The sequence below is a fragment of the Coptis chinensis genome, chromosome 9 (genome assembly GCF_015680905.1).
Source record: "Coptis chinensis isolate HL-2020 chromosome 9, ASM1568090v1, whole genome shotgun sequence".
NCBI lineage: Eukaryota > Viridiplantae > Streptophyta > Magnoliopsida > Ranunculales > Ranunculaceae > Coptis > Coptis chinensis.
Genome location: NC_141464.1, coordinates 46,482,902 through 46,627,080, shown reverse-complemented (window position 1 = coordinate 46,627,080; position 144,179 = coordinate 46,482,902). Strand labels below are relative to the sequence as shown.

General features: G+C 37.0%; 8 protein-coding genes, 2 long non-coding RNA genes and 3 pseudogenes across 21 annotated transcripts; 7 read left to right on the top strand and 6 right to left on the bottom strand.

The window, feature by feature from the left end:
- Positions 1 to 22,100: 22,100 nt before the first annotated feature.
- Positions 22,101 to 22,963, bottom strand: LOC147476305 (uncharacterized). The gene is made up of 2 exons (XM_086584001.1): positions 22,625 to 22,963; positions 22,101 to 22,541 (listed from the first exon to the last, which is right to left on the bottom strand). The coding sequence occupies exons 1-2, from the start codon at positions 22,751 to 22,753 to the stop codon at positions 22,227 to 22,229; spliced, it is 444 nt and encodes a 147-aa protein (XP_086440127.1). The 5' UTR covers positions 22,754 to 22,963; the 3' UTR covers positions 22,101 to 22,226.
- Positions 22,964 to 28,418: 5,455 nt separating this feature from the next.
- CKS (Nucleotide-diphospho-sugar transferases superfamily protein) lies at positions 28,419 to 32,488 on the top strand. The gene is made up of 8 exons (XM_086583993.1): positions 28,419 to 28,916; positions 29,008 to 29,053; positions 29,129 to 29,215; positions 29,288 to 29,412; positions 30,379 to 30,518; positions 30,613 to 30,664; positions 30,778 to 30,888; positions 32,056 to 32,488. The coding sequence occupies exons 1-8, from the start codon at positions 28,683 to 28,685 to the stop codon at positions 32,146 to 32,148; spliced, it is 888 nt and encodes a 295-aa protein (XP_086440119.1). The 5' UTR covers positions 28,419 to 28,682; the 3' UTR covers positions 32,149 to 32,488.
- Positions 32,489 to 34,707: 2,219 nt separating this feature from the next.
- LOC147476303 (CASP-like protein 1C2) lies at positions 34,708 to 35,538 on the bottom strand. Its single transcript, XM_086583215.1, has 3 exons — positions 35,357 to 35,538; positions 35,183 to 35,285; positions 34,708 to 35,075 (listed from the first exon to the last, which is right to left on the bottom strand). Exons 1-3 carry the CDS (start codon positions 35,509 to 35,511, stop codon positions 34,851 to 34,853), a joined length of 483 nt encoding a protein of 160 aa, XP_086439341.1. The 5' UTR covers positions 35,512 to 35,538; the 3' UTR covers positions 34,708 to 34,850.
- Positions 35,539 to 35,983: 445 nt separating this feature from the next.
- LOC147476302 (uncharacterized) lies at positions 35,984 to 45,897 on the top strand. 11 transcript variants are annotated; one of them, XR_015208132.1, is made up of 6 exons: positions 35,985 to 36,328; positions 37,024 to 37,131; positions 43,092 to 43,201; positions 43,770 to 43,898; positions 44,847 to 44,912; positions 45,597 to 45,897. XR_015208132.1 is itself a non-coding variant. In XM_086583213.1 (4 exons), the coding sequence occupies exons 1-4, from the start codon at positions 36,022 to 36,024 to the stop codon at positions 43,836 to 43,838; spliced, it is 594 nt and encodes a 197-aa protein (XP_086439339.1). In that variant the 5' UTR covers positions 35,984 to 36,021; the 3' UTR covers positions 43,839 to 44,263. The 11 variants fall into 11 exon arrangements, 1 of the variants encoding a protein (XP_086439339.1); XR_015208129.1 differs by having other exon boundaries at positions 45,531 to 45,897; XR_015208128.1 differs by having other exon boundaries at positions 45,528 to 45,897.
- A 2,795-nt stretch (positions 45,898 to 48,692) lies between these two features.
- Positions 48,693 to 49,178, bottom strand: LOC147476301 (uncharacterized). The gene has a single exon (XM_086585690.1). The coding sequence runs from the start codon at positions 49,176 to 49,178 to the stop codon at positions 48,693 to 48,695; it is 486 nt and encodes a 161-aa protein (XP_086441816.1).
- Positions 49,179 to 55,094: 5,916 nt separating this feature from the next.
- LOC147476300 (DNA (cytosine-5)-methyltransferase CMT1-like) lies at positions 55,095 to 64,416 on the top strand (annotated as a pseudogene). The gene is made up of 20 exons (XR_015209759.1): positions 55,095 to 55,436; positions 55,485 to 55,543; positions 55,625 to 55,721; positions 56,251 to 56,358; positions 56,493 to 56,615; positions 56,702 to 56,807; positions 56,968 to 57,152; positions 57,253 to 57,318; positions 57,492 to 57,749; positions 57,986 to 58,044; positions 58,135 to 58,201; positions 58,262 to 58,591; positions 59,233 to 59,319; positions 59,399 to 59,506; positions 62,886 to 63,009; positions 63,104 to 63,215; positions 63,298 to 63,341; positions 63,507 to 63,576; positions 63,667 to 63,770; positions 63,927 to 64,416. The product of XR_015209759.1 is annotated as a DNA (cytosine-5)-methyltransferase CMT1-like (transcript).
- An 8,671-nt stretch (positions 64,417 to 73,087) lies between these two features.
- Positions 73,088 to 78,668, top strand: LOC147476299 (beta-galactosidase 15-like; annotated as a pseudogene).
- Positions 78,669 to 80,493: 1,825 nt separating this feature from the next.
- Positions 80,494 to 81,474, top strand: LOC147476298 (lumazine-binding family protein). Its single transcript, XM_086583900.1, is given in 3 exon segments — positions 80,494 to 80,608; positions 80,611 to 80,704; positions 80,706 to 81,474. Coding segments are annotated over 3 exon segments (819 nt in total). The 5' UTR covers positions 80,494 to 80,532; the 3' UTR covers positions 81,355 to 81,474.
- On the bottom strand, positions 80,504 to 83,551 carry LOC147476297 (desmethyl-deoxy-podophyllotoxin synthase-like). Its single transcript, XM_086583899.1, has 2 exons — positions 82,646 to 83,551; positions 80,504 to 82,562 (listed from the first exon to the last, which is right to left on the bottom strand). The coding sequence occupies exons 1-2, from the start codon at positions 83,534 to 83,536 to the stop codon at positions 81,960 to 81,962; spliced, it is 1,494 nt and encodes a 497-aa protein (XP_086440025.1). The 5' UTR covers positions 83,537 to 83,551; the 3' UTR covers positions 80,504 to 81,959.
- Positions 83,552 to 88,897: 5,346 nt separating this feature from the next.
- Positions 88,898 to 100,774, top strand: LOC147476296 (benzyl alcohol O-benzoyltransferase-like; annotated as a pseudogene).
- Positions 100,775 to 103,474: 2,700 nt separating this feature from the next.
- On the bottom strand, positions 103,475 to 104,575 carry LOC147476295 (cytochrome P450 71D10-like). Its single transcript, XM_086585688.1, is given in 4 exon segments — positions 103,475 to 103,600; positions 103,602 to 103,992; positions 103,994 to 104,072; positions 104,563 to 104,575. Coding segments are annotated over 4 exon segments (609 nt in total).
- A 15,417-nt stretch (positions 104,576 to 119,992) lies between these two features.
- On the top strand, positions 119,993 to 121,343 carry LOC147476294 (uncharacterized). Its single transcript, XR_015208885.1, has 4 exons — positions 119,993 to 120,129; positions 120,218 to 120,386; positions 120,486 to 120,662; positions 121,267 to 121,343. It is a non-coding gene; the product is annotated as an uncharacterized LOC147476294 (long non-coding RNA).
- Positions 121,344 to 139,463: 18,120 nt separating this feature from the next.
- LOC147476293 (uncharacterized) lies at positions 139,464 to 140,770 on the bottom strand. The gene is made up of 2 exons (XR_015209264.1): positions 140,560 to 140,770; positions 139,464 to 139,850 (listed from the first exon to the last, which is right to left on the bottom strand). It is a non-coding gene; the product is annotated as an uncharacterized LOC147476293 (long non-coding RNA).
- Positions 140,771 to 144,179: the final 3,409 nt, after the last annotated feature.

Sequence of the window (144,179 nt, the reverse complement as noted above, 5' to 3'; positions counted from 1 at the left end):
GGGATCTGGCGAGCAGCCTCAGAGTCGTCGAACGGTTGACCACCGTAAGTTAGGTGACAGCCCGTATGGGGGTCGTGGTCACAAGGCCCACCTGAGCCCTAAAAGCTTTGGGGATTTTGTGTGTACAAACACGACAACGGCATTTCAGCTCCCTGCCGGTAAAATCATAAAAACAACGGTGCATGGTTCACACTGAAAAGTACTGAACCGAGATATACCTGTGACTGGGGCTGAGTACCAGTCGTACCCTCACCATTCTAATAGGATGCAGCGGCCACAATAGTTGTATGATGATTGCGAAAAACTCTATTTTGTATATCAATGAAACATGTCAAAATGATTTCTGCTAGTTAGTGATATATATATATATATATATATATATATATATATATATATATATATATATATATATATATATATATATATATATATATATATATATAGTCATGATATTTGAATACTTTTATGGAAACCCTGCATGTTTTAAATGTTTTTTCTAATTAAACTATTTATTGGTTATGTGCGTTTCTACTGGGCATAGTTGTTTTGCTCATCCTACATTAACATTTCAGCCGAGCCCATTGCAGAGGAGACATTTCCTACCACCGAGGATGATGGTTATGGGGATTTGGGTGGTTTCCCCCATGCTTGACGAGGGACAGAGTCAAGTTCATATTTTGGGTTGTATAGAGATAGTCTAGTTTATTCTTTTGTTGTATATAGAGAGCATAGCTCTTTTCTTTTGGTTGTAGAGGAGAGCTTCACTCATTTTGGATGTAATACTCGATGTATTGGAGTGTAGTTAATCTTAAACATTTTGGATATGTATATGGACATCACTGTTGTGTATAAAGTTTGGATTTATGTATATGGTAGTGGTTAAGGATGAATTATGCGATGTCCAGGGTTTATGACAGGTTTTGAGTATACAAAACGTCGACTAAACAAAGGAGACTCTGCCGAAATTTCGTTAGAATCGGGATAGCGACCGCCTCGAGATTCACTCCTCGTCCTCGGGATGTGTGTTGGGTCTCGAGGCGTGACAAAAGTGCACAACACACTTTCCATAGGTGTACTTCCTACATTCATATTACACACAATACAACAAACTATTCAATACGATATAATTTCAACTCAAATTTTTTTAACACAATGTAACAAATTCAAACTAATTACACAACAACAAACTTGATATAAACTAACATAAATAATAATAATTAACATAAAAAAAATCTAAAACTTACTTGAGACTCTGCTACTCGATTTGCTACGTGTTGGACCGATGTTGACGCTAATGGTGGGTGTTCCTCGATTTCACAACACGGTGGAAAATTAAACCCAAGTTCAATTTCGTCCTCCTCACCCATATTTTGCATTCGCGACGACGATCCTTTTTGCCTCTTTTTTTTGGATATTTTAAAACTTCCAAACCATCTACTACGCTCTTCATGTGGTGAGGTTGGTGGGGAATCATTGGGGGGGGGGGGGTGGAGAAGTTATTAGGAATTGAAAAAATTGAAAAAAAAAGTTGGTAATGGTGGCAAGAAAATCGCAATGGAGGCTGGGAAGAAAGTGAACATGGAGCCTGTTTGCATATGTGTTATTAGACTCACCAGACGGGATGTTACATTCCGTCTCGTTAGACTAAATGGGATGTTACATTCCGTCTCAATCAAAAAGCTTCCAGACAGAATCCAACATCATCCCATCCGAGATTTTTTTTTCACCTTTGCATTGCACAACTTCACCTTGTTTTTCACAGTTTTGGTGAAATGAGGGGGAATAAGTGCCTACGTGGAGGTGACAAGGGGGGGATTATTTTGACTTGCATTGGGAATGCTCTTAAGAGTGTAACTAGTTATCGGGGCAAGTTCAGGAGTGACTTTTGTCAAAAATCCTAATTCTTATATCCAACGTTTATCCCTCTTAAGAGTGCGTTTGTTCTGAAGGAAAGACTGTGGAAAGGAAAGGAAAATAGGTGTGGTCCACCTTTTCCGTAGTTTTTTTGCTGTTTGTTTACCCCATGGAAAGGAATAGCCCATTCCGTATGGAAACAAAACTAGGGAAACGAAAATGGTTTTGTGTCCGTGCCCTACCCCTAAAAAAAAAAAAAAAAAGGCGAACCACTTAAAAAAAAAAAAAAAGGCGACAGCTCAAGCCACCACACCCTTCTTCTTCTCTTCTCATCTTACACCACTCAAACGTCATACTCTATCTCAGGTACTTTCTTCCTCTCTTGTCTTTCTCTTTGTGGGATAAGCATATTTTTTAAATATACAATCTTTTTCTTATTATTAGTAATTAATTAACTTGATAGGACCAATCATTTTGATATCGCAGACATTTTCATATTAGTTAATATTATACATGTTGTTCTTAATATTTATCAGTTAATTAATTGTAACTCTGGTGATCAATAACGACTGTCTTAGGAATATGGATGACTACGAAATAGCTGCAGTCTTTTGTGCAATTGCTGCATATTTTGTAATGTCACATATGCTTGAGAACATGCCTATTGATAGGGCGCCACGTAGAAATCAGGACTACGAGAGACATCTAGCTCTAGAGAGGTTGTATTTGGAAGATGATAATAATTGTCATAAAATGCTCCGGTTGAATAGAGTATGTTTTAATACCTTATGTGAACGACTTCAAGAAAGAGGTTTGACTGCTAGTAGGTGGGTTTCTGTGAAAGAACAAGTGGCAATGTTTCTTTACATTTTAGGTCACGATACACATATAGGGCCTACTGCTTGGACTATGATAAGGTCACAAAAAACTATCCACCGACATTTTCATAGAGTTTTGCAATCTGTATTGAGGCTTGGTAGGGAATACATAAGACATGCATGTCAAACGAACTCCCCAACAACAGGAAGTAATATGAAACCTTGGGCCATGAGATATTTTAAGGTAAACCAAGTAAAATACTTACTCTTAAACCTAGCTAGCATTTGTCTTAAATGTATAAAGTTAGTTGTAATTATATATTTTTTTTATTTCCTCATTTTATAGGATTGTGTTGGTGCAATTGATGGTACTTTCATACCAGTAATGGTACCTATAGCAGATCAACCACGGTATCGCAACCGGAAGGGGAATTTAGCGCATGCCGTTCTAATGGCTTGTACATTTGATATGAAAATATCATATGTATTGGCCGGATGGGAGGGTTCTGCTCATGATAGTCGGATATTGAGAGCTGCTCTAAACCATCCAAGGGAGAGCTTGTTTGTTCCATCTAGTAAATATTACTTAGCTGATGCCGGTTACCCACTTGCCCCAGGCTTCTTAGTTCCGTACCGGGCAACAAGGTATCATTTATCTGAAATTGGAGAAATGGCAGCACGGAACGAGAAAGAGTTATTTAACTTTAGACATTCTTCACTGCGTAATGTAGTCGAGCATACTTTTGGATTTCTGAAAAAACGGTTCGCTTATTTGTGGGTAACTCCTTTTTACAATGTGGATATACGAGTTGATTTAATCATAGCTTGTTGTATACTACATAATTTCGTACGAGAGGTTGATCTTGTCAATGTTGGTGGATGGCCAGATGAACCGGATGTGGAGGAACCTAGAGATATGGGTAGCCAAGCTAAGGATTATAGTGCACTAAGGCCAACTAATGAGTGGAAGTTGTTCAGGACCAACCTTACTGAGAGCATGTGGAATGAGTGTCATATGTTTCAAACACAAATAGAGTGATCGACCACTTTTATGTTTTTTAGTTATTTATATGTTGTATTTGTTTTTGGGTGGTAAGAATATGTACTTGCATCTGACATTTATGCAAAGTGTAAATTGCAAATGCTATGGTTTGATTATATGTTGTTGATTAAAACTATGAAATCTAAATTTTATGGATCTTTTCAATTCCTATGTACTATATTTTTTAATAATTTATATTGTGGAAATAGATATGTATTATGATCATATAATAATTTTAATAGGGATGGCAACACAAGCAACACCTCAAACACCACAAGCACCAGTACGCGATCAGAAAGGGAGACTAGTTTGGACTCAATCTATGGATGATGTCATGTTATAAGTTTTCTTGGAACATCTTACGAAGGGTTTAAGGGGAACCGGTGGATGGAAGAAAGAAATCACATTCTTCGCTGTCACTGAGGCAATGAGAGATCAGTTGGGTTTTGCTATCGATATTGAACACGTTGAAAACCGAATCAAAACAAAGAGGGCTGCGATTAAATCATTCAAAGATTTGAGATCATTTTCTCATAGTGGTTTTGGTTGGAATCCGGATACAATGATGATAGAAAGTGATGCTTCAGTATAGACAAATGCAATTCAGGTAAGAATGTTTGTGCAAACAAGTTTTGTTAGTTATTGTAATATAGTGAGTACTTTAATTATTTGATTATTTGATAACATAGTTATTAGTGCCCAAGCTATTTATGTTCCTTTAATTTTGTGCAGAAAACAGGTTATTAGCCACAGCCCAAAACCGTGGCAAAAAACTTTTACCCACGGTTAAAATCCGCCACACGACCGTGGGCTTTTTGTGCGTCGGTAATTGTGTGCCCACAGTCATGACCGTGGCAAAAGCCAACCAATAGCCACGGTCATTGCGTCGGTCTAAGTCTGTGGAAGTCGCGACAACACTAGTCCGTGGGAAATGCTGGTTTTTGCCTACGATCGCACAATGTTAGCCACTGCTTTGGACTGTGGGAAAAGACTTTTTTTTATTAAAAAAAATGAGGGCCTATGTCACATTTCAACCTATTTCTACACATTTTTTCTAATTAAACAACCACCAATTGTCCACAAAACTTTATACAGATTCTTCATTACACAATTATCAACAATTATTAAAAAAAATAGTTAATAAGGAGAAATGCAAGTTGTTCAATTGAAAAAAAAAAGAAAATATAAGTTAAATTTTACTCTAAAATAAGAAAATGGACTTGAACACACCCATCTTCATCATCTGGCCTTCACGATACCGTTAAGGCAAGTCTAACCCTTTATATTCTTCAAGCACTTCATGCTTCCCACCATCATCACTTCCATATGGGAAACTAACCTTCACAGCATACAAAAAATTCTCATTTAATTGAATAAATTCCAAAATAGTTGTTGCAAAGAATGACCAGGAAAAGAAAAAAATGATTCGTCAATGTACATTCTCACAATCAAGTTGTTTTAAAGTAAGGTCCTTGTTTTTTAAAGTAAATTCTCACAAGAGAAACCATTTATTTAGGAAATTCAATGTATCAAAATAAACTAGCATGCATACCACAAAACACAAAAGTAAAATGCAATCAACCCACGTGTGAGTAGCAATTATAACCCAATGAACACAGAACAAATCAACCCCTATGCCAAGTATGTGACCACTAAACAACATGTCGCCAATAACCAACTTTGAAACCTGCACCTCATGTGGTCAGTAACACAAGCCAACTTTGAGAGTCACCATGTACCAATAACCTTACATAGATGCAATGATGCTATGTATACCCCATCTTAGTATACTCATGTTCATTAAAAATAAAAATAAAAATAATCTTAATAGACTCATAAAAACTTCATCCTTAGAAAACAAGGACCAATGTATTGAAAATCTGAAATCTATTAAATATTGGGGGCAACAGAAATATTTTGTAATTCATTGACAATATCATATCCTTTCTAGCCTATATGACATATATCAACCTCATGTGTCTACAAAAGATAAACATGATACATAATACATATCAAAGGTCACAACTAAAAGAATAAGATGTGAACTTCAAAGAACTAAGTAAATTTTAAATACTAGCTAGCTGCTTGTCAATGTATGAAAAACTCCAAGAGATTATACCTAGCACGAAGTTAAGCTCCAACGAATTTCCTTGTACTTGTTAATGTTAAAGAACTCCAAGAGTTTTCCCAAGCATCTGCTAGACAAAGGAAGAATGTTTACATTAGCACCCTAATTATGATCTTCCAAATCCAATCATATATAAGTACCTTTATCTATTGCTTAAACACAACCTCATCAAGTTCGGCATATATAAAAAATCAAGTTAAGGTCCTTTTTGTCGTAAAATAACTCTTATTTCAAATACACATACAAAAAAAATATCTCTAGCTTTCTGTACTTCTGATATAATGATATCAATTCAAGTAGTTTTGTTAACCTGATCCCTAAACCCAAATTACTTGGTTGAAGTGCATGTTCACAGACTTCCGGTAGTATACGGAGTATTGATCAGTAAAGAAGTTAACCAAATATTGAACTATTAAATTAAATAGGTCATGGAATTGGTCAAATCAATCCATCGTACAGAGGATGTAGAGGTATCATCCATTAGAAAACCTATTTAACCATCCTTAACAATAAAAGTCAACAAAATCAGTCACAATTAATACTCGTGGTGGGAATAGCTCCAATCAATACTCAAGGTTAACCCAATATATTGGGAGCCTAAGAGTTGGGCCCTTTTAGAAGTCCAAGATAACTGCATACACACATTATCGAAAATCAATATATACTAAAAGAGCTAAACTTACCAGGTAGCGAAACAATGAGAATATCACCAGCCTTAACAACAATACTACCCATAGCACTAATATTCATAAGATCATAAACAGTAGTAGAATACCTTGCTGCAATACCTGCCAACGAATCCATAGGCATAACAAGATACGATGAATAAACAGCTGGCAGAAAATTATCAGAGTAGAGTTATAAAAAGTACAAGACAATAAAACAACTAAACTCTCCCCAACAATCAAGTACAGTAGGATCCGGTATCGATTTGGCATCTCTAAACTGATCAGAAGAAATAAACAAGACCAGTTAGAGAATACCAAGCCAGCAATAGATGAAATTGTATATCCGAAGGGCATGTTTTAAAATGCGTAGAAACAGATTTATGGATACCATCTACCCAAGAACAGGTAATGGGGATCATTAAAAAGAGATGGGAAGGAATGATAAGGCATTCGACATATGAGATACCATTTGCATTGGTAGTTAAAAAAGATATTAGGTCGATTCGGAAAAGGGCAACGACTTCGGAGACTTTGAGGTCAGTGTAGAAAGTGTAACCAAACATTGCATTTCAACAATCAGAATTTGAGCATTGTTCAATTGTTGATTTTGAGTGAACTAGTGTATTTAACCAAAAAGTTTTAGCAAGTTCTTTGACTGTAAGTAAAGAGCTTTTAGAGTACTTAAATAGAGAGCTTTAAGAATATGCGTACAAAGAAAATGAAGTGTTTGATACATTACATTTAAATCCAGAACATAACAGCAAGTCAGCAACAAAGATTGAGTTTTTCACCAAAATTACCAACAACCGCATTACATTTAAATGAACACCTTTGAGTTCAGAGAAACCCCAAATCGAACAATCAAAGTCCATAGCCGAAATAAAACATTCAATACCGGTTGGTGGAGAGAGGGAACCCAAATTTATACCAAATGCTCGGAAATTTTCCTACCAAAATAGAAAAGTTTTTAAGAACAATCCCTAAATGACAACCTTTGCTCAACTTTTTTGGTTTTAGTTTCTATTCGAAATTTAGTAATCTTAAAATCAGTTTTCTTTCCAAACACTCAAGAAATTAGGCAACAATTTTGATGAACTGGGTTTTGGGAAACCAAAACTTGGAAAATAACTTCAATTAAACTGGAAAAGTGAAACCCCAATGAACGAAAATTATCAAAGTTTGGAATTTTTAGATTTACCTTAAGGAAGAACAAAAGAGATTTTTTTCATCTTTGACTGTCGAATTGAACCAAGAAGAGATGCGTCCGCCCTCCACCTTCAAATCCCAACGACTTAATTATAATTCTGATTCAGGCTGTCACAAAAAAATGGGGATGAAAGTTCATCTCGTTGTGTTGAAGAAGAACAGTTTCGCTCTAGGGCTTTTTCTTAAGTTCATTTTTTTTTTTTCAGAATACGACAATACGTATGTTATTAGGTAAACCTTTGCCTATGGTTCTTGACTTCACAGCAGCCGTCACTTAGCAGTGGCTAAAGGATGCAAAATTGGTCCACGGTCCTTTTAGGAGTAGCGACGGTCACAAACTGTTGGGTATCTAGCGAGGGTAATTGACTGTGGGTAAAAAAATCAGGGCATCCGTGGCCAAAAGCTCATTTTCTTGTAGTGGTGACAAATAATATAGTGTGTAAGCAGTTTTTGTTGGTTTAATTTCTGGTGTTGGTTAAGAAGATTCTTGAAAAATCGTGCTTAAGAATTTGGTCTCGGGGCTTGAATAAGATTTTTAGATCTGCGAGTCTGCTTTCCAATACAATTGGATTCATCTTGTTTCGATATTTGCACAGTAAGTTACGACTGTTTTAGTACATAATGGTCAGCCCGGATTTTTCTGACGAAGTTCTGTGTTTGGTGGCGTTCTGTGCATTTTCTGTTTGGAACCTCCTTTCATGGCCTGAAAGTTAGTTGTAGATAATCTAGTGTAGTTTCATACCCAATTTACCTTGTACTAATCTGAGTTATACAAATAAAGTTATGACAGTTTTAGTGCAGATAGGTCAACCAGGATTTTTCTGACGAAGTTCTGTGTTTGGTGGCGTTCTGTGCATTTTTTGTTAGGAACCTCCTTTCATGGCCTGAAAGTTAGTTGTAGACAATTTAGTGTAGTTTCATACCCAATTTACCTTATACTAATCCGAGTTATATAAATAAAGTTATGACAGTTTTAGTGCAGATTGGTTCAATATTTTTTTTATTGAAATCCAACAAATATTTTTTATGTCGCAGGCAAACCCGAAAAGGAAGACCTATAAAGGTAAGCAAATACTTAGGTTGTTGGAGTGGGTTGAAGTGCTTGGAGACAATATTGCTTGTGGTAACATACAAAAAACTTGTCTTATGGTGGATGAGGACGCTACAGTGGCAAGTGAGATGGACATGTCATCACAAGTTCAGTATTCAGATACTTTGCTTAGGGAAGGCATGCATATCCATGTGGATAGCTTCCCACCAACTAGTAACGAGGTGGAGGCTCCCACACTGCTACTTCCCAACCATCAAGTCAGTCTGCCCGTCCAAACAAATTGCCTCAGAAGAAGCGCAAGAGCATGGAAGGTGGAGGCAATGATGTTATAGAAGGCATGAGGCTTGTTATGCAGAATGTGGCAGATTCTTTGCGTGTGAGGAGTGAAATTGAGTGTGAGAGGATTGAAATTGAGCGTGAGAGAATTGCAGTTGAGGCTAGAAAGAACAATGCTCTAACCCTCACTTGGGACCAAATTTGTTTAGCTATTGATGAAATTGATGTGTTAGATGAGGAACAAAAAATTGCAACTATGGAGTTGTTTTCACAAGATGGTGCTGAAAACCTAAAAATGTTTTTTCTCAAGATGAGTACCAACAAGCGTGCTAGTTGGTTATTGAAGAAGCTTGGTGATAATTGAGTGGATGGGTTCTCAAGTCTTTTGTGGTTGTTTTGGATATGCTTTCATGTGTTCTTTAATTTTCTTTTTATGATAGAGTGTTAAAGTCTTTTGTAGTATTTCAGATCCATTAACTATTTTGAATGTTTTCAAGATTATTGTAGTATTTTATTATTGTTTTAGTGAATGCAACAATAGTTTATGTGTTTGAGGGAGTTCTCTATTATTATTGTTAGACAATATTATATATGAGTTTGCAGGTGTCATACAAGTGTGTTCATACTCCTAAAACAGGGTACTTTTTTTTTTTTTTTGGTTCTATATGCTAAATTCATTTTAATTTACAAGTTTTATGTATATATCTGCAAAATGAAAAAGGTCATGCCATTTGTTTTGTTTTTTTTTTTCCAAGAGCAATGAGTTTTGGAGAAAAAGATAAGTAATTTGGAGAAAAATGATAAGTAATATGGATGAATTATTCATGTTTCCCGCTTTCTTTTCCTTTCCACAGCTTTTACATAACAAACATGATTATTTCTTTTCTCAGTTTTACTTTCCTTTCTACAGTTTACCAAACAGACACATATTTGAAACTCTTTCCATTCCATTTCTTTTCACAGTGGACCACTTTCTTTATTTATTTTCTTTTCTATTAGGGCATGCTTGATAACTGATTTTCCCACTGGCAAATCAGTTTTTTTCCCACTTAACAGCCTATTTGCCACTGCTTGGTAGCATTTTAGGACCTGGCAAACTTTTTTGTGATTTGCCGGCAAAACAGTCACGACCCAATTTTCCCACTCCAAGCAGGAAAAATTTATCCATCTCCAAGATGGATATATTTTGCCAGAGAAAAATTGTCCAAAATTTTCCCACTTCATTTGCCAAATTGAATCAACCCTAGGTCACAATCTCTCGTACTCACTCTCTTCTCTCATACTCTCTCTCTCTCAGGTTAGCTGCAACTCTCTTTTCCTCTTTCTCTTTTGATTTTTTTCAGAAAAAATCGATTTCAAGGTTTGTGTTACTCTGTTGATCTGTGATTTTGATTTCACACGGTTTGTAAGAAGATTGGAAGAAATATTGGTGGTGTTCCTGAATTTGCTGATCTGTTTTACCAAAGAAAGCTTAACTCTATTGAGGTAATTTTTACTAGTTATTATTGCTTGATCTCTTTTGTTTTTTTTTTCTTGTTGTTGATATGCTTGTTGGGTGTTGACTATTTTGTTTTTGATTTTTAGCTGTTAATTATTTGTTTATTTTGATTCAGACTTGATTATTTGTGTCCTGTTACTCACCTATTATTAGGTGACTCCTATTTTGCCAATCGAAATCCGAAAACTTGAACATAAATTTCTCGTTCCATGTAGCTTTCTTGTCTTTCCCTGCACTATCGAATTTCGTTACTATAGGATCATAGAAAATAATGCATGGTGGTTTCTCACTACTTTCTTATATTGTTCTGAAAATTATAATAAAGTAAGTGGAGCACTATAAACCTAATGTAGTTTTGCTTTTAAATGCTTGGTCTCCACATTGTATGACCACATAATAGTTTGGTCTATCTGATGAAAGTCACAAAAAAGTTGAGATATAGATTCTATGCACACGTTAATATATGCCGATATTACAAAGGAAGGGAGGGAGAGAGAGTACCCAAATAGCTTTTCTTTTTAATTCCTTTTGCACTAACAAGAAGCACTTCAAGGATTCCTTCCTTCATGTTCACTACCATAGGCTATGGGTGAAGGAAAACGTAGTGGTGCCTGATGCTTGTGATTGGAATGTTAAGGACAGGAGTTTCAAATAATGAAATGTACATAAAATTTAATCTGTATCGAAACGTTTTCGCTTTAATTGATTTTTGGTTTTTTTTTATGTTTCAATTATTAATAATTCTAGAAAGAATTCCTTTTTGGGGAAAAAGTAATAAATTTTAGGCAAATTTTTCAGCGAAGCTTCTTACTCTGTGCTGCCCATCAGTTTCTTCTGATGGCAGTCGATGGTATCCTGTGTCCAAATCTCTGTTTGTGGATCTTAAACGTGAAGAGTTGTTTTTTTTTTTATAAACGTAGAGAGTTATTTCCCGAGTATCTTCCAATTGTCATGTATGCTTAGAGTTGCAGCGATCATTGATTGAGATATATAGGAACTATAACTTACAAGAGCTACAGGGCCTGTTATGTATTTCAGTAAAAAAAAAAAAAATAAACTCGTTCCCAGTACGCAACAAGTTCTTTGTTCTTGGTGAATAGGATTTGACACCAAAAGTTTCAGTTATCTCCTTTGTATCTTCCACATTCACATAATTATTTACTACATCTTGTACATACTCTTTTTCTACTCCATCGCAAAAAAGTAAAGAAAAGAGAATATACCTAAGCCACTTTGTTGTCTTTCCAGAAGTTGGAAACACTCCCTAAGCAATTTACTGAACTGGAACTATTACCTATTTCAAACTTTAAAAAATTTGAGCCATCAGCTCACACCTTTGTATATATATTATTTTAAACTGATAAATTGATTAGTTCAATCCTCTATTATGGAGATTCCTCGTAGATGTCCAATAGAATGTACTGTCTAATACTTTAATGATCCACTTATAAATTAATACAACACCACAACATCATTCGTTCCCTGACAATTATATCATTGAATGCGATATGGTAAACAGAATAGCATATTATAGTCTAAAGTCTAAACTAAAATCAAAGTGCACAAACTGATTTAGGGGAATTTGAGAATATTACTTCATATGTTTCATTAGAAGAAGAAGCAAACAAGGTGAATTTATTAGTTAAAGGCTTGAAGCATAAGAGGGCCCAGGGAGTAGGGACTGAGTCATTTTCCTACGGTAATGGTCGACGCAATTTGGAAACTCTATAAACAATGTATGTAAGTACTGTTAGATAGGTATCAATGGCTCGGTACACTTTCCGGGGAATACTTAGAGTTGGTAGAAGTTTGGTTGGTCTCGTCTTCAGAGAGCTCAGGGAGCCACTTAGAAGCAAAGTTTGTGATAATTGAACCGATCATGTCAGGTCTAACCCTTTTGGCCTTAATGCCGGAAAGGGTCTTGATGAAGTAATCCATGTCGAGAATACTTGCACAATCGTCGAACCAACATTCCACTGCAAGTTGTCCCATTGACATAGCAGTAATGGCAGCAGATTCTGGTGAACTAAGCTTCATCATTTTAGATTGGAATTAAACAAAGGGTATTTGTTGTTGTGTCAGAGAAATATAAATATTTAAACTTGATAAAATGATTATAATGCATTATTTGTATGCTTTATTATGGATGGATAATATGTTTTATCATGGGTATACACTGATAGGAAACTTAGTTGTGTTAAGTGGAATTGATTTCTCTGACATATTGTGTTTTGATTTGTCGTACTCGGGTAGTTTTGAATTTTGATGACTTTGTACAAGATTATAGCCTATAGGTTGTGTTTGTTAGGAAAATAATAGTTTCAACAACAATGTCAGTGCGTAAAAAATGGTATAGAAAAAAGTTGGTATATTTAGCTTGGTTAAGAAGGGTCGTGGTGTGGACTGTTTTGGAGGCATTATCAGTCATTCATTTTTTCACTTTTACTAAATTTTATTTGGAGTGTTTGAACTTTGAAGGAGAATAATGAATGATATGAACTTGTGGTGTGAAGTGTGGTGGAGGCTGTGAGTCTGGTGGTGTGAAGTGTGTGTCTGGTGGTGTGAAGTGTGGTGGAGGCTGTGAGTATATGGAGGTCTGTTTGTGTGTGGTGGAAGTCTGTGTAGTGTAGTGTAGTATGTGTGCAGTGCAGTGCAGTGTGTGTGGTGGTCTAGTGCAGGTGGTGTGAAGTGTGGAGTGGTTTGCTGTTGCTGCCTCTGTTGGTGGCTGATGCTGCTGCTGGTGGTGGAGTTGGTGGTGGCTGCTGCTGGTGGTGGCTGTTACTGCTGCTGTGGATGCTGGTGGAGTTGGTGGTGGCTGCTGCTGCTGGTAGAGTTAGGTGTGTGTGTGTGTGCTACCTTTGCTACTGCTTCTAGGTTAGTATGTGGAAGTATGTGGGATGAGATTCAAAAGTACATTGAGGAAATTTATGGAAGAATGGGGTCTGACGAAGGGTGTGGGGTGCAGTTGGATAGGAATCGCGAGTTAGTGTAAATACTTGTTCATATTGTGTTGTGTTTAGTTGATCAAACCGATGTTAGCTATTTGATTTTGGAGCTTGGCCTTACTATAGGTCCATGTCCATAGGTTTTGATTTTGGAGCCTGGCCTTACCATAGCTATTTACATGAAAAACTTATTTTTCAGATATTGGCCACTACTGACACTTGCACTTAGACCGCATTGTCTTGCTTTTCATGTGTACAATGGGACTCTTTGAATGCTCCTGTAGGATAGTTTGTGTGTGTGTGTGTCAGGTGGTGTGTGCTCCTGCTAGCTACCTATGCATGTGGCTTGTTGCTAGTCATTTCGTATATATGTATTTGTATCTCCACTTTGTGGATATTTTAGTTGTTACTTATTATTACACTTTATGAATTTGTGTAGAATGAGGAGAACTACACGTGAGCGTAAGGCAGTCGCGACTTTGGTGGTTGTTGTTATTGCTCAAGCTGTGATGGCATACTATGATTGGTAGTATAGGATATATATGATTAGGCGTAGGGTTGTTAGAGCTATACAGGCACCCGTACCTAGGGCTCCGCGTAGGAATATGGATCTGTAACGGAGTGTTGTGTTGAGGAGGTTTTATATGGACAGTGACCGCTATTGTCATAACATGTTGAGGATGAATAGAGAAATGCTTCGTCGCTTCTGCCTCCGTTTGCGCGGACTTGGTCTTAATGACAGCCGGTATCTGTCAGTCGAGGAGCAAGTCGCGTTTTTCTTGTACACAATTAGGCATGACATGCGACAACGAAATATTGAGTTGCAATTCTTCCACTCATGTGAAACAGTTCATCGTTATTTCCATGTGGTATTGCAAGTGGTTTTGAGGTTATATAGAGAAGTGGTCAATAATGCTACCGTTGCAAACTCTCCTAAGCAGTGCTCAGAAACAAAAGAATGGCATTAGTATTTTCAGGTTAGAGAGATATAGAAGCATGTTGATGTCCATTCTATTAAACTTTTGACTTATAAAATTGTCGTTAACAACCATTTTTGGTTTTAGGACGTTGTGGGTGCTATTGATGGTACTCACATTGCTACCAAAGTAGATGTGGAAGACCAGGGTAGATGTCGTAATAGAAAGGGTGTCGTTAGCCAAAATGTGTTGGTTGCCTGTATATGTGACATGAAGTTTACTTATGTACTTGCTGGATGGGAGGGTTCTGCCCATGATGGTCGAGTCTTGAGGAGTGTCGTATCTCGCCCTGGGCACAAACTTACTCTACCCACTGGTATGTCAAGGTTTATAATTGTAATCTATCTTTGCACATAAAAATGTTGTATACTAAACTTAACATGACACAGTCCCAAGATCGAAGTACTATCTTGCGGTTGCTGGTTTTGCATTGGATTCCTCACACCTTTTCGTGGCACGCGATATCATCTCCGTGACATAGGCACAGAGGATGCTCAAGATTACAAAGAGTTGTATAATTTTAGGCATTCGTCATTGCGTATGGTTGTTGAGAGAACAATCAGGTTATTGAAGAAACGTTTTGCATGTCTTAGGCATGCTCCTCATTATGATATGAGTGTACATACGAAAGTAATCCTTGCATGTTGTGCTATCCATAATTTCTTGAGGGAGGAAAACCCAGACAGTATGTTAACCGATGAAGAATTGAGCTCGGATGAGGAAAATGGGGATGCAGGCATTAATGAGAATGACACTAATGGTAATGAAGACCAACAAGTACCAATTGATATGGTACCTGCCCACGGTTGGACAAATTGGAGAGATGCTTTGGCTTTAATGATGTGGCAAGATACCATGGGACCACATTAAATATGTGATGGTGTTTTAATTATCTTTTATAATGGATCACGTTGTCTTTTTAATGTGAATTTTTATTAGTGAATTGGTGCTTGTATTAATTATGGTTTTTAATGGATATTGTTATCTATTAATTTATTTAATGAATACTTATTAGAGGTTGTTAGTTATTAATGAATTTGATATTGTTTTTTTATTTCTTTGTTTGTATTTTAATGATACTTCTAACAGTTATGGCTAGGCAGGCGGGCAACTCATCCAAGGGTAAGGGTGTGGTTAGTGAAGGTGAGGTGACCAAACCACCTGTTCCCAGGTAGAAGCAAATTCGTTGGTACCCCTCAATTGATGAGATCTTAAACGAGGTCTTGTTAGAAAAGACTTTAAATGGTTTAGGTAGGAAGTTGGACAATTGGTGGATGCCCGAGACCTTAAAAGAGGTTGCTGAGGCTGTGAATCAACGATTGAATATGTCAATCGGGAATGACAATGTACGTTTTAGGCTGAAAACAATGAAGAAAGATTACCTTGCTGCCAAGGCGGCTGTCGAGGCTAGTGGTTTTGGTTTTTCATACAACCTACAAACCAAATGTATTGATGCTGATCATGTGGCATGGGAAGAGTATTACAAGGTAATATATTTTACTAACTTGTAACTACTTATTATTACAATATCTTCTAATTAAGCAATTGATTATTGTTATAGGCCCATCCTACAGTGAGGCCTCTACGAAAGAAGATGTTTCCTCATTTTGAGGAAGCTTGTATTGTATTTGGGAGTGATGTGGCAACTGGGGAAGGGGGCAATGTTGGACACGATGATGAGGAAGTAGTGATTCTAGATGAAGAAGTTGGAGATGAAGGGGCAGAGAATATAGAGGAAGAGTCAAGTTAGCCTCCAAGTCCACATCCTAATGCCAATGATGGTGATAGTTCACCTGGTGAAAGCTTTGTAGTTGGTAATTCTATGCAAGCTGGTTGTCGGCGCATTACTACCCCTCCTTTAGTGAAGCGCAAGAGGTCTCGTCTTGGTCTTGAGGCCATGCCTCCACCCCCAGATGTCAAGGAGTTGACCGAGGCAGTGCGTCAACTAACTAATGCCTTCACTCCTGTTGACCCTTCCACCTTGTTAATTGCTATTTTAGAAGAACTTCCTAAAACCTTATCTCATGTTGAGGGACCTTGATTTGTTGGTAGAGAATGAGGCCTTGCTTAAGTTCTTTTTGGGGATACGTAATCCTCAGTTGAAGTATTCGTGGCTTATGAGAAAGCTTGAGCAGCCAGGGAAGTAGATCGAGCAATAGAATGTAGGCCGTTAACTTGTGTCTTTTGGATATTTTAGAATGATATTTTGATTTAGAATTCGCTATATGTATGATATTTTGAATTAGAATTAACTATATGTATGAATGCATGTCTTTTATATAGATTAACGTTGGTTATTGTGTTGTCTTTTATATAAGACTTGATGTCTGGTTGTTTAAGAATACAGTTTCTGTAGTTTTCTTTTGATACTAGGATAGGTTTCTACCAGCTCACTAGGAAACTCTTCTGACACATGGATCGAAAGTGGACGGTGCTTTTTAGCACAAGAACTGGGAATTGTGTGAGTTGAGTTAGGAGCAATGATAGTAAACTTTTTGAAATAATTGTTTGTATATGTGACTTGGGGTTTTGATTTAAGTTGGTTTAATTCTTGGGTTTACGACTGAGGCATGAGGTTTTATATAAGCCTTGGATGTATATTTATTGGATTTTTAGGTTAAGACAGGATGTGTGCATATGAAATGTCAGAAATACAAAGGAGACTCTGCTAAATTTTTTCTAAAATGTGATGTTTTATAGTTGGTTTTAGTAAATAGAATATAGTTGGTTGGTCCATCACGTCTCAAGTTTTGAATATAGTGTGTAGTGTATGAGTGTTTGAATTAGAACTTGGTATATGTATGAATGTATGTGGCTTTTGGATATATACTGGTATTTTATCCGTTCTAGAACTTGGTATTTTATCCGCTCTTGGATACTAGAACTTGGTAGTTTATGTGGCTTTTGAATGCCAATGATGGTGATAGTCCACGTACATATGTTTAGTTTCAAATTTAACATTAGATTTGTGATACAAATATGGGGAGGCATTTTTGCTATGTAGTCCTCGAAGGCTTCACTCGTGGAGTTTACAAAGATTGGGAAGATTGTAAAACTCAAGTAAATGGCTACAAAGATGCCAAGTTCTATGGATGCCCGTCCATAGAAGAAGCTCAAGAAAAGTTGGCCGCTCACCTTAGGCGTAGAATGTTTACTACATCTATTCTAAGTAGGTGCATTCGACCCGTCGAAGAGACCCAGACGATGATTGCAACTCCCCAAATTGCTATGAAACCTTCTGACATTCCAAATGCACCAATAAAGAAGATGGGACATAATGTGGTTGAGCAACGTGATGATTGGGTGTACATCCGGTATTTGATAGTTGTGTTTTTAGTTGTTTTAATTGCTGTTATGATTAAGTTACTTTTCGTGTTGTAGTCGAATGCGTTGTAATTTAAAGACTTTGAACCAAGTATTAAGTTATCTTTGTTTGTGTAAGGTTGTACTTATATATTTTCAACTTTGTTGATGTAAGTATATTTTACTTCGTATTCGTCTTTGTTAATGCGTTGTAATTTATTAATTAAATCTACATTTGAACCAAGTCTTGTTCTTTACACTGTTTCAGGTGGTCTGTGTGTGCGCTGCTAGTGTGTGTCTGTTCAGGTAGTGTGTTTTATGTGTGCATCGAAGACTTGTTATGACTTAACACCTTATTCCTGAAGCATATATAGTACTCTGAGCAATTCAAGCAACACAATAAGAAAGAGACAGAAGATGCTGGATCATTACATGAATTCAACTATACTATTTTCAGGTTGTTTGATTTTGTGTTTGTAAAATATCTCTAGGATTACTAAATAGAGTTATACTTAACTGTTTATCAATTACTGTGGGTATTTCTCCCGTCCCCAAAACCTATGGATTGTTCATTGGTACAAAGCCAAGTTCAAGTTCCCGGCCTATACTTGCACAATGAAATCAGGGTGGTTGTGATGTTTTTAGGGTCAATGCCTCAATGGGGTTTATTGTGTATTTGTGTCTCTGGCAGAGGGCTTGCTGCGCCAAGTTCAAGTAGTACGACGACGCGTTAGAATGGTAAGATATGGTGCAAATATTCCACTTAAAATGGGTGCGTGGATCGACAAACCTGGTTTTAAAGTGAGATTATTTAAACATCATTAAAACATTGACATCTTTAGCAGAAAATTAAAAATGAAACATACACGTAACTATGCAAATCAATATAACGTAACATAGTTACTTGATAGGGTCGAACAATGGTCAATAGGTCAAATATTTTCCATGTCACTCACCCACTTAAATGAACCCAAATATGGCCACTTGAGAGATCTCCATAAAGCGATAAAGATGTGTGAGCCTGCGCTAGTTTATTTATAACCCACTATCACAAGACTGGGAAACAATTTTAGATGTCATTTTCGACTCTGATTGAAGAGCATGGCCGGTCGTTTCAAAGAAGGAAAAACAGGACATAAATATACTTATCTTATTGCATCAATTCCATACATGGATTCTATATTTATTTTTATTTTATTTTTCGATAATCCTACATGGATTCCATATTGCAATCGTAGGAAAAAGGGTCGTTGCATAGTAGTAATTTGTAGCTCAAAGAAACCTGATAAGAGCCCAAAACTGTAGTTTTAACCCCTTAATAATCATACTGTTAGACCAATTATGTGAATAATAAGTAAGAGTTAATACTGATTACGTGTTTTTATGCATTTCAGGCTTCAAAGTCCATTATGTGCATAAATGTGCCACTTTAGCGAGATAAAGGAGCAAAAAAAGTGAGAACTTCCGAATGCCATATCTTTGGACTCGGACCTCGGATTGAGGCCTACCTTATGTCAAAAGACCGGCTCGGAAAGAGCTTTGCAATGGTCCAAGCCTTGACCCAATCAGAGGAGCAGAAGTGGACGAAAAGTCTGTGGAAGCCAACTGCAGCTGAAGAGGCCTTTTTTGATCGAAAAAGATTGGGTTTTGGCCCGATTCTCGCCCAAAACATGGCTCCAAGCCCATGCACGATTTTTGGATCTGAATGTATAAGAATAAAAGCTTAACTCATTGTTAATGGCAGTTAGGTTAGGTAGATAGCTTAGAATAGAAAGTAGCCATTAGAATCGCTTCTAGATCTAGATTTAATTATTTTATTTAATTAGTTTCAAATCCTGTATTAGATTAAACCTTGGAATCTTGCTCTTCAATTTGATTAGATCAATAAAGTAGTATTCTATATCAATTTCGATTTTTGTCATTTCCATTTCTAGATCTAATTTCAATTCTTGTTCTTATTTCATTTTAGTCATTAATTTAGATTTCATTATTGTTTAATTAAGTAAATTTTAATGCTTTATATTATGTTTAGTTTTAATCTAAATGGAAATGATTGAATGATTCAAGGCTAAACCTCCATTAGAGGGGTTGAGAAGCCTTGATGAAAGCTTGATTCCGTTTATCGTAGAGTCGCCGTAATTTCTATTCCACGCCCGTAAATAATTAGTTCACCATGAGAATGGGTTTAATTGTTCACATGCTAGTTATAAATTGGTAGAAATGCCATGTGTAATTAGGGATTAGGAAGAACCGATTGTTTCGCAAAAGATTCAATTCGGATTATGACGACTTCGCCGCTAGTGGATTAAGTTGAGTTAAGGTGGAATCAATCCCCCTCTAACTCCTTAACATCGAATCAACATAGCATTCCCTTAATATTCTGATAACCGACTAGTTGCATTTCGTGGGTAGTTGCATCGTAGTCTAGTCCCCTTTTCGTAAAGCTCTCATTGACTTTAAGTAGAGTATTGAGACTAGAAAACAAGCATACGGGAGGACTAAGAGTGGAACGAATCACTCTACTCCACTATATCTCATAGGATTGAGAGTAGAAGAAGAAAACTTTGATAAACAAGCAACAACAAAAGATAGTTTAGTTTACTTACGTTGTGAATTCATCGTTCATTTCGTAGGTAAACTATTCATTTCACTCTTATCAAAACCACATAGTCAAAAGAAAACAATACGTTGGTTGTTCTTGCCTCTTTGGAGTACTACCATTCAGTACTTGATTCTAGCAGATCAGAATATATAACAGAAAAGGACTACATCATTTGATACTTGGTTCACTATTTAAGATTTTTTTCCCCAGATATGAAGATCCTTGGGACAAAAGCAAAACATTATTTTGTTTTTTTCGAGCTTTATTTGGTTGTGTAATGCAGCGCATGCAGGTGGTCCTATACTTACAAGCTAAGTTCATTCCAATAATATGTTGTACATGAATAAATAATATGCAAATATCGCAGTCTAGGCCTCTAGCTACTATAAACCTAGGGGTGTAATACGGGGCGGGCCGGGTCAACCGCGGGTCAAATAGTGATGGGGGGGAGGCGGGGCGGGTATAGGGAATACAAATCCAGTGGTCCCCAACGGGGCGGGGCGGGTTGAAGTGTCATGTTTTAGTATCGTCACCCGGCCTGTTGGGTCAGCTTATGGGGTGGGTTTTGGGCGGGTCATCCTGGTCGGATGGAAATTATCATTTTAACCCAATTTCACCCAAAAAAAACTTTCTAATTCTTCAAATAATATATTTCCAATTCACAACATAGAGAAAAAAATAGAATCAATCAATAAAAAATAAACAAATATAAAAAAAACTTGAACTTGAACCCAAAACCATATCTGCAAATTTGAAACTTATTTCTCGTGATTTACCATTTGTAAATTGATTATTTTTCATAGCATGATAAAATGAAGATGGGAGTGAGGATCTATGGTAAAAACAATAAAATATAAACTAAAAGAATTCAAAATTAATACAATGATGAATGATTCATCTTCTCCAAAATTCGAAAGTTGAATTTGAACTTTTGATATTTGCCAAATATTCAAACTTGAATATTATAAATTGATGTTGAACTCATAAGTTTGTGTTTATATTTCCCAAATATAAACAAAATACAAAAATATTAGATTTAGAGTCTTGAAATTGTGCGGGTCAACGGGGTTGGGTCAACTGCTTTTGACACGGTGCGGGTCAGGCGGCTTGACGGGTCGGATTTGAGTATAGAACCTACACCTATAGTCCGACCGCGTAAAAACGGTGGTGGGGCGGGCCGGGTCTGTTTTCGGGTCGGTGCGAGTTTGGGTAGCGGGTGAAGACCGGGTACCCAACCGGATGATGGGTCAACGGTTTTTTTTTACTCCTACATAAACCCCTAATGTAGTAGGGACTTGGAAAAGGAGCAAGGGCTGCAAGGAGATACTAGACGGAAGCCATGTAGCTTCTGACAGGAGAACAGTTATACTTCTGCTAGACACTTTTATTTTTGTTGTAGACTACTTACTTCTAGACTTGTTTTAGAGACTTAAGAAAACTCCAGTGTTTTAGTAAAGTCCACAGAGAGTTTCACTCTGTATCCTCTATAGTGCAGTGTGCATAGTTTAATTACATCTAGCATTTGATGAAAGATCAACAAAAAGTGCCTAATTAATTTAAATAGTTTAAGTTAATATCGTTTAAGTTTAAGTCAGAAGGATTAATTACCTCCATTGGTCTAAAAGATTAGGAAGAACATTAAAAAAAAAGAATTCAAGAACTATGATTGAAAAATGGTAGCCATTTCTTGCTTCACACAGCAGCAGTAGCCACCAATAGCACACTTCACACAGTAGCAGCAGCCACCAATAGCACACTTCACACACTCGCCTACACTTCACACAGAAGCAGCACACACTTCACACACAGCAGTACACCACACACACTCGCCTACACTTCACACACAACAACATACACTTCAACAAATACGAAGTCTACTGCCATGAATACTCCACTGCAGGGAATGAATACTCCACTGAAGGGAGGGAGGGGTAGTATCATCAACCACACCAGAAGGTTCACCAAGTCCACCAACGTTTTCAGCACTCTCAACTTGTGTATCACCAAAGCTTTCACCAAGTACACTCGCAGCTTGTGGAGTGTCACCAACAACTGGCCCAAAGCTTTCACAAACATTCGGAGTATGAAGTGAGTAGTCATTCCCAAAAATTACACAAGCTTCAGCAAAATAGGTAAACATCCTCCCTTTTAGGTGCCTCGCTGCGGGATGTGCCTATAACAATAAACAATTTCTAACAAGCACGCTATGGTTATAAACATAGTAATAATTTGTTACAAGATAGTCAAGTAAATTACCCTGAAATACGCATCCCATGCTTGACGATCAGCGTCAATACACTTGGTTTGTTGGTTGTATGAAAAACCAAACTCAGTACTCTCGAGAAGTTCTTTGACAGCTATGTAATCTCTCTTCAACGTTTTCATCCTATAACGTACATTGTCATCCCCAACTGACGAGTTCAATCGTTGATTCAACTCCCTAGCTAGCCATCATGGACAAGGTCTCACTCTCCCACCCATTATTTGACGTTCTGCCCGTACCATTTACAGTATGATCCAACAACAATTCAATTAGGATCTTATCCATCGTGGGAGACCAATGGGTATGCTGACGACTTGCCATAACTACGAGAAAAAAAAGTTAAATGTGAACTAATTAAACAACGTATTTCACAAGTAATCAAACTAACACTTACAACCATTTTATATATACACTAAACAACATTGTGTATAAATAATGATAATTACTCTTACAACCATTTTATATATACACTAATAATTAATTAATAATCAATTAAAATATAAGCCAGATTCACACATTTTGTTAGTAGGCAACGAGAACATATTCATAACATGGAAAAAGGTTATGGTTATTAGCGGAATGCTTGCATGAAAATGTCATATTAAAACAAACAAATAACCAGCAACAGAGTAACAATTTCTAAACGCTTTTAAAATTTTAATGCACTCTATGAAATTAGGCTACATTTTCAACAACTACTTGTACAAATGGTGGTCGCATGGGGAGTTTAGAGTATTTGATTATTTTAGAGCTATGCACCTTCCAATGCAAACAATCTTACTCCAACAGGCCATTCATATACACTCAAAAAATTTCATAGTTCAAACTTCTCATTGTTTGAACTATGAGAACTAGGGTCTCTCAGGACAATGTTGGTGGATTAAAATTTTGCTAAAGATAATCCAAGACCAACAGTCCTGACGAGTGGATAGAGATTGAGAAAAGTGGTAGCCCCTACCCTTTGAGAATCGAGGCTTCTTTCTTAGGGTGACTTGGAAGTGGAACTAAGCACAGAGGATGAACATGACTAGGGTATGAGACAGAGTAATGCGGATTGCCGAAGGTGTGTAGAAACTATAAAAGTTGGTAAACGTACAAATTGTGAAGCATTGAAACCTAAAACTAATGTTTGTGGTATATATGCATGCTAGAAATGCCCAAAAGGAAGAAGCCAATCTCTTATAACTCTTACAAGGAAAAAAAACAAAAAGTGCAGGAGGGAAGGAAAAAAATGTGGGATGGGGGGTGACTCACTACAACCTTGGAGTACGAAAATTGACAACGCAGGATAAGCTTATGCGATGGGGGGTAATACCGGAGCCTATGTGTGCTTGTGCATCAACTATCTTGTCAGACTCAATCATGTACTCATATGTATCAAGACCCTACCAAACTTACAGAGATGTACCCTTTATACAATATGATTCATACTATCAATTACATTACCATAATAAGCCAACAACATACTATTGGATCTTACTACCTTGGAGCGGAACTGCGGAAGCACCCGCTACTGTCACCTAAACTCCACACATTTCTCTATTATCTCCGACATTTGCATCTCATCTTCCTTTGCTTTTTAGTTCTTTTCCACTGTCACCCTTGCATTGACAACCTTGGTGTTTCCAATTCCTGGCTATCAACACCGGGTTTCTTATGAACGGAAAAGCTCTTTATGCCAAAAACACCAACACCGGGTTTCTTAAACCCGACAAATAAGAGCAATGTCCTTAAACCAATCCTTTCCTTGGAAATGGAGAGATCGCCCTTTCCCATCCTTAATGCTGCATTTCCCCTAAGTATAGACTTCCCCACGTATCCTTTTTGCTGGAGCTATTTCTAAGGGGTGGGTTCGGGTTTTTCCTTGGGGTAAGGAGTGATTCCTACTCCCGACAAGGTTACTACGGGCTGGCAGCTCCATTTCAAGTGTCGCACTTTGTTTCTTGTCCAAAGAGTACTCATACCTTCGCATCTCTGTCACTAAGGTGTGGCGTCTCCCCTTCACTCCATTCCTTAGGAATGGTATGCGAGCCGTCCTCAAGCAATACCCAAGGAATCCCCTTTGTTATAGTTCCAAAGCATCCTACCTTTCCTGGTCTTCCAGCTGCCTAAGCCCGTCCTGACTAGCCAATTTATTCTATTGAGAGATAGCCTTAGGCTTTCTTTCTCCTGTAGCCTATTGAAAATCGGGTTTTTGTTTTAAAGGATAGAACTAGGTCCCCCCTTCTTTGTACTGACATATGAGCAAAGGAGAACCCTTGGGTTGTAGGAGTCAAGTCTATGTCAGGAACTCTTTCAAGGTATCCCCCGTCTTCCATTTAACAATCATTGTCAAGGGAATATAGCAAGTCATAGTGCTGGCATGATGTCATAGTACCATTGGTAACATACCATTAAGTGTAATCACAAATCAGTAGTTCTACTAGCTTCAATGGCTTAATTAGCAAGAGAATGAGATGAAGCTCTGTAATAATGGACTTATGGCCTGAATTAAATGATTTAGCCAAGATTAACTAATATTAACTCTTAAATAATGTTTGTTTTCATCGGTTCTAGTGCAAAATGATGGTTCCTTAATTAGAACAATTATTTTTGTCCTAGTTGGGATATGGAGCAACAATATGGTTCCAAGGTTGACAATAGAAGTACATGACATAAAATATTAGATGACTGCACTGGATTGAGTGAGCCATGTCTAGCTCTTTTCTACGTGTCTCTACCATGCCAGCTACCGTAATATCACACTCAGAGATACTAAGTGAAGGATTAGCATCTTGGGACTCCCTCCTACGTCGAACTTCTTCTTCATCTATTTTCCCAAGTCGGGTGTTGGGTTTAAAAGAATAGATCGCCCTTCTTTTTACTAAAAGTTGAGATATGGGGCCGCCAGGTTGATCTATTACGAAAAGAGCTCGGCTAATAGGGTCTCGCCCCTGTACTACCTAATTTACTAACTAGAAGTAGAGTATATGTTAGGACAAGGCGAAGGGTAGTTCCCTACCTTCAGGATTACCTTCTATAGAATCTCTCCTGCGGCCTCATTCTCGTGAGCCCCCCCTAATAAAGCTAAGTTAAGAATATGGAGACTCGGTTCTTTCTCGTGGATCCCAAAGTCGGTGTTAGGTTTTTTCGTATCGAAAAAGGTCGCTCCTTTTAGGACACGAAAGGGGCATCGCATCTAGGTCTAGAATAACAAAACAAAGACCGAGCTTCGCACTTTGCGCTTCGGGAAAGAGATGCAGAAGAAGTTCGACGCCCCTTCTATTTCGGTCCTTGCAATCCCTCCAGAAGAAAGTGCCTTCGCTCTGCTGCGGTTAGACTGCTACCCCAGACATGGGGCTGGAGCTCACTACGAAAGCTCCTACCGATCACGCTTACCTATCAATACACTCAGTATGTGACCATCTATCTACTAACCAAACTCCCGCTTTCAAGAGAGAGAAGAGCTGCAACCTATTCTCTGCTTTCGGGCGATTCTCCACTTTCGGTAAATCAGCTGTTAGGTCCTTGATTCCCCATAACGAATAGGCTAGCTCCATCTCTCAATTGCCTATCTTGTATGCTCGAGAAGGTCCCCCAGTTCCTTGGCCTCGAGGTGCATTTAGTTGTCTCACATGAGACTTGGGATATTCCCCACTCCATGGCACCTTTCGCTCATCCATTCCGCCCGACCAGATGCGGCGCCCTTTCTCATTATCATCTACCGCCCTTTCTTTCCTCCCGGCTATTCACGCATGAAGATCATGAAGATCGTCGTATGTATGCTCAACTTCGGTTGCAAGGGAGTCACACTTTTCATACACTTTGACAGCTCCCAATGTTTTCATACCGTTACCATATAGTCCATATATATGGACTCAATACATTATGTCATTCTAATAAGATAAACCAAAACATATACTAAGAACAATATGTAGAAAGGATACATAACAATTAGTCCAGGTCAATTTCCACTCTAGCACAAAGAGCAACTTTCAAAGTAGAAGTATACACCTGATAAGTGGTCGAAAGCCTGCTCAAAAATTTGTTAACACAAAAGCAGCTGTTTTAGGTATTCTTTAGGTTAGTGCGAAAATTCATATCCATTATTGATAGCTTTACTCATTTATATAAGTTTCTACGAGTTTGCAACCTATAATGGCGATTATGTGAAGTATGTAGAGCCATGGGATTCAATAGTCAAAACAACTCATTTTCGCTCAAAGAAACTAGTGCCAAACTGCCAATATGTAAATCTGGATTTAACCAGCTAACCCGCTAGGTATTTCTCTTTGGGTCATGACGATCAAAACCACTTTTGCATAGAGATACATCTAGTAACTGTGCTCCAAGTAATCTTAGAAGGGAAAACTCTACATTTCTCTCATCATCATTGGCTTTACAGTTAGATACACTGAAGAGAAGTAGTTTGAATCCTAAACAGTGCTGGTAAGTTTTGAATATAGGATTGTGATAACAAGTACACAGACTTAACGAAACTAAACAAATTCTCGCCTGCAAATAACTTACAATTTGTCATGTCAACACGGACATCCAACATCAATGTTAAACTATTATCCTACGACATACGTCACCAGAGTTGCCTAGCGTAACTCTCACCCCAAAGTTGCAGCAAGGTCTGCCAATATATGTATTCCAAATCCTGACAACCAGTTTCTACCACTCCTTCCAATCCTTTTGAGTGCGTTCTTACCCTCTACTCCTCTAGACATGTCTTAGATGAAATTTCTTCCACAAAGACCTTCGCTTCTAACCCGACAATATGGCACCCAAATAGAACTCAAAAGCATCCTAAGAAAGGGATAAGGCTGAAACTACTAATCCTCATGTTGAATCTCATCTAATTGAATTAGAGAAATGGCTTCTGAGTCTGTACCCAAAGTGCTTCACTCCTAGGATTAAGAATCCCCTGACCTAATTGAATACGTAGAGTGCCATCCACGACTCTTATGATTCCAAATTGTAACCTAATGTCGCCTAGCCTCTAGGCACGACCCTACTTGGCAGCGTTTGCGCCTTTAACTGCATAGGAGCTTACTATTATCATCTATACAATAGCCAAAATATATATATTCTCAACATTGCTTCCCAAGTCTGCAATTATACATCATCACGCCCGAAAGAAAATCAAATGTTTGGGACTTTGAGTTGGTGACTGCAACAATACATATAACCTAAAGGTACACAGATCTCCCGACTTCTTTGGTGATTAACTAACTACTTAGTCAATTAACTCGTTAAGAACAACAAATTCATTTAAAAACAGCAAAGAATAAAATACAGAAGAAACATAACTTTTCAAATGAAGAAAAAAATGAGTGAAACCTGGATAATTTCTCACCTTGATTGAAGAAAGAGATGAACCAAATCTCCTTGCGAAATATGTTAATTCAATCACAGTAAAAATCCAAGGAGAGATAGTTGAGGCGGCTAACTTTTACTTTACAGAGAGAGAGTGAGAGAAGCTAATGATTCAAAACTAGGGTTGAATTATTTGAACAGTAGATTTGCCGAATATTGTGTTTGCCAACTTTGTGTCATCAAGCACTGCGAAACCTGACAAATGAAATTTGCCAATCGTTTGCCATTGATGAAACAAACAACGGCAAATTAATATTTTCTCGCTAGTTAGTTTGCCGGTAAATTTTGAAGTGGGAAAATATTTCCCATTATATATTTGCCGCTCAATTGGGAAAATTTAACAAGCACGCCCTTACTAAAATTTTAACAAACACACACCTTAGAATACTCCTTATGTTACTTCTCTTCGCATTGTATTACGTAAATGACTTTGTCATCATCAGAGTTATCTTCAATGATAATTGAGTTTTGTGGCCCTTGGTGGAGTGCCGTAAACAACGACACCTCGGAGAGGTTGAACGGTTGGGCGTCATAGGATCATCGTTGCACTAGTCAAAAAAAAAAAAAAGAGAAAAAACCCCACCACCCATATTATGCCACGTCATTGGTGAAATAAATGAATAAAACCAATCTCACTCTCTTCTTCTTCTTCTTCCACCAATCTCTCCCGCCTTCTTTTCTTTTCACCCAATGACGATATGTTCATCCTCATTCTCCGAATCTAATTCCAACACCAAGGCATGGATCGTGCATGGTTTGTTAGCTAGTGCTGCAATAGCAGCAGCAGCAGCAAGTGCTTATATATTACATGGGCGACAAACTAAGTTTCGAACTAGAGTTGTTGGAATTATACCAGCTCGTTTCGCTTCTTCAAGATTTCAAGGCAAACCATTAGTCCATATCCTTGGTAAACCCATGATCCAGGTACACACGACATCTTTAATGGGCTTTTCCTTGATTTGTATAATGTATTTGTTGAAATGTCTAAAAGGACTTTACAATGCATTTTTTGTAGAGGACATGGGAAAGAGCAAAATTGGCAACTACATTGGACAATGTTGGTATGTTTCACCATTCATTGCAGAGTGTATTTGGTTTGTCTATTGAATTTAATTACAATTTATTCTTTGCATTAGTTGTGGCAACGGACGATGAAAAGATTGCGGAATGCTGTCGGGGGTTTGGAGCAGATGTGATAATGACATCAGAATCTTGCAGAAATGGTAGGGTAATTTTGTTAATTGAAGGTCTGTTCATTTGTAATTGTAATTTTACCATATTTGTTTGATTTGTAGGTACTGAACGTTGCAATGAAGCACTTCTAAAGCTTCAGAAGAAGTATGATATCGTTGTCAATATTCAGGGTGATGAGCCTCTTATTGAACCTGAGATAATAGATGGTATCGTGAAATCACTTCAGGTAGTTACATATTTTCCAATTTGCATTAGTTTAGCTTTACTAAGAATAAAAATGAGCTCGTTACCTAGTAAGCAAATTGTAGTTCGATTCTCGGTGTATCTGTCCCTGTCTTTCTCCATCTTAGTACTGGTGCTGTTTTGTCAGAAATAGCTTCCCTCTCCCCACTGTGATGATGTATGACAAACACAAAAGTTTCCATAGCTTACTTTTGCTTGTGGAGAAGGTGATATTTTGGTAGATTCTTTTGGTGTAGTGTAGATAAAGATGTGAAATTGTTTTGATTTCACTAGGAACGTTTACGTGATTTCCTTATTCATCATTCTTGAGCTTTGCAAAATATCAGAAACAAACAGGAAAATGTCCCTTTACTCTCTCTCTCTCACCTTCTGTTTCTAAAAACATTTCTAGCTCTGTTTTGAAATTCACACAGGGAATCAATAAGAACCTTTTAAGCATCTTTAAATCTTTTGAAGGTCCATCTCTAAGGATGCTGATGTTGTCACCCTTGTCACTATTGAAAGGTTTTATTGATCCTCTCTCTAAAAACAAACTCTCCACCATTCTGGAGTAATATTGACAAGATGCTGATTAGTACTGGGGGAAAAGGGAAAATGGGTAAAACCTTACGACACCCAAATATTAGAACTGATTCTCTAAAAAAAAGTAGAAGCAAAAGATGATACAACCTCAGAGCAAACATGAAGTCTCCACTTGCTTCAAGTCTCCCCATAAACTCTTAAATAATGGGAAACGGAAGAGGACCTAATAAATCATTAAATCTTGTGAAATTTATTCAGATACCTAAAATACAAAGTTGATATAGTTCTGCAAAATGCCAGCCATGTTTGCTCACATGGTGGACGTTTACATTTTCTTTCTTTCCTACATTCCCACTTTTCTTGTGTTGGGAGTTTGGCTATTTAGTTTAGGATGGTCTTAATGTTTCTCAGTTGATGGATTGTACAGGGAGCCCCTGATGCTGTGTTCAGCACTGCTGTAACATCTCTAAAACCTGAAGACGCACATGATCCAAACAGGGTGAAATGTGTAGTGGACAATTATGGTTATGCAATCTATTTCTCAAGGGGACTAATCCCTTTTAACAAGTGAGATGTGTTGTCTATGTCAGTTCAGATTTAACCTTAAATATCTTCTCAGATATGCAAAATTACATGTATTAACCATTTACTTAATCATCAGGTCAGGAAAAGTCAATCCAAACTTCCCATATTTACTACATCTAGGCATCCAGGTATGGTTTTTATATCTTTTGTGGGCAGCATTTCCTAAAAGTATTATAGCATAACTCAGGTATTAATACTATGCAGTCATATGTTTCTTCCTATTGTTGTATTATTTTTCCAGAGCTACGATACAAAGTTCTTAAGGATATATCCAGAGCTTCCACCAACTCCGTTGCAACTAGAAGAAGATTTAGAACAGCTTAAAGTCCTCGAAAATGGGTACAAAATGAAGGTACTTTAAGATATTGCAGAATTTCTTTTTTCATGTCAGTTCTTGTTTTTTGCTTGTTCAAATACTGAACGTGGCGCTGCCTTCCTTTTGATAATTGTATAAAAATCATGTCCTTGAACCATAAACACCTTTTTTGGTTTAAGTAATCTTTATGATAGATAGATAGTCCAAAGCACAAAGGTATAAGTTGTGACTCTGTGAGTAAGTAACATTAACAGAGGCCCCCTTTCTGATTTAGACGCTAAAAAGGTGTCTACAGAGGCTCCCTTCCCAATACAAGAAAACCAACATTAGCAAGCTCATTACATTAGACCAATGCAGCACCAAGTCTTTGAATAAGTAATTCCTTCTCTATATTTTAGATGACATCTAATGCCAAAGAAGGCCTTTCACTTCTAGAGCAGTATTTTGAACTGATAGTGCCTTATTTCTAATGTTCTTGTCTTGCACAGCACTCATATGGCAGCATAAGGCTGTATATTCTGTATCTTGAACCCAAATGTACCCCTTCTTCTTCTTCTTAGCCAATTAGAAAGCAGGTCCTATAGAGAGGCCACTTTTGTTAGAATTGGGAAGGCCCTAGCCATTGGCAGCATCAGAGAAGTCCACACTTCCAAAGCATAAAGAGATGGCTAGTGGTTTCCTCTAGCAGGTCACACGTAGAGCAAATTGGAGAGACAACAGTCCCTTTATGTATTAGAGTACAGCAGTCAAATACTGCCTCAAGTGACCTCCCAAAAGAAGATTTTTACCTTTAGGGGTATTGAGACTTCCCAAACCAATTTAATAGGAAAAGGAGTAGGTGTGGTATCCGCTTACAAGCTTTTTTACCTAGTTCTTCGTATGACTCCTTTCCATAAGCCACATCCATAAGACTGTGTCTATCTTCATGTTCATATGCTTTATGTTTGTAACTACTCATTTAGGTTCACACGTTCAGTATCTCTTTTTTACTTTTTGTTTCTTACTTATCTTTATGTTTTTGTTGTTTTAAAAGAGCTATTGCCTTCTACTAATTCATACCACTGGTGACTAGTGTTTCTTTTTCTAATTATCAAATTAGAAAAGTAAGAAAGAGATTTGTTACTCTTACTCAAGTACTAGTATTGTTCATAGTTTTCCCCAATGTAGAAAAACTTCTTAAATTCTGTACCTCTTCTGTTTCAGGTGATCAAGGTTAACCATGACGCTCATGGTGTTGACACTCCTGAAGATGTTGAGAAGATAGAATCTCTGATGCGTCAAAGAAACATTTCTTAATCTGTAGAAGTGAACAAAGTTACTGTGAGGAAAGGACTCTGTATATCGGCCGAATCCATGCCCTCAGTTCTACTTCTGGTATCTTACTGTAATAAAATTTCCGACATTTTCTTTTTCTTCTTATTGTTTTTTTTTTTTTTTTTTTTTCCCTGTAATCAAGTGATGGGGTGATGTGTTAGATGCATAGGTGGTTTTCCAGATTTCCGGTGGAATTCAGACATTCCGTTCGGAATCGTGAACACTGGTTTGATGTAGTTATTGCTAGTGATTCAAAATTGTGAACATGTGTATGGTTATAACTTTTAAACAATATATAAAATTATAAACGATAATTAAGTAATACTGCAAGAGGGAAAACTTGTATGAGTAAAATATTGGCATAACAGTGATTGGGAGTACATTCTATGTCCATTTCTTTTAGTCATGAACTTCCCTTAAAATGGAATTCAGAAACCATGCTCGTGAGGCCCTAAAGAGTTAAACCAAGTATTGTCAGAACAAGAGAAGACTTAGAATCTCTAGTAAATTTGTGTATTCCTGTTTTAGTTGGTTAAGACGTTGTTTTAATGGGGAGGCTCATGATCTTGCAAGATGGGCTGCAAGCATGTTTGACATGAGCACTCTGCCACACTGTTGTTCAGACTCTAATTGTACTCCTATTTTATTATGATATATATTAAGTATGGATTAGCCAAAAAAAAAGGTAGTGCAATAAACGAAATAATAAGGAACAGGAAATCTGGTTAGATGGGTCTAGACGGGTTATAAAGCCTCTGGTGATAGATAAGGTTGGCTACCTACCTTGAGGAATCAAAGGAGATGTTAGAGTGAGTATCTACTCACAGATTTTGTGGATTGTTACATCTACTGACTGTTTGACACTGGTGTTGCTTGATATGAGCTGTAGCGTAATCCAAGTGAACTATGCGTTTTGCTATCTGGTTTTTCATTGCGGATTACCCCCAACTATGATATCTATGATTTCGTAGTATGACTGTCATCAGACAGTTGCAAATTTTGCAATTCCGCTGGACAGTTGCGTTACATAGATCTTCTGATTTGTTCCAAGCCTTCTGATTTGTATCTAGAGTGGAGGGCCTATGCACAGTGATGTTTTCCCCATCCGAGATTGTAGAATACTAATATTTGCCCATGCCGTACGACACAGATACGCTCGCCTTCGACACTCCTAACGCATATCTGTCTCCTGTATGACACAGATACGCGCGCTTTTGACGCCCTACCCCCTCTCTACTTATGTTTCTAGATCCCAACAGCCCATAAAAGTTCAGTTAAAAAATAGTTCAGGCCTTTTTTGGGTGGGGTGGGTGAGGTGAGAAAAACTTTTAAACTCACCAAAACAAAACTTGTTAACAGAAAAACATTTTAGTGGCTAAGATTAGGTGGTGGCACGATCAGGTATCATTTTGTGAGGTGGAATTTGTCCACCCACTCCACCTTTTTTTGTTATATAGAGTTTTTTTCTAGACTTGAACACCGAGTCATTTTGATGTCTAATGACATTTGAGAAAAGTAAGTGACACCATCACTTATGTTTGGCTGACACCATCACTTATGTTTGGCACTTGCATTGATACCCATTTGTTAAACAAGAAATAGGCCAAAAAACCCGATTTCCAATTTTAATCATGGTTTAAGACAGCTAGGTTTTGAAACCATTGATAAGGATATTTTTTGGCTTATAAATACTAGAAAAACCATATTTCACGTTTTAATTATTAACAAGGACAGACTTAATTTTTTTATTTTTTACTTTTTTCAATTTTACCCTTTTATGTTTGGTATGGATTGACGTCTGTGCATACTTTGTATACCAAGAGGTGGTATGCACTAATACTTGTGCATACCATTTTCTTTGTGATGTTTGGTATACACTGACGTCTGTGCATACCTCGTATACCAAGAGGCGGTATGCACTAACACTTGTGCATACAATTTTCTTTGTGATGTTTGGTATGCATGAATCTGTACATACTATTTTCTTTGTGATGTTTGCTATGCACTGACATCTGTGCATACATAAAGTGGTATGCACCAATACCTGTGCATACTAGGGTACTATTGGTTTTTTCGGACAAAAATCAACTACTGTCTTTGAGAGTATTTTTGAATTGAAGGTGGGTTTTTTGATTAGTTATTTCACAATTTTGTACTTTTCAGTTTTGCCCCCTTTTTTAGATGGGAATGCCCTTCTCATGTTGCAGATCATCCAAGCTAAAAATCAGACGGTTTTCCTATGAAGATTATTTTTTAATTTTAGTACTTTTAGTCGTTTTAGACCATGTTCTGCGTTACCTTTTTCAACTTCTTTGAAGATATAAGCAATTAGTAATTTGATTTCAGGGCGTGACGTGTACATCATGTCATCATCCATTTCAAAAGTGTGAACGCGTATGGCTATATCAAATGGACCTACATGATATTCCAATTTAATGTCATGTCACATGACACTGCATTTGTACCATTCCATTGCCATCTATTGCTGGACCTTTAAACTTGCTATAAGAGGTTAATTGATAAACTTAAGAAACTGAGATATTGGCACATCATAAGATTTGCATTAAAGACATTCTCTTCTTACAGTTCTAGTTATAGACTAGATAGTACAGTCTAATAGCCACATTAGAGAAATATAAGTAAATGGATTGAAAATACGAACTTAAACACCCCTACGAAAGCACTCAAAGAAGAAGAGGATTAAGGACACTGTGGATTGATTGCAATAGAAGAATCATGTGTAATATTACGCCCACGCAGCCAGCAAGAAGAGCTCCACTGACATGATTGCAGAACTTAGGAGTTTCATTACAAATGGGGAGCCAACCTGCATGTGAGTTTCCTTTTTTCCCAATGTAAGCGATTGCCAAGGTCGCAGAAATGCTTGAAGTGAGTAACATTGTAATAATCTAGAACAAACACAAACCAACATTATTCATTATCTAATATCAATATATCATTAACCTTAAAGTTATAACTAGGAAAAGACGAAACTAAGTTTTTGCTGCTTATTTACCAAATCTAGAGCCACAGTAATAAGCCCAAGCATGCTCTTTGTAGGAGGAAAAAGAAGAACAAGGGTATAGACGCTTCCGATAGCATTTGCAATAACAAAGAACCTATACACAAAGATTTCCATTTTCAGTTCTTGACATTAAGAGATGACAATATGATAATTCAGGAAACTTACACGAAAGCAGGGGTATTATCAAATTTTGCTTCAAAGGACAAGTTCAAGACAATGGTAGTTTCATGACTTGTAACCATGACTATGGCTGCTGATAAGGTTGCACAGAATGCTAGGAGCCTTAAGAGAAAGATATAAAATTTCATGCTCTTTGCCATGGTTGTGAGTTTGAATGAAGAGGTAATCAGTTACTGTGACTATATATATGTGAGGTGCAATGTGTTAGGAAGGCAGATAGCTAGGTGTACTTGTTTGGTCAACTTCTTTATATTCGAGTGATTTTTTATACACCTCAATGTTGGATTGCAAATTTGCAAGATAGCCATTTGGATACATGAATAACAGTTTGCCACATTCATGAAAAGAAGACAGGTTCTTTGATCCCAATAATCCATCATCTGGACTCTGGAGTATAAGATAATTCTTTATGTCACATATACTTGTATAGTAGTTGAGAACTCTCAACGGTTATCACCTTTCTTCCCACTTAATCTGGTACTCTAGTCCAATTAAAACCACATGGAGGTGTAAAGTCATATTTAGGAAATAATGGTGTGATAGGGACACCAGTCATTGAAATTGAAATTTCTAGATATAAAACCTGAAATGTCACGAAATTTTGGACATAACAAGCTGTTTGGATTCTGGAACTTGGTAGAAAAAAAAAAATGAAGAGCAGCCCCAGAGATTCTCCGCCACCCGGGTGGGAATCACAAAAACAAGAGGCTAACTCAGACTCCCCTCCTCCACCCGGGTTCGAGTCCAACGAAAACAACACCAAAAACAATTCCCCATCTCAAAAACAATCATCCACTTTAGTAGTAGTAGTAGACTCCAACAAAAAAAATTATTCTCCGTCCCAACACTCCCCTCTGCCACCTGGATCTTCTCCATGCCAGCAGCACGTTGACTCACCCTCCTCCTCCCAATGCCAACCTCAATCTTCGGTACAGGACTCTGGTATTCCAACACGTGGTCAGTATTTTAACTAGTTTCTGTTTCACAAAATATGAGGATGTATATTATGTATAAACATGCCCACTGGACTCTGGTGGACCAACTCATAGTTATATATATATATATATATATATATATATATATATATATATATATATATATATATATATATATATATATATAGTGTTGGAATATCTAGAGTAGAGGCCATGACTGCAGAGAATGAAGTGTTGGAAGTATTCAGTGGACATACTTTTTTATATAGCGTGATGAAATGACGAAGATCAATAGGATGTTTTTCTTGTTCATTTTATCCTTTGGAACCAACATTATGGTGGAGTGTTGGAAGGAAGCACGTGTACTATGAGGAAGATCCTTGCATGTTTATGTACTGACATTTAATTAGAATTTTTTTACCACCTGAATTTAATGAAGAAGCTATATGAGATTGTGACATTAATAAAGGAAGGAGACCATCGTAACCTAGTTCTTTTAAATGTTGTAAATTCTCCTTTGGATGGCTTTCAAGATATACAGTAACGCGGATCTGCTCCTATACATTATCCTGGCAATTTCGTCGTAGTTTCATCATGTCATCATATTGTCTCTTTTGTGTAATTTTTGGTGATTGTATTTGATGACGTTTGAAGGTTTTATCTCTTTAGTGATATTCTCTCATCATTTGAAGTCTGAATACAAATGATTTAATGCAGAAGTGGGTCAAATGATCTGTGGAGTCTGTCGCAGTCTGATTTCTTACCCGAAAGGAGCTGGACGTGTTAAATGTCCAGGATGTCAGACAGTCAATCATGTACTAGAGGGTATGTTATCTTCATTCACTCAGCAGCAGCTAATGTGTAGCTCATGGCATTTTTAATCGAGTTTTTGATTGATAAATTACATTTCGTCTTGCCTAAAAATAGCGTTTGGTATTTTTCTCAAGTATCATGTTCATCGTAAAATAGTCCAACTGTCAATAGTTGTTTGTTAGTTTGTAGTCTGGACCTGAGCTGTATAAATAAGGTTTAGCTTGAATGATTTGGTATAATGGCCATAAGCCCATAAGACTCTTGTTGTATGCCATCCTTCACCACATTCGTCTATTTTAATCCGGTGCACATAAGGTATGTATTTGGTTGAAGTCCTCACAAAAGCAAAAACTTTCCTTCATAGCCTCTTGTGCTACCTGTTCTGAGTTAGCCTAGTCTTTTCAAATTACAACTTACAAACCTGTGTTGCACAAATAAGATGGGAAAGACTGTCTATAGCTAAAATGGATGATGTTTGAATGCAGTTTTGTTTTGAAATGCAAGTTTGAATTATATTACTGAAGTCACTCACAGATCACCTTGCTCCCTTGGGAGTCAAAATGCGCAAAATCCAATGCGAGCTAATGAAAGGTGTCCAAAAACAAAGAAGGTTTACAAGATCACAGTGTACCAATTGAAATTTCACCCATCTAGAAATAGATGCCCTAAATGAAAATCGAAGAAAAGCTTCTTTATCTTAATTAGACCGTTAGTTGTTGCGTTCTTTGCGGTCAAAGTTGGCCACTCTTTCGACCTGTCTTTGTTAAGTACTTGGTTTGGGAGACATGGGGAAGAATAGGAGAGTTTGTGGAACAGAGTTATTGTTTTCCATTGTATGCAAAGGTACTCTGGGTGGAAAGGTGAGTAGGTCCGGATGCTGTAGGGGTACAGTGATTTGATAGCTATTTTGAATGTTCTTACGTTATAAGATGGGGATCAGGTGCAGTCAGGTCAAGAGACAAGATTCTTTTTTTTTGGTGGACCATTGGTTGGGTAACATGCCTATTGTATTTTCTTTCCTTCTATTAGTATAATTGTCTGCCTCTGGAGGGCGTTATCTGGATTGCACAGTTAGATCTAACAAGTCAATTTTTTTGGTACTGATCTCTAGTGTCCTGGGAAGAAACCCCCTACCAGATCCTTGTATTTTGGCAGCTTTGCTTGGCATTCAACTGCTGCTAGTAGTAGTTTGCATATCACTGCCTTTCCATGTTCTTTTTTTTTTGGGGTCCCAAGGTTCCTTCTAAGATTGTAATTATTATTTATTTATTTATTATTATTATTATTTTCGCTCAATGCACTGCCTTAAAGGGTATATTTACCCAAGATAACCTTTCAGAGTGTCAAAACTTCATTGGCAATTTCTGTCAGCTGCGTTGGAGGGATGGGAGTCGGTTAACCATGTGTAACCTGTCTTATTTCTTCGTGTATTTCGAATGCGTCTCTTCTGTAGTAGGGTGTATCTTGGGTGTTTATGTGTTTATTATTTAATACCATGCTTTGATTTTCAGTTTTCACGTAAGCCTTTTCTACAACTATCTGCACTGAGAGTTAAATGCATCATTCTTGTGTTGCCATGAGGTACAAGTATGAGATCTTATTAGGTTTACTTTCATTTATGTCCTGCCTGTTAGATACCTTGACCTTTTTTTTCTTAATAAATTTGTAGGGATGTTTTTCTGTTGCCTTCTTTCTGTCATTTAGCATATTTCGTGTTTGGGTTCAAAGAAGAAAAGAAAGAAGATCAAATATAAGAAACAATAATATATTGGAATAAGTTAGCTTGGCAAATTAAAAATAGTAATTAGGGCTTTTAAATGGATTATACATACCCGTGTTTCAAATCATTTAATATAATCTTGGATTTCTGGAGGTTTTCTTTTGTAATTGCTTGTCTCTTGGATAAGATATATCTCTTACTTTATTGAGAAGAAAACAAACCACATTTGTGTAATTATGTTTAGATCTTAGGTCACGGCCCACCCTTAATTGGATATTAGGCTTTGGTCCCTTGACCATTGACCCTTTTGACCATCACTTCTCCCATCCAAAGGTTTTCAATGGTGCAAATGCCCTCATGTGCATCGCGTGTTAGGTGGGCCACAAATTATCTGGTGGGCCAAAACCAAAAAGCTCTAAAGATTTTTTAAGTTGTTTTATTCCTCCATAAAAAAAATGAACGGCTAACTGAGCTATACTAGTATTAATGCCTTAATGGGTGCAACTAAAAGTTCACAGTCAATATAACTCCACATCAAGCAAGCCATGGTTCAAATGCATTTAATATGGATAAACATTGTTAATTATCAAAAAACATGGATAAACATTGTTCTAGTTAGCTCAATCTTGAAATTTAATATATTGATGAATGAGAACTTGTAATATGTATAATCTTGATTTTCTAGTATTGTTAATTAGGAATGTAAGCCTGCCGCTCTACCATTGGCGTTCTATGTTATTTAACATGGCACCTTTCCTAGCACAAGTATCATCACTGAAAATCCCCCGGGCTTGATGGGTTTCCCATTGAGTTCTATAAGAGGTGTTGGGAGACCATTCGTGTTGATTTCATGAGTATGGTCGAGGATTTTTTTGACACGGGATTCTTAGCGCATCATCTAAATAACACTTTCATTACGTTAATTCCCAAAGTGACTGATGTCGACGATATAAGTGATTTGAGGCCTATAAGTCTGGTTGGGAGTGCTTACAAGATTATTTCCAAGTCTATGGCCCTAAGGCTTAAGAAGGTTCCGCACAAAGTGATATCTCAAGAACAAAGAGTGTTTATTCATGATAGGCAAATTCTAGACGGTATCCTTATTGCGAATAAGGCAATTGATGATAGACGGAGAGGTGATAGCTCTGGAGTTGTGTGTAAAATAGATTTAACCAAGGCTTATGACCATGTTAACTGGAAGTTTTTGGATTATATTTTGAGGACGGGTTTTGGAGTGAAGTGGAGAAAATGGGTTCGGAAATGTATCTCTACAGTGTCTTTTTCTGTACTTGTTAATGGTTCCTCAGCTGGCTTTTTTAAGAATTCTAAGGGATCTGGCAGGGAGATCCAATTTACCCTCTTCTTTTTATCCTGGTTGTGGAAGTCTTAGGTAGGATGATTTTGAGAGCGAATTCCTTGGAGGTTCTTGATGGCTTTTGTGTTAGGCATGACAGGGTTCGCATCTCTCACCTCCAGATTTGCTGATTATACTTTAGTTTTCTTGGGACCTTAGGTGGATCAAATTAGATGGTTGAGAGGCATCCTTTGTTGTTTTGAGGCTATGTCGGGGCTGCAGGTGAACTTGTCTAAGAGTAAGATTTATGGTGTAGGCAATATTTCTAGTCTCGGTGATTTAGCTACGGTTTTGGGGTGTCAAGCTGATTCCTTCCTTTGTACTTACTTGGGGTTGCCCCTTGGAGCAAATTCACGGTCTAAATTCATTTGGGACCCGGTCATTGAAAGAGTTCAGAAGAAATTGGCAAGTTGGAAGTGTAGATATTTATCAAAAGGGGGGCGATTAGTCCTCATTAAAAACACCCTGGCTAGTCTCCCTGTCTATTTTATGTCTCTTTTCGTCATTCCCAAAAGTGTTGCGAATAGGATTGAAGAAATTATGAAGAACTTTCTCTGGGATGATTTGGACGAGCAACATCACTATCACTTGGGTAGGTGGGAGTTGTGTTGTTTGGCTAAGAAGAACGAGGGTTTAGGTCTTTGAGACATGAATAGTTTTAATCAAGCTTGGCTGGGTAAGTGGTTGTTGTGATTTGGAGAGGAACGTCAGAGTTTGTGGAGAAGAGTGATTGTGTCCCCCTACGGGGAAACTCATTTCGGATGGGATAGTGGTTCAGTTTGTATCTCTTATGGTTGTGGGGTTTGGAGAGGAATCCTTAATGTTTTTCCTATGTTTCTGAAAGGTATCCGATATAAATTAGGGCGTGGTGATAAGATTCTGTTTTGGGAAGATAGTTGGTTAGAGGGAGGTTCACTTGCTAACGGTTATTCCTTGTTGTTTGGCTTGTCTAGCTTCAAAGGTAAACCGGTTACAAATTGCATGGTTAGGACTGAGGTTGGCATATCGTGGAATCTAGGTCTTCGCAGAGCTCTGAATGACTGGGAGATCAATGAGTTAGCTTCCCTTATGGCTAGGCTTGATGCGCTACCTTCTGTGACGCAAAACTGTGATAAGAGTGGTACCCGAGCAAGAAAGGTATTTTCTCTGTTAAGTATTTTATTTCAGCATTCCTACTTGGTCAAATTCTCATAATCATTGTGCTCCTATTCCCTCTTTTCCCAGTCTAGTCATATGGGGAGCTAAAGTCCCCACCAAGATATCTTTCTTTGTTTAGACAATCTTCTTAGAGCGTATTCTTACCATTGATAATCTTCGGAAGTGTAAAAAAAATATTGTTAACTATTGTCAATTGTGTAGGAAAGATGGTGAATCTGTAAATCATGTGTTGTTGGGGTGTCCTTTTTCTTGGAACATTTGGTCTTCTTTCCAATTAGAGTCTTGTTTTTATTGGGTGAGTCCTGGGCGAGTGGTGGATTTGTTGAAGGGTTGGGGTCATGGTCATTTTACGCAATCGTCTTTGGAGCTTATTACCATTTGCTATTCTATGGGGTATTTGGATTGAGCGAAATTGTCGACACTTTGAAGGCGTTTCCGCATCTAAGCAGGAGCTTATTATATCTATTAAGGTTTTATTATTTCAATGGTTTAAGATTTTTAAAGAGTTTAGGAGTATCCCTTTTGAGTATTTTGTGGTGAGATGGGATAGACTTTTGTATTTAGAAGTAGAATAATTTGTAGTTCTCGGGTTAGCCTCCGGCTATGTTTTTAGTTTTATTTTGTTTCTTTGTAATAGTAGGCTTTCTCGGCCTACTTTCTTTTCACTTTTAGTGAGATTTCAACTTTACCGAACAAAAAAAAAATCATCACTGAAAAACGTTTCCCTCTAGAAATGTTGACCCATTGTCAATATGTCCTTTGAGGTGTTACCAACTTTTTTAATTTTTATTTTACTGTGTATTTTTTCATTTAGGTATAACCAACTTAAAACGTTTTTTAGAATTTTCAGGTTTTGGCCCATCTGATAATATGGTAATTAGGTTTCGGCCCACCTATTTGTGCCATTAAAAAACTTTAGATGGGAGAAGTAACGGTTGATGAGGTCAACAATCAGTCAATGAGCCAAAGCCTATCCAATTAAGGGTGGGCCATGACCTAAATACCCTATTATTACATGGGCCAAAAACTAAAAAACCCTTATCTATAGATCTTACATAGCCATTAGTTATGGAGGATAATGCGCTGTTGTCTAGTGTTTGGTGAATAGTATTTCGGTTCTTTGGGCTTGACATCTGGTGATTCCTGTGCGACAAAGACATGCCTACTTTTAGTATGACCCTTTCTTTGGTTTTTCTTTCATTGAAATAATCCTGGATAGAAGTTGGAATGATACTTGGGTAGGTAATGCTCCTCTTGGAGACCAAAATGGTGCATTATTTAGCTTAGTCAGAAAGGGAAGATTTACTCTCGGAATACATAGTGATGGACACATGGCAGTGATGGTATGTTATCTTACAGTGGGGTCTGCAATTCTTTCTTGCGCTCTTATGGTTACTAACCGTAATGAGGGTATGAGTTGAGGTGGTGGATTTGGGATAGGCACAAGAAATTCACCATGAAGTCCTTCTACCTAGTCTTGCCCAAGCAACATGCCTTGGAGTAGCTACAAGCTCACGAGCTTGTGGAGCATTTGACCTTTTCCCTTACATGATGAATTGGTGCAGTTCTATTGGGGAAACCCCGATTTCATTATCATTTTAAACTTTCTGTTTGAGGCTTATTCCAAAAATATTCACATCAACTTGTGTATGCATGTGCTTGTTACAACTGCTATATGACTGTTACACTGTAAAACCAAATCAAACTATTACGCTGTTAATGTACTTTCCTTTCATGCAGCTCAGCAAGTTGGACTTGTCAAGTGTGGGAGTTGTTCGGTGTTGTTGATGTACAAATACGAATCTTCATCAGTTAGGTGTTCGTGTTGTCGTTCTGTGACACAAATTGGAGTAAGCTGTTCATGTTGTTGTTGTTGTGGTTGTTGTCGTCTTCGTTTTTGTTTTTATTTGCCTTTTTCTTTTGTGTGTGTGTGATTTTGCATGAGTCATGATTATAAATTTCTTGGATTCATGTGATGAATGACACACCATGTGGCACAGTGCTATACATGATAAATGACCTAGAAGGCTTCAGTTCTCCCTCTCTTTTCTTATCGACATCTACAACTGAATTCTTGCAAAATGAGTACCCATCTGAGGAAACTTATGGTTGAGTTGCGGACTTTTAGCTAGCTAAGCAGCTTGAGAAGAATGGCACCTGATTCACCAAATTTTGAGGTCTAACTTAACTAGTCCATGGATTAAAACTTCTCGTGCTAAATTTTGAAGCACGATATAATGTAACGTGAGAATAGATATTAGGTCGCGAGGATGCAATTTTATGACAATACACCAATTTGTTGTCTGCTTCGGTGGAGTGAGGATAGATGTTTCTACCTTGACATATGCATATCAAAACTATCTCTACCTGCATTCAGATATTCTGCTTTGCTGTTCTCTGATCGTGTATTTTTTGTAGGTGGACAACAAACGGCCCCTGATTTCTGTGCAGCAAGTCCACTCTCCATCTCGTAACACTGTGCAGTAGTACACACCATATGCTGGCGAATGAGCTAAGTAACAGTGCCGCAGCTTCAAAATGAATGGGGTTAGTACCACTGCTTGGGTTGGGTTGGAATAGATTTAAGATGCCCTGTGAACTATCATGCTCTATCTCAGAAATTGATGATTGCAATTTATGTGCAAAATTAAATTGTCTTTCTTAGTTTTTTTACACATGCTGATGGTAAGGTCAGAATTATATCTTACTGAGTTCAATCATCAGTTTGCATGTAAGTTGTTGCTGTGTCCAGACTGAATATCAGGGACTGTTGGATATGTCAACCCTCTCCATGTGCAGTTAGTTCAGTCCTCCTACTAAGATCCAAGAATTTGCAAAATCTCGTAGTCTAATTATGGATGAGACAGTTGTTAAATGATGATTCTAGCAATTGATTTTGCATTTCTTTGACAGTTACCGTGCTTTTCTTGTTATTAGAAATGAAAATAAAAAATTTAAAGTGAACGATCTTGAACTTGGAGATGGGACCCTGAATGTTAGATTAAGCCACTTTTAGCTTTGCATGGGTCAGCCTGTCAGACGTACTGTCATTGCTTTTTCACAATTATCTTACATACATTGTCATTTTGTTGGATTAAGGTGTCTGTAGTGTATCTGCAGTAGTACACATTTGGTTTAGCAGTAGTGGGTTGAACCATCCATATTAGGAGCATTTAATGGTGGATTGATATGTTGAATGAGACTAATAAGCTAATTTTTGGAGCTGTTAGATATCATCTATCACATGTTTCAATTTCTTGTTAGCCGTGCCCAGGTTCCTAGCAGATGTTGATTCTAGGTTAACATTAGACCCTAGCTGACAGTTGACAGGCAACTCTACTTTCAAGGATAAACCTCTGGATCAGACGATATAGTCTCTGTCGTGTTGTGTTTTTAAACTATATTCAATTCTCATTTATTTATGTCTTCTGATTCACACTTAGTAGAGAGAATTCAAGTTCTCAGTGAGGATTTTTTGTTGCTGTTGGGTTTTAGGTCTGCCACTTTTGCTTGATAATCTGCTCTCTTTGCACACCAAGTTGAGGATAACTACCTGGAAAGGTCAAATTCTAATTTCTAGTGGAAAGGTCAAATTCCCCCCCTCTCATATCTAGAACACTCCTTCTCAAAATTCAGTTGGCTGTACATGTTTAACTAGCACATGAAGCAAAAAACAATGTCAGGTACGTATGTACAAGTACACAACATGTTCCCTTGTCCATTATTAAACCAGTTGACTCGGTACAATTAAAAATCTAGTTTGCATATGGGTACCCTAGTTTACTAATGCGTGATTCTTATTCTTACATTATTTGACAAACTGTGATTTATACCAAAAGAAAAAAGTCGACTCCTTTGAGCCTATTAATATCCACATCTCAACGGCCCAATTTCGTACAACTCATTCCATCACGGCTATTCCCAGTGCTCTTATTAGTATATATATTTTTTTGAAGAAAGATGGTTCACAGAAAGCATGCATTAACTGTTCTCTTCTCTGTCAAGTGCCAACCTCCCTCTTCTTTATCATACCCCTTCCTGCAACAGCACAACCTACTTGCCCAGCAGATTATAGTGGTCTTAGTGTTTGTTCAGTCAGATTTATTTATCGACTAGGACATGTAGTGTATCCTGTATGTTGCAACCAACTAAATCCGCTTAGTGATTATGATGCAGCAGTGTGCTTGTGTTATACCTTCTACAATAACGTAGTCAATGATGTATCTCCCGTTGACGACTACACAGGAAATGTCCAACAGGTTCTTGAACTCTGCAGAAAGAGTCTCCCAGATGGTTTCCTGTGTCACTCCAGCTAAAATGTTACACATCTCCGTCCAAAATGTTGCAAGCATCCTATGTCTTTGGAGTGTTAGATGGACGTATTGCTTCTTTGCCAATATGTATTATTTGCAGTGTTGTGGTTTGGTTGTTTAATCGCCAATAAATGGATGTATACCATTTGAATTAAGTTGTTTGGTTGTTAGTCTCTACTCTCTACTACTGTTTCTCTACTTATATATAAACAACGAGCAGCCTTATTTTTGTACCAGCTTTTTCAGTTCCAATAATTTAACCTTTCATGCCAACCTCAATGCTCGGGATGGGAGTCTGGTATTCCAACCCGTGGTGACTGGTGAGTGGCTGTTTTAGAATATAACAGCTTTGGCATTTTAGAAAATTTAAGTACTTTGGCAGTTACTTTAGGCCTTTAGGTACAGTATCAAAATACCAAGCTAGCTGGATTTGTTTAAAAGCTTGTAATGAACTTACTTGTGTTGCCATGAGGCGCAAGTATGAGTTCTTATAATATATAATGTTTGCGTTCATTTATGTCCTGCTTGTTAGATAAGTTAACTATTTTGAATTGTCCCTTTTCCCCTCTTAGATCTAGAACACTCACTCTCAAAACTCAGACCATTCATGCTTACTGGAGCTGAATAAACTGAGTTTTAAGTGCGTAACTAGCCATTTGGCCCGGCCTATGGCCGGACTTGCTACATAGATAGCTAATGACTCAAAAACCTACAATCCACTTGAATAAATAATATATGTATATTGATAGCTAATTATTCACTGCTTATAAATATATATATATACTTTGTTTAATGGGTTTATGTTTTTCTAATTTTTTTTGAAGTATTATTGTCATAAATAACACAATGAAATGAAGAAAATAAGGGCCACATTTTGACATATACTTTATAGGGAATTGAAGAGATGAAGAAAACCTGGAAATTTGATTCCATAATAAGAACAAATTAAACCAAATAATAGGAACTCTACTAATTGGAAATTGACCTAGTGAGTCATGACAAAGACGTAAATCTTGGGCAACAAATCTTTAACAATTCTGATATACTTGGAAAACGTTATATAACCACCCAACAAAGTGATTATCTTTAAAGCACAGATCTTAGAGTTGTAAAAACGTATAATAATATATATCTGAAGCAAAGTGATTATCTTACCTTGTGGAAGAACTTACCATGGGGAAGAACTTTATTTGGTGGGTGGTGAGGTTGAAGATCGAATGACACTGATCGAATAGGCATTGAGAGAGTAGGTAAGGCTAAGTTCAAATTAAACAGGTGGCACGTCCACGTGACATGAAATAAAAATCATACTGTTGGAATAGTTGTATTTAATTCCCAGAAATTATAAGCTGCTCAAAAAATTTCATGGAAATTAATTTGGAAATAGAAGATTACATTTTGTCGGACAGGAGTTGCATATATCACTAAATGAAATGAAAAACACAATGTAAGGAGGAACCTTGAATCCTGCCTGACATGAAAATATCCAAGTTCAAACTTAGTCGGGGTGCCATCCACATGACCTGAAACAGTAATTTATGTTAGAATAGCTATATTTGCCTTGGAAATGAGAAGTCGTCTAAAAATTTTACTTCAAATTCACTTGAAAATAGAAAATTAAATAATGTTGGACAGGGGTTCCATACATTTCTAAATGAGATGAAAAGCGTAATCTAAGGAGGAACCTTGAACCCCTTTATATCCTAAAATTATTTAAAAAAAAATGGGCATCATAATTTTGGTCATTAACCACTCCAAATCATCTATTTAGGCATTTAGCCACTTGGTAGGAAGATGACATTGTCTACTGAAGTGCGCTAGGACTCTTTTCAATATGTCGTTTTCGATATATAAGCTTCATCTTATATATATCACTGTACAGTAACATAGAATTATGTCTCTTTTGTTCTACCAATCCACAATTCAAAAAAAAAAAAAAAATGTAATTCCTCAAATTCACACAAATTCTCCATTTATCTTCATCAAGACTATCAATATATATTATCAATATAGATAAATCTCTCCACTGATATATTTATAGCTATCATATTTTATGATCTCAAGCAATACCGCGTACTATTGATATGGGGAGTTGTAGTCTATCCTTTTAAGATGCTAATAAATCAGTTTCACTTAAAGGATAAAAATGTCATTCTTACATCAATATGTTCATACCTTATGAGGCTGGAGAATCATATGGTAATGGGAATACTAATTAGGAACATCCAGTAGATGGCGCTCTAATTTATAATTACAAAGAACTTGATTATCAGCAATGTTCAATACTCCCTCAATCCAATTAAACTAACCATCAGCTGAGTATATCTCATCGTGGTTCCAGCCTACACGGCTGCCATAGTTGTTTCCAGCTCCTTTCTAAGGATTTAGGCATGGTTGAGAAGAGTAGCACTTGGTAGCGATCCATTATAAAAAAATCTGAATAAAACAATCAATCTAAATGCACCGTTATATACCCCATTTGAAGCCTCATAATATATTACAACACTAATTGCTTATTATGTAATTTTTTACTTTTTTGAAAGCCATGCTAATAATGTGGCCTATGAGTGTCAAAGAAATTAAACAATCTACTAAAACTTGAGTCCAAATACCAAAGTTTAACTATAAAAAAAAAAACACACAATTAAAACCCCAAAAGCAAAGACCCAACTTTTAAATTGCATAGAAATAAAATTCTAAAAAGCTTCTAAGCAATAAGAACAATATGCTAAAACGCATAATACCTTCTATCTAATCAACTAATCCAACCGTAAGATTAACAATTATCTTTATCTAACACCCACATAGGCGAAGAACCAAATGAATTGTGGCGTCTTCCTTAATATTGTAGTCGTCCAAACCGCTGGAAGGCTCAAGCCGCATCGCACCGTAGATGAGCCTTTGCGACCTTATATGTATTCCCTCCCGCTCTTCAATCATTTCTTGCACATTTTGAGCAATTATAAGATCCATCCCTCTGCAATTAATCAATTTACCGAAGGCACCCTAATGAATATTTGCATCTTTGTCACTTCTCAAATTCAATGTCCGTCGTCCTTGAAAAATGTAAGTCTGCTAAAGTCATATCATTCTCCAGCTCCACCTTGTCAAGCCAGAGTTTTCGTTTGCCAATTGGGATCCCCACCATGCTTTCAATCAGGAACTTGACATTCAGAACCGTAAACCATCTTTTCACTTTAAGACTAAAAGTTCTATTTTTTTCAGTAGTAACCGATATTAGCATTGTATCTCCCAAACGAAAGACTGCATAAATTGTTGACCCTCCCTCAATGTTATAACTTGCAATCGTTCGACCATTATCCAGTTCTTCTCCTAAGTAGAAAAGCACTTGTTGGCCAACAGAGATACCCTCCTTGTTCTGTATCTTGCGCTTGATAATAAGGACTGTGTCCCTCATACCCACATCAAGTGTTATTGGCTTCCCAGTCTGCAACATCTTTACATGTATTTTTGTTGAATCCTCGAATCCGAAAGACACCGATGATTGAGCCATTCTTTATGTCATAATCAACAACCTTTTGCTCATTGCAAGCCAATCTCCGAAAAAGACGGACTCTTCTTGATTTACCATAGATATACCTTCCAATTTTGAAAATTTAGTTCTCACGTTTTGGATTGTGTCGGACTTCTTCACCTCTCTATGCGGTTTTAACCACAATACCTTTAATAACCATGCCAGAAATCAAAATACAATAAAATCAGTATTTTGCTTAAAAAGTCGTCCACACAAAATTTATAGAGTTAATCAAAGTTGAGGCTTGCAGTACAGAACCCCCCTGAAAGAGGAGTAGTTACTGAGCTAATCATGTGCGGTATCTTAAAGATTCTGGTGTATCTTGTGATTCCCACTCCCAGCCTCATTAACGCCCTCTTTTATTTAATTTTACCCTGATCAACAACATTGATACGTTTTGCTAATAAATTCAGGAAGGACAACCCATAAACCAAAGAGAGATCCTCCATTCAAAAAACGGAAAGTTGAGCCAACTCAAGGTATGGGCATATGTCAGATTTTAATCTCTTGTAGAAAGTTGATAATGATGTTGTTACTTACTTGATGTCTTTGCTTTTTCCCTTCTTCACCCATTGCCACCCCATCATCTTGGCTTAACGACTCTTCTGCGAGTCTACCTAAGTCTATGTTTAAGTCAGCGATGTCTTCAACACATACTGGCAAGGGCAGATTCTCAGTCTCACCGGTACCATCTCCACCAGAGAAGTCAAGGCCTTCAGAATCTCCCTTTTGCAATTCTTTAAAGGGTCAAATATGACTATACACTTTCATTTCATCCCAAACTTATAGGATCACCCTGTGCATAATGAAGAATCTATCCTAGATGGGAAATTTGTTCCAGTCATCCACTACTATACACTACAAAGATGGAATCGTTAACCTACATGTGTTCTACAGGTAAAGAATAAAAATGGTGTTTCAAAGACTACCTACCGAATGCAAACTTTTCCCAGGGCTGAGCCTCTGGTATATTGGAGAAGAAGGTTGAGATTTCTCAAACTCAGAGAACTTTACTGCCGCCAAATGACATACGTTTTCTGTTTTTAAACAATTTTTGCTATAATTATCACTCTGAAAGTCTGAATCAAATAATTTCAAATAAATGATACAAGTATACAATGCAATATCCTTACTGAAATAGTATAGTAGTACACACGCAAAATTCTATAATTGAACAAAATCAGGTGACTTGGTCAAGTCAATGATCTTTTGACTGACCCAACTGTTTCTTTTCTTCTTTCTACGGAATGAATTAATCATGCAGTCAAAAGATGGTGTCCGAATATCTATAACCTCAACCTTAGGTGTAGTGAGAAGACTCGTAGCAGGTGGTGGTTGATTTTTGTCAGCAAATAATGGAGTCTGTTGACACTTATTTGGTGCTCAACTGTCTTAACGGAGCCTGAGTTACTGGATAACGGTGTCTTCACAGGGGTATCAATAAGAGAATAGTAGAGTCTACCATCGACATGACTACCAGTAGATAAGTCATTTGGTAGAGCTGATTTCAGTATAATGAAGTCCACTGGTGGACAACCTACTTCTGTCAGTCAACCCAAGGATGTCTCTGTTTTGGACCCAAGCATCTGCCTGATCTCCACCTAGGGAGAACGGATCTCCTGTCTGTCTTACTGCATCATTTTTGTCCAAATTCAGTGTGTCATGTACCGTCTTTACACTATTATGATTATAACCTGGTATGCTGCCCATTGATATATCACCGCTCCTACAGTCCTGTTGGGACCTCCATTTTCGATATCTTCATCTACATCATCCAAATCATTATCTTCCAGTTCATCCAGTCACCCGTGTAGCATGGAAGTTCATCCATTGGATAAAATTGGACTTTCATTTGCCCGCAAACTTGAGGAACCAACAAAAGTATTCTTCATGTATTTTGTAGAAAAGAAGTTCCCCGTGAGCTTCAATTTGGACAATAAAAGCAAAAGAGTGAAACCGCTTTAATCGGTTTATTCTTAAGCAAAGCGATAAAGTAGGCATAATAACTTTATTTAAAACCTACTATTAGAAGTTTTACCTCTGCGGGGTGGAAGAGTGAGTATCGCGGTAATGCATAAAGCTTGATCTTACCCACTATCCCAGAGAGGGATTTCAAACTCACAGTAGCCTTCCTCACAGCCAAGGACTCCGTTCATTCCGTTGGGTGTTGCCAGGCCCATTCAAACTTCAAAGTATCATATGAGATAAGTACTTTGGAACTTGCTTGTCTATTAGTACAAATGTTGAACACTTGAACCGTACATTCATTTGTCCATCATGCAACGGATAATGACCACACTTTATTCAGAGCAAGAAATGAGGAGAGCAACAATATATATCACAAAGTGGGAGATCTCAGTCATTCAAGCAGAAAATAACTATAGACCCATGAAGGCAGAAGTAGAATTAACTCTTCCATTGGAGTCCAGGTTTTCTTTTCTTTAAAAAAAAAAATAGTTTGGCCCAGAAGCTTATCCAGGGGTTCAAATTCTGACTTCACAATAGGATGCAGATGCAATATAAAGATAATGTCTAATGCTTCATTCCTTCAAGGACGCCCATGAGAGGGAAATGGACCCCCCCACTCCCCACCACCATGAGGGGCGGATGAGCGGATGAGCAGAAGAATTCCTTAATCAGGAATATCTTTATATTCTTCAGAACTATTCAGAATGTCCATTGGAGTCCAGGCTTTCTTTTCTTTTTTAAAAATAAAATAAAAATAGTTTGGCCCAGAATCTTATCCAAGGGTTCAAATTCTGACTTCACAATAGGATGCAGATGCAATATAAAGATAATAATGCTTCATTCCTTCAAGGACGCCCTTGAGAGGGAAATGCACCCCCATGAGGGGCAGATGAGCAAAAGAATTCATTAATCAGGAATATCTTTATATTCTTCAGAATTATTTAGAATGTCCCAGCTGAGCAAGACAAACACAAAGGAATAAGATAAAAACATAACTTACATGGAACACATACCTGAAGTGCAGATACATTAGTCGGGAAGCCAGATACACACAATATCATTTCCCATGGGCGCTTTGACTTGTACGTCGTGCACCAGATGTGATTTCACCATTATGCTGCCTGATCCAGCGGTGAGGATTAATTGTGAACCTGAAGTAACAACAATTTCCATTAATCATAAATACAGATGAAGTTCTTTCCTATTTCTATTTACTCCAACAATGTAATTGAGTTATAGGATAGCAAAGAAGTGAAAACCATCAAAGATATTATAGCCCAAGGTGACAAGGTGCTTCCCAGCCATTAAAGTGGGGTGGTGCGCCTATGCACACAACATAGTATGTTCCAGTATATTGTCTATTAATTTGGTTCTACGCTAAAACAAATAGCAATATCAAAAGAATCAATTGATTGTTAAATAAATATCACATGCATCATCTATTATATTCGAAACCAATATACGCATTGTCACAATAGGCAATGCTTCTCCCAGAGATTCCACATCCTTAAGGACCACATGAAGAACCAATGAGTACATTGCAAGTACTTTCTTGTGTTTGTATGTTCTTTTTATTTTTCATGAATATGAATCTTTACTCCGTCTACTTAAAATTTATCCAGGTTTAAATAGTTCAAATAAATAAATCCGACTCTGCATGTTAAGTTACAAACTCAAAAGATAAGACAGAAGGGTTTACATGAAAGGTTATTGCTGGTTCTTGAGTTTCTCCTCTTCTTGCGTTGAATATATACTTACGAATTTGAATGCCATTGGGAACGCAGTTCCTAACTCGGCAAGGAAGATTGAGCCAATAGTCAAAAAGGTATTTAGTGGAAAGATTTTGGTTCATTTTCGAATACAGGTGAATTGGAAGAAGAGATTTTTTTTTTTGGAGAGTTGGGAGTGTTTTTTAGAATTGAAAAAAGAGTATAGAAAGAGGTTTTTATCTACACAAACACAATAATTCCAACACTAAGCATAGCAGCAATCCAATTAAGAAGCGATGTCTTACGCGAACCAAACATTGGAATTGCCGATAAAGTGCATAAAACAGCAACATCAAGTGGGTCTAATAAATTAAATCCTAACATGAAAGCAATGATAGGTCGGCCGACGATTAATAAATGTTGCAAAATAAGAAGTCCATGATCTTGCTAAACCCAGCAAAGACCAACCATCGCCTCTAATGAGAATAATTCCAAAGAACAATAAAAGCAACAAAATCACCTAACTCAATTCTAAGAAACGAAAACGAACCACCAAAGCGGGGAATTTCAACAACGACCAAGATTATAACAAAAAGTAGAAAGCAATGCAAATAAACCCGATATTGCATACGACAAAACAATAGCAAAGATGATTATGAGCTTCTTGACTGTCAAAACAAATATACCGGTACCAACAACTGAACCAAAACTTAACCATATTAAATCCCACCAAGACAAACATCTTTTCATCTCATTAACACTTTCTTTTCTGACTTCTAACTCTTGGGTGTTACTTGAACGGTCTAGAAACCGATCTTTTAAACGATGACCAGTTTGGGATAGTGTTGTTTTGTAAGTTTGCCAACTTTGGAATGATGGTTTTGGGTAAAAATCGTGTTTGCTCCATGTCCAGTAACTTTTTGCTTCATTTTCTTCCATGGAGGTTGTTTTGTTTTCAAGCAACGGAGTTGTGAGATTATGAGATGAAGTCATATGATGATATATGTAGTGAAATTCTGTTTGGATGGAAGTAGAGTCCTTGTATGTATGGTAAGGGGTTTCGGGCGAGAGAGAATTGTGTATAGAGTGTATCATCCTGAACAATTATGGAAGTAGTTTAATTTTGGAAGAAGAGAGATTTCGTTTTTTTAAGAATGGAGATAAGATTTAAGAATGGAGATGAGATAAGATTTAAGAAAGAGATTTTTATCTATTTATCTATTTTGGGTTTTTATGTATTTTGGGCTACGAACAATTGAAATCGCCAAAAAAAGGCGTAGAATTCATTTTTTTAGGTAAAATCTGATGTGTCAGTATGAGAGAAAAAAGGGGGGTTGACGTGGGTTACTGGGAGCATTCTCAACTATTCAGTATTAATGGTCTTTGATTGAAGTTGTACACACTGTGAGCTTCTTTGGAATCTCATTCTGACTGCTAAAGATTTATTCGTTATCTCCAAAGAAATACTGACTTGCTTCTAGTATCATATTGCTCCTGCATTTGAAGGGTTTATACTTTTGCTAATTGATTTGTTCTACCTTTCTAATCCCCATGAAAGAATAAAATGAGGGTTTTGGTCCTCCATAAAAGTATGAAAATGTTACAGTATTTCTATCAGACTATCACTATAATCTTCTACTTGCAGAACAATTTTTATTTTTTCCCTACAAACTCGCAACTCGCAATTGCACTTGAATCACCTTTGCACATTTTGCACATGGGGCTTTGTGGGACGAGGCTCTTGTTTCTTGACATTTCAGCTTGCACATGGGGCTTTTAATATCTGTCATTGGCGAAAATCTCAAATCCTACAATTAGTTAGATTTCTTAGTTCGCCTAATGAGCATAAGTGCACGATCAATCTCAAATGATAAAAGCAAATAACAGTTAGTAAGTTTCCTATAATGTAGATTTTTTTGTTATTCGTGACAGCTTGACAATATTAGCAAAATATGAACAATCAATTAATTCCATCGGTATGGTAATTTCAAATTTTCAATCACCTTACTAATTTAACAATCAATTACTCTACTAATCAAAATGGCAGAAAATACCCTAGGAGGCTAGGACCTTAGATCAATAATATATACTAGACTTCCTGGTGATTGAGGTTAAATATGTAAACTTACTCTTCCCAAAAAATTTCCCGTTTTAACTTCCCGCTCAAACATTCACTTTTTAAACTCCATAAAGTTCGTGTGCCACTTTTTATCCCCACTCACAAGTCACAACTTCTTCTTCTCTCCAGAAAACTTTCCAACATCTCTTTCTTCCAAAAAATAAAATAAATGGAACCTCCATCTTGTTCATCAGGAAGACAACTACAACCACGAAAAGATAAACAGATTGTGATAGATACATTTGAAGATGAAACTCAAAGAGAAATGCGGATAAAGCTAGTTGTTCTTATTCTTCTTCAGAGTCACCGATGAAGAAAATGAGAGATACAGTAGATCCTGATTGTAAGTTTGTAGGTGACCCAATACCTGATGTTGAAGCTAGACAATGGTGGCCTCATCGATATGATGAAAAACTAAATTTTTTTCCTATGTTAGTTATGGTTTAGATATTTAGTTTTCAACATTTTTTTGTTTGGTATTTTTTGTAGATGAAGATTGCAGAAGCTAAGAATGCGGAGAGGGCTAAGTCAAGAAGATCAAAGAAGAAGTAAGTTTGTTACTTTTTATTTTTTGTGTAGTTTTACGTTTGAAACTTTTTTTATTTTTGTTTGGGCATTTTTATATGTAGAGCTGAAGACGACGACTTATTTGCTGTTGCTCATTACCAACAAGCTCAAATTGCCATTAATGATTTTGTTAATCTTGGTGATGATGTATTTGTCGAGGCAAGTGATTTTTTTTTCTACCGTTATAAATTTGAGCAAGAAAATGCTAGTTGACTTTGGTATATTAAAAGTACCAAAAATGTTAACTTACTACTAATAACTATTGTGCTAGAAAACCCATGTTGCTACAATGACCCCTTTTATTTTCATGGAAGACAACGTTCCAACAAGTAATCTAACTAAATTCCCCAAGTGATGTCGTTTTAGTGACTCCAAATTTATTGTTTTTGATCCATAAGATGCAATGTACATACAAGTTGTATTTAAGAAATTTTGGCTCCACAAAAAATTAAATAGAAGCCACAGGATGTGAAAAATTGCAACGACCAATTGCAGTAGTTGTCTAATTTCTTTTATTGAGTTTGCATATATTCAAAATGGCAGCACTGCTGCAGTATTTGTTTTCCGTTACAAGGGTATACAGCTTTTTTTGTTTAGCTGTTGCATCAATAATGTCCTTGGTTAGAAGTTCTTAATTTGATTGGTCAACAGAAAGTTATGGATCAATTTCTACATGTTATTTTCTTAGGCTGATGAAGAAAGAGATCATTTTATTGGCCGGATTGTTGAATTCTTCTGCACCACTGATGGGAGGGCTGTTGCTACGGTGCAATGGTTTTTTAAAGCGGAGGATACTGTAAGCTAGATAATATTGATTCTACGTTTTCCCGGCAATCTTCCCTTTGTACCTATGAGTTCTGTTCTGTGCTCGGCCTTCTTGTAGTGTTTCCATATTATTTTGTAATGACTTCTGACTTTTTATGTTTCTAGGTTATTGAAGAAGCAAATGCAAGACTTGTAGACAGTAAGCGAGTATTCATTTCAGATGTAAAGGATGACAATCCGCTAGACTCTATCGTTTCCAAAATAAACATAGTGAAAGTCTCTCCAAATGTATGGTTCTGTGGTGTAATTTTTGTTGCCAATTTCTGTCTCCATTTCTATTTACCCTATGGTCATAACTTTCTTTTCTGCAACAGGTTGATTTGGTTGCTAAGAAGGTAGCTATCCCACCATGTAATTTCTATTATGATATGTCTTATTCGTTGGAATACAACACATTCTCAAACATACCTACAGCTACAGGTAATTCTCTTTTTGGCTATGATAATTGCAGAATAAGTCGAGTTATGTCTGAAACGCTTACCCTCAAAATGTTACAGTTCTATACCGTGCGTGTATGATTACATTAAACTTCTTTGAACTAGCTAATTGAGGATTTCTTTGTTTTCTTAAATTGCTACAGTGGGTACAAGTGATGATGGATCTAGTTGTGAAAAGAGTGCAACAAGATATAAGTCTAAAAAAGATTTTCTAGGTAGTCAACTAGAAAAATCTGAGATTACACTCTTGGATTTATATTCTGGTTGTGGTGCAATGTCGACGGGCTTATGCTTCGGCGCTTCTTTCTCCGGTGTAAATCTTGTTACAGTAAGTAAACTTTCCAAGTGTATATTCTGGTCCAGAAATGTTGTCTTCCTCAGTTACTAATCCACTACCTTAACTTCTATTTATTGTTGGCCCATCCTAGAGATGGGCGGTGGATAATAATGAATACGAGTGTCAAAGTTTGAGGTTGAACCATCCCCATACAGTGGTACTTAATTGACACATTCCTTTCTATTTAACGTTATGACAAGTACTTTGTTAATGAATATGCATGTAAGAGTTTGAGTTTAAACCACCTTGAGAAAGAGGTGCTTTGTTGATGCACTCTTCATTATCTAAAATTGTAACCACATTAACAATGTATGATTATTGCATATATAGGTGAGACATGAGAAAGCTGAAAATTTTCTGTCTCTACTAAAAAAATGGGAGAAACTTTGTGCGAGGTTTTCTTTGATCGGTAGTGTGTGTTCACAAACACCAGACTCCTTGTTGTTAGTGAATGATGAAAATGATGTTGATGTTGATGTTGATGACAGTCGTCCAGAGGACCCCTCTGGGGAATTTGAGGTGGAGAGGCTTACACATATATGCTTTGGACATCCAAACAAGCGTAAAGAAGTTGGTCTTCACTTCAAGGTAAGGAAGTACTTTTGTTCTCAAATCAGGTATCCTAGATGATCTGTCTGGTCATGCTACTGTTTGGATCTGAATAGAAATTTCAGCTTGGCTCGTTTATGTTTCTATTTTTAGTAATTTCAGTTCATTGATCATTAAAGTGTTGGGCAGTGAAACTTGCAGTTGAAAGGTTTTCTAGTTTATTTGTTGAGTAGGTTATCTATTTTTTTTGTTCTTAGTGCTCCCATTTACTTCAGGTACGGTGGAAGGGTTATGGCCCCTCCGACGATACTTGGGAGCCACTTTCTGGTCTTACGTGAGCTACTTCTATTTTTCTCTCTTGGTTTTTAATCTTAAATTATATTCAAAAAATATGAATATGACTTCGGTGATATCTTCTGACCAGAAACTGCAAAGAAAGTGTTCAAGATTTTGTTAAAAGGGGATACAATTTAGGGATCTTGCCTCTTCCAGTAAGTTTGTTTTTATTCTAGGTTTCACGAATAAAATTTTCTTCTTCTTGTACTTGTTAGGGTGATGTGGATGTTATTTGCGGTGGTCCTCCTTGCCAAGGAATTAGTAGCAACAACAGAGTCAGGAACACAGCTGAACCGCTCAATGATGAAAAAAATCGCCAACTTGTGGTGTTTATGGATATCGTGCAGTTTTTGAAGCCGAGATATGTGTTGATGGAAAACGTGGTAGACCTCTTGAAATTTTCAAATGGATTTCTTGGGAAGTATGCAGTTAGCCGACTTGTTTCAATGGATTATCAAGCTCGATTGGGTATCATGGCTGCAGGAGCATATGGGCTTCCTCAGTTTCGAGCTCGTGCATTTTTGTGGGGAGCTCGTCCTAGTGAGGTGAGTTTATATAGAAATCTAGTTTTTTTCTGTTGAAGACTTGAAATGATGTAACTAAGTCATTGTTTTGATTATGTAAAAATTACCACAATTTCCTCTTCCTACTCATGACATGGTTGTTAGAGGCATAGTACAAAATATCAGGATATGGATATTTATCGATACTCAATTTCTGGATATGTATCGTGGATATATTCTTCTCTTTGAGGATATTTGACATTGTTTCACATGCAAATATCGTGGATATATCTAAAATATCGACAAATATCGTGGATATTGTGGATATTTCTTGATATATCATGATACATTATTTATATTTATTTAAAATATAATAGTAAATATTAAATAAAATTGTTATATACATAAAATATCGCTAAATATCTCAAAATATCTCCAAATATCGTCAAAATATCGTAGATATTTGCAGTCGTATATATCTTTAACATATCGTGATATTTATATATCTTTTTTTGAAATATAGATAGATATCCCCAAATATCGCGATATATCGGGATATTTTGTACTATGGTTAGAGGTGGTTTGCCTAAGCTAGTTGAGGTATGTTTATGTTGTGTTGGTTTTGTATGTTAAATGTTAAACGTTAATGTGTATGTAATAGTTGTTTAATAATTTGAAAACAGAGGAATGTTGTTGCGTATGATGAGAGTGACCCCAAGAAACTGAAAGAGGCACTTGTTCTTCATAATGCTATCTCAGATCTTCCCTCGGTGTGTGTTCTCTCTCTCTGAAGTTAGGAATTTGCGAACACTAATATTCAGCCTGACACTTATCAATAAATTGTATCAGGTTACAAATGATGAACACCGAGATGAAAGGCCGTATGAGTGATGCTCAGACGGAATTCCAGTGTTATATTAGAGCAAGTAGAGATGGTATTGCTATACATTATAGTTAGTACAGTCTTCATTGTAAATTTTTGTCACAAAGAAACTCTGAATATCTAGCTTACAACTACAAAATAAAGTTGTTCTATTCTGTGATGCTCCCACAACTGTAAAATTGGTTTTATATAATATCAAAGAAGTCTATACATAGAACAGATGTCACAACATGCCCTTTTCCTTTATCTAAACGGTACCCTTTTCAAGTGCACAAAACATCTCCATAGAGCTCTTTGTAATTTAAACGTAGATATAAGTTTTTTCCTACCACTTAGTTACAGGTTACAAATTGGGTACCACTGCCGAATATGCGTGTTTATGTGCTGCAGTGCTTGTGTCTCAGAGTGTAAACTGTACAGAATTAGTTTGGTATCTATACAAAACCGTATATGAGTTTATTTAATTGCTCACATGAAATGGTTTACTGTTCTGGCTTTGGAGAGAATCCGTACGTATTCGTTTCACATACTACTGAGTGGTCTGTTTTCTGAAATCTGAGGTAATCGAAAAGTCTATTAAATTTGGTTTACCTAAATACAATATATCTCTACACTATATGATAGCCGGATCTTTATGAGGAAAATTTCTCAACCGAACTGTGTATTTGTAATATCTCTATTTTATGATTTTAGAACCACCTCCCTTAATTATTCTAATCAGCTCTTTCATTTTTAAACAATTTACCAAAAATTCTCTCATTTTATTGAAATTAGAATTAATTTCATATTATTTAAAATAATTTAGAAAATCTCATTCACGTCACTCAAATTATATTCAACCCTTCCTAATATTTTTATATTATTTTTTAGATTATAACTAGAATTCAAAAAATTATACTATCAGAGAGATGTTAGTAAACCGGGAATCCAAAGACTTTTGACTGTTTTGAGTTGGTAATGATGTCGAGTTTCATATTTGATATTTCACTTTTCACATAGCTCAAATTCCACCCCTACATATCGGCATTATTAGTTGGTTGTACTAGCTTTTTCCCAATAAATTTAGGTTAAACAGGGGATAATGATGGAGTAGGATAGGGGTGTAAGGATCTGCCTACTATACATCCAAACTCACTCCCTAAAAGGTTGGAATTTGGAAATAGGAACATACGTATAAGACTCTACACTATATGATAGCCGGATCTTTAGGAGGAAAATTTCTCAACCGAACTGTGTATTTGTAATCTCTCTATTTTATGATTTTAGAACCATCTCCCTTAATTATTCTAATCAGCTCTCTCTTTTTTAAACAATTTACCAAAAACTCTCTCACTTTATTGAAATTAGAATTAGTTTCATATTATTTAAAATAATTTAGAAAATCTTATTCACGTCACTCAAATTATATTCAACCCCTCCTAATGTTTTTATATTATCTTTTAGATTATAATTAGAATTCAAAAAATCATACTATCAGAGAGATGTTAGTAAACCGGGAATCGAAAGACTTTTGACTGTTTTGAGTTGGTAATGATGTCGAGTTTCATATTTGATATTTCACTTTTCACATAGCTCAAATTCCACCCCTACATATCGGCATTATTAGTTGGCTGTGCTAGCTTTTTCCCAGTAAATTTAGGTTGAACAGGGGATAATGATGGACTAGGATAGGGATGTAAGGATCTGCCTACTATACATCCAAACTCACTCCCTAAAAGGTTGGAATTTGGAAATAGGAACATACGTATAAGAATCACCAACGGGGCGTGTATCCGGGCCTTTATCTTTAAATTTGGAGGACCACTCCAATATACAACCTCCAATTCAGCCCTTAAATGGGCCTCCAAATTTATAATCCTAGATAACTGACTTCATTTCTAATGGTTTTAAAGGACTTAAAGGCTAATTAAAGACCAAAGCACGTGACCTCACTTAACTCCGCAAGGGGACTTCATTTTCTTTTGGTCTTATTTCGAGTGTTATTAGACCCAACCCGGTCTAGAGACTAGGTCATTAGTCCAACCAGCAGATTGTTAATTAAATTTTTAATAAATAATAATAGTTATGAAACTATTTGAAATGTGACAAAAACACAAATGTTGGCTATGTAATTGTAATATAATCATTTTAAAAGAAAGCTCAAACAGTAAGGACACTGCCAAGTGCACTATGAATCTATGCATAATTAAAATTGTTCCATTCTGTGGTACTAAAAGATGGATTAGCAACTCCATTAACACCTCTACCTTGACCAACCCAGTCTTGAACATTTGTTGTGAGATCAGTAATTCCAGTGTTATTAGACCCAATCCGGTCTGGGCCACTGGGTTACTGGTCCAACCAGCGGATTGTTAATTAAATTTTTAATAAATAATAATAGTTATGAAACTATTTGAAATGTGACAAAAACACAAATGTTTGCTATGTAATTGTAGTATAATCATTTTAAAAGAAAGCTCAAACAGTAAGGACACTGCCAAGTGCACTGTGAATCTATGCATGATTAAAATTGTTCCATTATGTGGTACCAAAAGATGGATTAGCAACTCCATTAACACCTCCACCTTGACCAATCCAGTCTTGAACATTTGTTGTGAGATCAGTAATTCCATCATCTCCAACAACCCAGTCTTGAGCATTAGTATTAAGATCAGTAACTGCATCTCTATTCTCCTCTTCAACTCTAGCTTCATCTCCACCATCATCATCGTCATCAATGTCATCCAAGTCATCTAAGTTTAAAATCTCAACTACAGAAGTTCAAATAGAATAGACAAAGACAGACTATTAAGTTTTGTATTTCTCATAATAAAAAAGACTAAAGTACTAAACATTGCATTGGAATGAGTGAATTACCATTACTTAAGTTAGCTTGAAGAGTGCATGCCAGTAAATCTTGCCGAAAACTTTCCTCATCAACAGTTAAAAGTCGGGGGGGGGGGGGTCATTTTCTAAAACCCAATTTTCAGCAAAATCCTCAAATTCTATTGGATCATAATTCCTACTCTTCATGTAATTTATGCAATACACCATTAGAGCCTTAGAGGTCAACTAATTAACCAAAGTTTAGCAAAATAATAAAACAGCAGTAAAGAAGTAAAACTCATGTGTACTAGGGGTGGGAAATGGGCTGGGTCGGGCTAGCCCGGCCTTAAATATTTAAAGCCTTTTAGTTATTCTGATCCTATTCTAAGCCTTTTTTAAAAGTTTTAGGTCGGGCCGGGCCGGACATATATATTTTTTCTTTTTTACTATATCAATTTTAAAACTCATTTATATTACAAAAAAATTTAAAAAATTTGCAAACTCAAATTCCCGCCACTTTCAAATTTGAATAACAACAAATCTAGTTTACTTTTATGTATGTAAGTAATTACTATGGTCGGTCAGTGGACAGTGAAGACCTTTTTGTTTTGATCTTTGTAGCGTATGGGTTCCTAATTTCATCTGAAGTTTTTATACTGCAGCTTTTCTGGGACTCGCCTCTTCATCATCAAATTCTATGCTCCATGACCATAAACCACTCAATCTAAATGAGGATGACTATGAGCGTGTTTTTCAAGTTCCAAGGCGGAAGGTTCTCCTTTTTAAATCATTTAAAGAAAGTACTCTTACAGCCGATAAACTTATTGATATGCTTTTGACTTCTAAGATATGTTTGGCTTTGTTAGGGTGCAAACTTTCGCGATCTTAATCTTGCTGGTCTTATTATCCTTGGCGATAAACAAGGTTGCTTTTGATGATTCTGTTGAAAGAGCGAAAGTCTCTTCGGGAAATCCTTTGGTAATCTTTTAAAAGTGTTTAAATCCTTATATCTTAACCGTGCTTTGGTTTCTTACTTTACCAATTTATGTCTTTGTTTTAGGTCCCCGATTATGCAGTTACGTTTAAGGATGGCTATTCCAAAGAGCATGTAGTTTTTTTTGAGATCTCATGTGCTTTTTATCACTGTAAATCTGTTTTTTAAACTTTCCTACACTACACCACAAGTGTATTTTGATAGTGCACAGAAAACGCCATAAAAAAAATCCAGTAGCGTTTTTTCCAATACCTAACAATGTTCGAATATGTTAGGCCTTTCGAACGCTTGTGGTGGGATGAAACTGTTTCTACCGTAGTTACCCGTGCAGAGCCACATAACCAGGTATATTTTGTGCTGCTACAGTTTATAGTGGTAGTATTTACTAAGATTTTTACATGCATCTGCAACAACAATCGTTGGCTTTGTCAATAGATTATTCTTCATCCCAAGCAGGACAGAGTGCTTAAAATTAGAGAAAACGCTCGTCTTCAGGGTTTTCCAGATTTTTATAAACTTTATGGCCCTACGAAAGAAAGGTAAATTATTGTTTTCGTTAGTTTATGTGTTTTGATTGTACTGTAGTGATAACTGATATCTAAACAGTTTATTCGCATTCTTATCATAGGCCTTGCAGTTAGCTTAAGTATTTCCAAAATGTTATAATTAATAACTGGATTTATATATCATTGAAGGTACATACAAGTTGGGAATGCGGTTGCAATCCCTGTTTCACGTTCCTTAGGATTGGCACTCCTGGGAATTGCTGATGATCAACCGCTATGTAGCCTTCTGTCTGACTTCTCAAGCTTCATTCGAGGACAAGTTTCTTCGGAAGAAGTGGATGAGGTTTCTCCTCTTTAGTGAAGAAAGCTCCTATAGTTTCTATGTTTTGTACTGATTAACATTTTATGGTACATTTCTATTAACAAAGTCTATCTACTAGTGCATTTGTTCAGTGTTCCTGTATCACTGTATACTTTTCCTTGATAGTGGACTAGGGATAGTTATTTTTATCTTGACATGTTAAGTTCATAGGAAACCTAGGAAACTGTTCTGCAGCAAGAACACTTTCCATCTCCTAAACTTGTTCATGATGTGCTAGGCAACTGCTTGGATTGGGTCAAGAGGCGGTGTTAATGCTTTCTCTTTCTGAAATTGATGCTTGCATATTTATCTGCAAAATAAGATGACTTTCTTGCACATACTTGCTGCTGGTTAAGGTCAGAATTATAATCTTATTGAGTCCAATCAGCTTGCATGAAAGTTCTTGCTCTTCAAGGACAGTGGAATATGTTAGTGCAGTGCTCCTACAAAAATTGAAGCAGAAATCTCCTAGTCGAACACTCGAACTTTTATGAAACACTTAATGAAAATTCTTGCAACTGATTTTGCATTTGTTCGTCAGTTACTGTGCATTTTTTGTTGAAGGGAAACAAAAGAAGAAACATGAATGTTCTTCGATCTACTTAGAGTTGGGACCCTGAATGTTTCCTTAAGGTCATTGGCTTTGCACGTGTCACTGTGTCAGATGTAATCACGTTGTTTATCCACAATATTTTTTTGCAAAGATGATGGATTCTCAATTTCATGGATTCCTGTGGTCAGGTTCCTCAGAGCATGTATGCTCTTTGTGGGTTACTTTGAGGTTCTAGTTGCCAGGCAACTTTCTTTTTCTGGATTGGAGGGCATGCACTAAATACTAAGAGCATCTCTAGGTGGAGGTATCACCTGCATATTTGCCTCTACCATTCGGAATTTCGCGAAAAACCATCTCTAGGTGGAGGCAAATGTGGAGGTATTATCTGTCTAGCTACATCTGTGGATGTAAATTTGCAATTTCAGATGTGGCGTGGCAGTGACAATGTCGTCCGCCATTGCCAATGTTGCGGGGTTTTTTTTTTTTACATTTTTCAATTTGGTGTGACAGTGGGAATGTCGCGTGGGGTTTTTTTTTTTCAACCTGGGGCGGCAGTATCAATGTTGCGCAAGGTAGACCATATTCCAAATTTGCGACTGTTATTTGCCTCCACCTAGAGTTGGTCAAATTTTGGCTTCAAACATGTAGGTGATACTACTACCACCTAGAGATGCGTTAATTCACTATCTAGTCCTCTGTCTAGTTTAGGCTGTAGCCAAAGCACACCAAAACAGTACTTCTACAACAAGTCTGATTTGATTCTATGTTAGTCACACCACGCAATTCTGCTTCTTTTTAGTGTTACCCCTCTACTAGATGAGCCAATTAGGATTTCCCCCCCATTAGATGGGAAATTAGGGTCTCCCCCCTAAACACACGGTCAACTTGGTTTGACCGTTAACTTTCAAGTCAAACAACTGAAAATGACTTAAATGCCCCCACCTAATTAAAATTGAATATTTTCTTTTTGAAAATAATGAGGGCATTTGTGTAATTTTCAATTGTTTGACTTGAAAGTTAACGGTCAAACGAAGTTGATCGTGTGTTTAGGGGGGAGACCCTAATTTCTCTAATTTCCCATCTAGTTGGGGAATCCTAATTGGCACATCTAGTGGGGGGGGGGGGGACCCTTCTTTTTTAGCTCTCCTGCAACAGAAAGCAGTTCTCTTCTTCCCCGCAAGATTTTGATTTTGAATTTTTGAATTTTGAATTTTGAATTTTGAATTTTGAATTTTGAATTGAATTCAACTTCAAACATCTCTCTCTCTTGATTTGAATTCAGGTTGTTACTCTTTATTGTATTAAGTGACCATATCTAGATCCTTATGTGCTGGTCAATTATGACAAGTAATAACCGAGCTATGGTTAGAGGAGAATCCTCACGCTCCACATCCCAAACAAAGATTGAACAGTTACAAGTTGAAATGCAAAACCTTTTTAGCTCCAAGGAAATGAAGGTGGTAGACATTAAGTGTAAAAACTCTGATAGTATTACAGATGGAAAGAATATGCTACTGGGTAAACTATATGGGGAACGGAAGATGAATGTCCAGGATATAATAGATGAGCTTCATCGGGTAAACTATATGGGGAATGGAAGACGAATGTCCAGGATATAATAGATGAGCTTCATCGGTGTTGGCAAACTAGAAGTAAGACGAGGTTGGAATTGATCTCTAAGGGATTTTACAAATTACAATTTGACAACACAACGGAATATGACCATGTGAGGAAGAATGGACCATGGTTTGTACATGGATTCATTATTTCAATCAAGAAATGGAAGATTCCTACCAAACTAGAGGAAGATTCATCTTTTGATCTGGTTAAGTTATGGGTCCAAATCTTCGGACTGCTAGAGAACAAGATTAATGAGGAGAATATCAAGTTTATCGGATTAAGCTTGGGTAAGGTGAAAGCTACGGACTTGAATTGCTCATCATAATTCAAAAAACCTGTGGCAAGAGTAGGAGTAGTTCTCATGGATATTAAAGAAAGATTGTTAAAAGGGATCGACCTATGAACTGAATATGGAGATATCTTTCCGGTTACCTTCAAATATGAGAAATTGAGTATTTTTTGTTATTTCTGTGGTAGAATAACATGATATCTACTTCTGTCAGCAGAAAGAGAAATACCGTATAAATCTCCTTAAGTGTAGAGGCTATCCTAGAGATATTAAGTATAATTTCTCATTTATTCTCACAAACGGCGTCAATTATGTTTCGACCAAATATGATCAAAACACTAAGTGGTGACGAAAAATATGAAAAATGTAGAAAAGTAGTGGGAAAAGTGATGGTGATCGAGAAAATGATGAGACTGTACCTTTCGGTTGCCTACGTACCCAAATTATCGATGGGATCAAGTCTCAAGAACGTAAGTCTGTATGAAAAATAGTTTGATATTTATATAGGTAGAGTAGAGACTCATTGTAGCTCAAATATTCTTGTAGCTTAAGTAATTGTAATTGAATATAACTCTCAACTGATAATTATCTCTTTGATAAGAAACGAATCTAGACATAAATTAATGTACGTTAATGGCAAGCCACGTGACTAATAAGGTTTAGCCTTAGACACATGAGTTAATGGGCCTGTACATTGATCCATGGTATTGCAAATTGGGCTTTAGCCCTGTTCGATTAAACGAATAAAATGGAGACCCCTACTAATGGACGTTTGCCACGTAGGTGGGGGTCGAAACACAAATGTCTTCTTTAATGGAGTGGCTAATCTAAATCCTACCTTAGTCACGTTCTCGGGTAACCCACAAAAACCACGGTTTGATCAGATTCCAATAAGGAACAAGGGAGCACCAGGGAACCAAAATTGGGGAGGAACTGGCATTATGGCTACACCACCCATAGCAAAACATGTGGCAAGACAATACTTAGGGACCGTTGGATCTGACCAGGAGGTGGCCCACTCTATTCTCTTTCCACAAACAGATACGACCGTTGGATCTGGAAACTTATCTATGTCAGATAGAATCGTTGAGAGTCAAATATGTGTGGGTCTAAGGAATTCTTCAACCTGTGTTATGCGATCTATGGGCTTAGGCCTAACTAGTGAAAGTAACAGTTCAGGGGAAACCATTAGGCCAGCCATAACTGACTCTTGTAGTGGCTCTCTAGTTCTTTGGGAATCAAGGTTGGGCTCTATAGATATGGACCTGGACCTTACAGGTGGAGGCGGGTCTAGTGTAAAAGAACAAGGATTGGTTTGTTTGGATGAGACCCAGTTGGAATACACACTTTTGAACCCTAGCTCAACAGTAAACTCATCGGGAAATGGTAATGGCTTATCTCTTAACCTTTCTCTCTCCTTAGACATCTTTTCGCCTGTTTCCAATGATAATATACCTACTCCTAAGATCACAACCACCTCAAACAACTCAATCCCACCACCCTATGAACCTAACCCAGTTTACAGATTCCACAGTTTACCTTCACGTGGAAGGGGCTTTAAAACTTTGGCTTCTCGAGGTCCAAAAAGGAAAGCTTTTAGGTATGATTTATGTTTGAACAAAACTCAAAATACTACTGGGACTCCAATAGGAACCAAAAGGAAAGAGTGTGAACTTATTTTAGAAGAAGCAAATATGGCAAATAATGATGGGAATGGTTGGGTTAGACGCAGTATGAGGGTTGTTGAAAGATGATAAAAAAAGGCAAAACAATTGGCTAATGATATGAGAGCTAGAGGAGAAGGCCATATGCTTATTCCCTTATAGGCAGATGTGATCCCCATCTCTAGTGATTCGGCGGAGTCTGTAGCCTTTTATGGATCTTTTGGTCAGGCTTTGTCTAGTGAAGTTTCTACAACTGACTTAGCAGTCTTGGAGGAGTTTTCTTCTGATTCGAGTGTTTCGGATGCTCTAGATATTGTTATGCTGGTTTTGCCTATAACTGTGGTGAATCCTAGTGAGCAAGTTTTGGTCATGTTTATGGCACATACTCATCAAGAGCTAGTAGGATATGAAGCTGATATAGAGGGGCTTGGAGAGCAACCTGAGCCACTAGCTTTAGACTCCTCATCAGTGGTGCGTCGTCTTCAGTTCCAAGGTAATCAAGGAGCATTTGCTAGTGCTCAACAATGTAATAATTCTGGTTCTGGAGAGTATGACAATGAAGGTTTGGATGTTGGAATGGTTAACATTGGGGGTCTGTTGGTCTCTCCCCCAGGGCTTGTGGTGGCTGTCCCCAAACAGCTACCTCCTCGTCAATGATACATGCCCGGAATTGTCAGAGAATAAGTTCCTCCATGACAATTCAAAATCTAAAGGACATTTTGGATAAGCATAATCCAAATATAGTGTGTCTTTCTAAAACAAAGGTTAGCTATGATCGTATCAGTAGTATTAGTAAAATAATTAAGTATAGTGGCTGCTTCAGTGTCCCAGCAGTGGGTCTTAGTGATGGTCTTGCTGTTCTATGGAAAAAGGGAGTGGACCTGGAGATCTTGGGAGCAACTTGAAACCAAGTGACAGGTAAACTTACTAATTATCATTGTCTATAATCTTGGTATTTCTCTTTTGTGTATGGTGAATATATAGCATGTAACAGACATAAGGTTTGGAATGAGCTACGTGATGTTGCTCTTATTATCCCTGGCCCTTGGTGCCTCTTTGGGGATTTTAATGCAATATCCTTCCTAGATGAAAAAATAGGGGGAAGAAGTATCATTGATAAAAGTATGCTTGAGTTCAATGAACTTATCAATGACTTAGGTCTCATGGATATGGGGTATAAAGGACCTAAATACACTTGGAGCAATAACAGAGCTCCGGATGATCATATTATTGAAAGGCTAGATAGAGCTATGGCAACAGATGCTTGGCTCCTAGCCTTTCCTCATGTGCAAGTAAGCAATTAGTGAATGCTACCTCTGACCATCTATCTATTATGATAAATCTAAATAATACTGATGATTATAGGTTTGAACTAACATGATAAACCTTTTAGGTTTTATGATATGTGGTTCTTTGATCTTACTTGTATGCCTGTTATAGATATTGCTTGGAATTATATTATGCATGACATGCCTAATATGAATGTGTTACTTAAGATTAAAGTCACTCAACAACATCTTTCCATTTGGAATAAAAAAGTGTTTGGGAACCTCTTCACTAATATCAAGAAAGTGCAATTTTTTTTTGAAAATATTTTGTTAAAACCTTTCTTGTCAAACAACTATGAGAAAGCAAAGGTTCTAAAATCTGATCGAGCTGTTTGATTGGTTAGCAAAAGAGGAGAGTTTCTAGAAACAAAAATCTACCATACACTAGATGAAAGATAGAGGTAGGAACACTAGATTCTTTCATCTCTCCACCATTTATAGAAGAAGAAAAAACAAGATAGAGAAGCTTAAAAAGAATGATGGTAGCTGGAGCTTGGGGAGAGCTGAAGTAGGTGCTAACACTAGTAACTACTTTAAGGATATCTTTAGTTTTGACCACCCTTAGGATAATGAGAGTATTCTTGAGTTGTTTCAACCTTGTATTACTGATAGGGAGAATGATATTCTCACTGTTGTTCCTACTAATGATGTTATTTGGGGGGTGGTAAAGAAAATGGGTTGCCTGAAGGCTCCTGGGCCAGATGGTTTTCAAGGTTATTTTTACCAAAACACTTGGGATATTGTTGGTAATAGTATTTCTTCATTTGTGAAAAACTTTTTCATTACTGGTGTGCTTAACCCTACTTTTAATGAGACTTTTATTGCTTTAATTCCCAAGGTAAATAATCCTGAGATTGTATCAAACTTTAGACCTATTAGTTTGTGTAATTTTTGCTACAAGATTATCTCTAAAATATTAGTCAATAGGTTTAAGTGTCATATAAAAAAGATTATTTCTCCTTTCCAAGGGGCTTTCATCAAAGGCAGAAACATAGGTGATAATACTGGTCTGGTTTGTGAACTCTTTCATAACATATGGAAAATATGAAATAAAAAAAAATCATGGTTAGGTTGCCTTAAAGATGGATATGGCCAAAGCTTATGACATGGTTGAATAGTCCTTTTTGAATAATATTTTTGATAGGTTAGGTTTTAATAAAAAAATGGAGAACTCTTATTTCTCAATGCTTATCAACTGTGTCTTTCCAAGTTTTGCTTAATGGCTCTCCTTTTAATAAGTTTACTCCTGAGAGAGGCTTCAGACAAGGGGATCCTCTTTCCCCCGACCTACCTTTTCATTATAGTGTCTGAAGCTCTATCTAGGATAATTGCAAAAGCTGAGATGGAAAAGAAAGTCCATGGTATCGAGATCAGAAGAGCTTCTCCTTCTATCACCCACCGCCTTTATGCATATGACCTTATTCTGTTTACTAGAGCCAATCCTGAGGATGGGGGACATCTTAAAACCATCATTCATGATTATTGTGCAGTTTCTGGTCAGCTTATTAATTTTGATAAATCCAGTATGTTTTTTAGTATGAATATTAATTTTATAAAAAAGATTAAGCTTAAGAGATTCTGGAAAATGAGGCTCTTCGATCCTAAAGAAAAGTATCTGGGTATTCCCATTATGTTATCACAGAAAAATTATGAGGATTTTGATTATCTAGTTGATAAGATACATAACAAGATCAAAGGGTGGAAGGCTAAGGTGCTATCCCAGGCCGGAAGGGCAACTCTCATCCAGTCTCATCCTATATGCTTCCTGTCTCTACTTGTAATAAGATAGACAAAGCATATAGAGACTTCTTTTGGCATGACACTGAGTACTCAAAAAGTGTCCACATCATTAGGTGGGATTACATTTGCAAACCTAAATCTGAAGGAGGATTAAGGTTAAAAAAGGTGAGGGATATGAACCTGGTTATGCTAGCCTAGAAAGCAGCTACATATATAAATTCTATATGGACAAAAACTCTTACAAGTATTTATGGAAAAAACTGGATTGATATTCTAAAACCACCTGAGTATGCCTCCTATTTTTGGAAAGACATACATAAACCTTTAATCTCATCAGTGGTGGCATGATATGGGGTATTCACAATGGTACATCTACTTCTATCCTTGATGACCCTTGGGTTTTATGCAATAAAAAATCTATGACGTACATTAAGATAACTAGGAGTGGAGGACACCAGACTATGAATGACCTCCATGTGGTTGATTTCTTTAAGGAAAATGGTACTAGATGGGATGAGGTTAAACTGTCTTTATTTTTTCCTCCTTTCCTTGTTCTGAAGATTCAAGATGTGCTTATAAGACCTTTAGGCATTGGTAATGATAGAATAGTGTGGAATGCTGATAAAACATGGAAGTTCATTGTGAAATATGCCTATAAGTTTATTTCTAAAATAAATGATATAGGTCAGAGCTCTAGTTTTAACTCCCAGACTATAAAGCTTCTCTGGAAATCCAAGCTTCCAATCAATGTCCAATTGTTCTTATGGAAACTATACATGAATGCTTTACCCATGGGAGATAGGCTGGCCGCAAGAAAATTTTCTAGTGACTTCTCCTGCCACTTGTGTTTTAAGACCCTAGAAATTGATTGTCACTTGTTCTTTGATTGTGAATAGTCAAGAGCTATGTGGTTCTCATCAGACTTGGGTCTCAGAATGGAGAGTTCAGGCAGGAATCAGGTGAAATATTAGGTTGCAAGGTTTATGACTTGGTGTCATAGCAAGGACAAGGAGACATATCATCTCAGGTTGGTACCAAGGCATGTTACTTGTTATAAAACATCTAGATTACAAGGAATGAAACCAGGTTTAAGCATAGAATGCCAAATAGGGAGAGGACTATCAAGAGAAGTACTCTGGAAGCAGAGAAATGCCAAAAGGCTTTCTCAACAGGAAACCCTGAAACCCTAAACTTTGTTCCTCAACTTTCTTTATATGAGCATTCTGATTTTGACTTGATTGTCCATGTAATTCCTAATTACTGTATTACTATCAGGTTTGATGCCTCTTTCCAGTCAACATTAGGATGGGCAGCAGCTCGATGCATAGCTTGGGATAATGTAGGAAAGGTAGTAGGAGCAGCAACCAGAAGATTCAAAGGCAGATCAGCAAAGGAAACAGAAATGGTGGCGGCTAAAGTCGTAATTTTGCTTGCTATTTCTTCTGGGTGGACTGAAGTATTTTTGGAAGGAGAATGTGTAGAAGTTGTCAAAGCCTTTAATAGCTATACATGTTCATGGCTTTTAGAGAGCTTGAGAGATTACGTAACAAACCTATTAACTTCTTTTTTACCTTTAGTAAGTTTAAGTGAATCAGTAGGACCTCAAATGAAGATTCACACTTGATTGCGAAATGGACTAACCATCAACTTCAAGTTTGTAAGCTATCCGGGCATGCAGACGTTCTTTAAAAGGAGTTTGAGTACGTAGGAGTCTAAGTATTCATTGAGTAAAAATGGCTGGAGGTTCTTGTCTACTAGTTTTGCTTCATTTTTTTATTATGTTGTTATGTTGGTTATGCGTAATGTCACATATGATGGTCGAGCAATTATCATAGATGGACAACGAAGGGTTTTACTTTCATGAATGATTCATTATCCTAGGAGCACACCAGGGATGTGGCCTGATTTGATACAAAAATCAAAGGAAGGTGGTCTCGATGCCATTGAGACTTATGTCTTTTGGAATGCCCATGAGCCTCATAGGCATGAGTATAATTTTACTAGAAACCTAGATCTTGTTAGGTTTCTCAAGATTGTTCAAGATGTTGGGCTCTATGTTGTTCTCTGTATCGGGCCTTATGTTTGTGCTGAGTGGAACTATGGGGGATTTCCTGTGTGGTTACATAACATGCTGGGGGTTGAACTAAGGACTGATAATGATGCTTACAAAAGTAAGATGCAAAATTTCACTACCTATATAGTGGATTTGATGAAAAAAGATAAGCTCCTTGCGTCTCAAGGTGATCCGATTATCCTTTTTCAGATTGAGAACGAATACGATAACATTATGTCAGCCTATGGCGATGTTGGAAAAACACACATAAACTGGTGCACGAGCTTTGCGGAGTCACTAGACATTGGTGTTCCTTGGATTATGTGTCAACAGAGCGATGCTCCTCAACCAATGATAAACACATGCAATGGTTTTTACTGTGATTATTTCCAACCTAACAGTCCAAATAGTCCTAAAATGTGGAATGAGAACTGGACTGGATGGTTCAAGAAATGGGGTGGTAAAGACCCTCATAGGATTGCTAAGGATGTCGCATATATAGTTGCGCGCTTCTTTCAACGTGGTGGTACATTCCAAAATTACTCCATGTATCATGGTGGAACAAACTTTGGCCGAACTACAAGTGGTCTATATATCGCTAGATCTTACGACTATGATACACCTCTTGATGAATATGGTAATTTGAATCAACCAAAATAAGGACACCTGAAGGAGCTCATCCATCTTCTACTTCAATGGGGAAGGTTCTCACCTATGGTAAACCATCAACTCAAATCTTCAACAATTCTGTCAATGTGACAACATATTATGATAAAGAAATTGAAACTTCCAGTTGTTTCATTAACAATGCCAATGAAACAAGTGATGCTACTATCACTCTCAATGACACTTTATATACAATTCTTGCTTGGTCTGTCAGTATTCTTCCTGATTGCAAGAAAGTAGCCTGTAATACAGCTAAAGTTAATACACAAACTTCTGTAATGGTGAAGAAACCAAGTACATTAGTTCCAGAGTGGGTATGGATGCCTAAATATGCTAAGGATACCATACTTCTTGGTCATGGTCCAATTTTTAATAATTCCCTTGTTGAACAAAAGGCAAAATCAAACGGCCGCAGTGACTACTTTTGGTATATGATTAGTGTGGATGTCAAGAAGGATGATCTTATTTTAATAAGCAAAAAGTGACTCTACGAGTGAATTCAAGCGGTCATGTCCCGCATGAATATGTTAATGGAAAGTATGAAGGATCTCAATGGGCGTGAATGGAACTTACGACTTTGTATTAGAGAAAAATGTTAGTATAAATCCTGGGATAAATCAAATAAGTTTGTTAAGTGCTATAGTTGGACTGAAGAACTATGGTGCGATGTATGATACTATTGCCACTGGAGTATCTGATGTTCAGTTGATTGCGAGGAAAGGAGATGTGGAAATAATAAAAAATCTATCATCAAGCAAGTGGGTAAACAAGGTTGGTTTACATGGTGAGGAGAAACAACTTTACAGCGTTGAGTCACGTCATGCATCAAGATAGGTTGAGGATAATCTCCCTCCGGATAAGATGATGGTCTGGTATAAGGGAACCTTTGAAGCTGCCTTAGCTTCGGTACAAATCCAATTGTAGTAGACTTGCAGGGCATGAACAAATGTCATGCTTGGGTGAATGGTAAGAGCAGTGGAAGGTATTGGCCTAGCTTCCTTGCTGACGAGAATGGTTGTAATAGCACTTGTGACTATCGTGGTCCATACACTGATTCAAAGTGTGTATCTAACTGTGGAGGACCATCTCAAAGATGGTATCATGTCCGACACTCCTTTCTTAGAGATAGTAAGAATTCACTGATTTTGTTCGAGGAGATGGGTGACAATCTTTCTCAAGTGAACTTCCAAACAATTGTTGTCGGTTCAGCTTGTGGACGTGTTTATGAGGGAAAGACATTGGAATTGTCATGCCAAAAGAAGGGCCAAACCATATCAACCGTAAATTTTGCTAGCTTTGGAGATCCCCAAGGAACTTGTGGATCTTTTGTAAAAGATATCACAAGTGAAAAGATTAAATATGCTTTATTTTCTATGCAAGAGAATAAGTCACTAGGACCAGATGGGTACAATGTTTATTTCTTCAAGAAAGTATGGACAATTCTTGGAGAGGACTTCATTAGGGCAGTCAAATTTGTTTTTCCCCTAAATAACATTCATGGAGGTACAAATTCTACTTTCATATGTCTCATTCCTAAAATCCAGAAACCTTCTAGGATTGATGAATTTCGTCTCATTGCATGTTGTAATGTTATTTACAAGTGCATGTCATAGACTCAAATGTGATCAGTAATAGACTCAATAAACATATTTCGCTATTGGTTAGGCTTAACCAATCTACTTTTGTCCCTGGTAGAGCAATATAAGATAATCTTTTGCTTGCTCATGAGCTCATAAAGTCATAAGGGGTTAAAATAGAGTGGATGGTTCATCAAGATAGATATACATAAAGCTTATGATTCTTTGAGTTGGGATGCTAATGGTAAAATTATGGCTAGCAAATTCGATCATTGCTTGGGTTAAGATGTGTTACTTTTCACCTTGCTATACAATATTGATTAATGGCTATATCCTTAGGGTTATTTTAAAGGCATGAAAGGCCTCAGACAAGGTGACCCCATATCACCTTGTTTGTTCAATTCTCATCATGGAAGTACTAGGAGGTCTTCTAAAACAAGCAGTGTCAAGGAAAAGTATTGCCTATCATTATAAGTGTAGAAGAGTGCAAATTACACACTTGTGTTTTGCAGATGATGTCCTCATATTTTGTAAAGGAGAAGCAACATCCATGGAGGGTGTAAAGGAAGCTCTGAATTCTTTCTCTGAACTCACTGGCTTGAAACTGAATGCAAGTAAGACCACTTTACGTACTGGTAGTCTAAGCTTTGATGTTAGCTTAGCCTTTGCTGACATTCTGGGAGTTACTCTTGTTACTCCCCCTGCTAAATATCTTGGGCTCCCTCTCACTGCCACCATTGTCACCAAGTACGGTACGGGTTTAAAACGGTGTATTTCAAAAAAACTTAGTTCGTGTTTTAAACGGAACGTCTCGGGAAAAAAACGGAAAAAAGCGTAAAAAAACGTGGGGCATAAAAAACGGGTTTAAAACGTATAATACGTACAATATGTAAAAGAAACGGTAAAAACCGATGATAAAGAATATAATAGATAAAGAATTTGATTTTTTTTTTATAAAAGTGGAAAAAAGAATTGACACATAAAATAAAAATAAAAATAATACAAATGAAAGAAAATTCAAATACATGAAAGTATCAAATTATCATTACTCATCCAAATACTAGAAGTTTTAGATTCATTACCAAAACACGACTCTAAATAAGATACTACTAATTACCAACCATAATGGCATAATCAAGTTCTACAAATAAGTTAATAACTTTAACATTTATAATTAATTATTAATAGTCCAAAACAAAATAAAACTGTTTCAGTAAGTCAATCTAACGCCCACTCTTCAAAAAGGTAAACTCCAAAACCCCTTTTTCTTCTTCGTGTTTTCTTTTAGATTAAAAAAAAAAAAAAAAAAAAAGTTTTAAACAGGAGATTTTCAAAATCTCGGGTTTTAAACGTTTTTTAAGTTTAAAACGTTTAAAACGGGTTTTTTTTTTGAAAAACCCGGGTTTTAAACTGGAACCAAACGCCTTGCCAATATCTCGGGTTTTAAACGCATTTTTTTCAAAAAAACGCCGAACTTGGTGACAATGACTGCCACTAGATTGGGCCTAAAAGATTGCTTACCGTTGATAGAGATGATTACAGGAAGAGTTTCTAACTGGAAGAATATAACTAACTTTTGCAGGAAGGGTTCAATTGATTCAGTCAGTTTTATCATCTTTACACACCTATTGGGCAAAGACTTTTATATTGCCTAGAGGAGTTGTGGATGCAGTCTAAAAAATTACTAACAGGTTCCTTTGGGCTGGCCCTAGCATGGAGAGATAACTACATAAGGCTAGTCATGGTAATTTAAGATTCAATAAAATGGAAGGTGAACTGAATTTAGTCGATTTAAAGGTTTGGAATTTGGCAGCTTACTGTGGCCTTATTTACAAAGTTATAAAGAGAGAGGATTCTCTCTAGACAGAATGGGTGTGGGAATACCATCTGAGAGGTAAACATTTTTGGTCCATGAAGACTCCTTTAGACTACTTTTGGGTGTGGAGGAACATCTTGAAGCACAGACATATTGCTATTCGTTTTATAAGATACATTATAGCAAATGGGGAGAAAACAAGTTTGTGGCACCACCCTTGGTGCACAGCAGAGCTTCTTTGTAACAATACTCAAGCAAGACATCTTATCCATCTACCTAAAGATGCAACGGTCAGTGATCTGCTTAATGATGGGTGTTGGAATGATATTGTCATAATCTTCTTGAAGGAGAGCTGAAAAAACTCATTGTAAGTACTGAGATTCAAGGTAGAATACCTGAGGACAGTATCGTATGGACTGAAACTTCCTCAAGTCTCTTTACTGCAAAATCAACATATTTAGGACTTAAGAAGATAAGGGAGAAGAAGGTCAAGTGGTATAAACTGGTATGGGGGAAGCTTTCAGTACCAAAACACTCTTTCATTACATGGCAACTTTTTAGTGGGAGCCTTTCCACTCAGGATAGGCTGATCAAAAAGAATATTCTTCAACACTCAGAATGTTGTCTATGTAGAAATGATAGAGAAAATTCCCATCATTTGTTTTTTGATTGTCCTTTCACTAAGGAAATTTGGTTTGATGTTAAGAGAAGTATGGGGCTTAACCCAACAGTCCATACTTTGAATCATGAATGATACAATATTATGAGAAGGACGAGGAGTGGTACAACTTATTATGAAATCATTAGAGCTATGGTTAATGCAGTTGTCTATGCTATTTGGAATGAGAGGAATTGTAGGAGATTCAAACACAGGAATCATACTTCTCAGCAAGTAGCAAATGATATTCTAAGGAAAATGAAGATTTATCTGCAAAAAGAGGTAAAAGAAGCAACTGATAACTCAGAAACCAGGAGCATTTTGTAGCAATTGGGGTTACAAGCACAAATGAAACAGAGGGTCCAACAACAATGCAGTTGGACTAAACTAGTAGCACTTGCTGTCATGTTGAATCCTGATGCATGGCACCCTATCTCCAACAAGCTTAGGTTTTGGAGGTACTTCAGGGATGAGAATGGAAGAGTTATATTGATTTATACAGGGAGCTCGAGGCAGAGGTCAGTGATGATACAAGAGTTAAAAGCTATTGAAGTGGGTATAAAAGCAGCAAACATGATTGGAATACAACAGTTAATGATTAACTAAGATTCGTTACGAGTAGTCCAGATCATTAATGAAACAGAAGATCCTCCTTGGTACTGTCAGAACATCTTCCAAGCTATCAGATCTTACAAGAGGGAATTTAGCTCGTTAGAGATCAGACACACCTTCAGGGAAGGAAACAAAGCTGCTGACTACATAGCAAAATCAGTAGACATGAGTAATGAATGTATAATGTATAACACCTACCCACTAGAGCAAGATTTAAATGTCATAGTGGAAAATGATGCAAGTGGTACTCTATACACAAGATTTTCATGAATACAGGTGTATGCCGAACCTCTAACAGTTTCAAAAAAAAAAAAAAACTAAAAAGTTTGTAAGCTACCAGGTTGTTTGCTGGAACAAAACATTATGCCTGTAATCCTTTAGATCTTTATTAATATATATACTAGCTTTGGACACGTGGTTCCCACGTCGCCTCTCTCTCTCTCATTTTTTTACAACCATGTGCCTCTCTCTCTTTCATATTTTGTTTGTGGTGGGCCAACATAACAATACTTTTTTTTACCGTTTCTCTCTCATATTTTGTTTGTGGTGGGCCAACATAATAAAAGTAAAAAAAGAAAAGAAAACAAAACCAACTAAAAAAGGAAACACGTGTCACGAAATTAAGAAGAGACAGAATCAAATACAGCGCGCTTATTCGGCTAACTTGGTACACGTGTAAGAAAAGTAGGGCTGGTTAGAACAGAGAGACAACTTATTCAGCTAACTCACCCACACCTATTGTAAGGAGTAGAGATAGGGGTGTTCATGGGTCGGTTATGGGTCGGTTCTTATCGGTTTCTATTTTGGGCCTATTTTTAGCAGTTCCTATCGGGTTCGGTTCTTTCGGTTTTTTTCTTATATTTTGAAAACCCAAACCCAAACCCATTAATTAAGTCGGTTTTGATTCGGGTTTCGGTTCCTTCTCGGGTTATATATTTTTATTGCTAAAATTACTTTTTTTAGTTATATAACCGATATAAAAGTTGGTTTATGGCGACTATAACACTTGTCATCGATATTTTTGTCCTCTCATAAGAAGTAATAGTCCTAAATTTAATAATAGTATTTGAAAGTTATCTAAAAACTTTAAATACATTCTCATACATTATACGTATGTGTATATTTTAAATCGAACATGTATATATTATACTATACGTAATGCGTCATATATAGAATAAATACCACGTGTACTACAATTGTTAGTTAGCATTGCACGTATTCGTTATCCAATATATATACATGTAATATATCAAGCGCGTACACGTTCATACATTAGTTAATATATACAGTGCATTAGTTAATTCATAGTATACGACTATTCGTGTAGACGTAGACACGTAAATATTATTATTAATATTTATAATATACATATTTAATGTAATATTATAAAAGATGCATTTAATAACACACATTCACTATTATGCTAAATGTTATATATATTTAGTATAATTTTACATCTAACAAATATAGACTATATATAATAATAATGTTTGGGTTTGCCTTTATTTACTGTAATATAATACTAAATTCTATATATCAAAATCATACTAATCGGTTCTGGTTTCGGTTCGGGTACCCATTGATTTTTTACTATTCAGTTCTAACGGTTTCGGTTCTTGAAGACCCACTTTAAATGGGTCTAACATTTTAGGACCCAGAACCGCTATAAACGGTTTCAGTTCTGGTTCTGGTTCGGGTAATTGGGTACCCATGCACACACCCCAATCAAAGATATGAAAAAAAAAAAAAAAAAAAGTCTGATTTCTCGACATTTTCCGATATATGTCGTGATTCTCATGTATAAATATCGACATCTTGTTCTAAATCTCGAAATTATTTTGTTGAAAAAATAGCTCCAATGGCAGTTTCTTCAGGCATCACCTCAATTACCAAAACCCTCAAAACCCTTCCACCAAAACACACATTCTCAAATACCATATCATTTCTTTCAACACCAACTCTCAAAACCCAGTTTCTCAAACCCTTCATAACCACCACTCAAAAAACAAAACCCCCAAAATACCCCTACCATTACAGCTCAATCAAATCATTATTTACTGGCATAGTTGAAGAGCTAGGCGAAATTAAACAGCTGGGATTTGTCGAAAACGGTGGTTTCGAAATGAAAATATCAGCAAAAACTGTTCTTGAAGATGTTAAACTTGGTGACAGCATTGCTGTTAATGGTACTTGTTTAACAGTTACGGAATTCGATAAAAAGGATTCCGAGTTTTCGGTTGGGCTTGCCCCTGAAACACTTAGGAAAACTTCATTAGTTGAGCTTGTACCTGGTTCTTTAGTTAATTTAGAGAGGGCACTTTTAGCGTCGACTCGAATGGGTGGACATTTTGTACAAGGACATGTAGATGGGACTGGTGAGATTGTTTCCAAGGAACCTGAAGGCGATTCGTTGTGGGTGAAGGTTAAGACGTCTAGGGAGTTATTGAAGTTTATTGTGCCTAAAGGGTATATAACTGTGGATGGAACTAGTTTGACTGTTGTTAAGGTGTTTGATGATGAGGATTGTTTTAATTTTATGTTGGTTGCTTATACTCAAGAAAATGTGGTTATTCCTATGAAGAAAGTTGGGCAGAAGGTGAATTTGGAGGTAGATATACTTGGGAAGTATGTGGAGAGGCTTCTTAGTAGCGGTTTTACGAGTGTGGTTGGTTTGTCGTGATACATGGTATTGGATCTTATCGTTATGTTTATTGTTTTGAATTAGATTTGTTTGCTTTATAGTTGTTGCTATGTTGTTGTAGTCTGCGAGTTGCAATGAGTAATATGCTTGTTTAAACTGTCTTTGGTGTATTTGTATTGTTGGTTGAAAAACATAGACATGTGTACTCTGTTTTCGACGTTTAAGCGTTCTATGAGAAACATTAGCTAATACATCCATGAAATAATATTTAGTATAGAACGTACTTCGACCACCATTTGCTTGTTGCATATGGTTGAGGGATTGAAACTACTTTCCAATCTGGCTAGTATTGCTTTTCTCCCCTTTGCGGAAAGGGAAAGAAGCATAAGCATTCATCATTAAAACATTAATTTGGGAGCACTCAATAGTCGAAAACGAATAGATATGCATCAAGAAGATGAATGGCCATAAAGATCTATTTTATTTGAACACATCGTATACAACAACGCCGGAGGTTCAAAAGGAAATGCGACTGGGAGTTGCTAAAGGCAATCATCACTTAAGTCCATAAGCTAGCCTCAAATCTTTGGGATAGATTTCTGATGACTTTGACAACATTGTCAAATGGTGCATTGCTCAACAACCTAAAGACTGTAAGGGGTGGGAATCAAGTATAAGTTCGATTTTCTTCCAACTGTTATCCCAAAGTTTTCAGTCATGTCTAAGTCTTCTGGGTTAATCCCATTGGGTAGTTTCCAGTTGAAGTGGAATAGTAATTGAGCAAGTGCGAGTTCCATGTTGGTTATAGCTGACATTATGCCTGGACATATCCTCCTACCAGGAATGTATTCAAAGTTGGTTCCCTTGTAATCGATAGAAACATCAAGGAACCTCTCGGGATTGAATGACTCTGCATCACTCCAGTACTCTGGATCTCTTCCCATTGCCCATGCATTCACAATAACTCTGGTTCCCGGCGGTACTTCATATCTATCAATCTGACATCTCTCCCTACTTTCTCTTGGGAGCAATAGTGGAGCAGGTGGGTGTAGCCTTAGTGTTTCTTTGACAACTGACTTTAAGTACTGCAGTTCACTTATATCTGACTGATTAACCCGTTCTCTTCCGTTCAAGACACGTCTGACTTCATCTTGTGCCTTCTCCATGACTTCCGGGTTCCTCATAATTTCTGACATTGCCCACTCTATTGTAGTTGATGAAGTATCAGTTCCAGCAATGGCAATATCCTGAAATAGAATTAAAATTGAGTTTGCATTGCAAATAAATTAGTCAGTTTAATTCACTTAATTGAACTAAGTGAAGTGCTCACAAAGATAACGGCTTTGATGTTGTTGTTATCAATAGCGAATTCAAAATCATTCTCCTCTTCAAGTCGTAGAAGCACATCAATTAAATCCTCTTCAATCTCACCCAGTTTGGCCTTAACTCTTATCCTATTCTCTCTGTGCTCATTCACAATGTCATTAAAGATTGTATCAATCTTCTGGGTTATTTTTTGTAGTTCGAGACTTGTTCCACTGATGCCACGAAGGAACTTCAGTGATGGAAATAAATCCCCAATCTCGAAACCTCCTGCCAACTCCATCACTTTCTTCATCAGCGATATAAACATCTCTTTTTCCTTGCATTTCTTACCGAAGGCTGTCCTGGAAATTATGTCATAGGATAATGAGGAAAATTTCTTGGTAAGATTTACAGGGGATGCAGCCATGCGGTAAATCTCTTCAACGAGGTTTCTTACCTCTTCTTCCCTTAGTGACCAGGATGATTGGACTCTCTTAGCACTTAGGAGTTCCACGACATAAATCTTCTTCAATTGTCTCCAATACTCGCCATAAGGAGAGATTATAACACCTTGGTAATCAATAGACAGGAGGGTCTTTGAAATTAGGTTTCCTGGCCTATCTGCAAACACGACATCATGTGTCTTCATCACCTCTTTTGCCACTGTTGGTGAGGAAACTACAATATGAGGAACTTCACCAAGTTGTAGGAGCATAATAGGTCCATGTTTCTTAGCTAGATCTCTTAGGGTGATATGCGGTAGACCTCTTAAGTGGTGCAAGTGGCCTATAATTGGTAGCTTCCATGGACCTGGAGGTGATTTCCAATTATGGTTTTGGGATTTGGATCTAGTACCTTTCACGACGATGAACAAGAATAGGAGTAAGGTGAAGATTAGGGGCAACTGCAGCTCCATTATGGAGGGGTGAAAAGATTTCTCTGGTAGTTTGTTAGTAAAGAAAAGCTGAAACTAATGAAAACTGGAAATGAGAAAAATGAATTCAATGAGTGAATTTAGTGGTTACATGTATGTATTTATACTATAATAGTTACAACTAACTAACATTGCTGACAAGGCATATTGTTAGTTACAGAAGTAAAACAGAATATTAACAAACTACTCTAATCCTAACAAACTAAGATTTGTTCTTTCTTGTATCTTCATCATGTGTGTCATTACCCTCCCTCAAAGTGAAGTGAGAATCTCGGTGTAAGCTTGTGAATTAGAGTAACAAAACGTTGAGTAGAGAGGCCCTTTGTGAACACATCTGCAGGTTTGATCGGCCAGATACACATATTTGATTTCTAAAAGTTTACTTGTGACCAGTTCTCTAACATAATGATAATCCACCTCCAAGTGTTTTGTTCTTGCATGATAAATAGGATTGTTGGATAGAGAGATAGCTGAAATATTATCACACCAGAGAAGAGGAGGTCGCAGAATAGGTATATGAAGATCCTTGAATAAGATACAGAGCCAATAAATTTCAGCTGCAGTGTAAGCTAAGCTTCTATATTCAGATTCAGTACTGGAACGAGCAACAATTGTTTGCTTCTTTGCACACCAAGAAATCAAGTTAGAGCCATGATAGACGCAAAATCCAGTGGTTGACCTCCTATCAGTTGGGCAACCAGCCCAATCGGCATCTGAAAAAGCTGTGATATTTAAAGAACCTTTAGTAAAGTGTAAACCTTTAGTAACCGTGCCTTTCAAATACCTGAGAACCCTTTTTAACTGCAGCCAAGTGATTTGATGTAGGAGAGTGCATAAACTGACATATTTGATTGACAGAAAATGATATATCAGGTCTTGTCCATGTGAGGTATTGAAGAGCACCAACAATGGACCTATACTCTGTTGGATCTTGAAGAATGTCACCACTATAAGGATCCAATTTAATAGATGTGGAACATGGAGTTGAGCAGGCTTTGGCATCTAACATGTTTGCTTTGACTAATAAATCATAAGTATATTTAGTTTGGGACAGAAAGATACCAGTTTTGTCTCTGTTTACTTCCATACCAAGAAAGAAATGGAGAGGTCCTAGATCCTCCATTGCAAAGTTGTAGCTTAATTGCTGAATGAGAGATGAGCAATATGTAGGTGAATTTCCTGTGATTAAAATGTCATCTACATAGACCAGAATGTATGTAATACAATCATCCTTGAATCTGACAAATAGAGATGGATCAGCTTTTGAAAGATGAAATCCTTGCGAGAGAAGAGCTTGAACCAGTGCTTCATACCAAACACGAGGTGCTTGCTTGAGCCCATAGAGAGATTTTAGCAGTTTGCAGACATAATTTGGTTTCTCAGTATCAATAAAGCCCTGAGGTTGCACCATGTATACATCTTCCTTTAGAGTACCATGCAGAAATGCATTGGAGACATCTAGTTGCTTAATTTCCCAATCTTTTTGAACAGCAATAGACAAAATCATTCGTATTGTAGAAGGTTTAGCAACTGGACTAAAAGTATCTCCACAATCTATTCCTAATTGATGATGGAAACCCTTAGCTACAAGCCTAGCTTTGTGTTTATCTATGCTGCCATTTGCTTTTTGCTTCAGCCTAAACACCCACTTGTTGCCAAGAACATTATACTCACCACATGGAGGTACTAGAATCCAAGTTTTATTCTTTAAAAGTGCATTGTATTCATCTGCCATAGCTAACCTCCACTGAGAATCCTTAACTGCTTGTGTATAAGTAGTAGGTGTGGGAGGCAATTTTTGCAAGATAGATGAGAGAGCTGAGGGGAAAGGATGCTTAGTTGAATTGTAGGCTTTGGGCTTATGAATGCCATTCTTGGATCTTGTTTGCATGGCATGATCATTAGTGATGACAGGATTATTTGTAAGGATAGAATTGACATGTTCCTTTGTAATGACAGGATCAGTGAAAGATACTGAGTTTGTTATGTCGAGAGTACTAGAAGAAGTAATAGAAGGATGAGATGGATTTAAGGCATTCAAATTTGAAGAGTCAGTGTGAAAATCAGTAGAAGTGAACTGAGAATGAATAGGATGAGAGTGTTGAAGTGTTGATTTATGAAATGGATGGAAATTATTTGACGAGGAGTTAAAAGAAGAAGATTTGTAGGGAAATTCTGTTTCATTGAAGACAACATGTCTTGAAACAAAGACTCTGCCAGTAATAGGGTCAAGAAATCTATATCCCTTATGATTGAGACTATAACCTATAAAAATATAGGGTTTACTTCTCATGTCAAATTTGTTCTGGGAGTAAGGTCTTAACCATGGAAAGCAACTGCAACCATAGGTTCTGAGAAACGTATAGCTTGGATTTGCATTGAACAATTTTTCCCAAGGACAAATGTTATTTAATGAAGAAGAGGGAAGTCTGTTAATGAGAAAAGCTGCTGTTTGAATTATTTCAAGCCAAAAAGATATAGGGAGATTGGACTGAGAAAGAAGAGTTCTAGTGATATCAAGAAGATGCCTATGCTTTCTCTCAACAACACCATTTTGCTCTGGAGTATGAGCACAACTGAATTGATGTTGTATCCCAGAGTTAGCTAACAAAGAAGTAAATTTTGAACTTGTAAATTCTCCTCCACAATCTGTCCTAACACATTTAATCTCACAACTAATTTGTTTTTCAGCATAAAGTTTGAAATTGACAAAATTGTGGTAAAAGTCAGACTTAAGAACAAGAGGTTTTATCCAACAATATCTTGTAAAGTCATCTACAATAGTGACAAAATATCTATATCCACTGATAGAACAAACTGGTGAGGGTCCCCATAGATCAATATGTACCAGTTGTAGAGGACTACTAGTTGTAGAAGTGGATACAGGGAAAGACAATTTATGACTTTTTCCTATTTGACAATCATTACAAAATGAAGAAGAAGAAGTACTATCTTTGAACAACCAACTTATTTCTACTTAAAACTTGATGAAGAGTTTGAGAAGATGGGTGCCCCAATCTTTGATGCCGGATGGAGAAGGGAGCTTTATTTGTGAAGAAAGTCGATGGTGTTAATGGAAGAAGTAGAGTTTGCAGTTGAATGTGAAAGGATAGAGGCCTTTGTCGGACTTGCCTTGGAAAAGAATCCGGGTGGTGGCATTGTCCTTGACAAAGAAGCCATCGAGTGAAATGTAAGGGAACATTTATTATCGGTTACAAATTTATGTACGTAAAGAAGGTTATGGGTCATTTGAGGGACATGCAAAATATTATTCATAGTAAAAGAGGAACTTGAATTAGGAGGATAAACAGTAGAATAGCCAGTGTTAAGGATGTGCAAACCTTGACCATTACCTACTAGCACTTTGTCTTTTCCTTTGTATCGAGAGTGAGATCCAATATTAGAGAGTGCTGGAGTGATATGGTGAGATGCGCCAGTGTCTGCAAACCAGTTTGGTGTAGCATTATAAGTACACACTTGGGAAGCATAATGAGCAGAAGGCTGCTGATTTGATGATCCAACATATGGTTCAGTGAATGCAAAATTTGCCGTAGGACACTGTGAGCTAGAAGAGCCATCAGAATGTCCAGCAGATGAGAACTGAGGGCCATAAGGTATATCAGAAGGTCCAATAGATGAAAACTGATGGCCATAATTATAGTTATCAAAACCAGAGATAGGCTGAGAGCTTGATGAAGTCCCATTGTTGAAGTTATCCACATTTTGGTTGTAAGAATCACCTGTACTCCAGTTATACTGCTCATTATCAAATGTACTTGGATTAAAGTCATTAAAATTCTGATCATAACCCAGATTACTTTCTTCAGCTGCATCACTTATATTAGCTAACATTGCTAATTTTGCTGGAGGAATCTTTCCAGCATACGCATGGCTCATTCTGTGATAGCAATCCAAGGCCACATGTCCTGTCTTTCCACAAACTTGACAAGCAGGTTTGTTGTTCTGGGCATTATTGAAGTGTCCTTGAGCAGTAAAGTTGTTTCCTTGATGAGTAGAGGTGACATGCTGATAAGCTCCTCTGTTTGAATTTCCTTGAAAGTTATTTGGCCTTCCACCTCTGAAATTATTGTAGTTACCTCTGAAATTATTGTTGGCTTGATGTGGAAAGAAATTATTGTTGTTACCCCTGAAATTTCCTCTTTGTGGCTGATATGAACCTCTGTAAGAACCCTTGAAATTTGCATAATGTGGTGCATACTCCCTTGTAGTTGAGAAGGCATGAGAACTATTGTTTTCAGTCAACATTTCTTCAAGAGACATTTCTTCACTAAGAAGAAGACCATGTAATTCATCTGATGAAACTGGTTGTTGTCTGGTTCTAATTGAGGTCACAAAAGGTTTATAATCACTGGTCAATCCTCTTAGTATATAGAACACCAGGTCTTCATCCTTGATTATGTGTCCAGAAGCTGCTAATGAATCTGTAATTTGCTTTATATTTTGCAAATAAGAGGCAACAGACGCATTACCTTTCTTCATATCTTGGAGTTTTCCTTTCAATTGCATCACAAAGGCAGTTGTGATGGTAGCAAATCTTTTCTCTAACGATTTCCACAGCTCATGAGAGGTAGAGATACCAACCACATATGGTAACATTTCAATAGACATGGTAGCATTAAGCCATATGAGAAGAGTTTGATCTCTTCTTACCCAATCAACATAAGCAAGATTCAATTGATTTGTAGAATTTCCTCTTTCATCACTTAAAAATTGATCAGGACAAATTTCTTTTCCGGTCCACAAGATCGAAAAAGACTAAAATTTCAAGTAAGATAGGTAGAAAACAGATTTCCACATCATATAATTCTCTTTGTCCAGTTTTAATGGAACAAGATTACCGATATTTTGAAATGAAAAATTCTGAAAATTACTTACAGACGAAGAAGATGATGATTCTCCTTGAGAATTCATTTGAAGATTAATTTGAGGATTCACTTGAGAATTTACTTGAGGATTGAATTGAGGATTCACTTGAGAATTGATTTGAGGATTCTGATTCTGATTCTGATTTGCTGAAGGATGAGCGTTCCTTGCCATTCTTATAATCAAAGAAATCAAGCTTAGAACTTTAGAAAATTGATGTCAGGAATCAGGATTGATTAACTTTTGAGAATTTGATTATGGAATTGAATCTGATTGATTGAAGATATAGGATTGAATCGAATTATGAAGAAAATTGGTAGTAATTGATATAAATGCGAAGAACAGCAGAAGATTATTAAGAAATTAGGGTTTGAGGATCGAACTATTTTTGGCTTTAGAGCATTTAGCTCTGATACCATAAAGAAAAGCTGAAACTAATGAAAACTGGAAATGAGAAAAATGAATTCAATGAGTGAATTTAGTGGTTACATGTATGTATTTATACTATAATAGTTACAACTAACTAACATTGCTGACAAGGCATATTATTAGTTACAGAAGTAAAACAGAATATTAACAAACTATTCTAATCCTAACAAACTAAGATTTGTTCTTTCTTGTATCTTCATCATGTGTGTCATTAGTTAGAAGTGTTACAGGAAGAACCAAGTTATTGCCTTCAAACATATATATAAAAATAAGTGAAAGTCAACTTATATTAACTAGTAAACTGCATAGCAGTGGCGTGAGCGGAGAGGGAGAGGGAGAGGGAGAGGGAGAGGGAGAGGGAGGAGTGGAGAGGGGAGAGGGAGAGGGAGAGATTGAGAGGGAGAGGGATGAATAGGAGAAGATGAGGACAGACAGAAACCAACCAAGTAACATTTTGGGCCACCTTACCCCCACCCGGCCCAAGATCGTTCGCTCCGCTCACTTGATTATTTCTTAAATCCCTGATTGTTAGTCATTAATGTGACTATTAATTTAATGTTTCTTCTTTAAAAAAAACCAAAGGGAGAGCGGAGAGATGAGGAGATTTGATCAGGCAAATGATTTTTTTTATTTTTTTTATTTTGGCAAATGGTTTGATCATGTGGCCTCTTCCATTTGCTTACGTATACCACCATTTCTACACTATATGATAGTCAGGACTTGGGTCTATAGGAGCCACTTTTCTAAGCCGAACAATGTATTTTTAATCTCTCTATTTTAAGATTTTAGAACCACATCCCTTAATTATTCTAATCAACTATCTCTTTCTTAAACAATTTACAAAAAACTCTCTCATTTTACTGAAATTAAAATTAGCTTCATATTATTTAAAATAATTTAGAAAATCTCCTTCATGTCACTGAAATTATATTCAACCCCTCCTAATGTTTTTATATTATTTTTTAGATTAGAATTTTTATTCAAAAAATCATACTATTGGAAAGACGTAAGAGGGATAGGTTTAAAGACTTGAAAAAACACTGATGCATAGCACGGTTCGGGTCTTTAGGAGGCACACTTTTCAACCGAACAGTGTATTTCTAATACCTCTATTTTAAGATTTTAGAACCACCTCTCTTAATTATTCTAATCAACTCCTTCCTTAAACAATTTACAAAAAACTCTCTCACTTTATTGAAATTAGAATTAGCTTCATATTATTTAAAATAATTTAGAAAATCTTCTTCACGTCATTGAAATTATATTCAACCCCTCCTAATGTTTTTATATATTTTTTTAGATTAGAATTTTTATTCAAAAAATCATACTATCGGAAAAATGTTAGAGGGATAGGTTTAAAGACTTGAAAAAACACTGATGCATAGCACGGTTCGCATACTTGTGATATGTATGATAGGAAGCAGTACCAAGTATGTTCTCGGTGGGTCGATCCCATTGAAATACTTGCATGATCTAGTGAACACCTTATTGAAAAGTTGCTACAAACAATTTGAAAATTATTGTTTTTATTGTATTGTTGTTGTTGTTATTATTATTATTACTATTACAATAGATACACATAAAAAAAATCGTGCAATTTTATTACTCTTAATTAAGACTGGGAAAATGAAAAGTGGGCGACAACCCAATCTATGGATTTGACCGAAATGGTGAGATTTGTTTTTTCTTTTATTTTAACTAAATATTATTGATGATAAAAAAAAATTTCACAGGCGGAGGCAGCAAACGTGCTACAAGTTGCGCTGCTAATTAAGAACTTTCTTTTTTTGCTAATAAAAAAAAATGCTTTGAGGTTATTGAAGAATGGATTCATGCTGGTTCAGCCCATGTCTCCTAGAAAATTTTAGTTATTATGGACTAACATTTGTGTTCTTGTAACATTTGTTTTCGTATGTTTGTTGAAAATGCCAACAAGCAAAGTTAGTAGAAACTTTTGGATGATGATACTTGAGTTCTAGAGATCGGACCAAGCCAGCATCAATGAATTACTAATCTCATTCGGGCTTGTCAATCAAAAAAGAAATAAAGAAATATTAAGGTTTTCTTCCCTCTGGTACACTATAGTACTCTACTACTAGATTTATCTGCAATTGAGCAACAGGCAGATAGCTACTGGAGTTGACAATACTATGCATAAACAAACTAATTGTCTTATGCTTAAAATGCTTTATAGAATTTCGTGAATTGCCAAAGATTCCTCGGTCGTGACAACTAGGAACTAAATGGTTTAACAACAGCAAAAATATATAATTTAAGATACTGACCAAGAATGGCATCACGATCAAGCCATGGTTCTTTAGTGGTCGTAAGATTAATGGTATAACGTTGTGTGGTTGCAGTATAATAGCTACTGAAAGCCAGAAGTCAGAAGTTGACGTGAAGTAATTAAGAGCATGATAGATTGGCTTCTTTAAAGAACTAAAGAAGTAAAATTAGATGAGATGTTAGGTGTTGTTTTCAGTGGCATTTGGAGACTTTTTGAATCGGGCGTCGACGACTTGTTTTAGAATATGTTAGAGGTAAAGTGGATGCATCTTCATACTTGTTGAAAGAAAACTTTGTGTTAGAGACATCATATAAGCTCCGCCATTAACGTCAAATAAAAATTAGAAGCCCATGGCAATGCCATCCTCGTTCGTCTTCACAGTAGAAAGAATCAAAGAAGTGAACCTGAACTGCTTGCTCCTGCTAAACCTACACCATATGAATGTAAGGCCCTTTCGGATATCGATGACCAACATGGTCTTCGATTTCAGATCCCAAATTTACATTTTTACCGAAACTCCAAGGGAATGCAAGGAAGAGATCCAGTGAAGGTTATCAAAGAGGCCACGGCTAAAACACTTGTTTATTACTACCCATTTGCTGGTAGGCTTAGAGAAGGGCCTAATGATAAGCTTATAGTTGAATGCACTGGTGAAGGAATTCTGTTCATTGAACCCGTGCAAATGTGACGCTAGACTAATTTGGTGATGTTCTTCACTCACCTTTCCCTGGTGCAGATGTACTTCTTTATTGTTGGAAATAAGGCTGGATCAGATCTGATATGGATAAACGCCCACCAAGATAAGAATAAACCACAGAGATAAGGATAACCACAGGTATTGGAATGAGTGTAGGACTCTATCCTAGCCTACATTAGATGAGTATAGGACTCTATCCTTAGCTGATTTTGGATAAGTATGGGACTCTATCCTATCCAATTTTGAGGAGGTGGGAGAGTTCTATAAATAGACCCCCACCCCCTCACATATTGATCATCCCAAAAACAAGCAAAGCTCTCTCTCCCTTTAATGGTGGCCTCCAACATTTTTTAAAGTAGAAGCTAGTTTTTCGTGCAGATTCCATAGGTGGTAACCTCCATTGCTAGCCATTATTAGTTCTTGGTTCTTGGTTCGTGAACAAAGGTTGCTTCCTGTTCGTGGTTGAAACTTGACTCTAGCTAAGTTAAGAAGAAAAAGATCTTGAGTGTGCGAAGAACATCATTTTCTCCAGTAGATCAAAGCTTGGAACTTCGAATTGAAAGCTGTGACCAAGGTACGATCTTCTGTTTTCGCTGCGCTATTTTATGCATGTGATATAGCGTAATTGTACATATCGTAGGAATCACGCATGAGATATCGGTAAAAATCCTACATTGGCATCGAGCCAGGTTTTCCATGGTTTGCATGCTTTTGTTTGTAGTTTTGATCTTGTAATCTACATTTTTTTTGAAAAACTGCGTTTTTTTTTCAAAATATTTTAATTAATTTTAAATAATTAGGTTGTTTAAAATTAATTAGAAATTGCTTAGTTTTTTTTGCAAAATAAATTATTTATGGGAAATAATTTGGCTATTTTTTTAAAATTTTTGTGGAAATTTTTTCTACGAAATTTTTTTTTCCTTAGAAATTTTTACATGGAAATTTATTTTCTGAGATTATTTCTATAGAAATTTTAGGATTTTTCACATGTATTTTTTCACAATTAAAAATTGACATTAGGATGTTTATTTTTACCATGCAGTAATTATTTAAATCTGGATTTTTACTATTGCATGTAAATAAAATTTAAGTAGTAGATTTTTTGTATATTCTATGTTATTGATAGTCAAATGCATTGATTTTATTTAATGACTAGAATCATGCTAGTAGATTATTATGATCATCTTATATGTAAAAATGTGGATTACTTAGATTTATTTTAATAGATGATTCTTATTCGTAATATCTTATTTTTGGAATTCAAACTTGATAGAATGGCACCAGATGGAAAATCTCCGTTTACCATGCTACCTGAAAAGGACCTGTTAAACGATAATAATTACGAACTTTGGTCTAGGAAAGTTAGGCTAATTATGGCAGATAGGAAGGTTATTGACGTAATAACTGAGACAGTAGCAGAACCTACCGCCGAAGGATTAACACAAGCTGCTTATACTGCTACACTTAAGAGGTACAATGAGTATACAAGCAGAGACAATGTTGCCCGAATTGCCATACTTGGCACCATGAGAAATGACTTCATGATGCGGTATGATGGCCTTGGATCGGCTAAAGAGCTATGGGAAGCGAACGGCGGACGGACCTTGGGGAATGACGACACTACCACGGAGGAGGCTACAAATGAGCTTTGACAAATTTATCAAGCTGCCCCATACCTCTATGATACAACATTGCACGGTGATGAGGAACATGGTTGCTGAGTTAGCCCAAGCAGGACAGGTCCTGTCAAATGAACAGCAAATTCAAGCTGTCATTAGGTCTTTACCTAAAACTTGGGAACAGTCTCGTCTTATCTTGACGCATGACGACAATATCACAAACTTTGCACAGGTGTAGAGGAAATGTGAGCTTGAGGAACAAATGCTTCTCAATGAAAAGCCTGTTGTTCAAACTGAAGCAAATGTTGTCAACTCCAAAAAGAGGAAAGCTCCTTGGAACAAGAAAAGTGGAAAAGGGAAAGGCAAGGAAAAGGCCAAGCCTGACCCACAGCAAAAGAAACCTAGGAAGTCGATAGACATGACTAGTGTTGAATGCTTCCATTGTCATCAGATGGGACACTATGCTAGGACATGTCCTTCTCCTGAGGTAAGTTTTACTTTAAGTACTGTCAATGTGATAAGTAATGTCATGTTGTTTGATTCATCACAATATTGGATTGTAGATTCAGCAGTGACAGACCACATAAGCCGGGATAGGTCCCTCCCTATTTGAAGATTTCCAGAAACTTCCACAAGGAACTCGGAGAGCCCACATGGGAAACCAAAGTGTAGCTGATGTTTTGGGCACAGGCACTTGTAGGTTGGATTTTGCGAGTGGGAGATCCATCCTTATTGAAGAAGTACTCTTTGTACCCTCAATTAAGAGAAATCGTTTAACAGTTTTGAAATTACTTTAAGAATCCTATGTGTTTAATTTTTTCTAGAACTCGCTTGAGATATCTTTGAATAACAGTTTGATAGGTCATGCTTATTTAATGGATTCTTTTATGACATTACACTTAGCACAAACTGAAGTTTTTATGTCTAAAATGGTTGGTTGCCAATTATGGCATGCTAGACTAGGGCATATTGGACACAGTAGGATAGACCGCTTAGCAAGGGGAGGGTTGTTAGGTAACTTAACCTCTGTTAAAATGGAAACCTGTGAAAGTTGTCTTGCTGGAAAGGCCACCAAGAAACCTTTTGGGAAAGCCCAAAAGGCAACTTATCCTTTACAACTTATTCACTCAGACATCTGTGGACCAATGAATGTAACAACAAGGCATAAGACTTTATATTTCATTACCTTCATAGATGACTATACACGTTATGGGACCATGTACTTGATGTCTCACAAATCAGACGCCTTGGACTGTTTTAAAAAGTACAAGAACCTTGTTGAGAATCAACTTGATAGGACAATAAAGGCCTTAAGAACTGATCGCAGACGTGAGTATCTTTCTGATGAGTTTAAGGAACTCTGTGAAAATAAGGGTATAGTTAGATAGCTAACTATTCCTTATACCCCTCAGCAAAATGGTGTCTCTGAGAGAAGGAATAGAACCCTGGTGGACATGGTTAGGTCTATGATGGCTCAGGCTAACTTGCCCATCTCAGTTTGGGGTGATGCATTGTTAACGGCTGCGCATATACTTAACCTGGTTCCTTTAAAATCTGTTGACAAAACACCCTATGAACTATGGACTGGTAGACAACCCATTTTGAACTACCTTAGACCATGGGGGTGTGCAGCCTTTGTCACTTCTCAAAATCGAGAATTTGGGAAGTTGAGTGCTCCTGGAAAGAAGTGTGTTTTTATAAGATATAGTGAGACTTCTAAGGGGTATGTCTTCCTAGGGGAGGATACTCAAGGGCATGTCACAGAAATAGAAGCACGTAACGTCAGATTCTTAGAGGATCAATACCCAATGAGGGGTGGGGTTGATAAGGATCTACAACTTTATGAAGTTGACAACCTTATAACTGCTGTTGAACAAGGCGAAGATGAAACTTTCACCAACCCTGATTCTAGTGACAATGGCATTGGTCAACTGATTGATCAATCCCAACCTCGTAAGAGTGTTAGAGGCCATATCCCCAAACGTCGGTTTGAGATTGAAGGGGAGATAAATATGACCAATGCACTTACGTAAATATCTGATGAACCTAAAATGTTAAAGGAGGCTATTTCTGGGTCCAATACAAGTAAGTGGATGGAAGCTATGAAGGAAGAATTGGAGTCGATGAAGAAAAACAAAGTATGGGACTTAGTTGATCTACCTCCAAACAGGAGATCAATTGGGAACAAGTGGGTTCTCAAGATCAAGAAAAATGCGGAAGGGAACATAGACAAATTCAAAGCCAGGCTTGTTGCAAAAGGTTACACCCAAAAAGAAGGAATAGACTATGAGGACACCTTCTCACCAGTAGTGAGATTTGCCTCCATATGTCTCCTCTTGTCAATGGTTGCCCACTTAGATTTAGAGCTTTACCAGATGGATGTCAAAACTGCTTTTCTCAATGGAGAATTGCAAGAGGAAATCTATATGGATCAACCCACTGGTTTTTCAATCAAGGGTCAGGAACACAAAGTGTGTAAACTAAAAAGATCCATATATGGTTTAAAACAGGCCTCTAGACAGTGAAATCTGAGATTCCATGAAGCTATGCTTCAAGCCAAATTCGAAAAGGTAAATAAGGACCATTGCGTATATGTCAAGACATCTAAAAATGGTTTTGTGATTCTATCTCTATATGTGGATGACATTTTGTTAGCAGGTAACAACAAGGCATTGATAAATTCCACTAAGGAGTGGTTGTCATTAAACTTCGAAATGAAGGACATGGGTGAAGCTAGTTATGTCTTAGGAGTTAAAATAACTCGAGATCGACCCAAACGCTTGTTGTCTTTGTCTCAAGAGACATACATCAAGAAGGTTTTGGAAAGATTCAACATGATTGATTGCAAGCAAATGGATCTCCCGGTAAGTCTAGGAGAGTCTTTGAGTTCTGAAATGTCTCCCAAGAATCCTACTGAAACTCAGGCTATGAAAAATGTACCATACTTAAGCGCAGTCGGAAGCTTTATGTATGCAATGTTGTGTACAAGGCCAGACATCTGCTATGCAGTTGGGTTAGTATCAAGGTTCCAAACAAATCCTGGGGTCGCACACTGGAAGGCTGTTAAGAAGATAATGAGGTATCTCAAAAGCACCGTGGACTACTCACTTGTCTACCAAGGGAAAGATCTTAAGCTGATTGGGTACTCCGATGCCGACTGGGCTGGAGACCTTGATGATAGGAAGTCAACTTCAGGATATACCTACATAATAAATGGAGGTGCTATATCCTGGAGCAGCAAGAAGCAAACTTCCATAGCACTTTCAACTATGGAAGTTGAGTATATTGCATGCTGCTCTGCCACACAGGAAGCTGTGTGACTCAGATAATTCATCAAACACTTGTCAGTGTTCTCAAGAGCTGCTGAACCAGTCCACATTTGGACTAACAACATGGCTACTTTTGCATATACTAAAGATCCAAAGTACCATGGAAAAACTAAGCATATAGAGTTAAAGTACCACTACGTACGCCAAATGATACCGAAAAAGAAAGTGGTTCTACAACATATATCCATTGATCAAATGGTTGCGGATCCATTGACCAAACCTATTCCAAAGGAACTCTTCCTTGCACATGTAAAAATATTTGGTTAAAGAGGATGTGATTATGCTAAGAACACTTTGATGGTTTAATGAATAAACGTGCATTCTTTCCAGATCAATTGCATTCTCATTATACTGTTTATCATCTCATATGTATGTCAATAGAGTTGACTGGTTCACTCACATGAACAGTCACTTCCATTTTAAACAGTGGGAGTTTTAGCTTGACAAGTCACTAAACCTTATAGGAAGGGTAGACCTAGTGCCGAGTCATGCCCCTTCTTATAATTGGATAAGAAGAAACAAGCTTCATAGGGAAGATTTTGTCTAAACCTACAAACAGATGGTGCCAAGTGGGAGCAAAGTATCTTTGGAATTGTCATTAGGGATGACAACACTTGCATGGTATGAGTGGACATACAAATATCTATTGTTGAGTAAACAAATTAGATACTCTTGCCATGACATGTTTTCACACAACATGTGTATAGTTAACCACTTGAGAGCAAGAAAATATATATCCCTAAAAAATTCTTGCTATGTGAGCTCAATTGATAGTTTTTTGTTTAAGACATATCAAATGGTACCCTCCTTAAACTTTTAACCTTGAAGAAAATAAGAGGACTACTCATAACTTTGGTTTGCTCCCCACAAGCTCTTACTATAAGGCTGATTGGATGCATACTGGGAAGTTGGTAGAACTCTAACGACAATGACTTGCGTGCAAAGGGTAAAAGAACTGAAAGTTTATCACACAATCACTGGGATTCTACCTAGCCAGGACAATTGATGATAATTGTGAATCATGTGATACATTTTTGATTTTATAGTGTGGACTCATAGGGATGAGTGCTATTTGTCAAAGTGATGAAACGAACAGATCTTGAGGTATACACACACTCTTCGGATATTAGGTTTCCGGATTCGTCTTCTTTAAGATCACTTTCATGGTAGATCACTGTGTCGTGCTTTTCATTGCGACTTGCTACTTCACAGATATCAGGATACGTATGCTAGGGTCACACGAACCATTTGCCGTGTGAGACACACAAATGGCTGAGCATTCTACTTAAATGCTTCTCTTAGAAACCTTCTTCGCCGTTGTGGGCGAGTGGGAGATGTTGGAAATAAGGTTGGGTCAGACCTGATATGGATAAACGCCCACCAAGATAAGGATAAACCACAGAGATAAGGATAACCACCAGGTATTGGGATGAGTGTAGGACTCTATCCTAGCCTACATTAGATGAGTATAAGACTCTATCCTTAGCTGATTTTGGATAAGTATGAGACTCTATCCTATCCAATTTTGAGGAGGTGGGAGAGTTCTATAAATAGACCCCCACCCCTTCACATATTGATCATCCCAAAAACAAGCAAAGCTCTCTCTCCTTTTAATCGTGGCCTCCAACATTTTTTAAAGTAGAAGCTAGTTTTTCGTGGAGATTCCATAGGTGGTAACCTCTATTGCTAGCCATTATCAGTTCTTGGTTCTTGGTTCGTGAACAAAGGTTGCTTCCCGTTCGTGGTTGGAACTTGACTCTAGCTAAGTTGAGAAGAAGAAGATCTTGAGTGTGCGAAGAACATCATCTTCTCCGGTAGATCAAAGCTTGGAACTTCGAATTGAAAGCTGTGACCAAGGTACGGATTTTCTGTTTCCGCTGCGCTATTTTATGCATGTGATATAACGTAATTGTACATATCGTAGGAATCATGCATGAGATATCGGTAAAAACCCTACATTTATGATGTCCCACACTCTGGGGGTATGTTTCATTGCCCTTTGTTATTGATACAGGTACTTGTTAAAGTTTAAACTTTCCAATAATTATAAGCTATCTACTTTATAGATTTTTCGTAGCAATCTCAACTACAGCATTTCGTACAGAAGCAAAGCATTGTTAGGATGATTAAGAAAAACTGTAAATCCTTCCAACATCAAAAAAAATTCTCCAAACTACTGTAATAACCTGTGTCAAAGATTTTGTATTATACCTTGTTGGAAAATTTTATGGGACAATTTTCATTTCCTTAACAAATTTAGTGGCAGAGCGCTATACCAATAGTATATGTGTCTGTTCATCATTCACAAAAGTCACTAAGTACTCGATTACATGATTAAAATTGACTATTAGAATCCAACAGTCCCTTGTTTTCGCAATATAGGTAACCCGTTTGCTGTCTGGAGGATTTGTCTTTGCCATTCGTGTGAACCACACTATGGCCGATGCAGCTGGTTTGATACATTTCCTGATTGCTGTAGGTGAGATAGCACGCGGTGAGCAAGTTCCATCTGTTCAACCAGTATGGGAACGGGAATTGCTTAATGCGCGAGACCCACCTCGTGTATCGTGCTTACATAATTTCTTCCGTGAATTGCATTAAGACACTGATAAAGGCATGACCCTTGAATGCCTTGATCACATAGCCGAGGCGACACAACGAAACTTTTTCTTTGGTCCACAAGAAATAGCAAACCTAAGAAACCACTTGCCACCTCAACTTCAAACGTGCTCCAAGTTTGATATACTCACTGCATTCCTCCGACGATGCTACACGAGCGTACATAATCTAAATTCTGATGATGAAGTACGCGTAACATTCGTTGTAGACACACGTGGAGTGTTCAATCCACCTTTGCCTATTGGATATTATGGAAATTCCGTTGTGTCACCAACAGCGTTGTCAATGTTGGCGTTTGTGAGGAGAAAAGGTGTTATGCTTGCGTGCATAAGCCAGAGCGTGACCCGCGCTCAGAATAGGCTTGCCCAAGGTGCAACCCGCGCTCATGCCTTGGTCAACCTCCAGTACCTTCAGCGCGACCCGCGCTCGACTTGGTCTTGCTCGAGGGGCGCCCCGTGCCCAAGTCTATTTTCAGAAGAAATTGTGGACCGCGAGTTTGCAATAAGAGTTAGAGTTTTTGGCAAAACCTAACACCCAGAAAACACATGAGAGGCAGCACAAAAGTCAAAGAAAACCCAATCTTGAGAGCTATCAAGATTGAGAGATAACCTTTACAGAGAGACAACCCTGTAAAGAGATAAGAGTGATCTAGTAAGGTGAGAGACTGCAAGGAGTGATTGTAATTTTCCTTCTCATTTTATAAAGAACTAGCTCTTGTGGAAGTAGACACTATTGGCCAAACCACGGTATATCTTTGTGTTGTGGTATGCGTTTAATTCTGCTTTACATTATTATCTGTTGTTAATAGTTGTTTAGCGAGTTGGGCATATTAGTATAGGTTGTAATTGATATTTAGAATTTGTTTGCAGTTGAATTGTGTTCAAATACAAATTATCTGTATAGGGGAGAATCGATTGGTATTGGTATAAACCCTAACAGTCAACTTCCAGTAAGCTATGCCAGAATCCGCTAGGCTATGCAGTGGAGTTAATTAAAAGAGCTAAAGCTGATGTAACAGAGGAGTTTAGGAGATCAACAGCTGATCTATTAGTGACAACGGGTCGACCAGTGGGAACAATTGTGCGGGCCTTCATAGTTTCTGATTTGACAAGTACTGGGTTCGAAGACATTGATTTTGGATGTGGCAAAGCTCTATATGGTGGGCCAGCAAAATCTGCCCCACCGATGAGTATCTTGTTACCGTCTACAAACATCAAAGGGGAGAATGAGATTGTTCTGTCAATTGTGTTGCCTAAATCCACAATGGATAGGTTTGCCATGAAAATTGAGAAAATGGTTCCGGAGCCGCCTAATAACAACAACAACTCATCCTACCTTGGCGTGTCCTCGCTTTAGGAGGATAGTCCCCTTGATCACTTGTAGTACAATTCTTATGAAAATAACAATATGGCTATCATTTCACACATTTATGAATGATCAAGCTACACACTATTAAACAAAGTACTATATTATGAAGTATTATTATTTGGGATTTATTTTCAACTTTTTCTCTGCTTGATGTATGAGACGTGACTTATGCATAAATATTAAATTTTCTGCACAATGTTTTCGACTTCTTTTGGCTGTTGAGAAATATAAATGTCTGTAATATGTGTTAACCTTCACTAAGGCACTTTAGTTACCGGGTTGACAATACAGAGGTGCACAAGTTGCACATAAATATCACTCTACCTTCTAGAACGACATAGATTTTGGACATACTACAGATTAGTCGAGTTCATGTGCACAAGTTGCACATAAATATCACTTAAATTATACTTAAATATGTTGATAGAAGAGAGCAAGGAATCGAATTGGTTTTTAGAAAATCTGTGTCAACGGGAAGTGGGATTGATTCTGCCTTCTTATACATGTGCCGCACGCAAGATTTTTTTTTTGAAAAGTTAAGCTGGGTTAAGACTGACCCCACCTGTTTTATTGATAATCAACTTGTTACATATGGAGTTCCTGAGGCATCATCCTCATACATATCTTCCCTAAGAGTATAGTCATTAGAAGGAGGTTCGACAAAAACACAAGTTCTAAGGCCTCAAGCCTAACACCAAATCTATTCAAAGTACACCATTACTAGAAGTACCTCATTCCACCTACTTTCCTTTCAAGAATTGTTTTGCTAAGGCTGGATGATCTTTCGAAACATGCTTTTGGGCCTTATCAAACTCTCGGAAGAAGGTTCCACAATGGATGCAAGAAAATGTCTGACCCATTCACTCATCCAAAATCTTTTTAATATAACCATCAAGATGCTTAACTTTTTTCTTGGCCAAAGAGGAAACTTTCTTCATCATGGCGAGAGTGGATCATCAATTTCACCAGGAGATCGTTGAACGTGCTTCTTAGTTTTCTTTTTCTTCTCAATAGTTCTCCATTCATCTCCATTAATTAGAGGTGTTACTGCCAAAATTTCAAAAGTAACCTCAACAGAATCTTGAGGATGAGTGCCTTCAACTTGGTTTGTAGCAAGAATAATGTGGTCATTGAAGAACTCATTCTCTTTCTCTCTACCGACCTCACCATCGATAGTATTCGAGTATTCATCCTCATTTGTATTCACAAGAGCTTCATACATTTGGTGGTATTTGTCTTGGAGAAAATGTAGACTATCTTGCTGAGTTTCTATGCCAATGGCACATTCTCTCATTGTAGTAGCTTGAACAGTACGTATCAGAGATAACAACTAGTTTGTGTCATTTGCAAGGGTAGCAAATTTGTCACCTACATTAAAATTTCTCACTGATGGACTGCCTAGGGTGGCTTCGATGATCGGCTCATTTGCGACCTTCTTGTGTCTATGTTCCTCTTTTCTCCATGCCCCTTGAGTGCTCTTTACACTCCTATCGTTCTTATGCGTCGTTTAGTCAATTGTTGCACTGTGAGCGGCTTTTGGTATTTGTTTTTCACATCCTGTTAAATTGTGACAAAAAACCTTGCATTTGGTGCAAATCAGGGGCTTCCATGGGAATTCTAATAGAATTTTATAGATATTCCCACTTTTACTCTTCAATTTAATAGATGCAGGCAATTCTTTATTAGCATTGATATCAATACAAATCCTAGCAAAAGTAAGTATTTGTTTTCCCTCAGTTGTTTTACCCATGAATAGAGGGTTACCCAGAGAACTAGCTATGTAACTAAATCCCTTAGCATTCCACAAATGTTTTGGTACATTATAAAGCTTCACCCAAACAGGGACTCTACTAATTAAACCTCTGTTCTCTTCAACCTCCATTGTCCAAGGTCAGATAACAAACAATTTTTGTGCAATATAGAATGACCCGTTATCCAGGACACTTTCTCTGTCTTCATTGTTGTAAAACTTGAAGTAGTATATATATCCATCAAGAGCTAAGTCGAAATCGCCTTTCAAGTTCCATCTTTTTGATACATTGGTCTTTACCATAGTATACGGGAGCTTTTTGCCGAGAAAAAACCCCACTACACGGTCCTCCCACTCCTTCGCACCTTCTTCAAACACCTGGTCTTCAATAACCAATGCATCACCTGAAAATTTGGATTCAAAATAAAATAACTCCTCACAACCAGCAGAAAGTGGGATTTCCTTGAGCAACGAGCTCTATCTTCTTCCCTCATTGTTCGGCTGTGAAGGATTTGGATTAGAAGCTCAAGAGATATCCTCAAAGTAGGAAGCTTCCTTCTCAAGAGATGGAATTGCCACAACCAAAGAGGAGTTGGCGGAAACAACAAGAGATGGGTTGGTGGTTGAAGTGGGTTGGAGTGAGGATTGGACAGTGGGAGGTAGTTAGAGGGGGGTCAGGGGGCTTGGTTGCAGCACGCAAGATGTTGATCAAGTCCTATTATTGTCAAGCACCCAAGCATACTCTGAAGGACACAACATGTTAAGAAGTCTGGCAAAATTTCGTTTAGCATTGCCATATTTTTTGAAGCACCTGTTACAAAATAAACTTGGCATCCACAAAATGTATACAATGAATGAATTGCAAAACACACCAATTTTCCTAACTTGTTTACTTAAGATAGTAATACACTAATACACATTGGTTATCCTATTAACAACTAAAACACATAGAAGTTCTTCTGAATTATGACTTCAACAACAGTGTAAATTGGTTCATTCCTCATAGCCTTCAAACTATAAGGGATAAGAATTAAGTGTAAGTTGTGTTGTCTTTTAACTGTTGCAACCAAACTGCTCAGTCATGTCTAATTCCTCTAGTTTAATTTCACCGGGTAGTTTCCATTCAAAGTGATAAAGTAATTGAGTAAGTGCAAGTTCAATATTGGCGATAGTTGGCACTATGCCTGGACACATCCTCCTACCAGCCCCGAAGGGGGTGTATTCAAAGTTTGTTCCCTTGTAGTCAATTGAAACATCGTCGAACCTCTCTGGCTTAAATGACTCGGCATCATTCCAGTACTCTGGATCTCTTGCAATAGCCCATGCATTCACAATAATGCTGGTTCTCTCTGGTATTTCATATCCATTAAGCTCACATCTCTCCTTACTCTCTCTTGGTGGGTGTAGCCTTAGTGTCTCTTTAACAACTGATATCGGATTGAGTAATCTGTTTTCCCCCCTTGAAAACGCGTCTTAGCTCCGATTGTGCCTTCTCCATGACTTGTGAATTTCTCATGATTTCGGACAATGCCCATTCTAATATAGTGTTGGAATTCTCTTTGGTATTTCAATCTACTTAAGTGAGTGCAAAGTGGAGGAGAAGAACATAGAGTGTTCTCTCCACTTTTGTGGATAGAAGATAGTCCCACATTGGTTATCCACCACTAGCTAAGTAAGTATATGAGGACTTCCTCTACCATAAGGGCGTGCCTTTAGGGTACAAAGGTTTTTGTGTTAGGAGGAAGGATTCACACAAAGCCACACGCGCGCTTGCCCGCACCAACCGAACCGAGTCGGTTCGGGCTTGGGCTTACTGTGTGTGTCTAGGTAGTGGCTTGGCCAATTGCCTAAACTTGTTTCCTAGTAGGTTTCTCTTCTTTATCTGTTTTGGAAGCCGACTAGCTGTGACCGACCTTACCTCTATATAATCAAGACTGTGCGTCCATATAGAGTATAGAGTACTTCCACATCCAGAGAAACAGAACTTGCATAACACAACCCTAGCCTCTTCTTCTTCTCTTTTTACTGTTAGCCGCCATAGAGAGTTATACCGCCGTTCTAGAGAGCAGTTTGTTTGAGTGCAAGTCAGCTTGCTAAACCATTGTATCCTGTGAGGAAGACGCCATTGTTGCCTTTCTACACCACTGGAGGGGGACAAAATCTTTCTTTAAAGACATCCTAATCCGCGCCTTGGTTGTTCCCTGTTACTGTTGTCCTTGTCTCTTTAATGTATTCTTTGTTGGCATCGAACATATAGTTGATGAAGTATCACTTCCACCAGTTACAAGATCCTACAACAAAAGAAATCAAGTTTATAAAATCACGAAAGATACAAGGTGAAACAAAGTTAACTAAATATACATGAATGCAATACTGACCGTGATTAAGGATTTGACATTGTTTTTTCCAATAGGAAACTCATAATCATTCTCATCTTTCAGTTGTAAAAGCACATCAACCAAATCCTCCTCTATCTCACCCTTGTTTGCCTTAACCCTCATCCTACGTTAGCTGTATATGCTCATTAAGGATATCTTCTAGGATTTTATCAATCTTTTTGAATACCCTATTTAGTTTGAGCTTGTTTGTTCCACTAATCCAATAAAGGAGTTTCAGTGATGGCAAGATATCTGCAATGCCAAAACTTCCCCTCAACTGTACCTCTTCTTTGATCAACAAAATAAGTGTCTCTCTTTCGTTGTTGTTCTTACCGGTCAAATGTTGACCTGGAACTTATGTTATATGTGTACAAGAAGACCTTCTCACTAAGATTGATAGGGGAACCTACCAATGAGTGTATCTCTTCAACTGGGTTTCTTGCTGCTTCTCTCAATGACCAAAATGATTGGACCCTCTTAGTAGTTAGTAGTTCCACAACACAAATCTTCCTTAATTGTCTCCAGAACTCACCATAAGTAGAGATTATAGAGCCAAGATAATTGTAAGATAGGAGGACCTTTGTAACAAGAATTTCAGGCCTATCTGAGAACACAACATCGTCATGTGTCTTCATCATCTCTTTTGCAAACTCTTGGTGAAGAAATGACGATATGAGGAACTTCACCGAGTTGTAGGAGCATAAGAGGGCATGTTTCTTAGCAAGACCTCTTAGAGAGTCATGTGGTAGGCCCTTTAAGTGGCATGATAAAGTCAAAAGTTAAGTAAACTAACTATCTATGCTTAAACACAAATAATCAATCAACTAAACAAGTGATTAAATCAATATTCCTACTCTCAATTCATTATACAATATAGAAAGTCAGGATTCGTTCCACTCTTAATCTATCTAGACTTAAACGAATTCAATTAATCAAACACAAGGAAACAATGGTGAGAACAATGAGAGTAGTGTTGTGATTTATTTAAACTAAAACTAATGATAAATTAAACTAATTTAACTAAAATTAAAAGATAAATTTAATGAATTGGAAGAAGATAGATGAAGGATTAATCCATCTATGTGAAACTATGATTATTCTAACTAGTTTATCATATTTTAATCTTAACCTTTATTAATCTACACAAGGTAAAACAACAAAATCGATATATCCACAATTTATTATTGATCCCTAACCAATCCTAGCAATCTCTGTACTAAGATATGATTAGCATAAGAGAAATTCTCCTCCACAAATCTCTTTGTGAAGTTTCCTTTATCTAGTTCAACTTCTATAATCTCTATCTCTAGACAACTATAGAACTTGAACTTGAAGCACATAAGACAATAAGAAAACTAAAGAAGAACAATCATAACCCTCACATAGACTTCATAAAACTCCTCTAATAGAGTTTTTAGCCTAGTTTCATTGAGTTCATTAACAATAAACAATAATAATAAGACATAATTAAATTAAACTAAACTTGATTAAAATAACTTGAATTGAATTGAATTAACTAAAGCTTTTATTGAAAGGTTCTAATGGAGGCTACAAACTAAATCTAAACTAAAACTTGAAATACAAACTAATTCTCGATTCTAAAAACTAAATCTTGTTCCAAACACTAATTTGATGCTAATTAACTAGATCTAAAACTAACTATTCGATCTAGACTAAGTAAAGCTAAAAACTAAGTAACTTAAGAGCTAAGCTTTTGTCTCTTGATATGGAGGAGACAAGATCTACAAATTCATGCATGGATTGAGGAGCCATGTTTTGGGCCGGAAAATTGAGCCCAAAACCTCATTACTTCAGTCTACAGAGGGGTTTTCAGTTAGAAATGACTTCAACAGCCTTTTCTTCCACTTATGCTCCTCTGATTGGGTTAAGGCTTGGACCATTAGAAATCTCTTTCTGAGACGGTTGTTTTGATGTAAGGTAGGCCTAATTCCGAGGTCTGAGTCCAAAGATACAGCCTTCAAAAGTTCAACTGACTTTTTTGCGCTATTTCTGCTTGCGTTGACTTTGACTTTTCAGCTTTGACCAGGAATTAAAAAGGTTTTTTTCCTTGAATCTTGGCCTTTAATCATAGAACTTCTTAGCAACCAACCTTTGCTTCTTTATCTCGCAAAAGGGACGCATTTCTACACGTATTCGACTCTAATGCCTGAAATACATAAGAACATGATAACAGTACTAACTCTTATTTATTAATCACATAATTAGTTTAAAAGTAATATTGTTAAGGGGTTAAAACTACAGTTTTGGGCTCTTATCAAACCACCCCTAAATAGTATTTTGCTTGTCCTCAAGCAAATATGAGAAATTAGAATAAGTGACCAAAAATGGAGTTCTAACTAATCTCCTTTCGCCGAGTGCGATTGTATTGACCATATGCAATAAGGCTTTAAACCACTAGGAATTTCCTAGTGGATGAGTTAAAGCCTCGTGAGAGTTTTCCAGTGAAGGTACTCACAAACATCTATACTACAACGACTAAGAAATAAAAATAATTGTTCCTTAATTTTATCTCGGAATCTATACATCTCACTAGTATTTAAACAAGAATGATCATTCTAAAACTTAAACTAATACATGCATAATAATCAAATCATCTTAAGATAAACAACTATACAATGAACTATGATATGAAATGCAATGGCTGGTCTGTTTCTGAAACTTTTGGGTAGTGTGCCTAAGTAGGTTCTCACAAGGAATGTGTCAAAACACATAACACTCTGATTTTTCCACTCAAGTTTGCTAACTCCAGTGTGCAGTGGGCACACATTTCCTCACAATCTCCATGACAATCCAAGGAAGCCGAGGTCGATCAAACACATCTACCACTTACTATCACACCAACCTATTCCTAATCGAGCTAGAGGTCTTTATTAGGTGATACGGGGCATAGGTGTTGGTTAAAGAAGGAAGGAAATGGATATCCAAAAAGACAAGTCTGAGAAAATAGGGTCTTCATATTATGTAACTAGAGAAAACCTTGTTATTTTGCTTCTACACTTTGTTTCCATCTTTAGCCTTTTTATTTTGGCTTTTTGATTCCTTTTATTCTATTTTTGGAGTTTTTATTTTATTTTATTTTTCTTTGGATGGAAACTTTCTTTTCTTTTTCTTTTATGAAGCAATTAACTAATTTTTGTTTACACAGGTTTTTCTCTTCTCTTTTCTTCAATCATCCTATTTCTTAGACTTATCCAGATAGGTAGGCTGATTTTTTTTTTTTATTTTGTTTTATTGGGTAAATGATTTTTAGTTTGTGAAATGAAAGGCTCAGTGGGGCAACTAGCGGATAATAAATTTCATATAGGTGTGAATTTCTGGCCATATCGATCTAAAAAGGGCCTAAATTCTCGCTTAGGATATGGTATGGTGATCAAGCAAGTGGATGTGTGATTTCTCTACTCGGAATTTACTTCTCCCTTGTGTCATCACTAAGATATTTCACTCTTATGAGGCTTTTAGGCTAGATGCTCACAGGATATGTATTAAGTACTCTAACCTAGGTCTCAGAAAAATACTGCCAAGTACAATCAAAGATACTCATGCAAGATGTTCGTGAAAAGATGCAATGACTATTACCTATATATTAATCTAAGTTTCAAAAATTAAATCCTAATTCAAGTACTACGTGAGATTTCTAGACTAATATCATTATGGAGAAAGGAACAATACCATTATCACTAAGTGCCTAGTATAAACAATATTTATGATTTTTAATATTTTATAAAGAAAAGTGCGTAATTTACATCCTAAAAGTGCCTAATTTTTGCAAATGTTCCTATCCCACCCCCAAACAATCAAACGCTTTGTCCTCAAAGTGTAAAGAGATAAGGAAAGAAACGTGGCAAAAATTGGCAGTACTGTAACATAAATATTGTAAAGATGATATGATAATATGAAGCACAATTAAACTGTTACGTACTAACTAAATTGGAGTAAACATGGCAGACAAAGGGTGGAAAAATATTTTGAAATGAAATAGCATAATATGCCACCCCCAAACAAAATTGGAAAACTCTTTTTAATTTTGAAATTTTTTGTTTGGCCTATACTCCAGAAAGGTGGTATATTACAAAAATTATATGGGTATTTTAAAGTAAGATTCCCTAGACTTAATGTGATATATATATATATATATATATATTAACATGCAGTTTACCATATATCAATAATCTAAATACTTGGGGATCTTTCCATAAATATTTAACACGTAATGCACCATCAAACAGAATCAAGCACCAAGATTTTCTATGACGTGGCTTAGTGGAATGGGAGTGAACTTTGATGGATTTAGAACCTAATCGAGCATACATTTTCTTCTTTGTCCTCCTACGAAAGGGATGCCAAGTGGATGAACGTGAGAAAATGGATGGTTGCGGAAGATACGTGGGATGTGGATAATTTTGGGAAGGAAGGAATGGAAAAAATGAAAAAGTGTCAGGTGGCTTGTCCTTGAGTGTTAATTCTTCACCGGATGGGTTTAGAAAGTTATGAAGCATAGGAGAAATAAGAAGGTCAAGTACAAACTCAATGGTTCTTTGAAAAGGTAGAGGGCGAAGAACATTCGTGATGGGAGGTGAATGAGTGACTTGAGGATGTGAGGTGGGTGAATGGTGCTCAACTAGTGTTCTTAGTCACTACACCAAAACAGGATATTAGTAACGCTCCAGTTTTTTGCTTAGTAACAGTTTTTAAGTGTAACTAGGTTCCTAACGTTTTATAAGCGTTACAATTATATATAAAGTGTTACTTTAATTTTGCCAAATATGAGAATTAATTTGTTACGTTTTAAAATTGTTTGTTTGGACCAAAAAGCGTAAATAAATCGTAAATATTAAATATAACATTAAAAAAATAATAGCTAAAAATTAGAATTTAAAATTTCTAAATTAAAATTTTTGAGAGGAGAGGAAAAAATTTGATTGAGAGGGAAAGGCCAAAATTCTCTTTTTTTCCCTATTTAAGATTACTAATGAACAGCCCTATTTTCATCCTTCTCTCTTCAACAAGTTCATCCTTCAACAAGTTTTGGGAGTCAGCACCGGTCGCCGCTGCTGCCGCTATTAGGTAAGGTTACTTTACGCGCCTTCTTCTTCTCTGATTTTGTATGTTTCATCATCTCATCTCTTTTTCAATTTTTCACTCTACTACTAGGTGATATCACAACTGAAATTAACTTGGGTGTTGGTTGGCTACAGTTATAACCAAAGGTGCGATTTTTATTACTTGTTTTATTCATTAAAAAATTCGATTTTTGTGGTTTGATTTTGCTCTTCTATATGTAATTAGTAATTACTTATTTTAGTTATGTTATGATTTATATTTTTCCTGGTTTGTGGATTGTTAGATTAATATTCATGCTAGCAAACACACACACGGTCTGTATAATGAATACACCAGTCCTGTTGATGACAAACCCAAACCCAAACTCAACTTCATACGGTTTAAATATCAGACCCAAGAAAGATACGGGTGTGGACAAAAAGGCGGTTAACGGTTCGCGAGCTTACTTGGTAAAGGACTCCTTTAGTTTAGCGGTCATGGATCGATTCTAGGTGGTGAACTTTTATACCCCTATTATCGAGTTCACGCTCGATCTAGCAAATCAACTTTTCGGATGAGTTCCATAGTTTTGGACCGTGGGAGGTGGGAAGGTAAAGCCTCTGTTTAAAGCAATCGGGCAAATGCTAGTATACTAGCTTACTAGCTTTAGTAGCTTGTGTACTAGCCTGTTAAAGGAGGTGGGTGCGCTGATTTGGGATGCTAACTAAGTAGATCGTGGCGAGGTGTGAAAGCAAGCGGGCAACAAGTGGATCGGGCTAACGGTTTATTTGCTCGTTAGGCTTTCTGTTCGGCGAGGCATAGAACAGTTAAGCCAAAGATAGAGCAAAGCTCAACCAATGGGCTATTTGCTATAGTTCAAAGCCCCGTTCATAGAAGGTCGGAGACATGAGAAGGTGGTTTACTTACTTGCTGCTTTTAAGAGCAAAGGCGGTCTAGTCATTGTTCCAAAGCTTTCATGCCACCTAAAGGGAGAACGAGATGCGAAGAACGGGCAAAGGAGCAGATCAGGTTGTTTACTTACTTTTAGCGTGAGCGTATTTTGTGTTAAAGGAGTACTTTATTTGGGCTGCTAAGTAGAAGTAGAAGCTATAGGCGAAGGCTTTTCGCGCCTTCTTCATTAAGTAAGGTGGAAGCTAGCTACTTGCTTGTTAAAGGTGCTTGCCCATGCTATTTGTGGATCTGGAGTTCTGCCCTATAGCCGATTGTTCTACTTTTAATCCTTAGTATTAGTAGCGGGTATTAGGTGAGAGGGCCTATCTCATAGCCGCATCTTGTGCTTTCTGGATACCTTTCCATGCTTTAACAAGCCCTACGCACCTTGCTCTTATAAGCAAGTAGCTTTGATTTGGGAATAAATTTTGGAAGTAAAGTAGTATGAGTTGAAGTGAAGGGCTTAGTAAGTAATAATAAGTAGAAGCGGAACAACGTTATTGAACAAAAGGCGTATGACTTGAGAAAGTAAGATCTCCGATCATTTGTCGGAAAAGGAGCTCTAATGGTACTTTAGAATAAGAATAATAGGGACTAATAGCCAAATCCGGGCTTTTTGAGTTTGTAGCTAGGCAGGCTACTCTCTAGCTTCCAGCTATTCTTCCTTCTCTTATGGGACTTGAAGCCAAGTAAAGGCACTTCTTTGTTGAGTTATAGTCTTTAAGATATGGGACTTAGGCGGGGAACCTCAGTTAAACAAACTAGTAATCTAATCGGTCATATAATCTTAGGGTTTTAGCTACCGACTTATCGACCCGACAAGTAAACTACCTTAACCCCCGAAATCTAAGTAAGGAGTTGGCAGCGTTTCGAGCTAGGAGTTGAACCAAGGCCGCTATTCGGACTTAGAGATAGTAGTTCCCAAGTATGATATGAAATAGGAAGGATAAAGGCCTTGTCCTACTCTAATACAAGTAAGTAGCTTCTTATTTACCTTAATCCCCCGGTAAGGATTTTGAAGCTCGGGAGCAAGAGTAAATCGTAGTTGCTACTGGCCGAGGAGCTAGTCCCCAGAATCAAGGGCGATTCGAAGTTCTTTACAAGACAGATGGGAACTGTAGCTAACAAGTGTGCCCCCGAAGTGGAATCCTACTTATACTCTTTCTACTATATTGGCGGGGCCGGGTGCCAAGTTATTAGTAGCTAGGCAGCTAAAGGCGTAGTAGTTCAGTCAGTCGGGGCATGAAGCTGAGTGTTCTATTTGATGGGTCGCGGAGACAGAGGTCGAGGCAACTTGTTATATAGGTAGCCGCGGCGTGTTAATAGATCTTCTTCTATACTAGTAGTAGTGGGTGAATCGGTTTCTTAGGTAAGGTTTAGTTTCTTTATTAGAAGGATAAGCACGGTTATTCTTTGTTTGTCCCAACATCCAGCCGAGGTAGGCTACTAACTTGCTCGTTAGAAGTAGTTAACGAACGGAAATAAGGCCATTTGATGTCTATAAGTGAAGATTGGATGGATGCCCGCTCCTTGGGTATGCTTTCAAAAGGGCTGTTTTCATGCGTCTTTGGTGTTCGTGGTCCGTTGGTTTTTCTATTCTCGGGGTGGTGGCGCATCTACAAGTTGAGAGTGTGCTCGGGCAAGTGGGCTAACGTAACTACTAGTAAAGGATTTGCCCGCAATAACGAGTAAGGGGAATGGAACTCTTGTTTGAGAACTTTAGCTACGGACTTAGGTTAGCTAGCTCAGCTTCTCCTATGGCTATTTGGATTAAGGAAGTAGGGTAATGCGCAGACAAAGAAGGCCTAACTTTACTTATTTACTTTGTTTGGAGTACTACTTTCCATATATTCAAATAAAAAGCAAAGTGATTTGAAAAACAAACCCAGTTTCACCCCTCCATAACTTCCCTCACTTATAGATAAGATAATTTTCATTTTCAGCAAAAAATTTAATGGCGTATATTGTGTTTGAGGGAGTAATTTGGTAGTGAATTAAAAATGAACCCAAATGCTTCTCTAATCTAATCTAATTCCATTTCTTTAATTCAAACTCCCTAAACTCAATCAAACCTTACATTGAAATCCAGAAAACCAGTAGGCATGTTTTAGAAATATTTTTTTCAATCAATCTCTCTCTTTTCTATGGAGTGACAACTGAATAAAAGAAAGAAAAAGATTGGACTGTGGAAATATTAATGAGAGTGGAGAATCAACAAACAAAGTGGTGGGTTATATAAGTATTTTTCGTTTTATTTTGATGGAACTCTCATTAACATCTGTATTTATTATTTCCATCTTATTCATCTCTCTCAAATTTTTGAAATAATGGCGATAACTTGATTAAAAAAAAGGTTGCCTTCAAATTGAGAAATGTGACCTTTGGATCTTTGGAAATTGAGAAATTTAACTAATGGTTGGATCTTCAGGTGGTCATAGACACACCTTTAATTTCGGGTTAATTGAGTTTATCATAAGAAGAGATCGAAATGCAAAATTAGAAAGAACTTTCAAAACAAAATAATTTCTTTGAAAAACGTAAAACAAAGATACGACGGAGAGATAGTAGAACGACGAGCTCTCTAATTTTTTGGCATTTTTTCATATTATTTTTGTATTCTTGTTCGTCTAATAGATGTGGTCTACCGAATTTAGCTTAGGAAGGAATGATCGGGTTCTCTAATCCTTGTCAAACAACAACTCAAGGAAAGCAACGCGATGATGCCCCGAACTGTGATTGGATTTTGATAATGCAGGGCATGCCAATAGGATTTATGATGCCTATTCTGGGTGATACCTGAATTTCATGTCAAAACTTGTGAGTCACCCTCTAGATTGGAGATGCTACTTTAGTTTTTGCAAGTCTTCTTGGAAAAGTAATCAAGTTATTCAATGCAGCATGAGTTACACAAATACGTGGTTTTAAAAGGAAATGCCTTGGTCGGCCGGGTGATGATGGCAAAGGTTGTGCAGAATGAAGGAATAGTGAACAGTTTTCTCTTTCTCCAGTAGAGATCTACAATTCAAAATAAAAAAAATATATACAAAATCTCTGACTTAATCCAATATCCCCCTCATATAATCCAATTACAAGTGTAGTTCTTCTCAGTTAAGACGGGGAAGCAATCAGAGCTTGGGTCTCAAAGGTTCTAATATGAGAAGAAAAGGGTTTCTTTGAGAATGAAAGGAAGTGTGGTGGTAATGTACCAAATTCCTCCTCTTCCCCTTTTCTAACCGATCCTCTACTCCGTGTTTAAGACCTGCCCCAAAACACACACACACACCGACACCCACCCACAAGTTGGAGCCGTTTACATTTCAATTTCTCTTTTAAATTTGAATGGTACCGCAATGATTAGTCCAATGTGGTTAGTTTTTCATTTGCTATTCCTTGTTGTAATGAGTTTTGTGTTGGATGTGAACAAAGAACATCAAAATTTCACCGCTTATTGAACGGATGTGCCTTTCGAAAACTTTGGTTTTCGAGGTGAAGCAATAAGTTCTCTTTTCGACATCTCCTTGTTAGAGGTCACAACAAAAGCTCGTGGGAGACCTAATGGATATCGCAAGATCATAAAGGCATGCATTCTTCTCCTCTGTAGAGTTGATCTATGATCATTTTCTTGACCACTTTGGTTGGCCTGCTCTGATGTAAATTTGTGGTGTCATCTCTATCCCTGTGGTTGTAAGTGTTTATATCTCGGAATTGATGACAATAGGCAAGAGATGGGTACCACAGGTAACATCTTATGAATCATCTGTATACGGATTAATATGTATAGGATAGGAGTGACAGGCACTCTCAAAATTTCGCTTGATTTGCTCTCGTTTACTTTATTTGAAAGTATCTGAAGAGTTTATTTTCCGGAGATAAAGGGATTCATATTGCAGCCATATTTGTTGTGGCAGGTGCAATATTTGTTGTGGCAATATCCCATAGGAATTGTTGTTGTTGTGGCAGGAATAGTTGTTGTGGCAGGTGTAATATTTCAAATTTTGAAAGCGTGAAATTCTATCTTAAAGTCTTTTGATGAAAGATTCTTTCTGGGGTAGTAATTATTTGTTTCCTTTTGTCTAACATTTTATTTTTTGGTGGTTTGTTTGTGGAAGCTTTTGGTTGTTAGACCCACAATACTTCAAGTGGATTCTCTAGTTTTCACCAGAATAGCGGCCATACAATTAGAATTCACAAAGACATTTTATTTTATTACTTTTTCATTAGGGACTAGGTTATGTAAATTGGAACTTGAAATCTCAAGTATGCTTGTGCATGTTTGATGGGCATTTTAGCCAATTTTGGTAGAACCAACTTCATAGTTTCAGTAACACTTAAGGATTAAGAACAATTGCAGAATTTTTGTAAATTTGTTAAACCGGTGCATTAGTTCCATTGAAATTGATCAAAAGTGGTAGGAATTGTTATATTAGTTCCATAGTGCTATCTCTGACCTTTGAAAGGTTGCACTATAAAAAACTTGTAATTTTTATACTTGCGAGATCTTGTTGGTAATCATTCTATTTTTCTTATTTTCTAGTTTCCCATTCTTTTTATTTCGTGGGATATCTCATCCTACATTTTTGATATTATAGTTATATATAGATATACACCCTATACCGATAAAAAAAAAAAAAAAAGATACTTGATCTGTTATTTTTTGCTATTGGTTTGTTGATTGGTGTGTCTGTGGGTCATCTATGTGGGTACCGCCTTTTACTTGATTCGTTTACCATATATAGAAGAAGATATGTTTGCATTACTTGGAAAATAATTGCACTGGGCAGTTCTGATTTTTCGTTCTCTTATAGGGTGTGGAAAAGGGCGGTTGTAAGATATGTTGCTCGGCCGCTTTGGGTGCGACGCGTAGTTGAGTATAGCTGTTATGATATAATGGGATCCCTCCGAGAAAAAAGGTTTCGGGGTGCTAGCACATGCTTTCAAAAGCGGTGAGAGGTATTTGAAGCAAGTGAGCTTTGTTTATGACCGACATGGCTTGTTTCGGGTTCCCCGACGTTGTAACTAATACATGACATTTTTCAGCTACTCTCCAACAATACTTCTTCTCCGCCATTTTGAGGTTTTAGGAAAGTTTCTTCTCATGAGGGATCATCAGATAAGCATCGTTCGCTAAGTTGAAGACCGTAGAGCCGATATGCTTTCCGCCATTCGCAGACCGCACTGGAGTCTCAAGTGATGTGAGTGAATTTTGTTGAGTTTTTTTATAGTGGTATGGTATGAAAAGCCTGTTAATGCAGTCCTTGCTGGATATTGATAATAGAATGGTATTACCGAGGCACATAGTTTACAGTTTAGATTACTTGCTCATGTTATTCCATTTCTCGCAGGGCGCGGTTGTCTGAAGTGAATGATCTTTACTTGGTTGAGGTAAAAATCGTGAAACCATTGCTTTAATACATTCCCTTCATCTTATTAAAACACACATTTACTTCAATGCTTTGCAAAACCTCTAAACGATGTTGTTCTTTCTTATAAATGACAGGTTGGAGTGTATTGCTCACTTACTCAGCTTTTGGAAAATGGTTTCTACCATGCAGATCCTCACCCCGAAACCTTCTCACAGTTTATGATGACGGGAAGCCGGGCCTACTTGGGTATGCTTTCTTTCAATGTTGTGTAATTAATATTAACTAACCCGCACATGTATCAAAAACTAGTGGCATTAATTTTCCAAACATAAAAAGAAGTCCATGATATGCATGTCTTTGGCATGTCTAAAGTTAGTTTCTATTTTCATTATTTTTAATTTAGATAACTAGCACATGCACTTAATATAGTATTTGATATGAGGCAATTTATTCAAGCTTCTTTCTCTTTTTCATTTGATTGTAAGAAGTGACATCAGGGAACAAAATTCCTCTTCAATCACTAACTTATTAATAATAAGATGGATTCTTAGGTACCCCACCCCCACCCATTGTCACTACAGATGTTCAAACGAGTTATTCAACCTAAACAGATTATTAAACACCTTGAACAAGACTGTTATCTAGGATCTCAATATCTTTGAAGTAAATGTGACAAGTCTAAATTGACTGCGGTTTGCATGTCTACTAACCACTTCTGTAATTTTGTTCTCTTGTTCTTATAGAGGTATGAAGAGTTCTAGTTCAATGGGAGCTGCATGTATGTATGTATGTATGTATTATTGAACTAATTGTTGCTTCTTTTGGCCGCCAGATTTTGGTATGATGGGTGAATTTAGATCGGAACTCCGAGATGGATTTATTGAGGCCTGTATCCATCTTATAAACCGCGACTTTGATGCCTTGGCCGAGGACTTTGTTACTCTTGGGTATTTTACTTACATTCTATCTAATAAAGAATCGTAACTATTTGAAAAGAGCTGTTATGGTCTAATAATCTTTGCATTCACAGTCTTATTATGCTTCGCAGCTTCTTCCTCCAACCTGCTCGGAAGGATGCCGCAACAAAGGCATTAATGGGTTTTTCATCATCTTTTAAAATTCTCGTTGAAGCTATTTAAATAGAATTTGTATAGATCTTACTTTTTCTCACTCTTGTAACTCTGCATGGGCTTTAAGTTATTTAGTTTTCTTTCCTGCTGTAATAATCGAAATTATTTGTAGGTGTCTTTCAAAATCTTTGTTGAGAAAGGAGTACGCAATATAAGTTTTGGAGATCTTTTCGAAATTTGGGACGACAATGTAATGCGGCTTCTTCAGATTGCTCTTTCTACCCTTTGAGATTCGATTTTGGCATTGCCAACATGTTGATAGTATGACTTATTTAGTTAATTTTGTGATCTATATAATCCAGAACTAGAATATTGCCTTGCCACAGTCTTTAGTATTAGAATATCATATGTCTTTCATTAAATTTTATTTTTGCCGGAGAAGCATGAAACCGTAGGTGTTCCTTCTCTTCAATCTTTTAATTTTTATGATATACAAAGAGTGACCATGGTGCATACACCGCTAGTATTGCTACAATATAGTTAGTCATTGCTACACCACTACATTAACATCCTCCTTTCCACTATCATCATCCACATCAAATGGTTACATAGAGTGAACATCCGCTACTCTATAGTTTTCTCAAATAGATGAGCTCAAATGAAACCGTAGTACAAACTTTCGTTTTTGGAGGGAATTCTGGTATCCTGAAAAACCAACAACCCAATATTCAGGATATTTTGCCAAAATGTTGAGTACTGGTACAATGGAACATTGGGCAGATATTGATAGGTTCTAGATAGTTTGATGAATTTTGTATTATGACTCAAACTATCTAGCCCACTTGAGACCAACAGTGAAATGTTTCGGGTAAGTACTTTTCTACTAAAATCTTTTCTATTGCAGTAGTTGTTAATTGTTAAATCTTATGGAGAGATTGGTCGGGGCGTGAATGACAAAAAAAAATTATGCGGTAAAAACTAGGATGGGATCCATTTCTAAAGTATCATGGGTTTCTATTATTATTATCGCTTTGACTATAGCAATCAAACTAGGCGAGAGATTTTGCTATACAAAGATGAATTCGGACTATGTTTTTAGAAGTTAAATATTGGGTAGTCAAACCATTTTATGTTAATGAGGATGGTATTGTGTATGGATAAGCAGGGACGGACCCAGGAGGGTCTTAGGATATTCAGTTGAATACCTTCAATTTTCAGATAATGTCAAGTATATAGTGTACGGTATCCAATACTATAGAACAATATATAAAGGGTATATAGATGCTAGAAGCCTGTATTCATTTGTTTCTTAAAAAAACGTGTTAATACTTTCGTGGCAAGGACGGGTTGAATCCTTTCGTGGCAAGCCTGTTTCTATTGTTGAATCCTTGTTTATGTTTGCTTGAAGTGTGATATTTGAGTTGACCTGGCCTTACTCACCTAAGTTCTTCACCGAGGCTTTGGCTGACATAGTGAATGTGGCAAGGACGGGTTGGCCCCAAGTTAAAGGGTGAAAGGGAACATGGCCTTGTGTGATTTGGAGAGGTGGCACTTACTTGTCTTCTCTTTGGTTTCTTGAAAGTTCCAAATTTCCAATGCTACTAGCGGGGACACTAAACAAACTCTAGCACCAAGTTTAAGCAGCTATCAATATAGAGCAAGGAAGGCTTTCCAGAGAAGATGTCAATTGAACATTTAAGATAAAGAGGAGTTTATAGTTTACTGGTACTATCTCTCAACTTATATCTTTGGAAGTTGGTTGGTACAAGTTTTAATGAAGTTAGAAACAATAAAACGCGGAGAAATGCTAAAAAAAGAAACGACCCTTTATGGCTCAGGACTTTATTCTGATTTCGTCACTGTCTTTTGTTCCTGTGAAGTTTTATTTTTAGAAAAATGATATTGATGCTTATGATTTAGTTATTAATTATGATTATATTTCTTCTAAGAGTCACAATTATCGATTAAGATCTCTGCTCAACAATTAGGAAGTATGATGCAGTGATACACCGTATTTGGGATCCCTTGGTCAACTTTTGAGCCAAATTTGAGTGAGCGTGGCAAGGTGATAGATATCACTCCGGTCCTAGTTCTATTATGACACGTTGGCGTTAAAGAAATTAACCTTCTCTAAGAAGCAGATAGTGCCACAGTTAACGCTTTTGATCCCCAAGGGCGAGAACCTTGAATATCTTGTTGGGTACCAGTTCACTCAACCATCCGAATCAGTAAAGGTTCTCGCCTCACACTTTGATTATTGACCTTGCTTTAGTTGTTAGAAAGACTGCAGAAGTTTAACGTCAATCTATTTGAATCTTAATTGTGTTTTCAAGTATGCTCTTTTCTCATTTTTAACATTTTGTTATTGTGCAAACCGAAGAGAGTTGGAGGCCCGGTCCGATGGAGTACAAGCGGACATTATCATTAGTGTTCATCCTCTCATGCAACATATTCCTTTGTGGGTGCTCAAGTGGCGGGGCCTTGAAGAAACCAGTCTTTGTTACAGTCATTTACAGACCTTAATACCGCCACCGCATGGTTGGTTATATTAATTTCAAGTTTCATTTTTATTTGTCCCCTTTATTTTTTTTTGGTGGAGTCGGTCAATAAAGAAACATTTCTATCCAGGTTCAACACTGGTGTGATGAGATGCTATTGCCCCTCAGAGGAGGTAGCCAAGAGGGCTTTATTAGATGGCCTAGAGTCTTCTCAGATTCGAGTATTTGGCTTGCCCATCAGGCCTTCTTTTTGTTGCGCAATAATCTCGAAGGTTGGTTTTGACAGTAATGTATTAGTATATAACCTGGTTTCTTATAACTAACAACAGCAATGTATTCCAACCCAATTTTATCGAACAGGATCAGTTAAGAGACGAGCTAGAGATGGATCCAAAACTTCCTGCAGTTCTGCTAATGGGAGGCGGTGAAGGGATGGGTCCTGTTAAGAAAACTGCCAAGGCTCTAGGAGATGCACTATTCGATGAATCGATGGGGCGTCCAATTGGCCAAGTCGTGGTTATATGTGGCCGTAATAAAAGCTTATCGTCTATTCTGATCGCCTTGTACATGCTGCAGTGGTGAAGCATTTATGACAATTAATTTCTCACTCTTATTTTTATTTTGCCAGAGGTGATCTTGCTGTAGAATGTGGATGGGTAAGGCTAGCAGACATTCAAGAAGAAATTATATCTATATGTGGAGCTGCTCACATTCCAGTCATCTGGGCAACACAGGTTTTGGAGTCACTTGTCAAGTCAGGTCTGCCTACTAGAGCTGAAATTACAGATGTGGCCAATGGAAGGAGGTAATTGGTGCTTTTCCTTGCTTTCTTTTTTAAGTTATTAACACTCCATTATCGTATATTTAAATCATCTTGTCTGTAAAATTTGGAAATTGCGGTGACATTTAAAACATAAGCTACTAGCTAAATCCTTCAGTGCCAACTAGTCTATGAACTTCTGATTGGTTGAAATTCCGGTTTCCTTAAGTGTGAGTCGATCGAGATCTTATTCTGGTTAGGGGTATGGAATGGTATTAGAATGATCTCTTTGCTGAAACAACATATTCTAGACTAGTAAATAGTAATGACGTCCGTTATTACTGAACTGAATTCCTTCTGGCTTCTGCCATGAGGCATGCTTGTTTGCTTACTAAATCCACTGGAAATGTGCTTTTTAAAGACCATTTTGATATGCTTAGTAGCTTAAACATACAAATGAGATTTTGTTCTGCTCTTTCGATTATTGTGTTTGGTGCAAGTTTAGTCAATATAGCTGGAAAATGATCCGTTCTTGTGGTACGTGGTAGTAATAGCCTCTAGCTCAGAATTTTAAAGTATCACTCTTTTATGTTCTAACTTTTTTGCCTTTGAGATCCCTAATATAATGCATCATAATTATGTGGAACAGAGCCATGAGTTATCACTTGAAGTAGTCCCTGCACTTGATGATACCATCCCAAAGTCATCCCCTGATGCTTACAACTAACCATTGAAGGTGCTAGTTTTGTACAAATGATATGAGAGCTTGAGTTTAAGGACAAGTCCCATTGATTTGGAAAACAAGTGTGTATTTCATTCGTGGCAAGTCCTATTTATGAAAGACGTTTTGGTGATGTTATTTTAATAAAAGATTATGTGATTGGATGTACTTGTAAGATTTCTTATTTATATTATGGACGGTTGTAAAATACCCAATAAGTGGGGGCATCTTTATGCAGGTTAAGTAGTCTCCCAAAAAGGGGGGGGGGCGGTGGTTTTGGGGATTTTTTTTTTTTTACATATGAAATAGTTTTGTAACGGTTCTTCACCGTTACTAAGCTTTGCAATAAGTAACACAAAAAAGCGTTACTAATTTTATAAAAGCGTTACTAATGTTAGAAAAAAGAGTAACACAAAAAAACGTTACTAACTTTATAAAAGCGTTACTAATGTTAGAAAAGAGTAACATAAAAAAGCGTTACTAACTTTATAAAACCGTTACTAATGTTAGAAAAGAGTAACACAAAAAAGCGTTACTATTTTTATAAAACCGTTATTGATGTTAAAAAAGAGTAACACAAAAAAGCGTTACTAATGTTATAAAACCGTTACTGATGTTAAAAAAGAGTAACACCACAAAGCGTTACTAATTTTATAAAACCCGTTGCTAAAGAGTAATACAATTGAGCAAAGAAAACCGTTAGTAAATATTTTAGTAACGGTTAGAAACCGTTATAATAAATAATTATGTAACGGTTATAAACCGCTACTTAATATTAATAACTAATTAGCAACGCCCTTCAGGATCGCGATAAAAACCGTTACAAATATTTTTAGTAACGGTTTCTGACTGTTAGGGATGTCCTGTTTTGGTATAGTGAGTTCTATATCATCAGAGGCCTTGAGATATGCAAGACATTCCTCAATAGGTGGGTAAGAAGAATCACAGGGATAGAGAGTGAAAAATTCTTCTTTCGTCATGGCGTCAAGAGATAAGTGGATGTCAATAGGAGGGGACTCGCGAGGTGGCAAAGAAAGGTTACAAAAGAGTTGAAGGAAATCTTCCTCGATGTTATCTACGTCTAGGGAGTAGAAATTGTGATCCTTGTCTTCTTCCATAAGAGGGGTATCTACTAGTGTGGGGACTAAAGTGTCAGTCGCACTAATGTGAGGTACAAAACTCTCAATGGACTTCACTTCTCCTTCTACAGGAAAACCTAGTTGTCTCTTCTTTTGTCTAAACATGTTAACTTTCACAGAAAGATTTCCAAAAGAAAGAGTCATTGAGCCATCCCGACAATTGATTTGGGCATTGGCGGTTGCCAAGAAAGGACGCCCTAAGATGATGGGAATGGAATCATGAGCAACTTCTGTGTCAAGAATAACAAAGTCAGCTGGATAGTAAAAATCCTGAACTTTAACGAGAATATTTTCAACTACACCCTTGGGATACTTAATAGAACGATCGGCTAACTGCAAAGTCATTTTGGTTGGTTGAAGTTTTGTTAGACCTAGTTGTTTATATAAATAAAAAGGGAGTAAGTTAATACTCGTTCTCAGGTCTAATAAAGCAGTTGTTATGAAGGTATCACCTAAGGTGCATTGTACAGTAGGACGACCAGGGTCCTTGTACTTAACAATTCTGTTATGTTCAGATAAAGAGGGATATTATTTAGTTAAGAAGGCTTCATTGGGTATGTTGGTTTTCCTTTTCTTGGTGCAAAACTCTTTTAGAAACTTAGCTTGTCCAGGTAGACTTTTTATAGCATCTAGAAAAGGTAGGTTTATAGTCAGATTTTTAAACACTTCCCTAATCTCATCAAAATTCTCGTCCTTTTTAGGCACAACTAGTCTCTGGGGATACGGTGGTTTATCTCTATATTTAGCATAAGGTTCAAAAGTATTATTAGTCTTTGCGTTATTTTTAGCCATTTTCCATCTAGGTGTCCATATTGGAACCTCTACAGGTGTTGGATCATCAATTTCTATGGTGGTATTTAGTAAGGTTATACCTCTTGGTTGTGGTTGGACTCGAACTTCTATAGTTGTAGGGTCTTTAGTTTCTATGACAGTATTCGGTATGGTTTCATTTTCAGCTTCCGTTTGCGGGTGATCTGTAAGCATAATCACTTTGTTATCAACTACTCTTCCTGAACGAAGGGTAGTGACTGCCCGTAGGTCCCCTTGGTTTATATTACCATTACAGTGACTACTGTTTATTTCACAGGCGGTGTTTGTTGACTTAGGATCGGCTTCGCTTGACCTCGAAAACCTTTGTTTGGTTATTATTTTGGTTAGGAGACATGTCAATAACCTTTTGGCACAAAGACTGCATCATTTGCATCGTTTGTTTCATCATATTAGAGTTTTGATCATGCTGATCTTTCATCAAGTTTGAGTTTTGTTGCATAATTTGATTTTGTTTTTCCAACAAGGTCACTACTACTTTGTCTATAGATAGTTGAACTGGAATTAAGGCTTGTTGAATGTTCATGTCTTGATGTTGATAGTTCTGGGTCATGGGCACTAAACATCTATTTTGGTCACTTAAATTTCCTTGTCATTTATGTATCAAGTTGAATTCTGTAGTAGAGGATGATGTAATGTTAACTTATGAAAGGTTATAATACAGATGGGGACCTACAAAATCCTTGCATCTTTTCAAAAAAAAAAAAAAAAAAAAGTTTCCTTGTCCTTGAGGTTGACTTAACTAGTTGAAGTGTGATGGTTGTGGTGGTGGTTGTGCATAGACAAGAGGACAATAGAAGTCGGAATGCTCAAGACTAAAAAGACATTACAACGAGTAGATTTAATGTTCATGACAGGAGTAGGTTGTTGTTTAACAGATATGACATCTACCTTTTTAGTGAGGACATCGATAAGAGTTTTAAGGTCGGGATTAGGTTTAACCTCAGAAGAAGGAGTGGAGCGGGAAGAGTCGTTACCTCCCCAATTGTTGTTCCTCTTAGATTGATCTTCTAAGAATTTATAAGCCTCCAAGGCTCCTTTACTAAGAAAACTACCCCCAATTATGATATTTTGAACCTTTTTATGATAATGTGAAAGCCCCTTGAAGAAATCACGAACAAGCGTGTCTTTCGCAAGGTTATGATGCAGACATTCTATGAGAAGATCAGTGAAACGGTTCCAGGCCTCTAAAAAGGATTCATGAGGGTTCTGGTGGAAGAAATGAATCTTTTAAAGCATTTCATCGGTCTTCAGTGGTGGGTAAAACTGTTCCATGAACAATTGAACAAGATTAGCCCATGAGTCCACAGAGTTTGGCGTTTGGGCAGTTAACCAAGATGCAGCCTTGTCGGCTAGGGTGAATGGAAACACCCTAAGTTTAACTTGATTCGGACTTACGCTAGGATGATGGAATGTAGTGAGAACTTGTTCTATCCTACACATGTATTGATAAGGCTTCTCGTGATCTAAACCATGGAAAACCGGTAACAAGTTAAATATATTCGGGAGAATTCGAAAATCCCCCACTAGGTCTGCAAGAATGATGCACGACTTAGGGCCATCGTTTAGTGCTTTATAAAAATCAGAGAGAGGAGTCTCTGGTTTTTTAGCCATTGATACAGGCGTAGTGTGTGAAATTCTAAATAGGCGTGTGGTATTTATGTCTATGAAAAACAAGCCTGATTATACTAGAATTAAACTCCTCTGACAAAAGAAATGAGGAGTGACAGAAAGAGTACCTAAATGCCTCCTTGCTATGCATTTGAATAGCGTCTTGTATACGCGATCTCAGTGTATTCAAGAAGATAGAAACATTGAATAACTTGAACAAATGAAAGTTTGAACTAACCTGTGAAATCGGGCTTATTTAGAAGAGGGCGCGGGCGCGCTTGGAATTGGCCTATAAAGGGCGTGGGGCATGCTCTTGCTTGACTCAAAGTCCAGGCACTTGAGCGCAGGGCACGTTCAAGAATTGCCTATGGAGGGCGCGGGGCGCTCAGAATTTGCCTGACACGGGCGCTCAAACTTTGCCTGACATGTGCGCAGGTCGCGCTCTTGCCTTTGTCAATGTACAGTAAGTCTAACTTCCTCCAAAAAATTTGAAATTTTTACAGTAGTTTTCTAAGACATCTATCAAGTATCCTGTAAAGTTTTAGATCAATTGGAGCTATGAAAGTCCTTCTACTACCCTTCAAAGTTTGTGAAATAGTTTTTGGACACAATACAAACAACTGAATGGTTAACTAATCAAAACAGAGCCAACAAGCGTCAAAATTTTACTAGAGACTCCTGACAAATCCTACGTGTCTTGTAAAATTTTTAGAGCAATTTGAGTTCTAAAAACCATCTTTTTTGCCTGGTGTTCCAGAAATTAAGTGTTTGCAAAACTGCAGAAACACACTGAAAACAATTCACTAGTTAGCTGGTCAAAACAAATAAAATACTCATAAAATTTTTACTCCAAGCTCTTGACTTATGATAGATACTCCTGTAAAAATTTTAAATTTTTTAGAACTGCCTAAGTAACCCTATTAGTCTGTTTTTCAAGAACTTACAGCTTGAAAACTGAAATGCAGCACTGTAAAGATTGCATTAGTTCACTAGGTAAAACAACTAGGAAAAATCTGAAAACATTACAGTAAATCAATAACACCTTAAGGATTACGCCTGTAAATGTTCAGAATTTTTCAAAATTTACAAATACCTTTATTGCAGTGTTTTCCTCTGTGAATCCGCAGCCCCTATGCCTAAAACAGTGGCCAGTGTCGAAAATACAAGAAATAAGAATGCAAAATTAAAAGGGTGGGTGGGTTGAGAATGGGGGATTGCCCCTTGGATTCAAGCAATTGAATTCTTGTCCTGAAAGAGTTTAAGATGGCAGCGACGCCATTTGATAAAGTCAAAAGTTAAGTAAACTAACTCTCTATTGATAAGTGCTCAAAAAGTGCTATATAACCATCGATTATGTCTCTTGTTTCGCCATCTTTGTGGACTAATAGTGTTTGTAAGTTATGTTTTATGATTCTACAGGTCAAAGAGAGAGTTTTGTGGAATATTAGAGAAAATGGGGTAAAACGGAGCAATTCGGAGCATTAAGGATCACATGGGAAGCCCGTGGACAATCATGGAGAAGGCCAAGGAATTGGAGCTATTAAAGATGCGACTTGGACCTATTTTAAAGCCTATTTGGATGCCCAAGGCCAAAGGATTCGTTGCTTGGACCAAAGCTCACAAAAGAGGATAGAAGGATAGAGCAGAAGAGACAAAATAGGCTTACGCGCCTAGGACGCATGGACCGAGCGTCCAGACGCATTGATCGCGTCTGTGATGCATGAATAGTGCATCCAGACGCATGGATCGACACTGTAGCCAATTTCTTCTCAGTTTTGGAGACGAAGTTGGACTCTGAAAGAAGTCTATTTCTATTAGGAAACAAATGACGGTTTGGAATGCTTCTAGAGCTCATTGTAACCTCTATAAATAGAGGACTTAAGTGCCTCATGTAATTTGCCAATTCACTTATATTCTTGTCTCCAGAACTTGAGGCAGAGAGAGATTAATAATAAAAGATTGGTTTTAACTAGCTGAGTCTTAATAAATTAGTCTTTCTAGTCTTATGTTCTTCGACTTTTCTTCTTCTCGTTCTTCGTGTTCTTCCTTCTTTATGGAAGGCTAGTCTTCTCCTTCAAGGGAGAAGATGAAGCCAGTGCTTAAGGTTTAATGATTCTTCTGGTTCATGGTGTTCTTCAATCAGGTTAGTTCTTTATGTTTTTAGTTATTAGTTCCATTGCCCACACCAGGGGATAGAAGTATAGAATAGGGTTTATGTTTTGCAATATTAATATCATGATAGTGTTATTTACTTTTCTTATAGTAGTATAATTGTTTAGAGTTAGGGAAGTATTCTTTGTGTTGCCTTAGAAGGGGTAGTTCAGGGAATGGCTGCCTAGGGGAAGTATTCTTTGTGTTTGCCTTAAGTGGTGATTCATTGAATGGCCGCTCTATTAGGAAGTACTCCTAGATGTTGCTCTCGGTAATACATTGAATGGCTGGTTGAGCTTACATAAAAGGAAAGAAGATATTAATAACATAGACATAGGAACAAGCTTAAGTAGAGTTAATTGTTAACGATGTTTCGTCTAAGAAGGCATCGACACTCGCTCGATTGCCTAATTGTAGTCTACTTGTAAGAACAACCATGAAGCAGAAGGTCATAGATTAAAAGTATTGGTGGATTCTAATATCTTGAATTTCCTCTCTTATAAATTCTCAATAGTTTAGTTTAGTTTAGTATTAGAATCTATAATATCTACAATCATAGTTTTTAATCCCTTAAACCCCCTTTCTAGTCCTGTCCTTCACATAACATACACTTAAAAAGTGGAATGATACCCTACTCATCCTTTACTTATTGAGGGATAACTAGGTTTTGATACGCTTCTGTTTTGTTCAACAACCATACACCATCTACATACACAAAAAGAAGTTGGTCAAATGGCGCCGCTGCCGTTTAAGTTATTTATGTTTAACGTTTTCCTTCAAGATTAGAAGTTTGGATCTTGAGGTAATTTTAGCCGCATCATCCATCCTTTTGAGAAAGAGAGAAGCTTGGAGGACATCTCGAAGATAAGATCTACCATCCAGGTTAGTCGAATCTTCATTCTTTTTATTTTATTCTTAGTATAGTTGCATTGTAGTTTAGTTTTATTGTTTTCTAGTATAATTGCATTTAGGACCTTTTCAACAATTGAAGTTGTAAGCCAACACAGTGAAATATCAAACTTTAGTGTTTCTTGTCTGAATCTTGACAAACGAGTTATCGTCTGTGGGTCGTGGTACTTAAGCAATCCAAGTGATTCACCATAACCCTAGAAGAGACAGCTTTAGACAACGGGCGAGATACTAGTTGCAAAGCCTAACCCAGTTGAAGGAAAGTAGTTTTGCATTTTAGTATAATTTAGAATAGTTGCATATTAGTTTAATTGCATTCAAGCATAGTAGGATAGTTTTTTTTTACGATTTTCGCATAGCATTTTCTAGTGTATGCCCCGTCGTCTATATCATCGTTCGGTAAGAACACAACGGTGGACAAGGTTTAACAACCGACTCACAAGAATACTAGACGAGATTGATACAATGGCCGCACGCAATGATGGAGGTCTTTTGGACACCAATAATCCTGAAGCTATCCCACCCATGCAAGCACAATGAGGAGGAAGAAGCCGGCGATTTCTATTAAGCCCAATCATTGGAGACTCACCAAGCAAGATTGTTTTTCATAGACGAGCGAAGCTAACTAGTTTGAACTTAAAGCATCATGGTAATCTCTATGCTTCCAAAGTTCAATGGTTCGATTAATGTTCAAACCTTATGTTCGCAGATGAACAAATTTCTATCGATCCTTAGAACTTTCAAGAACAGAATATCGGGGTGAGAGTATCAAGTTAATTCTTTTTCCACTCTCACCGAAGGTAAAGCATCCGAATGGTTAAGCGCATAGCCGATCAATTCAATCAAGAATCGGGAGAAGTTGAGAACAAAGTTTATGAACAAGTTCTACCCACCCTGTAGGAAGACAGATGCCATGCAGCAAGCCATCGAGCAATTTCAAAGGGAAGGTGATCAAGAATATCATCAAAGCCGAGAGAAATTCAATAATCTGCTAGTCTCATGTCCACATCATGGTTATGATAAGAGCTTAATAATCGCTCATTTTTTCTTTCGAGGACTATCTACTATGAACAAGCAGATGATACAATCAATGCATCAAGGTAAGTTTACATCATTGGATGGAGAGGAAGCCTACAACTTTCTTGAGAATTTAGCTGAAGACACTCAACAATGGAGTACTAGCAATGAGGACGTAGCTAGAGTGGAGGGGGTGCCGAAGCAATTTGGCAACCAAATTCAAGAAGACCCAAATCAAGCGATGACTTGAAACTCTGAACAAGAAGTTTGATTAGTTCTCTATGAATCCTCCAAAACCAAACAATTTCGAAGCTAAACCTCAGCCAACCAAGCCTTGTTATGCCATTTGTGAGCTATGTTCTGATGAAGGCCACACATCAAGAGTGTTCAGACTATCCGATACTAATCTGAGAGGCATGTAGTATCAACTCTTTAGGAAGAAATAACTAGTTCAATCAGGGACAGAATTATTGGAAGACACAAAATACAAATCAGAGGAATTTCCTCCGTGATTCCAAAAATCACCAAATCGGTTCGAAGAAACGAAGATCGGTTCAAGACCGCCAAAGAACTATCGTAAAACCAACAAATCATACTAGAACCAAAGAATACCAACCCAACACAAACAGAGAGTTAGTACCAGATCTTATGAGTGGATATATTGCCCCTACGCCTCAGTCGAGCAAAGCAATTATCCCATATGTGGAAGAAGCTATCACCACCATTATCAATTAATGAGCTGAAACAGACAAATCAGAGAACCCAGAAGTTGGAGAGTAACTTTAGTGTCATTCAAGGCCAGATAGGGCAAATCGCTGCCGCCTTGACGGAAAGATCGAAAGGAGCATTACCAAGCCAGCCGAAGCCAAATCCGAAAGGAAGAGGTGTCCTGCAGGCGGATAACCTGGAGATTACTCATGAACAAGTTAATGCTATCACCACTCTGAGGTCAGGCAAGAAAGTTGATAACAAGATTGTCTATGAACCAGGAAAAGATTTTGCAGAGCCTAAGGTAACTTATGTCCCCACCATCCCACCCAGTTCTAACATTCCAGATATATCTAGTGTTGTGCCACCTGCTGAAGAAACTGTTGCAAAAGAAGTTGAAGGAACTACTGTGGACGTAAGTAAGAAGAAGCCATCACGAGTGACTCCACCTGTCACTCCACTATATGTTACCAAGCCAACCGAAGCCGAAAGAAGAGAACCGATATTGAAGAATCCGCCAGCACCGTTTCCTTCGAAACTAGTGAATACCAGGAAGGATGACCAGTACAAGGAGATTTGCAATGTATTTCCGAATTTGCATATTAATATCCCATTTCTGACCGCCATCAAGCAAGTTCCCTCATATGCCAAGTTCGTGAAAGATCTAGTGAAGAAGAAGACCAACATTCCGAAAGAAGCTTTTATCGCTCAAAGATGTTCATCGTACCTACAGAATCTAGCGGTTGTGAAACTGAAAGATCCTGGAAGTCCAACTGTTACATGCAGAATTGGAGATTCTTTAGAGGAGCAAGCTTTATTAGATTTGGGTGCCAGTGTGAATCTTCTACCATATTTTGTCTACGAGAAATTAGGTTTGAAGGATCTTAAACCGACTGATGTTACTTTATAGTTGGTAGATAGATCAGTAAAGATACCTAGAGGAATCATTGAAGACGTCATAGTCAAAATTGAAGATTTCTATTATCCAGTTGATTTCATAGTACTCGACACAGAATCTACATATGGTAAGTAGATACCAATCATTCTAATCATTCTAGGTAGACCATTGTTAGTCACTGCAAATGCACTCATCAACTATCAAAATGGTAATATGACGTTATCCTTTGGTAATATGAAAGTCGAGACCAATATTTTCCATATGTTACAGCAACCACAGGAGGTGTATGCTGTGAATGAGGTATGCATGATTGAAGCGTTAGCACAGGATTATCTGACTCATTCATATCCTACTGACGAGTTGTTGAAAGCTCTGACAGACTCAGACTATGAGGAACTTAGTGTCGAGGCAATCAATGTGATTTTGGATTCATCACTTATCATGGATGATAGCAAGTTCAGAGAAAAGTTTGAATCGCTTATGCCTGATGGACCATCTAAAGAGCTTAAGAAGGAGCTGCCTAAGCTAGAATTGAAGCCTTTGTCGTCTACACTCAAGTATGTTTTCTTAGGAGATTTGGGAACCTACCCAGTAGTTATTGCATCAGATTTGACTGGGGAGTAGGAATCCAGGTTAGTAGCACTTTTAAAGGAACACAAGTCAGCTATAGGTTGGACAATTGACGATATCAAGGGGATCAGCCCTATGATAGTTCAACATAGAATTCATTTGGAAGAGGATTCCAAGACTTCTAAGCAACCACAGAGGAGGCTTAATCCAAAGATGAAGGAAGTAGTTCGAGAAGAGGTCGCCAAACTCCTTGACGCCGGCATTATCTACCCTATTTCTGATAGTCAATGGGTTAGTCCAGTTCAAGTTGTGTTGAAGAAGTCTGGAACCACAGTGATCAAGAACGAGAACAATGAGTTGATTCCAACTAGGATTCATACTGGATGGAGAGTTTGCATTGATTACAGGAAGCTGAATAGCGCATCAAGGAAAGACCATTTTCCATTGCCATTAATCGATCAGATGTTAGAAAGATTAGCTGGACAAGCTTACTACTACTTTCTTGATGGTTACTCAGGATATTTTCAAATCCATATTCACCCTGAGGACCAAGAGAAGACCACATTCATATGTCCGTTCGGAACATTCGCCTACCGTCGTATGCCTTTTGGTTTATGCAATGCACCGGCCACTTTTCAGCGATGCATGATGAGTATTTTTGACGACATGGTGGAGAAATACATGGAAGTTTTTATGGATGATTTTTCAGTTTTTGGATCATCTTTTAAGGATTGCCTATACCATCTCTCCTTAGTCCTTAAACGTTGTTGCGATACCAACTTAGTTCTGAACTGGGAAAAGTGTCACTTCATGGTAAAGGAAGGGATAGTGCTGGGTCACCAAGTTTCGAAGGAAGGAATTCTAGTAGATCAAGTGAAAATGTCTACAGGAAGTAAGCTAGGTTGCTGTAAGAATTGCCATTATGAAACTTGTCCTGGGTTATAGCCATTAAGTGAAAATTGTTGGTACAAGGTATACTTTTGTCAATCACATGCTGAGAGAGATCAGAAGAATTCCTACAAAGTGGAACCTAGTGGGTGGGAATACTAGTCTTGAGGATCTGACTATAAAGGACTCAAAAGTCTTGAGAATCTGACTTTAAAAGACTCACATTACGTCTTGGGGATCTGACGTAAAAAGACCTAAAAATTTGTTTCTTGAACTAATTCTGATATTCGGCATTAACGGTAATATCCTACCTTTTTCTCATCCATTTCATTTACTTCTTTATACATAGAGGTCAATGCATGCATAAGTAGGGGGAGGGTGTACTTGAGAAATGAATTTCGAAAATTAGTTTTCAAAAACAAAAATATTTTTGTTTCTATATCAGTAGCATGAGAAAAATGAATTTTAATGATGAGTCTGGGATATATATTCTATACTGCTTAGTGTTGAGTTTGATAGATAGTTGATATTATTGATTTTATTACCGCTTAGACTATTTATTATGCTCGAACATAGTTCTTGTTGATAGAATTCTTTATCAAGGCACCACCATAATACTTGGTCAGTTTTATGTACTTTTACTAGAAGAGAGATTTAAACCCCTAGTAAACTGGAAGTAGAATTTTTAGACTTAGCCTGTGAGACTTGAGCTTTATACCCATTTTTTGGAGAGTTCTTACAAAAAATCTGAGTCTTAGTGATTCAACATATTTCAGTTCTTTATGTCGTTGTAATATAGTCTCATTATTTTGTTGATTTGGTTAATCACGAAGTGACATCAACTGTGGAGATAGCCATTAGGTCTTGTAGTCTATTTGAAACATAGTATCATACTGATAAGTCAAGTAGTGAACCCATTCAGCCTTTATCCCACCTAGTAGGACCATCATGTTAAACCCTTTTGAGCCTTACAATAAGCTATTTTCTTTCATAAAACCCTTTACCCTTTACCCAACTCCAGACTAGGAGTATAGCCAAAATCTTTATCAGCCATACCCATATGTTTCTGAGAATACGAGGGGCACAAAGCGGAAGAATAGCACAAAAGGAAGATTACAAGGAAATACCAGAGAGATACAATGAAGACCATCATATCATTCTGTTCTAAGTGAAAGAAGCTAGTGGAAAACAAGCATATCCAGTACTAATCATGGATATACCACTGAGCTTAAAAAAAAAATGCGTTGAAAAGAATTGATGGAAAAGCTAAGACAAAGGAAGAACTTTCTCTGCAATACAGAATTTAAAGAAATCTTCCAAAGAATGAAGCAACCCTTAGTGTTTTTCAGAAACAACCTTAGAATCCTTTTTACCTTTCCTTCATAAACCAATACCCAAGCCAAGTTACAACCCATGACTTATCACTACAGTATGGTACAAAGTCTAGAATAGGTGAGAGGATGCTAAAGTGAAGGACCCGACATTTCATATGTGATTGACATTCTTTCCATGAGACTACTTTTATTCAGAAGTCTATTTTTCAACGTAGTATGTGGGATGTTCGTATGCATTATTCTTTTCCCCACATACATGAGGTAAAATAGTAGACCATCTTCTGAGAGATTCTTTTCTGAAAGTATGACCGGTGAGGATTGAAAGTCGAGATTATCTACCTATGGTAAACTAGGGATTCCGTTTCTTTGATAGAGAGTATAGGAGATTGACTAAGTACACACATAAGCCTTGATTAAGAATTTTGTCAATTTTACTATCTCCCATCATAATTTATGAGTCTTTGCAAGCAATGTAGTTAGCAATGGAGACCGCCTCATTGGAGTAAGCACTAAGTGGGTAAGGAATTTCTCTCTCAAAAAAAAATACTATCATTCTTGAAGATGCTTTTGATTGATTTTGTGGGTATATCACTTGAAAACCCTCACGAGACTATAACTCGTCCTTTTTGGGGAACTTAAAGGTTTAAAGCCTTGTTGCATATGATAAATGCAATCGCGATGCCTGTGAAAATGAGTTAGGATTTCATTTTTGTTTTAGGATGTGATTTTGATCACTTATCTATTTTTTTTTATCTTATTTGCTAAGAGACTAGCAAAAGGCTAGTTGGGAGTTGTGATAAGTGCTCAAAAAGTGCTATTTAACCCTTGATTATGCCTCTTGTTTAGCCATTTTAGTGGACTAATAGTGTTTTTAAGTTATGTTTTATGATTCTACAGGTTAAAGAGAGAGTTTTGTGGAATATTAGAGAAAATGGGGTAAAACAGAGCAATTCGGAGCATTAAAGATCACATGGGAAGCCCGTGGACAATCATAGAGAAGGCCAAGGAATTGGAGCTATTAAAGATATGACTTGGACCTATTTTAAAGCCTATTTGGAAGCCCAAGGCCAAATGATTTGTTGCTTGGACCAAAGCCCGCAAAAGAGGATAGAAGGATAGAGCAGAAGAGACAAAATAGGCTTACGCATCTGGGATGCATGGATCGAGCGTCCAGACACATTGATCGCGTCTGAGATGCATGAATAGTGCATCCAGTCGCATGGATCGACATCAGAGCCAATTTCTTTCTCAGTTTTGGAGACGAAGTTAGACTTTGAAAGAAGTCTATTTGTATTAGGAAACAAATGACGGTTTGGAATGCTTCTAGAGCTCATTGTAACCTCTATAAATAGAGGACCTAAGTGCCTCATGTAATTTGCCAATTCACTTATATTCTTGTCTCTTAACTTGAAAAGAGAGAGGTTAATAATAAAAGATCGGTTTTAACTAGTCGAAGTTTTACTAAATTAGTCTTTCTAGTCTTATGTTCTTCGACTTCTTCTTCTTCTCGTTCTTAGTGTGTTCTTCCTTCTTTATGGAAGGCTAATCTTCTCCTTCAAGGGAGGAGATGAAGCCAGTGCTTAAGGTTTAATGATTCTTCTGGTTCATGGTGTTCTTCAATCAGGTTAGTTCTTTATGTTTTTAGTTATTAGTTCTATTGCCCACACAAGGGGATGGAAGTATAGAATAGGGTTTATGTTTTGCAATATTAATATCATGCTAGTGTTCTTTACTTTTCTTATAGTAGTATAATTGTTTAGAGTTAGGGAAGTATTCTTTGTGTTGCCTTAGAAGGGGTAGCTCAGGGAATGGCTGCCTAGGGGAAGTATTCTTTGTGTTTGCCTTAAGTGGTGATTCATTGAATGGCCTCCCTATTAGGAAGTACTCCTTGAGGTTGCTCTTGGTAATACATTGAATGGCTGCCCGAGCTTACATAAAAGGAAAGAAGATATTAATAGCATAAACATAGGAACAACCTTAAGTAGAGTTAATTGTTAACGATGTTTCATCCAAGAGGGCATCAGTACTCGCTCGATTGCCTAATTGTAGTCTACTTGTAAGAACAACCATGAAACAAAAGGTCATAGATTAAAAATATTGGTGGATTATAATCTCTTAAATTCCTTCTCTTATAAATTCTCAATAGTTTAGTTTAATTTAGTTTAGTTTAGTTTAGTATTAGAATCTATAATCTCTACAATCATAGTTTTTAATCCCTTAAACCTCCTTTCCAATCCTGTCCTTCATATAACATTCACTTAAAAGTGGAACGATACCCTACTCATTCTTTACTTATTTTGGGATAATTAGGTTTTGATACGCTTCTGTTTTGTTCAACTACCATACACCATCTACATACACAAAAAAAAGCTGGTCATCTATGTGTAAACACAATAATCAATAAACTAAACAAGTGCTTAAATCAATATTCCTACTCTCAATTCATTATACGATATAGAGAGTCAGGATTCGTTCCACTCTTAATCTATCTAGACTTAAACGAATTCAATTAATCAAACACAAGGAAACAATGGTGAGAACAATGAGAGTAGTGTTGTGATTTATTTAAACTAAAACTAATTATAAATTAAACTAATTTAACTAAGCAATTAAAAGGTGAATTTAATGAATTGAAAGAATATAGATGAAGGATTAATCCATCTATGTGAAGCTATGATTATTCTAAATAGTTTCTCATATTTTAATCTTAACCTTTATTAATCTACACAAGGTAAAACAACAAAATCGATATATCCACAATTTATTATTGATCCCTAACCAATCCTAGCATTCTCTTTAGTAAGATATGATTAGCATAAGAGAAATTCTCCTCCACAAATCTCTTTGTGGAGTTTCCTTTCTCTAGTTCAACTTCTATAATCTCTATCTCTAGACAACTATAGAACTTGAACTTGAAGCACATAAGACAATAAGAAAACTAAAGAAGAACAATCATAACCTTCACATAGACTTCATAAAACTCCTCTAATGGAGTTTTTAGCCTAGTTTCATTGAGTTCATTAACAATAAACAATAATAATAAGACATAATTAAATTAAACTAAACTTGATTAAAATAGCTTGAATTGAATTGAATTGAATTAAGTAAAGCTTTTATTGAAAGGTTCTAATGGAGGCTACAAACTAAATCTAAACTAAAACTTGAAATATAAACTAATTCTTGATTCTAAAAACTAAATCTTGTTCTAAACACTAATTTGATGCTAATTAACTAGATCTAAAACTAACTATTCGATCTAGACTAAGTAAAGCTAATTAAAAACTAAGTAACTTAAGAGCTAAGCTTTTGTCTCTTGATATGGAGGAGACAAGATCCACAAATTTGTGTATGGGCTGAGGAGCTATGTTTTGGGTCGGAAAATCGAGCCCAAAACCTCATTACTTCAGTCTACAAAGGGGTTTTCAGTTAGAAATGACTTTAACAGCCTTTTCGTCTACTTCTGTTCCTCTGATTGGGTCAAGGCTTGGACCAGTAGAAAGCACTTTTCGAGCTGGTCTTTTTGATGTAAGGTAAGCCCAATTCTGAGGTCTGAGTCCAATGATACGACCTTCGGAAGTTTAGCTGACTTTTGTGCCCTATTTCTGTTCGCGTTGACTTTGACTTTTCAGCTTTGACCGGGATTTAAAAAGACTTTTTCTCCTTGAATATTGGTTTTTAATCATAGAACTTCTTAACAACCAACCTTTGCTTCTTTATCTCACAAAAGGGACGCATTTCTGCACTTATTCGACTCTAATGCCTGAAATACATAAGAACACAATAACAGTACTAACTCTTACTTATTAATAACATAATTGGTCTAAAAGTAATATTGTTAAGGGGTTAAAACTACAATTTTGGGCTCTTATCATGGCGCAAGTGACCTATGATTGGTTGCTGTTAGTAGTGATGCTAGGAGAGTTGTGACATTGTTGTAATAGGGAAACCAAAAATGAGAATGGAGAAGAGAGTAGAGGCTAGGAGAATCGAGTTAGAGAATGTTATCAATACTTTACCCAGAGTTATATATATATATACTTAACCTACCCATGTAAAGAGCAAATAAGGGGCGCACGCCTTCATACTTCAAATACTTCAACACTCCCCCTCAAACTGTAATTACGTCAAATTATGCATATTACAGCTTGGATGACAGAAATAAATATAAGAATACTGCTCTCCCTTTCGCATAGAGCTGTCTTTAGTTGAAGAATTCGAACAACTGTTGAGATGTTTTGGAAAATGAAACTAGTGGTTTAGGCAATGGCCTAACCTGAATACTGAAGTTGTACCACAGTCACAAACGGTGACCATAACACATGTTTAGTGGCGCACTGCTTGGTTGCTGCTCACTCCATTTGTTGTTATGGCTGTCACAATACAAATTGCAAACAATAACACTGATTTAATGTGCGCTTCTTGGCTGCTACTATCAATATCATTGTTGAAATCAACAAAATAATATTCTGGGTACTCCTGAATACTGAAACATGAGTGCAGTTTAAGTGTGGATGCTATCTGAATACTGGAAAGTGCAATTTAGGCTTGACTGCTACCTAGAAACATGAGTGCAGTTTAGGCATGACTGCTACCTGAATACTGATAAGTGCAGTTTAGGCTGGACCGCTACTTGGAAACATGAGTGCAGTTTAGGCCCTGAATACTGATGAGTGCAGTTTAGGCTTGACTGCTACCTGGAAACATGAGTCCAATTTAGGCGTGACTGCTACCTGAATACTGATGAGTGCAGTTTAGGCTGGACTGCTACATGGATATTGATAAGTGCAGTTTAGGCTTAACTGCTACTTGAAAGATGAATACTGAATAGTGGGGATGTCATTGCTCATATTGTTGAGATGCAAAGGGGGCGCACGCCCTTGGATATGCCTTGTATGAGGGGAACACACCCTCATGAAGTGAGTACTCCAAGACATGATAGAATATGAAGATATGAGTACTCTTCCACATATGTCTCCATATTGTCCTTGCCTCATATACTACTTAATGTCCTCATATCTCCATATTATCCCCCTCAATAAGTTGTAATATACAAGGCGGAGTTGGAACACACAAAGGCTTGTATATTCCGACTTGAACTTGAAATAGAGGAAACCAAATACATACTAATGCAATAAATAGACTAACCATCCCCAAACTGATCGATACAACCAACCAATACCCACTTAAAAAAGAGAGGCAAAGACGTATTTATATGACCAAAGATCAACCAATGCCCACGTCAAAGAACAATATTGTATTCAACAATAGCCATATTCTCATAACTTATAAGAATTAACAAACACCGAAAAACAAAGCAAGAGATACTAAGAGGAAGTGGAAAACTACCATAAAGCATAGTTGGGTATTCTAACAAACATTCAGATGCGGAAACATACATAAACAAGTCGAGGAAATCTTGAGCTTTTCAGCCAAAGAGCTTCCAAATAGAGTCAATCAAGAGAAAGGGAAGATCATATCAGCAAATCAGCGGTGAACAGTACCGTGAACAATAACTGTGAATAGTGCTGTAAACAGTGGAGGTGAAAAGTACCTGTGATAGTATTATGAATAGTACTATAAACAGTACAGTGAATAGTTCAGTGAACAGTAAACCCAAGAGCATAAAAAGAATAGAATGAGATCTGCTCGCTGGAAAAAAAAAATCTCTAACTCAAAGAAACAATACCACCAAAGAGCTTCAAAAAAAAGTTCATCCAGAGAAATAGATGACTAGATCAACAAACACCAGCGGAAATATGCTATTTCATATAGATGGGCGTGCGCCTATGATTGAGGGAAAAAGTATTGGCGCGTGCCTATGAATCGAGACATAAGAAGTTCAAACTTTGTTGGTCTCTTCTTATGAGAAAGATTGAAACTTGAATACTGAAAACTGAAAAATAATTGATTTTTTTTTTCTTATATACTGATTTTTGGGGATACCTCTCATAGCATACCATGAAACTTAGATTTGAACCTGATGCTCCAATACCATGTTAGTGGTGATGCTAGCAGAGCTGTGACATTGTTGTAATAGGGAAACCAAGAATGAAAATGGAGAAGAGTAGAGGCTAGGAGAATAGGGTTAGAGAATGTTATCATACTCTACCCAGAGATTTCATATATATACTTAACCTATCTTGGGTATTAAATTAGCCCAATACATGAGAATAGAAAAGACTAGATACGGTTCAGTTCGGCATACCAAATTGATAGTCCACACTTATAGAAATGTGGGACTTTACATATGTCAACTATATATAGGGGGCGCACACCCTCATGTAAGGAGCAAATAAGGGGCACACACACTCATACTTCAAATACTTCAACAGTAGCTTCCATGGCCTTGGAGGTAATTTTAATATATTTGACCACCATGAACAAGGTTATTCGGAGAAAGGTGAAGATAACGGGTAACAACTGCAGCTCCATTATGGAGAGACGAGGAGATTCAGATTCCTGTGATAGATGAGAGATATTGTAGGTTGATACTAATACATGTCAATTGTCATGGACTTTTAATATCTCTACACGTATCTTCATATTAAGAGATTATGAGTACTACTTCTACTTACACAATCCTATGGGAGAGATCCCTGTGGTACCATAAGCATCGAAAAAAGTAATTTTTTATAATTAGAAAATAAAGTTAACTTATATACCAGTTATGTAATTATCCTAAACCCGGCCATTATTTGTCAAATGTTTTTTGTCTTACATAATGCAAATGGGTGATCATGGCTCAAATTTTATATGTCCATTGTCCCTTGCATTGGAGAATATTAATATCTGATGAGCATTATGCACATGAGACGCAATCTCAAATTTGTGTTGATAGTTATGCATCAGGACGAACAATCAAGCAGGGTAAGCACTGGGCATTCTCTTACAGTCTTACACTAGTTTTTGGACCCAGGCATACGCCTGGACCCTATTCTAATATTTAACTTTTTTTAAAATTATTTTTTACTCATTTTTTTGAATAAATTTAATGTTTATGTTATGACTTCATGAGTACAATATATATAGCATTCGGTTTTTAGTAACAAATTTCACTTATTTGTCTATAGAAATAAGTATTTAAACAAATAATATAATAATTAAAATATTTGGTGTAAACAACAAACTAATAATTGAAATATTTGTAATAAATTTCTTTGGTGTGGACCTGACATGGAGAAAGGCATGCACCATGCGAGCAAGCAAAGAACTGCCTTGAAAAAGCAGGAAGGAGGACTCAGAATCATTGATCTCAGACTGTGGAACCAAGCCGCATACTGTGGGCTAGTTTTCAAACTAGTGGCGAAAGATAACTCCTTGTGGGCAGATTGGACTTGGAAACACCACATTAAGGATAAATTCTTTTGGAAGATGAAGGCTCCAACCAGTGGCGGAGCCAGGGGGGGCCAAGGGTACGCCCTGGCTCACCCTCAATTTTCCGGAAAAAAAAATATACTATCAGTCGAACCAAAAAAAAAAAAAACAAACAAACAAACAAACAAACAAAATAAAAGGGGAAAAAAAACACCATAAACCCAAACAAACCTCAGGCGCTCCACTTCTCCTACTTAACTCCCTTCTCAATTATTCTACTAAAAAGTTTCTACTTTTCTTGACTTCTTGTGGAGTAACTAGGTAAGACTCACATTATTTGGTTTCTTGTCTTCTTTTTGATCTTTTTGTACTGATTCATATACCATATTATTTAATGGCAACTCTTACTTAATTTCTTGTTGTGAATTTACTAAATACTTTGGTTGTAAAGGGCAATTTGTCATTGTCTATTTTAGGTCTATTTCGGTTGTATTTAGGAGTTTTTGGGAGTCAATGTGTTCTAGTGTTAATTATGGTTGTCATGTGACTTAATTTTAACCGAGAGACCGAGGTGTGTTTAATTAAATGGTGGAGTTTATTTTTTTTTTAGTCAATAGAGGCATGTTAGGGACTTAGGGATGAGTTTTTTATGCGATGCAAGATCCCAAAGATATTGGTGTTCCTTATGAAGATTGAAGATGTTCCAACCCATGCTAGGGTGTTGGAAAATAATGACCGTAAATAGGTCCTTATGTGGTATGTGGATATGATGACTTTTGGTCAAAGATTGTGGAAATGGACTCGTTATTCGTTAGTGAAGCCGGTAAACTCCATTATGTGATCTTGGTTAATAGGGACGTTTGGTGGAAAGGTGTTCAAGAAGGAATTTGCGTGATCTTGTTCTACTAGCGTTTTCATTATATATTTGTTGGTGGGTTTTAAAATGTTAAAATGCTCCTATTGAGATCTTTTACTCTCAACAATACTCCAGCCTCAAGGCAAAGGGTTGCATACCTTAGCAGCTCACTTCAATATTTCTCGTTGTCTAGTTGTCTCTTTGCTTTCAGCTCTTGCCCTCTTCTCTGGACATTACATTTTAGAGACTCTTGATCCAATGTTCCTATTGTATCATTTTATAAGATATTTGATGTTCGAAATATAGTTATTTTGTGGTTAGGTTAAGTTTGAATTATTAGTTAAAAGAAATTAATTATTTTTTTGTATGTTTGGTTGTTTGGGTGGCTCACCCTCACTCAAATTCCTAGCTCCGCCACTGGCTCCAACAGACTCTTCACGGGTATGGCGTAACATCTTAAAGGCTAGAGACACTGCAAGAAAGTTTATTAAAAACATCATTTCTAATGGTTGTAAAACTTGGGTTTGGTACGACCCATGGTGCTCTAGCATTCTTCTTATAGACATCCCAGATGCAAGAACTCAATTCCATCAATTACCACTAGATGCCAAGGTCGACTCGCTTATTACAAATGGTTGCTGGAATGACAAAGTCTTAAACTTACCTGAAGCGGAAGTAAAAAAGATGATCCTGGATACAGTCAATCACTCTTTTCTGCCTGAAGATATAGTAATTTGGACACCTAGCCCCTCCTAGCCCCTCGGGTGTCTACTCTTCTAAGTCTGCCTATGAAGCTTTAAGAATTCCTAGAGAAAAAGTTATTTGGTATAATATGGTTTGGGGAAAATTTGTTATGCCAAAGCACTCTTTTATATCATGGCAACTATTTGCCAACACTCTTCCGACTCAAGACCGACTAATTAAGAAGAAAGTGCTCCAAACGTCAGCTTGTTGCCTATGTAACGGTTCAAGGGAGAACTCCAAGCACCTTTTCTTCGATTGTCAGTACAGTAAAGCATTATGGAAGAATGTTAAAAATCAGATTGGTCTTAGTGGCGAGGTGATGAACTCAAACAGTGAATGGCATAGAATTATGAGACTATGTGGAGCTAGTAATACAATTTCAGAAATCTATAAGGTCTTTGCTCGTGCGACAATCAATTTTATATGGACAGAGAGAAACAATAGAAGATTTAAGAAGATCACCAAACCGTGGCAAGTTGTCTGCACCAACTTAATGAATGATATGAAGGTCTTCTTATAGGGACAACTAGCTAAAGTTAAGATTACAGCTGATGCCAGACCGCTTTTGGAAGTACTTGGTATCACGACAAACTATAAGCAACAGGTACCTATCTATTGTATATGGGAGAAGCCAGATGATGAGACAGCAAAGCTAAATGCAGATGGATCAATGACAGATCATGGGACTAGTACTGGTGGAATCATTCGAAACAGTGAAGGAGAGGTCTTACTGGCTTACACAGGTGCGGGAGGAGAGAGATCAGTCCTATATCAGGAAATGAGGGCAATTTTGATGGGACTTAAAGGATGTGAACAGATAGAGAAGAGAAAAATCTTAGTAGCTTCTGACTCAAAGAGAGTTATACAAATTTTACTGAACAAAGAAGAAGTACCATGGAACTGTTTGAACATCAAAGTTGCTATAGTTGATGTAGTTGGTAGATTAGATTAAGTAGAATTTATTCATGTCTTCAGAGAATGCAATAGGGCTACAGACTTCTTGGCAGCCCAAGAGAGTGTGCAACGTTGTAACTATTTTGTACCCCTCCTCGTAGCTACGCTACATCTCATTGCGGAGGAGGACAAATCTGGACAAGTATATGTGAGATTTTAATGAAACAGTGGGGACTGTAACCCCAAATTCTATTAAAAAAAGAAATAATTGAAATATTTTATTGTGGTTTTTCTGCTGATTGTATGTAGTGATCTCAATTTATACATACCCATGCTTCAAATAGATTTTATTTCTACATAACTATTTGATATCCTTTTTTATTTTAGAAATTCTAATTTGAGTTGAAAAATACATTGTTGAGCACACTTTAACTATTTTACTATGTTTGTCCACGAATTAATGGGCCCATTTGTATATGTTTTTTTTTAATTGTCAAAGACCATGTATTTGTCATTAGGCTAAAAAGCAAGCCCAATCATTTATGAATAGTATACCACGTGTCTCCTAGTAACACATATTATGTTGACAGTTATTATGTTCAGTTGACTAAGAGAAATGTTGTGTTTTTGTTTTCACCAGCTAAGCGACCTCTCCAAGCTAGAAAACCTTCCCTCATTTGTTGTGACATTCGCTCTCTAATTTGTTTAACAAAGCTCATAACTAAATAAAGAAAGCCCACAAATCAAAATTTCTAATTAGCGGAAAATAACACTGATGCCATATATTACTCTCAATACACCTTCCTCAACCCTCCCACTGATGATAGAACATCCATCGGTAGCTCATAAATTAGCTCATACTTGACTTCCTTCTTGAAACTGCCTAAACTGGATCAATAGAATATCACACATGCGCCATTACCATGCCTCATGTTACAGTTCTAAGCGTAAGGAACTGAATTAGTATTAAAATAGAAAAG

Coding starts and splice junctions, on each gene's coding strand:
- LOC147476305 (XM_086584001.1), bottom strand. CDS start 22,753: ATGAAAACGTTGAAGAGAGATTACATAGCTGTCAAAGAACTTCTCGAG. Junction 22,542..22,624: donor CATGGGATGCGTATTTCAGG/GTAATTTACTTG, acceptor TTATTGTTATAG/GCACATCCCGCAGCGAGGCA.
- CKS (XM_086583993.1), top strand. CDS start 28,683: ATGACGATATGTTCATCCTCATTCTCCGAATCTAATTCCAACACCAAG. Junction 29,054..29,128: donor AACTACATTGGACAATGTTG/GTATGTTTCACC, acceptor TCTTTGCATTAG/TTGTGGCAACGGACGATGAA. Junction 30,519..30,612: donor GGACTAATCCCTTTTAACAA/GTGAGATGTGTT, acceptor CTTAATCATCAG/GTCAGGAAAAGTCAATCCAA.
- LOC147476303 (XM_086583215.1), bottom strand. CDS start 35,511: ATGGCAAAGAGCATGAAATTTTATATCTTTCTCTTAAGGCTCCTAGCA. Junction 35,286..35,356: donor GATAATACCCCTGCTTTCGT/GTAAGTTTCCTG, acceptor CTTTGTGTATAG/GTTCTTTGTTATTGCAAATG. Junction 35,076..35,182: donor TTACTGTGGCTCTAGATTTG/GTAAATAAGCAG, acceptor TGTTTGTTCTAG/ATTATTACAATGTTACTCAC.
- LOC147476302 (XM_086583213.1), top strand. CDS start 36,022: ATGAAGAGCAGCCCCAGAGATTCTCCGCCACCCGGGTGGGAATCACAA. Junction 36,329..37,023: donor CTCTGGTATTCCAACACGTG/GTCAGTATTTTA, acceptor GATTTAATGCAG/AAGTGGGTCAAATGATCTGT. Junction 43,202..43,769: donor GTTCTGTGACACAAATTGGA/GTAAGCTGTTCA, acceptor TATTTTTTGTAG/GTGGACAACAAACGGCCCCT.
- LOC147476301 (XM_086585690.1), bottom strand. CDS start 49,178: ATGGCTCAATCATCGGTGTCTTTCGGATTCGAGGATTCAACAAAAATA.
- LOC147476297 (XM_086583899.1), bottom strand. CDS start 83,536: ATGGAGCTGCAGTTGCCCCTAATCTTCACCTTACTCCTATTCTTGTTC. Junction 82,563..82,645: donor ACATCAAAGCCGTTATCTTT/GTGAGCACTTCA, acceptor ATTCTATTTCAG/GATATTGCCATTGCTGGAAC.